The sequence below is a fragment of the Oncorhynchus tshawytscha genome, linkage group LG19 (assembly GCF_018296145.1).
Source record: "Oncorhynchus tshawytscha isolate Ot180627B linkage group LG19, Otsh_v2.0, whole genome shotgun sequence".
NCBI lineage: Eukaryota > Metazoa > Chordata > Actinopteri > Salmoniformes > Salmonidae > Oncorhynchus > Oncorhynchus tshawytscha.
Genome location: NC_056447.1, coordinates 36,639,694 through 36,748,364, shown reverse-complemented (window position 1 = coordinate 36,748,364; position 108,671 = coordinate 36,639,694). Strand labels below are relative to the sequence as shown.

Here is a 108,671-nt window from a genome sequence, read left to right as displayed (position 1 = left end):
ACCTGTGATGCCCAAACCTGGCAGGCCTTTTCCTCTTTTTGTCTAAGCAGTAAGGGTGCTCAGGACCGCTGTTCCGGGTTTTGGACGTCCAGCAGTCAGACAACTCTTCGATCCAACCTTGCTCGCTCTAAGGCCAACTGCAGTAGGCTGACAGGGGATCTTGGGGTTGGGACATCTAGCGGCAGTTGCTTTCTTGGCTGCTGGGCTGACATGGGCTTTACCGAAGCAATGCACTGCAGACAGCAGCCTTGATGGATTTGCTTTCATTGCTCTGTATTGCTTGGCCATTGCTACCAGGGCGTCACTGTAGTAGTCATCCTTGGTCAAGGAACTGAACTCCTTTGGCATGTCTTCCACCAGGTCAGGCGAATCAGGCAGAATGTCTGTTAGATAAAAACATGATATAGATGAGAGGGGAGCTAAAACAAAGTCTTCAAGACAAACAGTATCATTCAAATGTAATATTTCTATATTCTTTTATTTTTTATTTGGGGGATTTGAGTGTATTGTTTTGTACTGTTACAGTTGTATGAAAAAGTTTGGGCACCCCTGACAATTTCCATGATTTACATTTATAAATAATTGGGTGTTTGGATCAGCAATTTCATTTTGATCTATCAAATAACTGATGGACAAAGTAATATTTCAGTAGTGAAATGAGGTTTATTGGATTAACAAAAACTGTGCAATATGCATCAAAACAAAATTAGACGGGTGCATAAATTTGGGCACCCCAATAGAAAAATCACATCAATATTTAGTAGAGCCTCCTTTTGCTAAAATAACAGCCTCTAGACGCTTCCCATAGTCTCTAATGAGTGTCTGGATTCTGGATGAAGGTATTTTGGACCATTCCTCCTTACAAAACATCTCCAGTTCAGTTAGGTTTGATGGTTGCCAAGCATGGACAGCCTGCTTCAAATCATCCCACAGATTCTCAATGATATTCAGGTCTGGGGACTGGGATGGCCATTCCATAACATTGTACTTGGTCCTCTGCATAAAAGCCCCGGTAGATTTTGAGCAGTGTTTTGGGTCGTTGTCTTGTTGAAATATCCAGCCCTGGCGTAACTTCAACTTTGTGACTGATTCTTCAACATTATTCCAAAGAATCTGCTGATATTGAGTGGAATCCATGCGACCCTCAACTTTAACAAGATTCCCAGTACCGGCATTTGCCACACAGTCCCACAGCATGATGGAACCCCCACCAAATTTTACTGTGGGTAGGATATACAGTACCTGTCAAAAGTTTGGACAAACCTACTCATTCAAGGGTTTTTATTTATTTTTACTATTTTCTACATTGTAGAATAATAATAAAGACATCCAAGCTATGAAATAACACATATGGAATCATGTCGTAACCAAAAAAGATGTCTTCACCATTATTCTACACTGTAGAAAATAGTAAAAAATAAATAAAAACCCTTGAATGAGTAGGTTTGTCCAAACGTTTGACAGGTACTGTATATCCAATAATAAAACAAATACTATACTTTATAATACCGTTTCATAAAGCAAATAAGTACCAGCTTTGGTCATTCTAAAGTAAAAAAAGGACTGCATCAAACTTGTTACTCATTCAGTCACGAGCTGGGGTGTGACGTCACCAATTTGTCCAGATACTTATGAATTCTTTCAAACCATTTGCATGTTTTCATTGAAATGCTAAAATGGACAGCTGTAAAAATACACAAAAATAAACGGACATTCTATATTGTTGCATCATTCATAATTTGTTTGGTGTGCTAACTCACCATCTAATGGCTGACTTGGCTGTCTCATTTGCTGCAGAAAATCCAGAGGTATTGTTGCTGTAAGAGATATTTAATCAACTTCAGCACTCTGCTTTGGTACATAAAATGTTCACATTGAAATTATTTTCTAACCATAAACAATAATTAATTAGCCACTATTTTAACTCATGTTATCTTTAGCTTCTCAGCCCTCATCTCCGGTGTTGTCGGGAGGAAGTTGATGGACAGGCATTTGTATATCTGAACCACAGCAGCCTGGTGCTTGCATGGAGCTCCCATGTGCCCTACTGGAAAAGTGCAGAGGTCCATCTCTATGTCCACAGTATAGGTCTGGCCTGGTGTGGTGTCCTTCACCCTGTACTGCTTCTCCCCCACCTGACAGACATTAGGAGAGAGAAGATAGACACCTTATATAAGATACAACAAATAATAAAAGCCACATGATGGATATTTGTAATATTACAAACCAGTATTCATCACTATTTTACCTGCTCAATGTCAGATGGGTTGATGTTGCTTTCCTGGGCCAGAAAACAAGAGCGCTGGAATGTTTCCCTGCGGTCAAGGGCAACATCAGTCACCCGTGCCTCATAATAGGCCTCCGGGCCGGTCAAATAAGGCAGGGAGATTGAACACTTTCGTCCTCTAGAGGATTTTTTATCCATAAGGACCCGCATTGCTGCCTCCACAAAGTTGTTCCGTCGGGTTGGTAGCTCCGCGGGGCAGCTCCTCCTGGAAGCTCCTCCCCATGTCTTGGTTTTATCATAATAAAGTTACTGAGAATAAAGCACAAGTTAATAGATTGCACCTCATTATACTGTTATACTACACTAACCTGGCTACAACTGAGTTTTGTTTTGCCTGCTGATAGAGGGGCTCAACCATCTCTTCCCTGGCACACATGATGTCTTTGCCAACAGTGAAGAGGGTATGCCTGTCTCTCTGGTCTACTCCACTCTCCTTGCCCCACAGCCACCTCCACACTGCATGGAGTAGGTGGAAGGTGTAGAGGAGCAGTTCGGCCCCTGGAAATGCCCTCCCTAAAGCGCCCCTCTCTGCCTTGCAGTCATCTGAAATGATGAGGCGAGGACCAGCCTGACTACTCCCTGCAAAGGCATCTGCAGTATGTCCTTCAACAGTTGACGGCCCTAAAGGATTGTGGTCTCATCCTCAGACTGAGTCAGGATAACGCCAAGGGGGAGACCACCAGCACAGGTTGGGGTAGGAGAAGAAAAACTATGCAGTTCTCTGTCCATGTTCCCAGAGGAATCAATGAAGCATCAGAGGGGTTCCTACATAAGATTTCTCAACCTTGGCACAGATCTCGCCACACCTAAGATCAAATCAAATCAAATTTTATTTGTCACATACACATGGTTAGCAGATGTTAATGCGAGTGTAGCGAAATGCTTGTGCTACTTAGTTCCGAAGTAATCTAGCTAACAATTCCAAAACTACGACCTTATAGACACAAGTGTAAGGGGATAAAGAATATGTACATAAAGATATATAAATGAGTGATGGTACAGAGCGGCATAGGCAAGATACAGTAGATGGTATTGAGTACAGTATATACATATGAGATGAGTATGTAAACAAAGTGGCATAGTTAAAGTGGCTAGTGATACATGTATTACATAAAGATGCAGTAGATGATATAGAGTACAGTATATACGTATACATATGAGATGAATAATGTAGGGTATGTAAACATTATATTAGGTAGCATTGTTTAAAGTGGCTAGTGATATATTTTACATCATTTCCCATCAATTCCCATTATTAAAGTGGCTGGAGTTGAGTCAGTGTGTTGGCAGCAGCCACTCAATGTTAGTGGTGGCTGTTTAACAGTCTGATGGCCTTGAGATAGAAGCTGTTTTTCAGTCTCTCGGTCCCAGCTTTGATGCACCTGTACTGACCTCGCCTTCTGGATGATAGCGGGGTGAACAGGCAGTGGCTCGGGTGGTTGTTGTCCTTGATGATCTTTATGGCCTTCCTGTGACATCGGGTGGTGTAGGTGTCCTGGAGGGCAGGTAGTTTGCCCCCGGTGATGCGTTGTGCAGACCTCACTACCCTCTGGAGAGCCTTACGGTTGTGGGCGGAGCAGTTGCCGTACCAGGCGATGATACACCCCGACAGGATGCTCTCGATTGTGCATCTGTAGAAGTTTGTGACTGCTTTTGGTGACAAGCCGAATTTCTTGATTTGATTTGATACAAAAGGAAATTGTCATAATCATAACACAAGACTGTCCTGAATTTAAACAAATATCACCCAGTTTCCTAGGCACCTATCTTAAAAAAATATTAACTTACCGGTAACAGAACTGGAGGTCTCGACAGAGGTGAAGATGTAGTCCTCTCTGTACTAAATCTGCAGGTCGTTCTTCAGGACCGTCAGGGCAGATGAGGGGGAGTGCCCGATTTCAAAGAGCTGGGTCAGTGTCTCTATGGCTTTGGCCCCCACATCCCTATGCCTGAGGGCGTCTGCCACAAACGTTGTGGTTCTGTACATTGTACACAATGGCCAAATATTCTGGAAAATTAGGATCTTTGCTCCTGGGACCAAACACACACAGAATTGTGTCAAATTGAATCAGGGAACAAATAAGGGACAACTGGATTAACAGACAGGCTTATTAGACATGTGAAACGCTGACCCACCTGCTCAATCTTCCTTCTTGTCAGCACACTTCAGCAGAGTACAGGTAATCTTTGTTTGGAATCTGATGATCACATTGTGTTGACACCTATAATGAGCATGAAAAAAATATATGGAGTTTATTTTTCAAATTTCTACAAAACAGCTAAATACTACACAAACAAGAAATCTGTGAGTGTGTGTGTATGGAACCCCGTTTGGTTCTTTGCCTGTCAAAAATGATTCACGTCAAATAACACTATTTGACGAGTCAAATAAGCTTGTTCGCCAATCAGGACCTGAATATGACTGCACGTCACGTAATCATTTAACACGTTCATACATTTTGTACGTAGTTATTACACAATCACTCGTATTTCATATGTCACAACGATTCACCAATAGCTATGCTATGATGCTGGTAAAGTTTTGTCTCACGCACCTGCTGCTGCCACACGAGTGCAGACACACTTCCCCAAACTCTGAATAGTGTTGGTCATAAAAAGCTAGCTAGCTGATGGATGCAAACAATGTTCTTCCCCAAAAACATAGCAAAACGACATAATCTGTTTCAGTAGCTATAGTTAGCTAGCTCACTATCTAGCTTGGTGTCATCATCTAAAATACCCCTAATTTACAAGACAGTTCTTATTAGATTAATGGTGGTCAGACCCACCTATGTGAAGCTAGCCAGTCTACTCAGTGACACCCAGAGAACATTAGCATCGTAGCTCAATTCACCACTGTGAATTGAGGCACATTTATTGCACCAGTCAACCTATGTGTATTGAACACTATTCCAGAGGAAAAACAATACAACGTGGATGTTTTGAAGCCTGATAACTCTGTGGATGACTTTGGGGAAAACATCACTTGGGTACTGGGTAGACTGATGCTTCAATGCCGTACAACACTCCTTCCGTGGCCTCCAACTGCTCTTAAACGCTAGTAAAAACCAAATGCATGCTTTTCAACCGTTCGCTGCCTGCAACCGCACGCCCGACTAGCATCACCACCCTGGATGGTTCCGAACTAGAATATGTGGACATCTATAAGTACCTAGGTGTCTGGCTAGACTGTAAACTCTCCTTCCAGACTCATATCAAACATCTCCAATCTAAAATCAAATCTAGTCGGCTTTCTATTTCGCAACAAAGCCTCCTTCACTCACACCGCCAAACTTACCCTAGTAAAACTGACTATCCTACCGATCCTCGACTTCGGCGATGTCATCTACAAAATAGCTTCCAATACTCTACTCAGCAAACTGGATGCAGTTTATCACTGTGCCATCCGTTTTGTTACTAAAGCACCTTATACCACCCACCACTGTGACCTGTATGCTCTAGTCGGCTGGCCCTCGCTACATATTCGTCACCAGACCCACTGGCTCCAGGTCATCTACAAGTCCATGCTAGGTAAAGCTCCGCCTTATCTCAGTTCACTGGTCACGATGGCAACACCCACCCGTAGCGCGCGCTCCAGCAGGTGTATCGCACTGATCATCCCTAAAGCCAACACCTCATTTGGCCACCTTTCCTTCCAGTTCTCTGCTGCCTGTGACTGGAACGAATTGCAAAAATCGCTGAAGTTGGAGACCTTTATCTCCCTCACCAACTTTAAACATCTGCTATCTGAGCAGCTAACCGATCGCTGCAGCTGTACATAGTCCATCGGTAAATAGCCCACCCAATTTACCTACCTCATCCCCATACTGTTCTTATTTATTTACCTTTCTGCTCTTTTGCACACCAGTATCTCTACCTGCACATGACCATCTGATCATTTATCCCTCCAGTGTTAATCTGCTAAATTGTAATTATTCGCCTACCTCCTCATGCCTTTTGCACACAATGTATATAGACTCTTTCTTTTTCTCTCTACTGTGTTATTGACTTGTTTATTGTTTGCTCCATGTGTAACTCTGTGTTGTTGTTTGTTCACACTGCTATGCTTTATCTTGGCCAGGTCGCAGTTGTAAATGAGAACTTGTTCTCAACTAGCCTACCTGGTTAAATAAAGGTGAAATAAAAAATAAATAAAAAATGTATCACCAATCCTTAGATAAGGCTGTACAGTGTCATATGAATGTCAATAGGTTGACTGGGGAGGTGATTTCCCAGTCAAAGTCCCGCAATTAGAGCTACGACACTAATATTTGCGTAAACTCTTCACAGTTGTGTTCTGTGGGTGTTACCGAGTAGACTGATACATCATTTCATTGCTCCACATTCCAACATTGTTTAACATTATCTAGTCTAAATATGTCATGATTACGCCAATTGTAACCTTCTGCATCTCTTTCAACTAGGGACTTTTATTTTGAAGGCAAAACGCAAATTCCACCATTGTGGCTAATCCTTATTGTGGCTAGCTTCACAACACATAACGTTATGGCTTATAACGTTACTAGCCAGATGAGGCTAGCTGGCTGATTATAACGTTAGTTTTGGGCCACAGGGTTAAGTAGCTGGCTAGGTTCACAACACATAACGTTATGGCTTATAACGTTACTAGCCAGATGAGGCTAGCTGGCTGATTATAACGTTAGTTTTGGGCAACAGGGTTAAGTAGCTGGCTAGCTAGTTATTTCAATAGGAGAACAACAAGTGGCTACCTAGCTAATACTTACTCACATGGATACTTAAATCATTGCTAAGAATATATATATATATTTTTTTATATCAAATCAATACATAAAGCACATGAGGGAACACAAGCATACATAGATTATAAACAATAGACAATCGAGCTAGGGGGTACAATATCACATTACAATTACACAAGGACCTTAAGGGACATGCATATACTTACAATTCTAACAGCTTTTTTGTTAGTAGAGCATTTAACCGTCTTAAAATACAGTTAAATTTCCTTTTGTAGGGTACGAAAATGTGGTTTTCTGTTTGTAAATTTACATTTGTGTATATGAAATTTGGCCAAAAGAATAATGAAATTAATTACATAAAAATGATTCTGCTTATTTCTATTGTATGTAAAGAATCCAAACAGTACATCTCTCCACAATAGTGTAAAATCTTCATAAATGTGTTCAATTATAAACCTACTGATGTCTTGCCACAGTTTTCTTACATGCATACAATGCCAAAAAAGATGCACAACTGTTTCTGGGTGGTCATTACAAAAGGAGCAATTTGAGTTGATGTTTTCCTTAAACTTCTTTATATAGTGGTTGGCAGGATAATATTTATGAATAATTTTAAAGGAAACTTCCTTAAATTTGTTAACAAGTAGGTGTGTGTGGCAACATCCATACTTTTTTCCAACAGATATTATTAATAAATCCATTCCAATAAGGCATGACACAAGGTATAGATACAACATCCTGCTGAAACAAGGATCGTATCGCTCTGTTGTTGAATGGACCAAAAGAGAAACAAATCTTTCCTACTGATGAGTCAACAGGGTCAACAGAAGGTAGGCTCTGAGGGTCAGGTCTTGACATGTTCCTGAATAACATAGCAACACCTGAGGGAATGGCATCTAAAACAATTGCAAAATCTTTAGGTGTTACAGGGACCTTGTAAAGTGATAAGAATTCTTTAGAACTGAGTAAAAGACCCTCTGCATTTACCAGTTGGCTCACCAATAGGATATTATTTCGGAACCAATATTCTAAAAACAGAGAGGTATTTTATTATTCCATATATAATATCTGTGTGGAGAAAAATTGTGTTTATAAATTAAGGACCATGACAAGAAAACCTGCCGATGAAAAGCAGAAAGTTTCACTGGAACTTTGTCAATATTATAATTGCAAAACAACATGAAGTTAAGGCCACCAAAAGTAGAGAAGACATGATGAGGAATAAAATTCCAGATAGAAGTGGGTCTTCTTAGGAATTGTTTTATCCAATTGATCTTAAAAGTATTATTTAAAGTAGTAAAGTCCAGAAAATTCAGTCCACCATTCTCATAAGTGTTCATTACAACAGTTTTCCTAATGTAATGGGTACGGTTTCTCCAAAGAAAGTTGAAAAGCATCTGGTCTATCTCCTTGCTTATTTTGCGGTCAAGATATAAAGATAGAGCACCATATGTTAGTCTAGAGATACCTTCAGCCTTGGTTATTAGGACTCTACCCTTTAAAGATAAGTCCCTCTGTAGCCATTGATTTAGTTTCTTCTTGGGTTTTTAATAAGAGGGTTCAAATTTAGTAAGCCTCTAGACTTCTGATCCTTTGTAATGGTTATGCCTAAATATGTAAGTTCTTCTTTTACTGGAATACCATAATATGAAGGTGTCACACAATCTTTGACAGCTATGAGTTCACATTTATTAATGTTAAGATATAGACCAGACGCTTTGGAAAAGGATTGTATCACATTGATCGATATGGGAATTTGGTTAGCGTCTTTCAGAAAAAGTGTAGTATCGTCAGCCAGCTGGCTTATAATAATTTCTTTACCAGCTATGGAAATACCTTGTACAGGACTATTATTTAAAGAATTTGCAAGAAGTTGGGTGATTAATAAAAACAGGTACGGAGAGATAGGACAACCTTGCCTAATTCTAATTCCTCTCTTTAACTCAAATCTAGGTGAGGTGCCATATTTCAATTTGATGGAGCTGTTACCATTTGCATAGAGAGTCTTAATAGCCTTACAGAAAAAAATCCCCAAAGCCAAGTCTCTCAAGGGAGTGGAAGAGAAACTGATGCTCTACTGTGTCAAATGCTTTATAAAAATCAAAAAATAATATGAAGCTATCCTCAGTTATTAGGTCTGAGTAGTCAAGTACGTCTAATACTAGTCTGACATTGTTAGAAATATGTCTGTTCCTCATGAAGCCAGACTGTGTTTCATCAATGATTGCATCCAGGACTTCTTTAATTATTTTTGCAAGTAGTGAGGCTAATATCTTATAGTCATTATTAAGAAGACAAATTGGACGCCAGTTATCGATGAGCAACACTTCTTTTTTAGGTTTAGGTATCAGTGTAATTAACCCCTGACTCATTGTAGGAGGGAGAACATTGTTTTTAATACTCTCTAAAAAGACTTCAAATAGGAAGGGAGCTACTTGTTCAGAAAATAATTTGTAAAATTCTGATGTAATTCCATCAACACCTGGTGATTTATTGTTCTTTAGATGTTTGATAGACTCTATAATCTCTTCAACTTTGATGGGTTCATCACACTGTTTAGATTCTATATCACTGATATAGTGAACATTATTCAGTGAGTTAAAAAAACATATCTGTGGATTACTGACAGTACGTAGAGCTATACAATTTTCTGTAAAAATTGCGGCAGTATTTAGCGATTAATTTTTGGTCATCTGTAATAACACCATCAATGTTTAACTTATGGATAGTGTTATTTTTAGAGTGAAATTTCTCAAGTCTAAAGAAATAGGATGAATTCTGTTCTCCCTCCTCAATCCATTTTTTCCTAGATCTAATAAAGGCTCCTTCTGCTTTTCATTTCTATATATTATCCAGTTTATTTTGTAACTCAATTAGTTCCATCTTCTCCTCCCCCAAGAGGTCAGCTGGGGACCTCTGAGAAAGGGAAGTTATCTTAATGATCACCTTTTCCTCCTCAGCTCTTCTGGTCTGAGCAACATTACTACCATATTTTCTAAGATATTTGGACACCTCAAATTTAAAGAGCTCCCAGTTCTTGCAATAAGATTTTTCTTCACAAGCCCTTTCCCAAAAGTGTGAGAGCAGATCTTTAACCTCAAATGTAACTATATCATTATTTAATAATGAGCTATTTTGCTTCCAGTAGGATGCTCTACCAAGGTTCGTATCAGGGGTAAATATTTTGATATCAATGTAAATAGCCTTATGGTCTGTGAGGGTAGTAGTACAAATATTTGTAGTAACACACTCACTATCAATACATTTGGATATAAGCCAAAAATCTATTCTGGATTGGATTGTCTGGAGCCTGTTTTGTTACTCCAAGTGAATGATCTTTCAGCCGGAAACTTCTCTCTCCATATATCAGTAAGATCAAACTTTTCCATAAAAAGTATTAAACCCAAATTCTGATTGGTTGGCCTACCTGGGGGCCATCTATCCGTTGAATTATCTATTGTAATGTTAAAGTCCCCTCCTATTTGCTAAGAATATTGAAAATAACTGCTGGAAAATGTCTGTTGGTCGTTGTTTTCCGGCTGGTGCCATTGGTGCTAGCGTGGCCGCCATGCTACAGCGAGCTAGATACAGATGTTATTAGCAACTTCTGGTGTATCAAATATATTTGCAAACATTTTTGATCCTGCTCGTTTGATCTTGATCTAATTTCAAATGCTCACATAGACGTTTTCCCATTCGGTCGAACAAATAATGTCTTATTATTTGGGGGCGGCCTAGTGGTTAGAGCGTTGGGCCAGTTGCTAGATCGAATCCCTGAGCTGACAAGGTAAAAATCTGTTGTTCTGCCCCTGAACAAGGCAGGTAAACCACTGTTCCTAGGCCGTCATTGTAAATAAGAATGTTATTAACTGACTTGCCTAGTTAAATAAATGTTAATTAAAAAAATAATTACCAACGCAGTAATGTACAGCTTGGCTTGCACGTGTATATTCAGCACACATTCTATAATATAATTGTGTTATTTGACGTGTGAAAAGCATCAAATAGTGTTATTTGACGTGTATCTTTTTGTACACCCAAAGACACAAACGGCGTTCCATATGTGCGAGTGTGTGAGACCGTGTGTGACATGACAGTGTTGCTCCAAGTGCAAGTGACTCCCGACTCTTATGTCTTCTGTAGCCACTCTTTAAACTTTTAAACTCCTTCGATGGCCATTCGAAAGGATGCCTCAAAAGAACAGTGGTCCATTTGGGTGAGCCTCGTTGGAAAATACATGGTACTTGTACCCGGGAGGTATAGTAACCAACTATAAATTGAAATATACATGTAGTCAACAGTGATATTCACTGACAACTACATAGATCACAAACATTTTATGAGCATACCAGCTAACAACTTTTTTTTTTAATCGTGAATTTATTACATTCATTAAAAAGATCAACAACAATCTTTGTGATAACTACAGCTAACCTTCAATTGTGGATTCTCGGTTTCACCAGCAAGATGAAAATTATGACTGAGTAAAAATCCCTAGTCAAAATATTCTATACCTAAAAATCTTTAAGCTATTTTATACGTTAATGACTGGTATTTTACCTACCTGTAGCGCTATTGGCATTCATTATTCTCAGATGAAGTGAGAGAACTCGCGCTTGAAAAATGCTCCTCTCGCGCGCTCTGAATCTATCCAATCACCGCTTTCATGCTGTTGACCAATGACGGGGACGTAATGTAGGCAGGAATACGCCCCTATCTTTAAAAGGGCGTGGATTTGGTTAACCTCGTTTGGGGGAAACGCATTTCGCAAGCGTTCACGGAAGTCTCGCGATGTTGCGCCTCTGTTTTGAAGCACTTTTGCGCAGCCTTAACAGTAATTTGTTTCTACCCAGCTAGTGTGGTGTTGCATCTCATCACTCAACTTCCGGTTTTCTTATCGTTGTCGACTATCAGCAGGTTGCCAGTTTCGGTGCAATGTCCATCTGGTATCTCCACCTTGTTATTGCACAAACGAGGACTCGTCATACAGACAGTGCAGCACCCGACTCGATGAGGCGTGTGGACCACTTCAGAGGTTTATTAACTAGCTAGCTGATCATCAAAATATAACAGTGCCACCTTAAAAACATGAGTCCAGAAGGAAAGACACTGTTGAACATCGTAATCCTGGGCTTTGGATTTATGTTCATGTTCACTGCTTTTTCAACATGTGGAAATATAGAGCAAACTGTGATCAAGAGTTTCAACAGCACTGGCTTCAGTGGGAGTGGATACACAAGCATGTCCATCATCTATGGAGTTTTCTCTGCATCCAACCTGATTGCTCCCTCGGTAGTGGCTGTTATAGGACCACAACTTTCTATGTTCTTTAGTGGACTAGCATACAGTGGATACATTGCCACGTTCATCCAACCCTTCACTTGGAGTTTTTACACAGCCTCTGTAGTTGTTGGAATAGCGGCGGCAATATTGTGGACTGCTCAGGGTAACCTACTCACCATCAACTCTACAGATGTCACCATTGGCAGAAACTATGGTATTTTCTGGTCCTTGCTACAGTTCAGCTTTTTATTTGGGAACATGTATATTTATTTTGCCTGGCATGGCCATGTTCACATATTAGACAAGGATCGTCAGACTGTATTCATCGCTCTCACGGTCATAAGCCTGATAGGCAGCTTCCTGTTCTTCCTGATCCAGAAGCCAGAGCCTAAGTCCATATTCTCTGACGAATCTGAGTCACTGCTGCAGGCTGAGTCCTCAGAGAGTGCCTCTGTTGTTGTAGTGCCTCAAGGTCTCGGTTCCCAGGCTCTGGATGCTTTCAGGAAGGCATTGCAGCTGTCTGTCACTAAAGAGATGCTGCTGTTAAGCATCTTCATAGCATACACAGGACTGGAGCTGACCTTTTACAGTGGGGTATATGGGACGTGTATTGGGGCCATGACTCAATTTGGGGACAATGCCAAAAGTCTAATTGGGCTCTCAGGCATTTCCATTGGCATTGGGGAGATCCTGGGAGGGGGCATGTTTGGGATTTTGAACAAGTGCAACCGGTTTGGGAGGAGCCCTGTGGTGCTGTTGGGGCTGATCACTCACTTTGTGGCCTTCTACTTGATCTTCCTGAACATCGCCAGCGACGCCCCTCTGGCCCCAGAGGAGGGTACAAACCTGCAGGCCTTCATCACCCCCAGTGTTGAGTTGGCTCTGCTGTGCAGCTTCCTGCTTGGCCTGGGAGACAGCTGCATCAACACCCAGCTGTTGAGCATTGTGGGATACATGTTCCAGGAGGACAGCGCTCCCGCCTTCGCTGTCTTCTACCTTGTCCAGTCCATCATGGCAGCCCTGGCCTTCTTCTACAGTAACTACCTACTACTGCACTGGCAGCTGCTCATCATGGTGCTAGTGGGCTTCCTGGGCACACTATCCTTCTTCATAGCTGAGAGGATGGTGGTCTCCAGAAGACGCGATACTGACAACAATAGCATATGACAACCTAGGCCTAGGGGACAAGGGGCTGTGGTGAGAGGAACTTCCTATCATCCCTTTAGGATCCTTCAACTGACACTCACTGGCCTACCTGAGCCCCACTAAGCACAGACTGTAGGTAATGCTGTTTTTGCAGTCATCCCAACTCTATAGATTTTTGCTTTTCTAGTGCAAGAGACACTTTCTGTTGAATGCTGTATGTTTGCTCTACTTGGAGCAAATCAGTCCTTTTTTTAAAGGAGGGTATGATAGTGAAATCCATACAAAATTATTGAACAATGCTGTGAATATGCATTTCTTTGTTGATGTTTATAGAAAGCTAATTCTGATTATTTTAACCGCTCTTTCGGATTGTTATTGCAACCCAGCTAAATTCTGGAAAACTGTCAAATATGTTAAGGGTTCTACTTCCTCCTCTCTGCCACAACAAATTAATTCAGACACTGGCCTCATTTCTGGAAAAAATGGCATCATTGATGCATTTTATTTGATTTAACTAGGCAAGTCAGTTAAGAACAAATTCTTAGTTTCAATCACAGCCTAGGAACCGTGGGTTAACTGCCTTGTTCAGGGGCAGAACAACAGATTTTTACCTTGTCAACTCAGGGATTCAATCTTGCAACCTTTCGGTAACTAGCCCAACGCTCTAACCCCAAGGCTACTTGCTGCCCCAATTTAATCACCATTTTATTTCAGCGGGCTCTCTCTTTGAAATAACTTATAAGCCAATTCACAATGATATTAGGCTGGATGATCAGAGAAATTATAGTCAAAGCTTTTATTTTAGGCTATTTACAGAAAAATAAGTCCAGGATGCTTTGCTAGCCATAGAAAACAAGACATCCACAGGGGCCAACCAATTGGATCCCAGTTTGCTTAAGTGTGCAGCGCCCATCATTTTAGGCTTGATAACCCAAATTGTTATCAGGAAATATTCCAAAAGTATGGAAATCAGCTCTTGTGCTGCGACTCCATATGGGCGGGGATAGTAGTGATCATAATGAATATTGCCTCATTTCCAGGCTTCCTTGTCTAGCTAAAGTTCTTGAATCCTTAGTGAATGTACAACTTTGCTTTTTTTTATCTGAGAAATGTACTTTGAATGTAAACCAATCAGGGTCTAGACCTGGGCATAGCACTATTACAGGAACCACTTTAGTTGTTAATGATCTTCTCAACGCTTTAGACACTAAAATGAAATGTGCTGCGTTGCTTGTGGACTTGTCAAAAGCTTTTGATACTGTTGATCATGCTATTTTATTGAATAAGTTGTCCTCAATAGGCCTGAGGTCTGACTCCTGTTCATGGTTTAATGATTATCTTAGTGAAAGAACTCAAGCCATCATGATTGATGGGGTTAAGTCTGAATTTCTTGATGTAAGTAATTTCTTGATGTAAGGTGTACCACAGGGGTCACTTTTGGGACCTGTTCTCTTCACTATTTATATAAACACCATTGGTCAATCTGTGTTAAAAAGGGTAAAATGCATCTATATGCGGATTTTTTTACTTTTTATTTAACTAGGCAAGTCAGTTAAGAACAAATTCTTATTTACAATGACAGCCTGCCAAAAGGCCTCTTGCGGGGACGGGGGCCTGGGATTAAAGAAAATAAATAAATACAATATAAATATAGGATAAAACACACATCATCTTGATTGAGTCTTTGAATGAAGAGATTGAGAAAAAACTGTCCAGTTTGAGGGTTTGTTGCAGCTCGTTCCAGTTGCAAGCTAAGGGGAACTGAAAAGAGGAGTGATCCAGGGATGTGTGTGCTTTGGGGATCTTTAACAGAATGTGACTGGCAGAACGGGTGTTGTATGTGGAGGATGAGGGCTACAGTAGATATCTCAGATAGGGGGGAGTGAGGCCTAGGAGGGTTTTATAAATAAGCATAAACCAGTGGGTCTTGCAACAGGTATACAGAGATTACCAGTTAACAGAGGAGTATAGAGTGCAGTGATGTGTCCTATAAGGAGCATTGGTGGCAAATCTGATGACCAAATTGTAAACAATGTCTAGCAGCTCGAGAGCACCCTTACCTGCCGATCTATAAGTTATGTCTCCGTAATCTAGCATGGGTAGGATGGTCATCTGAATCAGGGCTAGTTTGGCAGCTGGGGTGAAAGAGAAGAGATTACGATAGAAGAAACCAAATATAGATTTAACTTTAGCCTGCAGCTTTGATATGTGCTGAGAGAAGGACAATGCACTGTCTAGCCATACTACCAAGTACTTGTTTGAGGTGACTACCTCAAGCTCTAAACCCTCTGAGGTAGTAATAACACCAGTGGGGAGAGGGAAATTCTTCTTACCAAACCACATGATCTTTGTTTTGGAGGTGTTCAGAACAAGGTTAAGGGTAGAGAAACCTTGTTGGACACTAAGAAAGCTTTGTTGTAGAGCATTTAGCACAAAATCCAGGGAGGGGCCAGCTGAGTATAAGACTGTATCATCTGCATATAAAAGGATGAGAGAGCTTCCTACTGCCTGAACTATGTTGTTGATGTAAATTGAGAAGAGAGTGGGGCCTAGGATTGAGCCTTGGGGTACTCCCTTGGTGACAGGCGGTGGCTGAGAGCAGATTTTCTGACTTTATACACTGCACTCTTTGAGAGAAGTAGTTAGCAAACCAGGCCAAAGACCCCTCAGAGACACCAATACTCCTTAGCCGGCCAACAAGAATGGAATGGTCTTGGCCAAGTCGATAAAAATAGCAGCACAATATTGCTTAGAATCAAGGGCAATGGTGACATCATTGAGGACCTTTAAGGTTGCAGTGACACATCCATAACCTGAGCGGAAACCAGATTGCATACCTGATAGAATACTATAGACATCAAGAAAGCCAGTCGGTTGATTATTGACAAGTTTGATGATACTATTATGTATGCTATTGTCCCAACTGTTGATCTGACTGTGTCAAAACTATTTCAGATGAACTACATGTTCACTCATTAGATGGTTCTCCAATCGAACGAGTTCCCACATATAAATACTTAGGCATTTGGATTGATATGGATTTGACATTTAAAAAACATAGATGAGCTTGTTAAGAAGCTAAGATTTAAAGTTGCCTTTTTCTACAGAAACAAATCGTGCCTCTCTCTAAACAGTAGGAAGCAGACTATTCAGTAAACCTCTACATTGCTCCCTTTTTGTTTAGGCTCTATTTTATAAACCTATGTCTTATATAAGGTTGCTGTTGAAGTATAGACACTTGAATTGCCTAACCCGTTCACAGGATTGATTAACTCTTGAAGTTCCTAGGGTCTCCACCAAGTTAGGTAAATCTGCTTTTAGTTTGAATGCACCGTATTCCTGGAACAAAATTCTAAATACATTCCATCTTGATGTTCTGGTGCCGTTCTGGCAATTAAAAGCAATTATTGACATTAAATTGTCCAGTCAATCAAACAATATATAATCATCAATCAAATAATGAATTTATTAATTTATCAGTCCAAAGATTGATGTAGCAATCACACTTAAAACAACCATAGTGTTGAGGTAATTAATTACAACTTGTTATGCATTATCAACCTGATATTATACTTGAATGTAGTTACATTTAGAATGGCACCTGTATTTCCATGTTGGGGGGGGCCTTAAAGGGGAACTGTGTGGTGTCCCGTATACAACAGGAGTTCCCTGATCCTGGAGCAGAACACACAGGTGTTCTCTTTCCCCACATTGACTGATACCATTCAATTCAATAATAAAAAAAGACAATACAAATAAAAGTTGTCTAATAAAATTGTAATGCTGATTGCCAGGTCTCTCCATTCAGAGACATCAGGGTCACGCCCGTCTGTCAGTCTGGACTTCATCACATCATCTTGTAAGTTTCCATGTGCTGGCTCCATACATGTTTCTGTGAGGTGGTTAGAGCGTTGGACTAGTAACCAAAATGTTGCAAGATCAAATCCTGAGCTGACAAGGTAAAAATCTGTCGTTCTGCCCCTGAACAAGGAGGTTAACCCACTCTTCCTAAGCCATCATTGAAAATAAGAATTTGTTCTTAACTGACTTGCCTAGTTAAATTAAGGTAAAATAAAAAAGTTAATTATGTAAACGCCTTACTCTGCTTTTCATAATCGGCATAAGGTCATAATCGAAGTAAGCATACCCTGATTAAAACACCTGGTTTAATGAGCAATTTTTAAAATTATTAGGACATGTAAACAGTTTAATCGGCATTCCAGCTGTGTATTTGATCTGCGCATGTGCCAGCACCAGTAGCGTAAGCCTCCCTCCCTGCGTGAGTGAAGTGAGTTCGGAAAAACTAAATGTATCCGGCTTAGACATAGTTTTCGCAAAATGTACATGTCCAAACTCAGAATCAAATAGTCTTTGCAAAAATAACATGGTCGCTGTGGTTGAACATTTATTTTTATTGCTGATTTTCTGCATTTCTCAATAGTCCCATCAGTAGCCTAATTTCAGATGTGTCCATGTAAACAGGAGTATTAGGGAAATCATTCTTCTTGCAAAGCATGTTAACATTTTAAACTATTATATTAATCTGACTATCCAGAATAATCATATTGTTGTGTTCATGTAACCAGGCTCACTGTTCTATTACCAATGGCAGTTAGGATCGGTAATATCTGACACACAGGTGCTTTGTTGAAGTTTGAAGTGGTTAGATAAAATCTACCCAATTATGGTCTCCCCATAAAAAGACTGAGGCTGCCGTCTGGCAAAAGCATCTCCAGTCAATCTGTAGAAATAGGCAGAGTTGAGGCAGAGTTAATCAGTGACACATGGAATGAAAAAGGTGTTGCTATCACTGGACATTTGTGCTGTACTGTATTATGAATAATCACCTCATTGTGGATATGTTAAGTATATGTGTTGAGTGCCAGGTCTCTCTGCATCTCATGCATCTGTGAACACATACACACAGTCACTGTTTGTTAGAAATATTATGAATAAATGAAAACAATATTCTCATTTTAAATAGAACTGTAACTAAGTAAACTTATACTCATTTTTGTTATATCTGATTAACAATATGAGTTCATAAGAAGGGATTGTGTGACATGGATAAGGAGTAATTAAAGTTAATGAACACCATTCCAACTGGGAAGAAAGGAATGGGTTGTGGATTAAGTAAACAGATAAGGTAGTTAACCTATGGTTGAACTGACGAAACTGAGCTCTGGGGTGTTTTAGATCAAATCAAATGTATTTATATAGCCCTTCGTACATCAGCTGATATCTCAAAGTGCTGTACAGAAACCCAGCCTAAAACCCCAAACAGCAAGCAATGCAGGTGTAGAAGCACGGTGGCTAGGAAAAACTCCCTAGAAAGGTCAAAACCTAGGAAGAAACCTAGAGAGGAACCAGGCTATGTGGGGGGGCCAGTCCTCTTCTGGCTGTGCCGGGTGGAGATTATAACAGAACATGGCCAAGATGTTCAAATGTTCATAAATGACCAGCATGGTCCAATAATAATAAGGCAGAACAGTTGAAACTGGAGCAGCAGCACGGCCAGGTGGACTGGGGACAGCAAGGAGTCATCATGTCAGGTAGTCCTGAGGCATGGTCCTAGGGCTCAGGTCCTCCAAGAGAGAGAAAGAAAGAGAGAAAGAGAGAATTAGAGAGAGCACACTAAATTCACACAGGACACTGAATAGGACAGGAGAAGTACTCCAGATATAACAAACTGACCCTAGCCCCCCCCCATAAACTACTGCAGCATAAATACTGGAGGCTGAGACAGGAGGGGTAAGGCAGTGAGTGCATTCCTATGTTTTCTGTTAGTTAGAACTGTCAGCTAAGTGGTGATCGATAATGGTGAGGAGTCAAAAGTTAATTCAGTTTTGTTGTGTGTCCTGTGTATGTTCTAGGGGGTCAGAATGAACTTTGAATGAACTTTTAAAGTTCTCTTTGTCCCGGTCTGGAGGGGAGATTAATTTTAGAAGCAATGAAATGACGTCATGTTATTGTATATAAACTGTTGCTCGTGGTAACGTGGGAGCACGCTCCGAGAATAAATTCTGTTACATATTATTGATAAGACTGGTCTCCGTCTATTTTATGCAAAAAATAATCTTACAAATTCTCAAACTAGATTAAGGGAATTCAATTAATGAAAACATATTGGTATAATTCAATTACAGTAACACTGTTCTATTATCAATGGCAGTTATGGATATGTGATGTCATGTTTGTTCTTTGTCTAATGACAAACCAGGGCATAGGTTTAACTACTTTTAATAAACCGATGCTTCAGCTAGCAATATCGCTGTGTAGCCATGCAAGGCAGACCTCCCCCCCACCGCTGCTTGGCTTGTGCATTGCCTCCTGTGTAATGCAGTCTTAATGTTAACACAACACATCTTCCGTCCTTTAACATTAAAATAATTTTCTCTAACCTCACGTCACATGTCAAATCTCACATTTGTTTACTCAGCATTGCATAACATGCAAAAAAACATTTTTAAAATGGGGGGGTCAAAATCACACATCAATAAACATATTTTGAGCATGTTTGTTTTTTCCAAAGAAATACAGTTTCTGGCCAACAATACTCTATTGTGGCTCTCTTTCTTTTCACATAAACAAAAACATTCGGTCCAGATGCTTTTTTTAAGCTCATGGGACCATTCCCATTAGTTGTTCTGTTCCAGAAGACCTCTGGGTGGAGTGGACTGTGCTGACAATTGAGGTATGAACTTTGCAAGGTAGGCGATCATGCCTGTGAAGCATCTCATGTCGTCCTTGTTCTTCGAGTGCTCCATTTTGTTGATCGCTGATGTTTTCCTCAGGTCTGGTTTGACTCCCTCCTCTGAGTGTACGTCTCCCATAAAGGTAAGTGTTTTCCCACCAAACTCACATTTGTCGTTGTTTAGTTTCAGGTTGACTTTCCATGTCAGTTCCAGCACTTGTCTCACTCTCGCGTTGTGTTCTTTTTTTGTGGACCCCCAGACGATGATGTCGTCCATCATTGTCTCTACTCCTGGAATATGCTTGAAAATCATGTGAATTGTCTTGTGGTAGACCTCTGGCGCTGAGAGAATCTCATATGGTAGACAAAGAAATCTGTACCTGCCCTCAGGTGTGTTGAATGTGCATAGCCTTTAGCTTGCATCAGCTAGCTTCATTTGCCAGAATCCTGATGAGGCCTCAAGCTTACTGAACCACTTTGCTCCAGCAAACAGCAACATTATCTATTTTCTGGTTGGCAACTTCAAATGCTCTCACTTGATGGCTGTGTTGAGATTTCTAGGGTCTAGACATATCCTGAGATTGACATTCTTTTTCACCACAATAACCAATGAGCTTACCCATTCTGTAGGTTCATTGATTTTTGTGATGATGTCCAATTTCTCCACGAGTCCGAGTTCCTCCTTGATCTTTTTCCTCAGTGTGAATGGAACTTTCCTGCACGAATGCACAACTGGAGTAACTTTGTCATCGGTACATGTTTTGTGTTCTCCAGCTAAACATCCGAGACCTTCAAACACATCCTTGTACTCAGTCAGTAGTTATTCTTGGTCATTTTTAGTCTGTGATGTCACTACAAACACTCTTCACCATATTCAGCTTTTCACATACACTGTTTTCTAGGACAGGCTGTACACTTTTCCATGATCAGCAGCTGTGCTTTGAACTGTTTTCCTTTGTGCTGTAAAGTTATTATGCAGCTTCCTTTGACTAGTACATTCTCCCAAGTAACCTTCACAGGGTGTATTTTGCCTTATACTTTGTGTTTTGTAGTCATCCAGCAACAACAGGTTTAGCTGAGCTCCAGTATCGAGCTTGAATGGTATTATAGTCTCATTCATGATCAATGGCACAATCCATTCAGCTTTTATTGCATTGCAAATATCCAATCAACAAAGAATTCTTCAGTTTCCTCCTTGACTGTGTGAAACATTTTCTTTGTAGCCTCAGCTCTGCAGAATTTTGAGAAAGTATTATTTTCCCCAAAGTTGTTACACAATTTTCCATTTGGAGGGAAATTTTATAGCTTGTGGATAACTCATCATTTTCCACATGTAAGCTGTGTTCGAATACTCATACTACCCACACTAGCCATACTATTTGTGACGTGAATTGAGTATATAGTATGCTTATTGGTCATAGTATGGATATAGTTAGTATGCCAAAATTTTCCGGATGTCGTACTAAATTTGCCAAAATATGAAGTATACAAACAGAGGACACTATTGCCGTACCTTAGGGCCCATAATGCAATTCTTCAGGAAATGGGCGTGGCTTCATATTGTTTTCAGATTGATTTTAAGAAAATGGTGGAAAATATGCAGCCGAAGTCCAATGTTATCAGATACAAATTCATTGCTTTAACTAATTATGCCAACTAATTAATTGAGCAATGTAATAAAGTAATTACTTTTCAAATAAGTTACCTTACACGTTATGTTGGCTGACAATTTGCTACGCTGTCCTTGCGAACGACATCTCAATCTTTTCATTCAAAGACTCAATCTTGCCCTTTGTACTGTTGTGTGTGCCCAATAATGTTTGTACCATGTTTTGGCGCTGCTACCATGTTGTGTTGCTATCATGTTGTAATGTTGTGTTGCTACCATGCTGTGTTGTCATGTGTTGCTGCCTGCCTATGTTGTTGTCTTAGGTCTCTCTTTATGTAGTGTTGTCTCTCTTGTTGTGATGTGTTTTGTCCTATATTTATATTGTATTTATTTATTTTCTTTAATCCCAGGCCCCCGTCCCCGCAGGAGGCCTTTTGCCTTTTGGTAGGCCGTCGTTATAAATAAGAATTTGTTCTTAAATGACTTGCATAATTAAATAAAGGTTAAATTAAATAAAAAAACATAGCATAAAATATCTAAGTAGTAATTTGTTATGCTAACTAGCTAGCAAGAGGTTGCATAGCAACAGCATCAACTTTCGGTAGACCGGCAAAGAGCTAGTACCTTTGACTGAAAGGATACTGTTCCGTTTTATAGTATACTAAAATTAACTAATAGTATGTAGTATATACTCATTAAGTGTGTAGTATACCGTATGTGTATTCGAACACAGCTGTAGTGTTTAGATGTTTCTCTTTTACTTGTTTTTGTTTTGTACAGTGTTGTCTGTTGCTCCTCTCTTTTTACTGCATGCACTGCAGTCTCATCCCTGTGCAGCTCTTTAGCTTGTGCTCAGGTGGTTTCAGCTTCTCTATACATGTTCAATGCTTTATCCAAAGTTAAATCATGCTCAAGCAGAAATCTCTCCTTGAGTCCATTATCAAGTATGCCACAGACTATCCTGTCTTTCACTAGTGAGTCTTTCTTTCATATTTTCAAATTCACACATTTTGCTCAGTGTGATGAACTAAGTATTGGTCAAAACTGACTCCCTGTTTCTGATTAAGAGAGAAAAACTTGTAACTCTCTCAAACGTGATGTTCTGGCTCAGTACAAAGTACTCTTCAAATTTAGCCATGAGCACAGTCAATGTCAAGTTTGCCTCTTCTAAATTTCAAATGTATCCTCTCCAATAACATGAAGAAAAATGGAAGCTTTCAATTTGCCATAATCTCCCCCTGCTCCACTGGCAGCTAGGCAGTGGTGTGTATTCATGGATGCCAAGGGAAGTAAGGCTTCCCCAAAACATTTACAAAAAAAAGTAAAAATAATTTATCTTTCATCTCTCTGTGTTTCATAATTTCCCTTCAATCCCTGTATGTATCTCATTGTAGAAAGCATCCAAGCGAAACAGTAGCCCATCTATTTGATGCTGTTTGGTCAAAAAGAGCATGATATTGTTGCCCCCCGTAGCATTGAATGCAAGGGAAGCCAGCAAGCATTTGGCCTCCCTTGATAAATTTTTTTAGAGAATAATAGCCAATCAGCATTGAGCTGAACTGTGTGAGCTCAACTGTGAATGGTCCTGGCGCACCAAAAATAAGTGTCAAGGGAAGACAGTTTTGATTTGGCTTCCGACCAATCACATCACGCTAAACATCATTGACAGAAGAAAACTTTAATTGTTGTGTTCTCCGGTGGCTAGCTAAAATTGTCACTTTCCTAAATTAACAACGTTCCTGATCCAACCATACATTCATACAAGTGGTGGTCAGTGCGCTTTAAGTTTATTTCACCTTTATTTAACCAGGTAGGCTAGTTGAGAACAAGTTCTCATTTACAACTGCGACCTGGCGTAGAATAACGCAAAGCAGTTCGACACATTCAACACAGAGTTACATATGGAATAAACAAAACATACAGTCAATAATACAGTAATAAGTAATTACAATATACCAATTAGACACTGGAGTGACAGATATACAGAAGATGAATGTGCAAGTAGAGATACTGGGGTGCAAAGGAGCAAGATAAATAAATACAGTATGGGGATGAGGTAGTTGGATGGGCTATTTGCAGATGGGATATGTACAGGTGCAGTGATCTGAGAGCTGCTCTGACAGCTGGTGCTTAAAGCTAGTGAGGGAGATATGAGTCTCCAGCTTCAGTGATTTTTGCAGTTCGTTCCAGTCATTGGCAGCAGAGAACTGGAAGGAAAGGTGGCCAAAGCAGGAATTGGCTTTGGGGGTGACTTGTGAGATATACCTGCTGGAACGCGTGCTACGGGTGGGTGCTGCTATGGTGACCAGTGAGCTGAGGCGGGGCTTTACCTAGCAGAGACTTGTAGATGACCTGGAGCCAGTGGGTTTGACGACGAGTATGAAGCGAGGGCCAGCCAACGAGAGCGTACAGGTCGTAGTGGTGGGTAGTATATGGGGCTTTGGTGACAAAACGGATGGCACTGTGATAGACTGCATCAATATGTTGAGTAGAGTGTTTGAGACTATTTTGTAAATGACATCGCCGAAGTCGAGGATCGGTAGCATGGTCAGTTTTACGAGGGTATGTTTTGGCAGCATGAATGAAGGATGCTTTGTTGCGAAATAGGAAGCCGATTCTAGATTTAATTTTGGATTGGAGATGCTTAATGTGAGTCTGGAAGGAGAGTTTACAGTCTAACCAGTTTACAGTCTAACCTGGAGGTTAGTTAACACAGTGTCCAAAGACGGGCCAGAAGTATACAGAACGGTGTCGTCTGCGTAGAGGTGGATCAGAGAATCACCAGCAGCAAGAGCGACATCATTGATGTATACAGAGAAGAGAGTCAGCCCGAGAATTGAACCCTGTGGCACCCCCATAGAGACTGCCAGAGGTCCGGACAACAATCCCTCTGATTTGACACACTGAACTCTATCAGAGAAGTAGTTGGTGAACCAGGCGAGGCAGTCATTTGAGAAAACAAGGCTGTTTAGTCTGCCGATAAGAATGTGGTGATTGACAGAGTCGAAAGCCTTGGCCAGGTCAATGAATACGGCTGCACAGTAATGTCTCTTATCGATGGCGGTTATGATATTGTTTAGGACCTTGAACGTGGCTGAGGTGCACCCATGACCAGCTCTGAAACCAGATTGCATAGCGGAGAAGGTACGGTGGGAGACGAAATGGTCGGGAATCTGTTTGTTAACTTGGCTTTCGAAGACCTTAGAAAGGCAGGGTAGGATAGATATAGGTCTGTAGCAGTTTGGGTCTAGAGTGTCTCCCCCTTTGAAGAGGGGGATGACCGCAGCTGCTTTCCAATCTTTGGGAATATCAGACGACACGAAAGAGAGGTTGAACAGGCTAGTAATAGGGGCTGCAACAATTTTGGCACCATTTTAGAAAGAGAGGGTCCAGATTGTCTAGCCCGGCTGATTTGTAGGGGTCCAGATTTTGCAGCTCTTTTAGAACATCAGCAATCTGGATTTGGGTGAAGGAGAAATGGTGGAGGCTTGGGCGAGTTGCTGTGGGGGGTGCCGGGCAGTTGACTGGGGTAGGGGTAGCCAGGTGGAAAGCATGGCCAGCCGTCGAAAAATGCTTCTTGAAATTCTCAATTATAGTCGATTTATAGGTGGTGACAGTGTTTCCTAGCCTCAGTGCAGAGGGTAACTGGGAGGAGGTGCTTTTATTCTCCATGGACTTTAGTGTCCCAGAACTTTTTTGAGTTTGTGCTACAGGATGCAAATTTCTGTTTGAAAAAGCTAGCCTTAGCTTTCCTATCTGCCTGTGTATATTGGTTCCTAACTTCCCTGAAAAGTTGCATATCACTGGGGCTATTCGATACTAATGCAGTACGCCACAGGATGTTTTTGTGCTGGTCAAGGGCAGACAGGTCCGGTGTGAACCAGGCTATATCTGTTCCTGGTTCTAATTTTTTTTAATGGAGCAAACTTATTTAAGATGGTGAGGAAGGCACTTTTAAGGAATAACCAGGCATCCTCTACTTATGGGATTAGGTCAATATCATTCCAGGATACCCCGGCCAGGTCGATTAGAAAGGCCTGCTCGCTGAAGTGTTTTAGGAAGCATTTGACAGTAATGAGGGGTGGTTGTTTGACTGCAGACCCATTACGAATGCAGGCAATGAGGCAGTGATCCCTGAGATCTTGGTTGACAACAGCAGAGGTGTATTTGGAGGGCGAGTTGGTTAGGATGATATCGATGACAGTGCCCGTGTTTACGGATTTGGGGTTGTACCTGGTAGGTTCATTGATAATTTGTGAGAGATTGATAGCATCAAGCTTTGATTGTAGGATGGCCGGAGTGTTAAGCATATCCCGGTTTAGGTCACCTAGCAACACGAGCTCTGAAGATAGATGAGGGAGGTCACAATTTTTTTTTAAACGAGCATGGCCTTAGTATACCCAAAAAGACAGAAGGCTGCGATCGGTGCTTCAACAAAGTACTGAGTAAAGGGTCTGAATACTTGTACAGGTATTTTTTTTAATATATATTTTTTTCTAGATTTGCAAAAATTTCTAAAAACCTGTTTTCACTTTGTCATTATGGGGTATTGTGTGTAGATTGATGAGGGGGAAAAATAATTTGATCAATTTTAGAATAAGGCTATAATGTAACAAAATGTGGAAAAAGTCAAGGGGTCTGAATACTTTCCGAATGCACTGTATTTAGTATAGTTTTATCTAAAAAGGATAACTTTTTTAATGTTTTACAATTTTTATTTGATGAAATTCACTGAGGAGGATGGTCCTCCCCTTCCTCAGAGGAGCCTCCACTAATTCATACATTATGCCTCTGGCCTGAGAGGATGGAAGTTCAATATGTAGCTAGAAGTAATAGGCTAGGTTAACTAGCTGGCTAATCGTTGCCCATGAAAGGAAGTTAGACGAGCGAGCAGGGCGTAAAACATACCTTTTTTTACCAGCTAAAACGGATGAACATGCTTTGTAATATTTCTAAAACAATAAACGTATTACAGGTATGAAGTAATGTGTTAAATTGTTTAATACATTTTTTGTGACATTTTATCCAAAAGATCAGAGATGAGACAAAATTGTTCACCTGCCCCTTTAAGGGCTAGAGGTTATCGTGGTAAGACGACTGAAATAATGTTTTTGCCTGTGAGGTTGAGTCTGACTAGTAGCCGCTAGTCAGTTGAAAGTCAAACATTGTTTTTCAACCTAGCTTGCGAACCAAACAATATAAATTGCCAAAAAACACATGGACAAAGTTTCACTTCAGTAGACTTTAGTTTCAAGTAAATTAGACCAACTTTTATACCTGTGCACCGCGCTTCTAAAAATGTATATTTCATTCAGTGTGAGGTGGGATAGGCTATAGTAGGCTTTGCAGTTCTTTCACTTTGCTATTCATTTACCAGCTATAAAACAAAACGGCAGAAATACTTTGAAAACAGCTACTGCAGCATTAATTTAGCTAGAAATGTGATCATACTTGACCATTTGTCTACTTCCGGCGCTGACAGAGATGGCCGCCTCGCTTCGCGTTCCTAGGAAACTATGCAGTTTTTTGTTTTTTTTACGTGTTATTTCTTACACTAGTACCCCAGGTCATCTTAGGTTTCATTACATACAGCCGAGAAGAACTACTGAATATAAGATCAGTGTCAACTCACCATCAGTACGACCAAGAATATGTTTTTCGCGATGCGGATCCTGTGTTCTGCCTTACAACCAGTGCAACGGAGCGGATTACATGCAGCGACCCAAAAAAAACGACTCAGAAAAAGAGGGAAACGAAGCGGTCTTCTGGTCAGACTCCGGAGACGGGCACACCGTGCACCACTCCCTAGCATTCTTCTTGCCAATGTCCAGTCTCTTGACAACAAGGTTGATGAAATCCGAGCAAGGGTAGCATTCCAGAGGGACATCAGAGACTGTAACGTTCTCTGCTTCACGGAAACATGGCTAACTGGAGAGACGCTATCCGAAGCGGTGCAGCCAGCGGGTTTCTCCACGCATCGCGCCGACAGAAACAAACATCTTTCTGGTAAGAAGAGGGGCGGGGGTGTATGCCTTATGACCAACGTGACATGGTGTGATGAAAGAAACATACAGGAACTCAAATCCTTCTGTTCACCTGATTTAGAATTCCTCACAATCAAATGTAGACCGCATTATCTACCAAGAGAATTCTCTTCGATTATAATCACAGCCGTATATCCCCCCCAAGCAGACACATCGATGGCTCTGAACGAACTTTATTTAACTCTCTGCAAACTGGAAACGATTTATCCGGAGGCTGCATTCATTGTAGCTGGGGATTTTAACAAGGCTAATCTGAAAACAAGACTCCCTAAATTTTATCAGCATATCGATTGCGCAACCAGGGGTGGAAAGACCCTGGATCATTGTTACTCTAACTTCCGCGACGCATATAAGGCCCTGCCCCGCCCCCTTTTCGGAAAAGCTGACCACGACTCCATTTTGTTGATCCCTGCCTACAGACAGAAACTAAAACAAGAAGCTCCCACGCTGAGGTCTGTCCAACGCTGGTCTGACCAAGCTGACTCCACACTCCAAGACTGCTTCCATCACGTGGACTGGGAGATGTTTCGTATTGCGTCAGACAACATTGACGAATACGCTGATTCGGTGTGCGAGTTCATTAGAACGTGCGTTGAAGATGTCGTTCCCATAGCAACGATTAAAACATTCCCTAACCAGAAACCGTGGATTGATGGCAGCATTCGTGTGAAACTGAAGGCGCGAACCACTGCTTTTAATCAGGGCAAGGTGTCTGGTAACATGACTGAATACAAACAGTGCAGCTATTCCCTCCGCAAGGCTATCAAACAAGCTAAGCGCCAGTACAGAGACAAAGTAGAATCTCAATTCAACGGCTCAGACACAAGAGGCATGTGGCAGGGTCTACAGTCAATCACGGACTACAGGAAGAAACCCAGCCCAGTCACGGACCAGGATGTCTTGCTCCCAGGCAGACTAAATAACTTTTTTGCCCGCTTTGAGGACCATACAGTGCCACTGACACGGCCTGCAACGAAAACATGCGGTCTCTCCTTCACTGCAGCCGAAGTGAGTAAGACATTTAAACGTGTTAACCCTCGCAAGGCTGCAGGCCCAGACGGCATCCCCAGCCGCGCCCTCAGAGCATGCGCAGACCAGCTGGCCGGTGTGATTACGGACATATTCAATCAATCCCTATACCAGTCTGCCGTTCCCACATGCTTCAAGAGGGCCACCATTGTTCCTGTTCCCAAGAAAGCTAAGGTAACTGAGCTAAACGACTACCGCCCCGTAGCACTCACATCCGTCATCATGAAGTGCTTTGAGAGACTAGTCAAGGACCATATCACCTCCACCCTACCTGACACCCTAGACCCACTCCAATTTGCTTACCGCCCAAATAGGTCCACAGACGATGCAATCTCAACCACACTGCACACTGCCCTAACCCATCTGGACAAGAGGAATACCTATGTGAGAATGCTGTTCATCGACTACAGCTCGGCATTCAACACCATAGTACCCTCCAAGCTCGTCATCAAGCTCGAGACCCTGGGTCTCGACCCCGCCCTGTGCAACTGGGTACTGGACTTCCTGACGGGCCACCCCCAGGTGGTGAAGGTAGGCAACAACATCTCCTCCCCGCTGATCCTCAACACTGGGGCCCCACAAGGGTGCGTTCTGAGCCCTCTCCTGTACTCCCTGTTCACCCACGACTGCGTGGCCACGCACGCCTCCAACTCAATCATCAAGTTTGCGGACGACACAACAGTGGTAGGCTTGATTACCAACAACGACGAGACGGCCTACAGGGAGGAGGTGAGGGCCTCGGAGTGTGGTGTCAGGAAAATAACCTCACACTCAACGTCAACAAAACTAAGGAGATGATTGTGGACTTCAGGAAACAGCAGAGGGAACACCCCCCATCCACATCGATGGAACAGTAGTGGAGAGGGTAGCAAGTTTTAAGTTCCTCGGCATACACATCACAGACAAACTGAATTGGTCCACTCACACAGACAGCATCGTGAGGAAGGCGCAGCAGCGCCTCTTCAACCTCAGGAGGCTGAAGAAATTCGGCTTGTCACCAAAAGCACTCACAAACTTCTACAGATGCACAATCGAGAGCATCCTGGCGGGCTGTATCACCGCCTGGTATGGCAACTGCACCGCCCTCAACCGTAAGGCTCTCCAGAGGGTAGTGAGGTCTGCACAACGCATCACCGGGGCAAACTACCTGCCCTCCAGGACACCTACACCACCCGATGCTACAGGAAGGCCATAAAGATCATCAAGGACATCAACCACCCGAGCCACTGCCTGTTCACCCCGCTGTCATCCAGAAGGCGAGGTCAGTACAGGTGCATCAAAGCTGGGACCGAGAGACTGAAAAACAGCTTCTATCTCAAGGCCATCAGACTGTTAAACAGCCACCACTAACATTGAGTGGCTACTGCCAACACACTGTCAATGACACTGACTCTACTCCAGCCACTTTAATAATGGGAATTGATTGGAAATGATGTAAATATATCACTAGCCACTTTAAACAATGCTACCTTATATAATGTTACTTACCCTACATTATTCATCTCATATGCATACGTAGATACTGTACTCTATATCATCGACTGCATCCTTATGTAATACATGTATCACTAGCCACTTTAACTATGCCACTTGGTTTACATACTCATCTCATATGTATATACTGTACTCGATATCACCTACTGTATCTTGCCTATGCTGCTCTGTTCCATCACTCATTCATATATCCTTATGTACATATTCTTTATCCCCTTACACTGTGTATAAGACAGTAGTTTTTTGGAATTGTTAGTTAGATTACTTGTTCGTTATTACTGCATTGTCGGAACTAGAAGCACAAGCATTTCGCTACACTCGCATTAACATCTGCTAACCATGTGTATGTGACAAATAAAATTTGATTTGATTTGATTTGAGTGAAATTAACACCCGCATTTTGGCGGATGTTAAATTTAGGCCCTGCTAGCAAGCAAGCATTTTTGCCAGGTAGCCTAGGACAACAAAAACTAAAAGTGTGTACTGTATGACAATCATAGACTGTTTTGGCAACATGAGAGAAAGGAGGATGGCATTGGTCGGCAAATCCGACCGCGACGCCATCTTGCTCCTACCATCTTAAAGGCAGAAACTCAAACAGGATGTATCAGTGACTAGAACCATTCAACGCTGGTCTGACCAATTGGAATCCATGCTTCAAGATTGTTTTGATCACGCAGACCGGGATATGTTCCGGTCAGCCTCAGATAACAGTATCGATCTATACGCTGACTCGGTGAGTGAGTTTATAAAGAAGTGCATTGGAGATGTTGTACCCACTTTGACAATTAAAACCTATCTTAACCAGAAACCGTGGATGGATGGCGGCAATCGCACAAAACTGAAAGAGCAAACCAACGCATGTAACCATGGAAAGAGGTCAGGGAATATAGATGAATATAAACAGTGTAGTTATTCCCTCCACAAGGCAATCAAACAAGTGAAATGCCGGTACAGGGACAAAGTAGAGTTGCAATTCAATGGCTCAGACACGAGACGTATGTGGCAGGGTCTACAGGAACTCCCAGACTACAAAAAGAGAACCAGCCACGTCACGGACACCGACGACACGCGTACAGACAACCTAAACACCTTCTTTGCACGCTTTGAGGATAATACAGTGCCACCGTCGCGGCCCACTAACAAGGACTGCGTCTTATCCCCGCCCTGTGCCATTGGGTCCTGGACTTTGACGGGCCGCCCCCAGGTGGTGAAGGTAGGAAACAACATCTCCACTTTGCTGACCCTCAACACTGGGGCCCCACAAGGGTGCGTGCTCAGCCCCCTCCTGTACTCCCTATTCCCCCAACGACTGCGTAGCCATGCACACCTCCAACTCAATCATCAACTTTGCAGACGACACAACTGTAGTGGGCTTGAATACCAACAACGAGACATCCTACAGGGAGGTGAGGGCACTGGGAGTGTGGTGTCATGAAAACAACCTGTCACTCAAGGTCAACAAAACAAAAGGAGATGATCGTGGACTTCAGGAAACAGCAGAGGGAGCACCCCAATATCCAGATCCAAGTGACAGCAGTTGAGAAGGGAAAGTTAAGGTCCTCGGCATACACTTCACAGACAAACTGAAATGGTCCACCCACACAGACAGTGTGGTGAAGAAGGCGCAACAGTGCCTCTTCATTCTCAGGAAGCTGAAGAAATTTGGCTTGTCACCCAACACTCTGACAAACCTTTACAGATGCACAATCGAGAACATCTTGACGGGCTGCATCACAGCCTGGTATGGCAAATGCACCGCCCTCAACCGCAAGGCTCACCAGAGGGTGGTGCGGTCTGCACAACGCATCACCGGGGACTCAAACTACCTGCCCTCCATGACACTTACAGCACCTTATGTCACAGGAAGGCCAAAAAGATCATCAAGGACAACAACCACCCGAGCCCCTGCCTGTTCACTCTGCTATCATCCAGAAGGTGAGGTCATTACAGGTGCATCAAAGCTGGGACCGAGAGACTAAAAAACAGCTTCTATCTCAAGGCAATCAGACTGCTTAACAGCAATCACTAACTCAGAGAGGCTGCTTGGAAAGACAGTACCGTGCAGTATCGAAGAGCCCTTACTGCTGCTCGATCATCCTATTTTTCCAACTTAATTGAGGAAAATAAGAACAATCCAAAATGTATTTTTGATACTGTTGCAAAGCTAACTAAAAAGCAGCATTCCCCAAGAGAGGATGGCTTTCACTTCAGCATTGAAATATTCATGAACTTCTTTGAGGAAAAGATCATGATCATTAGAAAGCAATTTACAGACTATTTAAATCTGCGTATTTGTAACGATCGTCGTTGGTGGAATGAGACCAAGATGCAGAGTGGGGCAGGTTAATCATATTCTTTAATGCTAACCAGGAAAAACAAGAACGAGAACTAAACGTACAGCCTTGTAGGGCTCAACCGCAACCATACAAGAACAAGATCCCACCACATAGGTGGGAAAAAAGGCTACCTAAGTATGATTCCCAATCAGAGAAAACGATAGACAGCTGCCTCTGATTGGGAACCACACTCGGCCAAACACAAAGAAATACAACACATAGAATGCCCACCCAAATCACACCCTGACCAAACCAAATAGAGACATAAAAAGGTTCTCTAAGGTCAGGGCATGACAGTATTCCTCCAAAGCTCAGTTGTCTTGAGTCTACACAACTCTGCCAGGACCTAGGATCAAGGGAGACACAAGTGTTTTAGTACTATCTCTCTTGACACAATGAGGAAAATAATAATGGCCTCTAAACCTTCAAGCTGCATACTGGACCCTATTCCAACTAAACTACTGAAAGAGCTGCTTCCTGTGCTTGGCCCTCGTATGTTGAACATAATAAACAGCTCTCTATCCACCGGATGTGTACCAAACTCACTAAAAGTGGCAGTAATAAAGCCTCTCTTGAAAAAGCCAAACCTTGACCCAGAAAATATTTTAAAAAACATTGTCCTATATCGAATCTCCCATTCCTCTCAAAAATCTTTGAAAAAGCTGTTGCGCAGCAACTCACTGCCTTCCTGAAGACAAACCATGTATTCGAAACGCTTCAGTCTGGTTTTAGACCCTATCATAGCACTGAGACTGCACTTGTAAATGTGGTAAATGACCTTATAATGACGTCAGACCGAGGCTCTGCATCTGTCCTCGTGCTCCTAGATCTTAGTGCTGCTTTTGATACCATCGATCACCACATTCTTTTGGAGAGATTGGAAACCCAAATTGGTCTACACAGACAAGTTTTGGCCTGCTTTCAATCTTATCTGTTGGAAAGATATCAGTTTGTCTCTGTGGATGGTTTGTTCTCTGACAAATCAACTGTAAATTTCGGTGTTCCTCAAGGTTCTGTTTTAGGACCACTATTCTTTTCACTAAATATTTTACCTCTTGGTGATATAATTTGGAAACATAATGTTAACTATCACTGCTATGCAGATGACACACAGCTGTACATTTCGATGAAACATGGTGAAGCCCCAAAATTGCCCTCGCTGGAAGCCTGTGTTTCAGACATAAGGAACTGGATGGCTGCAAATGTTCTACTTTTAAACTTGGGGAAAACAGAGATGCTGTCACGCGGGACTAGGTGGGTGAGGAAGGAGTCAGGCACAGAGAGTTCCACAGGGAAAAGGTGCACTTTAATGCGGCACAAAATAACAAATCAAATTCAAATCAAATCAAATTTATTTATATAGCCCTTCGTACATCAGCTGATATCTCAAAGTGCTGTACAGAAACCCAGCCTAAAACCCCAAACAGCAAGCAATGCAGGTGTAGAAGCACGGTGGCTAGGAAAAACTCCCTAGAAAGGCCAAAACCTAGGAAGAAACCTAGAGAGGAACCAGGCTATGTGGGGTGGCCAGTCCTCTTCTGGCTGTGCCGGGTGGAGATTATAACAGAACATGGCCAAGATGTTCAAATGTTCATAAATGACCAGCATGGTCGAATAATAATAAGGCAGAACAGTTGAAACTGGAGCAGCAGCACAGTCAGGTGGAAGTTGACAAGCCCACAACACAGGGCGCGGACAATAATGTGGACCACCCAAAACACAGGGTGCCAGGTCCAGAACACGTACACCTCTACCTAACGCACACACGTAACAAAAATACAATCCCACACAAAACAAGGGTGGGTACACATACTTTAAATAAGGAAGCCCATACAACAGGATACAGGTGAAACTAATAAGACAAAACAAACAGACGACGAAAAAGGGATCGGTGGCGGCTAGTAGGCCGGTGACGACGACCGCCGCCCGAACAAGCAGGGGAGCCAACTTCGGCGGAAGTCGTGACAGATGCTGGTTCTTGGTCCAAAGAAACAAAGAGATCTTCTGTTGAATCTGACAATTAATCTTGATGTTTGTACAGTCTTCTCAAATAAAACTGTGAAGGACCCCGGCGTTACTCTGGACACTGATCTAGCTTTTGACAAACATATCAAAACTGTTTCAAGGACAACTTTTTTCCATCTACGTAACATTGCAAAAATCTGAAACTTTCTGTCCAAAAATGATGCAGAAAAATTAATTTCCATGAATCTTGACTAGAACCAGAAAATTGGATCATATTATTCTAGTGCTAGCCTCTCTGGCTTCCTGTTAAGGCAAGGGCTGATTTCAAGGTTTCACTGCTATCCTACAAGGCATTACATGGGCTTGCGCCTACCTACAGTGGGGAAAAAAGGATTTAGTCAGCCACCAATTGTGCAAGTTCTCCCACTTAAAAAGATGAGAGGCCTGTAATTTATCATAGGTACACTTCAACTATGACAGACAAAATGAGAAAAAAAATCCAGAAAATCACATTGTAGGCTTTTTAATGAATTTATTTGCATATTATGGTGGAAAATAAGTATTTGGTCACCTACAAACAAGCAAGATTTCTGGCTCTCACAGACCTGTAACTTCTTCTTTAAGAGGCTCCTCTGTCCTCCACTCAAAAAGTTGTTTTTTAGCTAGCTCAATGATTTTTAGGAGTGTAAATGTGTTTTTACCAGATCCGTGTTGAAGCTCCTCCATAGAATGATCGTGGGCATTAGCATGGGAAACACCATTAAGGGGTTCCACCATTTTAATGTAGTCAACTGGGTGGGACTCTCAACTTCATTGACAGATCCCTCCTGGTGACCCTGTTGGAGTGATGTCCAACCGGATTGTTAGGAGGGATCAGCTCATCATGAAGAAAATTGACTACTTTAAAATGGATATTGTCTCAATGGCGCTGCCCATGCTGTCACAGATGCTATAAAAGAGCTTGCCAGCTTGTTGTCCTAAAACCCAGAAATGAGTTACCTCTGGTTCATTCAGCCATCCCTATGTGAAAAATGAATGGGGGAAAGAATAAGGTTTTGGGATAAACACAGAATTTGTTTATTTAACTAGGCAAGTCAGTTAAGAACAAATTCTTATTTACAGTGACGGCCTAGGAACAGTGGTTTAATTGCCTTGTTCAGGGGCTGAACAACAGATTTTTACCTCATCAGCTCAGGGATTCGATCTAGGAACCTTTTGGTTACTGGCCCAACGCTCTAACCACTAGACTACCTGCCTCCCAAAAATGAGGTCTGAGGTTAACACAGGTTTAGGATATCTTATATGTTTTGTTCTATAAGATAATAGCAGCCAGTTAAAATAACCTTTATGCTCCTTTTTTATAACAATAATTTTTCAAAATTCACAAAGTGACTTTAGCTGATTTTCTCATGGAACAAAGGTATAAGATCTATGCCTGTGTTTGCCACAGACCCCCATAGGCTTTGTCCAACGAACCGAACAAAATTAGTACCTACAAAATAATCGTTACTATTTCTCTCTCAATAGCAGATACAATGAGTCCTCTGTCTCTCTCTTATGTGCTCATCTCATGACCTAACTTCCGATTTTCTCAAAACTGCTAAATTAGCAGCTGCAGTGAGCACGTTTTCAATGTAACCGGCGGTGGACTGATACCACTGAGCTGATATGTTAAAGCTAGCTAGCTCTCATGTTTTCATTGGAGAAAGTGGTGAGTTGCATACCGCCAAAGAAAAATGCTTCAATGAGTAGGTGTCCAAACTTGACTGGTATAATCGACTTTAGTGGGCAAATGTTCAGCTTCGATGGCCACTGGAGAAGTGTGCGATTCACGGATTAATCAATGGCAATTTCAATGCAGAGATACCATGAGATCCTGAGGCCCATTGGCATGACATTCGTCTGCCACCATCACCTTATGTTTCAGCATGGTAATGCATGGCACCATTTCACAAGGATCTGTACACTATTCCTGGAAGCTGAATGTCCCAGTTCGTACCAATATTCAGCAACTTCGCACAGCCATTGAAGAGTGAGACAACATTCCACAATCAACACCCTGATCAACTATGCATAGGAGATGTATTGCGCTGCATGAGGCAAATGGTGGTCACACCAGATACTGGCTGGTTTTCTCAACCTCCCACCCCCTGCGGTTTGTTGTTGTTGAATTTTTACCCCCTTTTCGTGATATCCAATTGTTAGTAGTTACTATCTTGTCTCATCGCTACAACTCCCGTACGGGCTCGGGAGAGACTAAGGTCGAGAGCCATGCGTCCTCCGAAACACAACCCAACCAAGCCGCACTTCTTCTTAACACAGCGCGCATCCAACCCGGAAGCCAGCCGCACCAATGTGACGTAGGAAACACCATGCACCTGATCAGCGCTTACTGCGCCCGGCCCGCTACAGGAGTCGCTAGTGAGCGATGAGACAAGGATGTCCCTACCGGCCAAACCCTCCCTAACCCGGACGATGCTAGGCCAATTGTGCGTCGCCCCATGGACCTCCCGGTCGTGGCCGGCTGCGACAGAGCCTGGGCTCGAACCCAGAGTCTCTGGCGGCACAGCATGCCTTGGACCACTGCGCCACCTGGGAGGCCCCCCTACTGTTAAGGTATCTGTGACAAACAGATGCATATCTGTATTCCCAGTCATGTGAAACACAGATGAGGGTCTAATGTATTTTTTAAATGTCCTTATATAAACTGTAACTCCAGTAAAATCTTTGAAATTGTTATTTATATTTTTGTTCAGTGTGTGTAAACTCAGCAAAAAAAGAAACATCCGCTTACTGTCAACTATATTTTCAGCAAACTTAACATGTAAATATTTGTATGAACATAGCCAGATTCAACTGAGACAAACTGAACAGGTACCACAGAAATTGAATAATGTGTCCCTGAACAAAGGGGTGGGGGGGGTGGGGTAAAAAAAGTAACAGTCAGTATCAGGTGTGGCCACCAGCTACATTAAGTACTGCAGTGCATCTTCTCCTCATGGACTGCACCAGATTTGCCAGTTCTTGCTGTGAGTTGTTACCCCACTCTTCCACCAAGGCACCTGCAAGTTCCCGGACATTTCTGGGGGGAATGGCCCTAGCCCTCATCCTCCGATCCAACAGGTCCCAGGCATGCTCAATGGGATTGAGATTTGGGCTCTTCGTTGGCCATGGCAGAACACTGACATTCCTGTCTTGCAGGAAATCACGCACAGAACGAGCAGTATGGCTGGCGGCATTGTCATGCTGGAGGGTCATGTCAGGATGAGCCTGCAGGAAGGGTACCACATGAGGGAGGAGGATATCTTCCCTGTAGAGCACAGCGTTGAGATTGCCTGCAATAAGCTCAGTCCGATGATGCTGTGACACCATGACGGACCCTCCAAATCAATCCCACTCCAGAGTACAGGCCTCGGTGTAATGCTCATTCCTTCGACGATAAATGCAAATCCGAACATCACCCCTGGTGAGACAAAACTGTGACTTGTCAGTGAAGAGCACTTTTTGTCAGTCCTGTCTGGTCCAGCGACAGTGGGTTTCTGCCCACAGGCAATGTGTTCGCCGGTGAAGACCTGCCTTACAACAGGCCTACAAGCCCTCAGTTCAGCCTATTGCGGACAGTCTGAGCACTGATGGAGGGATTCTGCGTTCCTGATGTAACTCGGGCAGTTGCTGTTGCCATCCTGTACCTGTCCCTCAGGTGTCGTGTTCGGATGTACCGATCCTGTGCAAGTGTTGTTACACGTGGTCTGCCACTGTGAGGACGATCAGCTCTCCGTCCTGTCTCCCTGTAGCTTGGTCTTAGGCGTCTCACAGTACGGACATTGCAATTTATTGACTTGGCCACATCTGCAGTCCTCATGCCTCCTTACAGCATGCCTAAGGCACATTCACGCAGGGACCCTGGGTATCTTTCTTTTGTTTTTCAGAGTCAGTAGAAAGGCCTCTAGAGTGTCCTAAGTTTTCATAACTGTGACCTTAGTTGCCTACCGTCTGTAAGCTGTTTGTCTTAACGACCGTTCCCCCTTCCACATTGTTTGATTGCATGGGAAATAGTGTTTAAACCCTTTACAGTGAAGTTATTTGGATTTTTACAAATTATCTTTGAAAGACTGGGTCCTGAACGGATGTTTCTTTTTTTGCCGAGTTAATGTTCATATGAATCTCTTTGAAGTGAAGCGTCTCACCTTGGGAAAAACTTCCATCTCTCTCCTTTGTGTAGAGTCATACAAGGGACACTTTTGGCCGGTCCATTGTGTTCGCTTTAGTCCAGACAGGGAGCTCTATGCCAGCGGATCAGAGGATTGAACACTCAGTCTGTGGCAGACAGCAGTGGGTAAAACCTACAGCCTGTGGATATGCATGCTGCCAGGTGAGGGGTCAGACAATCTGACCCTGTGGTCCATTTCAATTGGATGTCATTCCAGAAATATGAAGTAGCTAGCATTTAAACTAAGTAAATTTCTTTGTCGGTTCAGAGGAGCTGATCTCAGACAACTGATGTCTCCTACCCGGCTACACCTGAAATAAAGGCCTGAGGTCCAGGACCCACCAGGTCTACGCACAACTTCTGGCAGGGTCCTTATCCACTATCCCTAAATTAGACTTATGTGGGGAAGAGACACTTGGGAGTCCTAACACACACGCTAGGTCTGTCAGTGGTCATCCTATTGCAGATTTTTCTATTTTGATGTGACCATGAAGTGTTTGCCAAGCATCAGATGTTAGTTTTTATCAATATATAGGACAGATGTTTACATCGTAGTACTTTGTCTCTGAATTCCTATTTTGCCATTGTTGCAGCTGTATTTCATTGTTAAATTAAATAATTTTAACATGCTGTCTCTATAGAACCATCCATGGTGCAAACTGAACAGTCACCTTGAAACTAGAATGAATTACATTAACAAAATTGTACACATCTACTATTTATATTCCTCTTCACAAAACAACAATAACAAAAGAAACAAATAACTGATGGGCAAACTTGGCAGCGCAAGCACACTTCAGAGGGAGCTTGGCACCACTTTGCTTACTATTAGAAATTGATGACCAATATGGTATTTTCTTGCCTAGTCCAAAGACAGTATCATGATTGGTCAAAGGCATGCCCTCATTCTGTTTCAGTGTGCCAGTAAAAGCCAAAGATACTATCAACTTCAACCATACTATGCTGAAGAGATGTACACAAAACACTAAGAACATCCCTCCATGACAGACTGACCAAGTGAAAGCTGTGATTCCTTACTGATGTGACTTGTTAAATATTGCAACTCAATATTAGGAAGCTGTTCCTAACGTTTGGTATACTCTGTATTTAAGCAATGCATCTTCCTGTCCTTGTTGACCTCTCTTTATGCGAGGGGAGAGAACAGTTTGGAATTGGGCTAAAATTGTCCAGCACTGATAACCATGGTCACAGATGATTTATGTGACTGATAGCACACTTTGCATAGAACATACTGGTCAACCCTTTAACTACCAGTAAGGCACTGACGAGTAAATTCATTCCAAGATGGAAGGGGGTTAAACCAGGACACAAAAAAAAGTCATTGTCCCACAGAGACCCAATGCGTTGTGGAATACATTCTGTCTGAGTTGAAGGGACAACTGTTTCTAGGGGTGATGAGGTGGTAAGTCCAAGTCAACCTCTCAGTAATTGGCTCGGAGTCGTTTGTTCTCCTCCCTCAGCTTCTCGATCTCCTCCACCAGCGTGTCGTTGACCGAGTACTTCTCGATCAGACCATGGATCTCGTTCTGAAACGCAGCAAGGAACCAAGAGGTAGGTTAGGGAAATGGAACCACAATGTAGACTGGTTTAGCTAATGCTTTGTCAAGGGACTCTAAATAGTGTGTAGTGGCACGTGTGTCAGTGGAGTAGGACCAGAGGGACATGTCACTTACCAGCTGAATGTAGAACTGTTTGACCATCTCCACCTGGAGGTTCACTATGTCTCGGTGGCAGGCGTCCCTGTTGAAGAAATGGAGTTAGCCAAAAATCTACAGAACTATCGACCAGAGATGCGCAAGACGGTTCAACAACTGAGGGTGATCTGCTGTGAGAAAGTGCAACCACCTGAAGTCTTCCAGGGTCTCGTGGATCATGTTGCGGATGAACTGAATCTGCAGTGATGTGAGGGGAGCGCCTCCACCCTCTGCTCCAACAGCCTCCACTATTCTCTCTGATACAGAGGATGCTACCACTGAAGAAACTGCAGGGCCTGCTGACAAAGGGTATTTTTCATTGATTTCATCAATGTACTACCACACACTTAATGTACTGTTGTGCTTAGATAATCTCTCATATGCTCTCTAGCATACAAATACACAGTAGCCATACACAATTTAAACAGTCATGCTATTATACATCATAATGTCATCAATTAATATTTTTATCTGCAGCTGTTACCCACACAGAAAAAACAACCACAAACTCACCTGGTGCAGTAGTGGGCGGACCACCATTGAGGGGTTTGTTGTAGCGCAGTTGGGCCTGCATGTCATTGGCCCTCAGGCTGGGTTCAGGGGTGAAGAACAGCTGTGCTGGTCGGCTGTGTGGGGTGGGGCCTTCACCCTCCAGACTGGAACCACCACCCTTCTCATACTGTCAATCGAACAGACAACAGGTGAAGAGCAGCTTGAACATTTAGACAGGAAAAACAGACTAAATAAGGGGTCTAATTTCAGGTTCTGGGGCCTCCCTACCCATCTTTGATCCAGCCCAACACTATCACACTTGATTCAAGTAATGAAAGTCCTTGAATATTTTTTATCAGGTCTGACTGTTTAGGTGTGGGAAGACCAGAATGTAACACTCTTGGTTAAAATGGTCTGTCAGCATTCCAAATTGTACAACAGCTGATTGAATAAAGTAAACTGACCCTTTTCAAGTCCCGTGTGTCTGTCTGCGCTGGAGGCTCGGCCTCCTCCTCTTTGATTGGTTGAGGGGTCTGGAAGACAGACAGGGGGCTGTAACAGCGCCCTCCTCCAGGTGTGCCCAGTGGAGTCTTACGGTGTGGGGGTCCACCAGAGTAGGAAGGGAGGAAGTCCAGATTGTTTCCTTTCTTCCCACTTGTTACATCTGCAGTCATTCCATGGGATTTGTAATCTGGAAAGAATGAGTGAATCAATGGTCAGCTTGTACATTACAGTTAATGAGTTTGAAAAAGTTTGCAGGTTTGTGAAGCTGTGCAGACCAATGTCAACATTGAATGTCATGGGACACAAATGGAATCTCACCCTCTCTGACTGGAGAGAAAATGTCCAGACTGTTGCGTCCCACTTTGCTGAACTTCTCCGTGCTGTTTTGCCCTTCTCCTTCTCTGGAGAACATATCCAAACTGGTCCCTATGGTACATACAACAAGCCACAAATGTGGTCTCAATCATGTACACCAGTATAGATGATCTCCAGGGGACAGTGAACGTTATTGAATGTTTACAGCAGTGTTTCTCAATCCATTCCTGGGTGAACCCGTGGTGCACATTTTTGTTCTATCCCAGCATTAACACACCATCTTTAACTACTCACTAAGCCCTTGATTAGTTGCATCAGGTATATAACAGAGGGTTAATTAAAGAAGCACATATTTTACTCATGGTTAGCTGTGCAGGATCCTCATGAACTTTCAATGAGAACTTGAACTGTAAAAGAGGACATGCATGGCACTTTCCACATACCATTCCCTTTGATTCCACCAGGAGCATCACCACCCATCCCATGGGCTTTGTAATCTAAAGACAAAAGAACAACAAGCTGTCAGTTTGAAAAGAAAAAATGAGAGAGGGTGATGACCAAATCCAAACTTAATACCAGTGAGTTGAAACTAAGTCAAAGACGAGTGGGGAGCTCACCGTCTCTTACGGGGGAGAAGATGTCCAGGCTGTTTCTACCCACGCTACTGAACTTGTCCAGACTGGGCAGGCGGTCAGCACCCGGCTGGCCCTCTGCCTCTCTGGAGACAACTTCCACACTGGAGCCTACACACACACACACACACACACACAATGACAACCAGCTCTCTGGACCTCCAGGCTCAGGGTACCCCTGGCCTAGACAATGAATTGGAAATGGGGTGATGTTTCAGGTCAGGATGTTGGCCAGAAGTATATTTGAGGTACTAGAGCAAGTCTGACCTGTGCCCTGTGCCTGTCCATCCCCTCCATCTACCGTGTGGGGTGCAAGCAGGCTAGAGGGGGGTGTAGAGGTGGAGCTGTGGGTGGCTGCTGGTAAGTAGGTATTACCCAGCCTGGCTGAGATCCTCTTGCTTGTGTGAGCGCTGGAAGACTTGCTGGATGCCATTTTACTGGACTAATGGGGGAAAAATGGGAGATGGTTAGCTTGAAAAGGATAGGTTTAATTGATCTCAGGTTACACATTCCAGGTAAATACCTACGAGCTTCAATACGGTCCCTATTGAGCACATGATTTAAGGTTTTAGATGCATCTTTATTAGTCAGGAGCCCAGCCCATAGCCACACAATACAGAGCTTACAGCACATGCTGTCAAGATATACACACTGAACTGGCAAAGTGCATCACTCTGGGAAAATTATTACTGTAATGACGAAAGGTGACAACATTTCCCATCAAGCGAAGTAGAACACTGTCAACTCATTTACATGAATTAAGGTAAAAATAGTTGATTCCGTACAATATGCACAACAGACCAAAGAAAACCCACATGGCCTTGGCGCGCCTCCTTGTGCAGACAATTAGCATCCCAAAATCATTGTCTCTGTCACAGTACACCAGTGGTCCTGAACTAAAATTTCCTCTGAACTCAGCTCAAGAAAATTCAATTTGCGGGATTGAAAAGTAACATTTAAAAATGGTCAAATCTTGAATAGAACTTTTAATTCCCTGACTGGATTGAAAAGGCGCTGTGTGGGGAGCCTACCTTGAGGTGTCTGCTCTGGGAGCTCTGGAAGCGCAGGCTGGTAATGGAGGTCTTGTGTGCGGTGGCTGTCTTGGTGGGAGCGCTGAGGTTGCGCAGGTCGTACAGGTACAGTCTGCCCTGGGTGGAGCCCACCACCAGGCCTGCCCCGTCTGGAGTGAAGTCAATGGCGGTCAATGGGGACTCCACACGCATGCTGCGGAGAACACTGCGAGAGAGCACACAAAATGTCAAGACTACATTAAAGCAAAAGACCCAGCTCTGAAGTCCCTTTGCGCTGTTGAAGAACTAATTACTAGTAAAGGACCGCATCATTGAAAAAAAATACAAGGCCATTTCAAATGTGAATGTGTTTGACCCCCAAAACATTGCAACAAAAGCAGCTTGCACAAAAACACCAAGGTAACAGGCTCTCTCTCAGTCATACAGCATGTCTCTATACTTGTGAGGTCAATACTAAATCCCATTTTCTTACATCTTGCTGGAGGTGTCGTAGCAGATGATCTTCTTGTCCAGGCCCACGGTGACAAAGAGCAGGTCATTGGCTGGGGAGAAGGCCAGGCCCGAGGCGGGGGCCTTGTGGGCTCCATCAAATACGTGCAGCTCTTTCTGAGTGTTGGCGTCCCACAGGACTACAGAGCCACTATCTGACACACTGCCCAGCAGGGAGCGCTTCACCACAGAGTACTTCAGGTCGTGGATGGGCTGAGGTGGGAGGAACAGTGTTATTTTAGACCTATGAGTTGGGCTCTAAAGTGTGACCATTTCAGTCATATATGCTCTTAAATATTTTGCTGTGTAACCTGACATTTTACCTTGGGAGCACCGTGAGCTTAAAAAAATAAATCACACAGATAATTGTTGTAATGATTAGGCTTCACTTTAGCACTTTAAGTGCCCTAGAGTTAAAAGATATGACCCACATTACAGGCACAATGTTTTTTTTTTCTATTGTGAATTGGCTATACATTCATTTACCATTTCGCAGGCTTTTCCAAAACCACTCGTGGGCATTTGTTTACACCTTATTCAGTCATCTAACCTCATTAGCTAGTTAACGACCTGGGTCCGACTTACCAATAGAACTTAGGCTTGCAAGTGTTTTAACAATACATCTTTCCTACAACGGCCAAAGATGTAACATGTTTCCCAAAACACCACGCAGTTCGCTCAGTTGACTGGGTCAGCTCTAGCAGGGCAGACATTTGACAAACTGACTTGTTGGAAAGGTGGCATCCTATGACGGTATCACATTGAAAGTCACTGAGCTCTTCAGTAAGGCCATTCTACTGCCAATGTTTGTCTATGGAGATTGCATGGCTGTGTTCAATTGTCAGCAACAGGTGTGGCCGAAATAGCCGAATCCACTAATTTCAAGGGGTGTCCACATACTGTAATTACAAAAGTAAGTGAAAATTGCATGTTAATGTTTTGTAGTAAAAAAGATGAAGATAAGTGTTTGCAATGACAACCAATTAGTAGGCTAAATCAGAATGCACACCAATGATATCATTGGAAACTTCTTACTATAAAACATAGAAATGCACAATATTCACATATGTTGATGTTGGGGTGGTGCTGATGAATATGACGTTGAAACATTTCCCTTTAACATAATTATTCCACAATACTGATGATGGATGATGGCTCCTATTGAGATATCGCCCATGGCAGCAAATAAGAGGCGGCTTATTCTTGAAATGTTTTCTCTATCAAAAAATAAATAAATACAACACACACATGTTCTAACCCCTTATCTCTCCGTACTCAAATTGCACCATTTTGTTCTTCTCCCACACCCACTCTCTTTCAATATTTAGATAATGAAGCATATGATTTTTCCATTGTCTTAACGATTGAGGATTGGTTGATTTCCAGTATATACCCCATCGGGTATCTCACTGCACTCTCATGACATGTCTTGACATATGCAGACAGACAGATTAAAAGTATACTCAATACAGTAGTTTATATTGGTTTAAGCATACATTGTTGTTCCAACATCCCCTTCATAGAATATCAGTTATTTTTAAGTCTTGTACCAATAGCTAATATTTTTTGCTAAGTGGGTGTCAGTTAGGCTCTCTGCAAGGTTTTGTATATCTTACCCACCATCATATGAATATCCTTTTCTGACTCACATAGGATTCTCCCAAGATTTGATATTGAAACTTGTTTATAAGTTTCATGTATTTGAAAATATCTACATTGGTCAGTGCAAAATTTATTTTTAATCCTATCAAGGAAATGTATTTATTTCCTATTACCAAGTCATTCACGGTTTCTAGTGTATTGGTGCATTCTGAAAAAGGTATCCAAGGATTGTTCAATAGGGTTTTTTGGAAGCAATATTGGTTCATATAGAATCAGTTTAAATTCCTCCCATATTTTTAAAATGTATATCTTCAAGATGTACCCATTGTTCCTCTTTAGTGCATTTAACAGTAGGTCTCAAGTAAAAGCCTTGGGTGGCAAGTTGATACAATTCCAAGTCTGGAAGGTTAAAACCACCCTTATGGAGATGTCCCTGTTCATTATATGAGTTGTGTTTGTCCATAAAGTCTTATGGATGAGTATACCTTTTTAAAGGCCTGTCTTCGGTTGGGTAGTTGGTATTACTGAGAATAAATTTAAAACTTTGGGAGCCTACCATTCTGAAGAGGTTTATTCTACCTGTAAGATTTATGGAAAGATTCATGACAAATGGAACACTCCTGTGAGGACCCGAAGGATCAGGTTACTCTCTCTACCGCAGAGGGGGAGAAGGATGAAGTTGGCCTGGTTTTATGATTTAACAACCAGATCAAAAAAATACCTTTCAAACTCTGCCTTTGGGCTCTGCAGCATTGAACATTTAATTTGAGTGTTAGAGACACTTGGCCAAAACCATAACATCAAAAGGTTGGACATTGAAACAATATTTCTAATGTAAATAATGTGGGAAATGGTTAGTGGGGCTCTAAACAATAATCATGTCAAATTATGTGTTGTTTTGTGATATTAAGGACTGTATAACTAAATAACGATAACTCTACAAATGTATATGTCCCAGTTATCAGATTTAGATCTAAATGTTGTGGAACTTATGATTAAATTCTTATTTGTGAGAAGATGAAATGTTATTTCAACCTTCAACATGAGAATTATCTTTCATGTAAAGGTTTACCCAGTCAGTAACCACGCCCACGTGAGCACAGACATTATGCCAAAAGGATGTAACGCCCCTTTTGCCAGAGTGCTTATAAAAGGACTACTAAAAATTGTACATACAGTGAGGGGAAAAAGTATTTGATCCACTGATGATTTTGTACGTTTGGCCACTGACAAAGAAATGATTAGTCTATCATTTTAATGGAAGGTTTATTTGAACAGTGAGAGACAGAATAACAGCAAAATACAGAAAAAAACACGTCAAAAATGTTAGAAATTGATTTGCATTTTAAATGGCGGGAAATAAGTATTTGACCCCTCTCAATCAGAAAGATTTCTGGCTCCCAGGTGTCTTTTATACAGGTAACGAGCTGAGATTAGGAGCACTCTTAACTTCTTTGGGATAAGGGGCAGCATTTTCACTTTTGGATGAATAGCATGCCCAGAGTGAACTGCCTCCTACTCTGTCCCAGATGCTAATACAGTGGGGCAAAAAAGTATTTAGTCAGCCACCAATTGTGCAAGTTCTCCCACTTAAAAAGATGAGGCCTGTAATTTATCATAGGTACACTTCAACTATGACAGACAAAATGAGGGAAAAAAAAGAAAATCCAGAAAATCACATTGTAGGATTTTTAATGAATTTATTTGCAAATTATGGTGGAAAATAAGTACTGCAGCGCCAGCTGTGCCACCAGAGACTCTGGGTTCGCGCCCAGGCTCTGTCGTAACCGGGAGGTCCGTGGGGCGACGCACAATTGGCATAGCGTCGTCCGGGTTAGGGAGAGCTTGGCCGGTAGGGATATCCTTGTCTCATCGCGCACTCATACTTGTCTCATTTACTCCTGTGGCGGGCTGGGCACAGTGCACGCTAACCAAGGTTGCCAGGTACATGGTGTTTCCTACGTCACATTGGTGCGGCTGGCTTCCGGGTTGGATGCGCGCTGTGTTAAGAAGCAGTGCGGCTTGGTTGGGTTGTGTATCAGAGGACGCATGACTTTCAACCTTCGTCTCTCCCGAGCCCGTATGGGAGTTGAAGCAATGAGACAAGATAGTAGCTACTAACAATTGGATACCACGGGAAAAAATAAAAAAAAGAGATTCTGATACGAGTTAACTCCTTGTTATGATTAATTTAATTGCGTAATAATTGAATGTGGTATTATTAGATGAATAGCCATCGTCACATTAATGGTAGTCACAACACTTGGATCGGCTTTCATATTGTTGAGTAATGGGATAAAGTTCAGTATACAAAATATTAAGAACACCGTCATAATATTGAGTTGCATCCCCCCTTTTGCCCTCAGAAAAGCCTCAATTCGTTGGGGCATTGACTCCACAAGGTGTCGAAAGCGTTCCATAGGGACGCTGGCTCATGTTGACTCCAATGCTTGTCAAGACGTCCTTTGGGTGATGGATCATTCTTGATACACACGGGAAACTGTTGAGCGTGAAAAACCCAGCAGCGTTGCAGTTCTTGACACAAACCGGTGTGACTAGCACCTACCATACCCAGTTGAAAAGGCACTTAAATCTTCATTAACCCTCAATGGCACAAATACACAATCTCATGTCTCAAGACTTAAAAATCTCCCCACCTTCATTTTCACTGATCGAAGTGGATTTAACAAGTGACTGACCTGGATTCACCTGGTCAGTCAAAGTCATGGATAGAGCAGGTGTCCTTAATGTTTTGTACACATTGTATGTTTGCCGTTTGTTGCCACTTATCAAGCATCCTAACTCTTTGATAGTGTTGTGGTCTACTTAAACAATTGCTGTAGATAGAATTATTATTTTTCCTATTGCCATTATTTATCCACCCCCCCCACATTCATTCTACATCCTTAGATACGAGTATTCTTAAATATTTTTTGTTTAGATGGCCAATGAGCTGAGCTTTACGGGAGTATCCGGAAACAATGTATATGTCATGTAATATAGCATCAAATGTTGAACTTATAATATGGCTACTAATACTTGGAAAGCTAAATCAAAGTCCAAGTATACAGATTTGACAATGTTCTTGCAGAAAAATGGAATATGAACACGAATGTCTCCTTCACGATTTGCCCAAATGTACCTGCTTTTGAGCCTGTGGATTACTGAAGAAAACACGAACAAAAACGAGGTTTTTGGATATAAAAAGACTATCGAACAAAAGGAACATTTGAGTAAATTAATGTTTTCTGTGTGCAACCATATGAAGATCAAAGGTAAGGGATTCATTTTCTCTCTATTTCTGACTTGTGTAACTCTTCTGCTTGGCTGGTTACCTTTTGTAATGATTTGTCTGCTGGGCTATGTTCTCAAATAATCGTACGGTATGCTTTCGCCGTAAAGCATTTTTAAAAATCTGACACAGTGGTTGGATTCACAAGAAGTTAATCTTTAAACCTATGTAAAATAGGTTTTGTTTTCTGAATTTTTATAATGAGTATTTCTGTATTTGAATTTAGAGCTCTGCAATCTCACTGGATGTTGGCCAGGTGGGACGCGTCCCACATACCCTAGAGGTTAATGCGTACATACATTTTTTTAACGTAGTTATTACACATTGATTACACTACCCCTCGTATTTCATGTCACAACAATTCATCGATATGTATGCTACAATGCTGGTAAAGTTGTCTCGCGCACCTACAGTGCTAGTCATTAAAAAAAAAAGCTAGCTAGCTCATGGATGCAAACAATGTTCTTCCCCAAAAACATGGAAAAACAACATCTGTTTCAGTAGCTATAGTTAGCTAGGTGTCATCTAAAATAACCCTAATTTTTAAGACAATTCTTATTTGATTAATGGTGTTCGGACCCATCTATGTGAAGCTAGCCACAATAAGGATTAACCACAATAGTGGACTTTGTGGTTAACCTTCAATATAATAGTATGGCATATTTCTATTCATTTGCATCACTGTCAATGACACTTATTTAAAAGGCAAACTGCAAATTCCACTACTGTGCCTAATCCTTATTATGGCTAGCTTCACAACACAACCTCATTAGCTAGATGAAGCTAGCTGGCTGCTTATAACGTTAGCTTTGGGCAACAGGGTTAAGTAGCTGGCTAGCTATTTATTTTCATTAACTGAAGTTCAATAGGCAAACAACAATACTTACAAGGATTCCTAAATCATTGCTAAGAATAATGAAAATGACTGCAGTTTCTACTGGTCATTGTTTTCAGGCTGGTTGTATTGGTGCTAGCTAGGTACCAAGCTAAAGCTAGCTACCCCACAAATTACGCTTTATTACCAACGCGGTATTGTAAACTCATTGTTTGCAGACATTTGTATAGTTGAAAGGGCTACTGTATCTTTTTTTTGACACAAAGACCCAAACAGCGTTCCATAGTGTGTATGTCGTGAAGCTAATAGCAGTGACGCTATCAATGTATATCTCTGGTAGGACAACATCTGAAAAAAAAGAGCACTTGGTAGTGTGCACCAGTGCTCGACCAGTCGGCAAAAACCAACATCACCCACGACAGAATGGTTGATTTGAATCTCTTTTAGTCCCCATTTGGACTAATCTTCCAAGAGTCCTTAAACATTAAAATACAATTTATAATACGAACACATTTCCACATATAACACACTATTACAAACATACATAATGACCCAATAAATAAATGGTTGATTGTCAAGGGCAATGAATCCATTACCTTGGCTTTAAATGGGCTTTGCCTTAGTTGTCTCGTTGAAATTCTTACTCTTTCAAATGACTGTTCGACCAACACAACAGACATTTTGGGCTAGGTTAGGAATGCTGTGTAGCGCAAATCTTTTTTTTTTTAACGTGGCGTCATATAGGTATGCAAGTCAGCTTTGACATCGGTTTTGCACATCTGCGTTAAACTAGACATATGATATGTTCACCAATATATCGTGCATCCCTATTTGCCAATACCTGTTATGTTTGGTTTGTGTTTAATACTTTCTGCAAGCGGTTCAATTGCCAGTGCGAACAGGAGGGGAGATTAGACATCCCTGTCTTTTGCCCCTCTAATTCTATTAGATAGTGTATTGTTATATTTTTGCTTTAGGATATTTATATTCAAATGTATTATTTCAGCTGGTAAGTTCAAAACTTTGGAAGCTTTCAATAGGAAAGGCAATTCAAGATGGTCAAGCTTTTTCAGCAATCAGCCATTATTGATAAATCTACACTGATTTAAAAAAAAAAAATGTATACACAACATGTAAAGTGTTGTTCCCATGTTTCACCAGCTAAAATACACGTAACAATTTTTTTCACGGAAAACGCAACAATTTCAAAGATTTGATTGATTTACAGTTCATATAAGGAAATCAGACAATTGAAATAAATTCAATATGCCCTAATCTATGGATTTCATATGACTGGGAATACAGAGATGCATCTGTTGGTCACAGACACCTTTAAAAACATTTTTTTTTAGAAAAGGTAGGGGCTTGGATTTGAAAACCAGTCAGTATCTGGTGTGACCACCTTTTGCACCTCATGCAGCATAACATCTCTTTCGTATAGAGTTGATTGTGGCCTGTGCAATGTTGTCCCACTTCTCTTCAATGGCTGTGCGAAGTTGCTGCATATTGTCGGGAACTGGAACACAGTCATAGACGTGAATTATCATGCTGAAACATAAGGTGATGGCATGGATGAACGGTACGACAATGGGCCTCGGGATCTCTTCACGGAATCTCTTCATTCAAATTGCCATCGATTGTGTTAGTTTTCCATAGCTTATGCCTGCCCATACCATAACCCCACTGCCACCATGGGGCACCCAGTTCAGCAAATCGCTCGCCCACACGACGCTATACACGCTATGCTGTCTGCCATCTGCCAGGTACAGTTGAAACCAGGATTCATCCGTGAACTGCACACTTCTCCAGTGTGCCAGTGGCCATTGAAGGAAAGCATTTTCCCCCTGAAGTCGATGACAAGCATGCAGATGAGCTTCCCTGAGACAGTTCGTGCAGCAACTCTTCAGTTGTGAAAACCCACAATTTCATCAACTGTCCAGGTGGCTGCTCAGACAATTCTGCAGGTAAAGAAGCTGGATGTGGAGATCCTGGGCTGGCGTGGTTGCACATGGTCTGCGGTTGTAAGGCCAATTGGACGCATGCCAAATTCACTAAAACAATGTTAGAGGCTGCTTATGGTAGAGAAATGAACATTAAATTCTCAGGCAACAGCTCTGGAGGACATTCCTGCAGTCAGCATGCCAATTGCATGCTCCCTCAAAACTTGAGACATCTGTAGCATTGTGTTGTGACAAAACTGTACATTTTAGAATCGCCTTTTGTCCCCAGCACAAGGTACACCTGTGTAATGATCATGCTGTTTAATCAGCTTCTTGATATGCCACACACGTCAGGTCAATGGATTAGCTTGACAAAGGAGAAATGCCCACTAACAGGGATGTAAACAAATTTCTATACAACATTTGAGAGGAAAACACGTGTGTGTATAGCCAATTTATGGGATCTTCAATTTCAGCTCATGAAATATGGGACCAACACTTTACATGTCATTTATATTTTTGTTCAGTATACATTGAGACCTGCCTATAATGCATCTTAATTGTCACCCAAAATTGTTTGTCTTTAATCCTTCAGCCACATATTTGATGACCAGTAACAAACCCTGGTCCCTACCACCTAGAGACTGTGTGAGAATTGAGTAAGTATAGGGTAAATCCATTTGAATTAATTCACTTTGACAACACAGCTTCTGATGATTTTAATGAAACCTTCCATTCATATTTGCCCCTTGTAGAAGCACTCAGAAAGTGACTTTTTCGAGCTGAATGACAAAACATTCAAGAGACAAAAGGTGCTCAACGTTAAACCATTTTGCATACCCCACCATACCATGAGACCCGGTCTTCAAGAACATGTCTCAACCGATGGCGGGCACAACACAAAAAACTGAGATGTGTAATAGGGCTTAAGCTACAACATATGCAAATTAATACATTTCAAAAAAGTACATTTAAAAACAAAAATGTTTAATTTCATTTTTTTTTCAAGAAATAAAATAGTTTGACAACACTAAGCTTTTAAAAGATAAATGGTTAAGTTGATCTTTTCCAGCGATGAAGACATGGTATGCAAAATAGGTAAACTTTTGAGCATGTTTATCTCCTGAATGTTTAGGCAAAAGGTTACTTACCCTCTTGAAGCTAAGGGGCACTATTTTTATGTTTGGAAAAATAACGTTCCCAAAGTAAACGGCCTATTTCTCATGACCAGATGCTAGAATATGCATATAATTGACAGATTAGGATAGAAAACACTCTAAAGTTTCCAAAACTTTAAAAATATTGTCTGTGGGTATAACAGAACTGATATCGCAGGCGAAAGCCTGAGGATAATCCAACCAGGAAGAGCCTCTTATTTTGAAATGTCTGTGTTCCTATGCGTGCCTGTCCTCCATTTAAAGGGATATCAACCAGATTCCTTTTTCTGTGGCTTCCCTAATGTGTCAACAGTCTTTAGACATAGTTTCAGGCTTTTATTTTTAAAAATCAGTGTGAAGGATCACATTGCGTAAGTGGAGAGGTGGGGGCTCTCAGAGTGAGTTGGTGCCCAATTGAGTAAACCGGCCATTGTTCCTCCCGCTGTTTGGGAAAAAGCTACACACTCGGTTGATATATTATCGAATATATATTTTAAAAACTACCTGAGGAATGATTATAAAAAAGTTTGACATGTTTGTGGACATTATGAAGACTATTTGGAATTTCCGTCTGCATTGTCGTGACCAAGCTTCCTGATGCTAAGTGTACATAATGCTATGCTAGGCTATCGATAAACTTACAAACGCTTGGATTGCTTTCGCTGTAAAGCATCATTTCAAAATCTGAGACGACAGGGTAACAAAAGGCTTACCTGTGGCTAAACTGTGTTTCAAAATATTGCACTTGTGATTTCATGAATATTTTCTAGTAATATTATTTGACTGTGCTATGCTATTCAGCGGTTGCAGACGGAAATTATCCCGCTACAGGGATTGGTAGCGTCAAAAAGTTAATGACAATTTTTTTTCCATGGGCAAAACATTTATGGAAAGTTATTTTTTTTTTAAATTTAACTAGGCAAGTCTGTTAAGAACAAATTCTTATTTACAATGACGGCCTACCCCAGCCAAACCCTAACCCGAGCGATACTGGGCCAATTGTGCACCGCCCTATGGGACTCCCAATCACAGCCAGTTGTGATACAGCCTGGAATCGAACCAGGGTCTGTAGTGACTCCTCTAGCCTCAGACCACTGCATCACTCTGGAGCCAAAGGGATGCTGTCAAAGAGTGATTGAATTCAAATGGACTTAACTTATAAGCAAAAGGGCCATGCATGGTTAGTGTTAACTATGTCCGGGGCGAACAGAACACTCACCTGGTTGGTGCCGTGTCCAAAGGCCTTACTAGACAGGTTGGTGGTGATGCTGTGCAGGATGATGTCACCACTGGTGGAGCCTGATGCGATGTAGCTGTCACTGCCATTAAAGGACACACACGTCACCTCTTCATTGTGGTCCTGGTGAGAGAGCAGAGAGACAAGTGAGGAGGTAGTAAAGGTAACTCCAAAATGTCTTGATATCTTCACTGAAAGCTTTGCCCAAGATCAAGTGCAATGTCACATAGCACTAGGTTTTCAGGTGAGATTCGTTCAAAAGATAAGTGCTAGGACATACAGCTGAAGTCGGAAGTTTACATACACCTTAGCCAAATACATTTAAATGCAGTTTCACAATTCCATACATTTAATCCTAGTAAAAATTCCCTGTCTTAGGTCAGTTAGGATCACCACTTTATTTTAAGAATGTGAAATGTCAGAATAATAGTAGAGTGATTTATTTCAGCTTTCATTTCTTTCATCACATTCCCAGTGGGTCAGAAGTTCACATACACTCAATGAGTATTCGGTAGCATTGCCTTTAAATTGTTTAATTTGGGTCAAACGTTTAGGGTAGCCTTCCACAAGCTTCCCACAATAAGTTGGGTGAATTTTGGCCCATTCCTCCTGACAGAGCTGGTGTAACGGAGTCAGGTTTGTAGGCCTCCTTGCTCGCACATGCTTTTTCAGTTCTGCCCACATATTTTCTATAGGGTTGAGGTCAGGGCTTTGTGATGGCCCCTTCGATACCTTGACTTTGTTGTCCTTAAGCCATTTGGTCACAACTTTGGAAGTATGCTTGGGGTCATTGTCCATTTGGAAGACCCATTTGCGACCAAGCTTTAACTTGCTGACTGATGTCTTGAGATGTTGCTTCAATATAATCCACACAATTGTCCCTCATGATGCCATCTATTTTGTGAAGTTCAGCAATCCCTCCTGCAGAAAAGCACCCCCAAAACATGATGCTGCCGCCCCGTGCTTCACGGTTGGGATGGTGTTCTTCGGCTTGCAAGCGTCCCCCTTTTTCCTCCAAACATAACGATGGTCATTATGGCCAAACAGTTCTATTTTTGTTTCCTCAGACCAGAGGACATTTCTCCAAAAAGTATGATCTTTGTCCCCATGTGCAGTTGCAAACCGTAGTCAGGCTTTTTTAATGGCGGTTTTGGAGCAGTGGCTTCTTCCTTGCTGAGCGGCCTTTCAGGTTATGTCGATATAGGACTCGTTTTACTGTGGATAAATATACTTTTGTACCTGTTTCCTCCAGCCTCTTCACAAGGTCCTTTGCTGTTGTTCTGGGATTGACTGCACTTTTCACACCAAAGTACGTTCATCTCTAGGAGACAGAACGCGTCTCCTTCCTGAGCGGTATGACGGCTGCGTGGTCCCATGGTCTCAATTCAACGGCTCAGACACAAGAGGTATGTGGCAGGGTCTACAATCAATCACGGACTACAGGAAGAAACCCAGCCCAGTCACGGACCAGGATGTCTTGCTCCCAGGCAGACTAAATAACTTTTTTGCCCGCTTTGAGGACAATACAGTGCCACTGACACGGCCTGCAACGGAATCATGCGGTCTCTCCTTCACTGCAGCCGAAGTGAGTAAGACATTTAAACGTGTTAACCCTCGCAAGGCTGCAGGCCCAGACGGCATCCCCAGCCGCGCCCTCAGAGCATGCGCAGACCAGCTGGCCGGTGTGTTTACGGACATATTCAACCAATCCCTATACCAGTCTGCTGTTCCCACATGCTTCAAGAGGGCCACCATTGTTCCTGTTCCCAAGAAAGCTAAGGTAACTGAGCTAAACGACTTAGCACTCACATCCGTCATCATGAAGTGCTTTGAGAGACTAGTCAAGGACCATATCACCTCCACCCTACCTGACACCCTTGACCCACTCCAATTTGCTTACCGCCCAAATAGGTCCACAGACGATGCAATCTCAACCACACTGACACTGCCCTAACCCATCTGGACAAGAGGAATACCTATGTGAGAATGCTGTTCATCGACTACAGCTCGGCATTCAACACCATAGTACCCTCCAAGCTCGTCATCAAGCTCGAGACCCTGGGTCTCGACCCCGCCCTGTGCAACTGGGTACTGGACTTCCTGACGGGCCGCCCCCAGGTGGTGAGGGTAGGCAACAACATCTCCTCCCCGCTGATCCTCAACACTGGGGCCCCACAAGGGTGCGTTCTGAGCCCCCTCCTGTACTCCCTGTTCACCCACGACTGCGTGGCCATGCACGCCTCCAACTCAATCATCAAGTTTGCGGACGACACAACAGTGGTAGGCTTGATTACCAACAACGACGAGACGGCCTACAGGGAGGAGGTGAGGGCCCTCGGAGTGTGGTGTCAGGAAAATAACCTCACACTCAACGTCAACAAAACTAAGGAGATGATTGTGGACTTCAGGAAACAGCAGAGGGAACACCCCCATCCACATCGATGGAACAGTAGTGGAGAGGGTAGCAAGTTTTAAGTTCCTCGGCATACACATCACAGACAAACTGAATTGGTCCACTCACACAGACAGCATCGTGAGGAAGGCGCAGCAGCGCCTCTTCAACCTCAGGAGGCTGAAGAAATTCGGCTTGTCACCAAAAGCACTCACAAACTTCTACAGATGCACAATCGAGAGCATCCTGGCGGGCTGTATCACCGCCTGGTATGGCAACTGCACCGCCCTCAACCGTAAGGCTCTCCAGAGGGTAGTGAGGTCTGCACAACGCATCACCGGGGGCAAACTACCTGCCCTCCAGGACACCTACACCACCCGATGCTACAGGAAGGCCATAAAGATCATCAAGGACATCAACCACCCGAGCCACTGCCTGTTCACCCCGCTGTCATCCAGAAGGCGAGGTCAGTACAGGTGCATCAAAGCTGGGACCGAGAGACTGAAAAACAGCTTCTATCTCAAGGCCATCAGACTGTTAAACAGCCACCACTAACATTGTGTGGCTACTGCCAACACACTGTCAATGACACTGACTCTACTCCAGCCACTTTAATAATGGGAATTGATGGGAAATGATGTAAATATATCACTAGCCACTTTAAACAATGCTACCTTATATAATGTTACTTACCCTACATTATTCATCTCATATGCATACGTAGATACTGTACTCTATATCATCGACTGCATCCTTATGTAACACATGTATCACTAGCCACTTTAACTATGCCACTTGGTTTACATACTCATCTCATATGTATATACTGTACTCGATATCATCTACTGTATCTTGCCTATGCTGCTCTGTACCATCACTCATTCATATATCCTTATGTACATATTCCTTATCCCCTTACACTGTGTATAAGACAGTAGTTTTTTTGGAATTGTTAGTTAGATTACTTGTTCGTTATTACTGCATTGTCGGAACTAGAAGCACAAGCATTTCGCTACACTCGCATTAACATCTGCTAACCATGTGTATGTGACAAATAAAATTTGATTTGATTTGATGGTGTTTATATTTGCATACTATTGTTTGTACAGGTGAACGTGGTACCTTCAGGCATTTGGAAATTGCTCCCAAGGATGAACCAGACTTGTGGAGGTCTACAATCTTTTTCTGAGGTCTTGGCTGATTTATTTTGATTTTCCCATGATGTCAAGCAAAGAGCCACTGAGTTTGAAGGTAGGCCTTGAAATACATCCACAGGTACACCTCCTATTGACTAAAATGATGTCAATTGGCCTATCAGAAGCTTCTAAAGCCATGACAAAATTTTCTGGAATATTCCAGGCTGTTTAAAGGCACAGTCAACTTAGTGTATGTAAACTTCTGACCCACTGGAATTGTGGTACAGTGAAATGACCTGTCTGTAAACAATTGTTGGAAAATTACTTGTGTCATGCACAAAGTAGATGTCCTAACAAACTATAGTTTTGGCAAGTCGGTTAACAAGAAATTTGTGGAGTGGAAGAATAACAAGTTTTAATGACTCCAACCTAAGTGTATGTAAACTTCTGACTTCAACTGTAGTTATTATGGGTAGGGTCACAGGTGCTGATAAGACTTAGGGTACCTTGAGGGTACGATGAAGCCTCTTGGCCTTCAGATCCCAGATGTTGACGGAGTTATCAAGGCCCCCGCTCACTAAGTACTGGGACGTCGAGTTCAGACTCACGCGGGTCTGCATTTTCTGTGGACAAACATTATAGTAACATGACACACGTTCACAACATGTGAGGGTAATGAATTAGCACAGAACTGAAATGGTGTCTTTATTACTGGCAATTGCTGTCAGGCCTTGTACACTCACCCCCTCTGCAAGTTCCACCACTGGGATAGGAGAGGACTTGAGACTGGATACCACCAGCTTGTCTCCTATACTGCTGGCGCTTACAAGATACTGATCTGAGGAATCAACTCAAGGTAACCAACTACATATAGTAATTTATGGCACAGAACAACCATAATTATTTAATCAATAAGTAGTTTACATGAAGGTGTGGAAGACTGCTCACCACTCCGGTTCAACTAGAATATGACCAAGAGCAAAAGGAAAACAAAAAGTTAGCCATTATACATACAGGGACATGCCCAGAGGGTTAGTAAGAAGGATACTGTTGCTGCTCCAGCACACTTGGGCCACAGGGTGTGTAGCGCTGTGTGGGTTGAACTGTTCCAACACTGTCATGGAGGCTGAGTCCCAGATCTTCACACAGTCGCCTGAGGATACCAGGCGCGTCACCTCCTCCATGGTAACGGCTGCAGAGACAAGTACAGCGGTCAGTGCTGGCACTCAACACACACACACAAACCACACGCCAAAGAAGTCGAGGTTGCAGTGGGTGTCTTTTCTCTGATATGACAAAGAACCCGAGTGTACTCAACGAGCAAGAACAGCCTCCATCTAGAGAAAGTCCATGTTAAGTCAAGATAATTATTTCAAACTGCTACCCCCAGAAACTATAACGACCTAGCTAACTAACGTTATAGCAGTCGACAAAATAATGTTCAAATAACGTTTCAGTAGTTAGGTAATATACTGTAGCTGGCTGGCTATTTAGGTTATTGACCAACATTAAACTAGACCAAATGGCCATACGCTGAGAAAGTACTAGCTAAGCATTTATCAGCTAGTTACAGTACTATGTAACGTTACACTTTATGTTAGTCAATAAGAGCATTAGAAAAATAGTAGCTAAATAGCCAACAAAGCTATAAGGTAACGTTAAACAGGTAACGTTAGTTTGCCTGAGTTAGCAAGCGAGTTGGTGGTTGACTATTCAAAAGTATCAAAATGTGCAACAAAGTTGCTACAAATAACTAGTTACATACCAGGTAACAGTTAGCTAGCTAGTTGAGACGACTTTTGTGAGGAAAGAGTAGCATGCAAAACTAACGTTAGCTAGCGGCCAAGTTTGGTCAAGTAACGTTAGCTAGCTAGCTAAATACTGTTTAAAGGCTTTGGTTATACTATCAAGCTAATGTCATTAGACGATGCAAGCTAGCCAATTCATGACAATCATGCCAGGATGATATGTTTACTTACTTGTAACTGATGTCCTTGTGAAATTGTCCTAAAATGTTCAACAAAAAAAACTTCCACAAGAGTTTGAGCGCCCTTAACTACGGCATATCATAAGGTACAAAAAGGAATAGGCAAATGAGTCGGCGATCTGACGTTGGACTAATGATACTTGTTTGTAAAACCATGAATATGTACATTTGTATGAAATCAATAAAGTAAAATCGCATATCCAGACCAGTGCGCAAGGCACTTATCCATAGCCCATGAACTGCTCCTGGAGCGCCACATGATCATCTTCTTCCGTGGAGTTTGACAGCCGTTGGCATCCTATATGTATTTTTTTTATTTTTTTTTATTTTAACCTTTATTTAGCATTACCACCCCCAACTAAACTATAGTATACATCCATTACACTTTGTGGTACAAAATGGGAAAGGCAAAACAGGAACAATAAAAATATATTTTTAATTACCCTACCAACTAACCTAATACACTCCTTAAAAACCCACTACCCCATTCAGCTACTTTGACCCCATCTGCTCCTGCACCATACCAACACCTGGGAGGACAGGACACCACCACTCAACACACCCTGTAACTCTTCTGAAGTAAAATGTTGTATATCCAAATACTTTTCTGCAGCTGCCATCACATTTATTTTCTGTGATTTACGTTCCATTTCTGCGATACAGTTGGTAACCATTGCTATGAACGCCAAGAAGCCAGCCTTACTGAAGCATATAGTGCATTCGAAAAGTATTCAGACCCATTGACTTTTTCCACATTTTGTTGTTACAGCCTTATTCTAAAATTGATTAAATAAATAAAAATCCTCAGCAATCTGCACACCATACTCCTTAATGACAAAGCAAAAATAGATTTGTATTTTTTTTGGCAAATGTATTCAAAATAATAATAACACATACCTTATTTACATAAGTATTCAAACCCTTTTCCATGCGACTCGAAATTGAGCTGTTTCCTGTTTCCATTGATCATCCTTGAGATGCTTCTACGACTTGGAGTCCACCTGTGGTCAACTGAATTGATTGGACATGAGTTGGAAAGGTCCACACATGTCTATATAAGGCCCACAGTTGACAGTGCAATTCAGAGCAAAAACCAAGCCATGAGGTTGAAGGAATTGTCCGTAGAGCTCCAAGATAGGATTGTGTTGAGGCACAGATCTTGGGAAGGGTACCAAAAAATGTCTGCAGCATTGAAGGTCCCCAAGAACTCGGTGGCCCCAATCATTCTTAAATGGGAGCAGTTTGGAACCACCAAGACTCCAGAGTTCCTCTGAGGAGATGTGAAAACCTTCCAGAAGGACAAACAACTCTGCAGCACTCCACCAATCAGGCCTTTATTTTAGTGGCCAGACAGAAGCCACTCCTCAGTAAAAGTCAAGACAGGTCGCTTGGAGTTTGCCAAAAGGCACCTAAAGGACTCTGACCATGAGAAACAAGATTCTCTAGTCTGATGAAACCAAGATTGAACGATTTAGCCTGAATGCCGAGCGTCACGTCTGGAGGAAACCTGGCATCATCCCTACAGTGAAGCATGTTGGGGGGATGTTTTTGAGTGGCAGGGAATGTGAGACTAGTCAGGATCGAGGGAAAGATTAACAGAGCAAAGTACAGAGATACTTGATGAAAACCTGCTCAGGACCTCAGACTGGGGCAAAGGAGGCTTTGGGACAAGTCTCTGAATGGCACATCCAGAGCCCGGACGTGAACCTTATCGAACATCTTTGGAGAGACCTGAAAATAGTTGTGCAGCAACATCCAACCTTACAGAGCTTGAGAGGGTCTGCAGAGATGGGGAGAAACTCTCCAAATACATGTGTGCCAACCTTGTAGTGTCATACTCAAGACACGGTTGTAAATCCCTGCCAAAGGTGCTTCAACAAAGTACTGAGTAAAGGGTCTCAATACTTATGTAAATATATTTCCATTTTATTTGTAATAAATTAGCAGTGTCTACACCTGTTTTGCTTTCATTATGGTTGTGTGTAGATTGAGGGACATTTAAAAAATATATTGTTCAGAGTAAGGCTGTAACCTAACAATGTGGGAAAAGTGAAATACAGTGCCTCTCTCTCTGTGCTGGCAGAGCTACTACTCCTCTCTGGGTCCCTCACCCTTGACACATCCCCTAATTTCTTCACTGCCTCGGCATAGGACAACATCTGCACTACTGACTCTAGCCATCTCAACCTGCCTCTCTCCCACCGGACACTTCCAATACCCAGCAACATGGTCACCCCCACAACTTTATCCACTGAAATTACACACTTCCCACATCTTAATCTCCCTCCTACAAACTGCTGTGACATGACCATAAATGTTGCACCTGAAACAGCGCAGTCGATTCGGCACAAAAGGATAACTGATACAATGGAGTTGGAAAATATTCAGACCTCTTTTTCCAAAAAATGTAATCTGGTTTCTCATGGTCAGGCTTTGGTGCCTTTTGGTAAACTCTAAGCAGACTGTCATGTGCCTTTTACTGAGGGGTGGCTTCCACCTGGCCACTCTACCATAAAAGGCCTTATGGGTGGAGTGCTGCAGCGATGGTTGCCCTTCTGGAATGTTCTCCCATCTCCACAGAGGAACTCTGGAGCTGTCAGTGACCATAAAGTTCTTGGTCACCTCCCTGACCAAAGCCCTTCTCGCCCGGTTGCTCAGTTTTGGCTGTGCAGCCAGCTCTAATAAAGAGTCTTGGTGATTCCAAACTTCTTCCATTTGAGAATGATGGAGGCCACTGTGTTCTTGGGGACCTTCAATGCTGCAGAAATGTTTTTGTACCCATCCAGATCTGTGGCTCGCTCGATACAATCCTGTCTCAGAGCTCTATGGCCAATTCCTTTGACATCATGGTTTGGTTTTGCTCTGACATGCACTGTCAACTGTGGGACCTTATATAGACAGATGTGCACCTTTTCAAAATATGTCCAATCAATTGAATTTACCACAGGTGGACCCCAATCAAGTTGTAGAAACATCTCAATGATGATCAATGGAAACAGGATGCACCCGAGCTTATTTCCTTATATGAACTGTAACTCAGTGAAATCTTTGAAAATTTTGCATGTTGCATTTATATTTTTTAACTTACAGTAGATAATACATCCAATGATTATATAACTGGTTTGATTGTTCCTTAGCGTAATTTCTTCAACATAATTGTAATTTAACTATCATTTCAATTTGTGAAACAGCAAGCGTTTGACAATAAATAGGAAAGAAATGTACACTACTTTGATATTACAGCATTCTGTACTCATTCATAGCGATTGACACAAAATCTCTGACAATATGGCTTACAGCTAAATATTTTCTAGTTCAACATATTATTCCTAGACCCTACAATAGGATATAAATGAGAGGTGATTAATACCTTGTGTGTGTGTATTTCCTTACTAATAAAGAAAAATTAAGTGTGCAAATACAATAATTGGCAAGGCTACAGCAACACATTTTTAAAAAGTGCTTAAAGGCAACAAGTGTTTCTACTGTTTGTGGAAGGTGGAAAAACTATTAAAGGGATCATATTTAAGTGGATAAAGCACAAGCGCGTCTAAAACACCTTTAAAGTGTAGTGTAACATTAAATGGCTATAAATATCACAAATGGTGTTTGATAAGAGATATTTCCTCTTCTCGTGTTCAAATTGATATGCAGACAAGTCTTACCCCTGACCTTTCCACACTTCCACAACGAAGGCTAGCCCATTCAATAGACAGTAATATTAAACATTCTAAACTGGATGGTTCGAGCCCTGAATGGAGATTGGCTGACAGCTGTGGTATATAAGACCGTATACCACAGGTATGACCCCCCCAAAACAATTATACTGCTCTAATTATGTTGGTAAACAGTTTATAGTCGCAATAAAGGCACCTCAGGGTTCTGTGGTATATGGCCAATATACCAAGGCTAAGGGCTGTATCCAGGCACACCATGTTGCTTCGTCCCTAAGAACAGCCCTTAGCCGTGGTATATTGGCCATATAACATACACCCCCGTGCCTTATTGCTTAATTATACGGTCTACTCCTAAAGCCGCCTGTTGCCTGAGGGGAATTCCCAACGCTCTGTCTAAACACAAATGTGCCTCACACGATACAGTTTCATAAACATTTGGAACATTGCTTCTATGAAAGGTTGTAATTTTTTAAGATACTTACTGTACAAAGTCTAGTAAATTTGCACCCGGCTTTATTTTTAAACAATATGGAATGGTTCAATGGAAATGTGAGTGCAAGGTGAGAGGATGTCACAATGGTGTGTGAAAACTAGGTGCAACTTTCCTAAACTGCGCACAGTAAGTGTATCTTCTGTATTTGAAATATTATTTCTCACTTATAAAAGTTCCAAAGATATCCAAAACCGTATCGCAAGTGTGGTGCATTTGCATTTCGACAGAGCGTCAGGAATAAACAAGAGCATTGGGATTGTAGTTCACATGGAGCCAGCTGTGGTCCGTAAAATCCTCTGAGAACCCAAAACAGGTTCCAGCTGTAAACTGGGTATACCCCCCTTAGGTTCTCGAGAGCTAAATGAAGACATGAATATTGACCCTGAATATGGTAATAACAGTCCCAAGATTAAAACAAATCTTAATAAAGCAGCTGAAGTGTTCCATGACATCACAAAAGTGTGCTGAATTAAAAAGTGTCACACTACTAATTGACCCATTATTATGCTGAGGAAAGACCACTAGACAACAGAGGGGGAAAGTAACAAAAGGTGAGCTTTAGGCTACCTAACAGCACACAATGGAGACAAATTTAACTAAGATGGGCTTACAAGGGAGAGAGAAAATATTGCATAGGACTGTCTGAAATGGTGTAGCCTTGAAACCTGTGGAGTACGCAAAGACATTGCATGTCAATAGCTCTATGGCCTCTGAGAAAATAAGGTGAAATTAAGAATTCACAGATCCAGGAAGAAGTGACGGTACCACCAAATGAGGCTGTCCTGAAATGCTTCTAACAGATAAGCTCAAAAATACAAATTCAGTCAATAAACACAGAAAGTGGAGTGACATTCATTGCAAAACAAGATTTCCAGAGAGTGCTTTGAGGTGAGGACTTCATAGCCGGCCCCCATAGCTTGTGGTGCTACCCTGGTATCACTGTGGCAAAGGCACAAGGACATTGACGTAGCTGATAGGAAAAAAGCCAGACTCCCCGCTGATCATGCCCTCATACCAGTTATCATCAATCTGGTTGGTGAGGATGATGAGGTCGCCCTCCTTGAAGCCCAGCTCTCCTTCATTCTCAGCCACAAAGCGGTAGAGCGCACGGCAGCAAGGCTGGTCTAGGAAAACCTCACAATCATCTGAAAGAGACCCACAATTGCCTTGAAATTGATATCACTAGATGACCACTAATTAGTCAATCTAAACAGTTAGTACTATTATGCACATACTGGTTATTTCCTTTTAATTTCATGATTTTATTTACATGATTTCCATTTGCTTGCGTCAGCAATATGATAGACAGGACATCATGGAAGGTTTTGGTCTGAAGTCGGTACCATGACCTGTGGGTTTACTCACGGTTACAGATGATGGGACTCTCTGGTCTTAGAGGTATGTTTGTGTACTGGTAATCTGGGATAAGTGGAAAAGGATGACAAGAAATAGCATATCTTAGTTGAAAGTCCTACTTCCCATACAGTTGCTGCATACAAATACTGGTATCCTGTTTTGAAATGCATGAAATGTCATACATTTTAGGGTATCAGTACTTACTTTTTCCATTGACAGCTTGGCTTATCTGGGCATCTGCAATAAATTATAATGGACATATTAACGACTTAAAATCGGGAATGCTATAGTGAACCATCCAGATGGCCCCAATTTACAAAAGAGACAGCATTTTACGATAGTAAAACATGATTTACACTAATAAAAATACAGAAATAACATTATGGAAATGAATTGAACAAATTAAATTTGCTCAACAATTGAGCCAATTACCTGAAGATATAACTGATTTGACTGATGATCTGTGGGAAGATCCATTTTGTTGTGTGTTGATTGTGTTAACTTTAATAGATTTGGGCCTGGGCTCCCTCTTTGGTCGGTTGCTTGCAATGGCTAGCCTAGAAAGAACAGGAGAGACAAGGTCACAAGTTCACAACCATCAACAATGAACCAAACCCAGGCAGTATGACATGTGCCTTGAGTACTGAGTACATGTAGCTCATGATTAAGTCCCTGTCTGAAGTGTATTTATTAATTTGATTGATACAATCACCTGCCCTGCAGACTTCGATTGAGGCTGTCCAGGATTTGGCAAGACTGGCGGTGATAGTCCAGAGCGGCCCCAATCAAAGCTGATAGGTGAGTCACATGCTCTGCCTGCAAGACCGGACCACAATAGATATCAGCACAGGATTTTCAATCTCACTGCCAGTGGCCAGTATACATGATAATGAGCCAACAAGCTAACTGTCATGAACATGTTTAGAGAAATTTGCATCTCCTTGTTTATAAAGAAAAATAAACTTGTGGATATTTCCAACCCGTACACTTCTCCCAAGTTGTTACAGGATTATAATAGGTTGATAACACTAATCCTGAATAGAAGAATATGTTTACACAATGTTTGTTTTTAAAAAACTTTCTCCCCAATTTTGTGGTATCCAATTGTTAATAGTTACTGTCTTGTAGAATTGCAGTATTTTTGTTTTTGCTCACATCACTTTCTAAGAGGTCGAACATGCTTCTCTCTGCCAGCTCTTTGGAGTCCGAAAACTTCTCCCACGCCTGCATGATATCCTCGTCAGGTATCTTTCCTTTGCGTCGTTTCTTGTAGTCAAAGTCTAGCCGACGACCTTCAAGTTTTCTTAGGTGGTACTGAAGAATGAATGATAAGTACATATGGATCTGAAAACAACACCCTTTTGCTTGTGAACAAGCATTTGATCCATACTGTCATAATCAACATTATACATTTATGACACATACAGCCGTAAACTGCACTTGATCTTCATTTACAATGATAGGTAGACATCAAAGGACCTTAAACCTTAAGCCTACAAGCCGTAAATCCAAAGCCTAGTGGCCTACAGCACATGGGTCAAAGACTACTAATCTGATACCTGTTCCCTTTGCTGAAGCATTAATCATTTGGACTATTCTGAGTGATGGAGATGAGCCTCACCCCTATTTCCCTCAACTCTCTGTCCTGGAGTGCCTGCAGTGGGTCGATGAAGTTGTTCTTCACACTGATGTCCAGGGAATCTCTGGCTATGGCCATCTGTTTCAAGGCTTCCCCAATGTCCGCCAGTGCACATCCTACATGGAATTCACAGACATGAAGAAACATTACTGAAGCGTAGAACCTTACATTAGAACGATATTGATTTAACTGCTGAGTGTTGGGTTAAAAGCTTTTAGAGGTGAGACTCCTAAAGTATCTCACTGGTAACTGCTGGAGTATGTGTTTGGATTTAAAGCATTAGATACTGGGTTACAAACCCAGTTGGCAGACAAAAAATTAATTATCGCTACACCCAACTGGCCCATAACCTGATCTGAATGTGTATAAAATATGTGGTAGTAGAATATGGTATGATATGTGTCGACTGTAAGCAGAGGCAGTTCGCTCCATGTGGGTTACAATTGTTGACGTACCAAAGGCAGAGCCGACTCCCAGTTCTCTGCCGTAGTGCAACATGCAGTCTCCCAGCATTCCCTCAGTCTGGGGGTACCCCACAGCCTTCACCTGCCCACGGATCCTGGACACTGTGTTGAGCATGCCCAGTTTGGCTCTATATGCTATGGATCAATATTAGCATTCACATAAAATATATCACATATACATTTTGTTGTACAATGAAATCCTATACTGGGCCAATTTATCAAGTGATACCATACCTGGGTTTGGCTGGAGGTACTCTGTGGTTTTGGGCACAAGTTCAAGAACCATTTTGTGGGTCACATCAATTCTCTAAAACAGAATAATCAATGACAGAGCAGGGGAAAATTCTGTATCAGTGTTTTTGTCCCCTCCACATAATTCTCAACAGTGTTTGACATTGTTCTACCTAATTTGACAAATGATTGTGTAAAAAAGGAATAATACAAATGTAATAAAGCCCTGCCTCACCCTTTCCATTTTTTGAAATTCTTCATCCAGCTTTGTTCCCTCAGCCCCAATTATCTTCTCACTCAATAGCTGTGGCAAGATAGGACATTAAAATATGAGGAAAGAGTGTATAATGGCAAAAGACAAAGCAAAAATCTTACTCTCTTTCAATAAATAAGTTGGTATACAATTTGTATGGTAACGTGCTCGTTCTCCTCTCATGAAAACAAGTTTATTTATATGTATGCATCAAAACATTCAAATTAAAAAGGCAGACTACCGTAATGACGCGACTTTTAAAAAAAGACACATTTTTCTCCCTCCAGAATGAACTGTGCTGGCAAAACCAAATATTGCTAATAAGTAATTAGTAAAGTGAAAGTAACCTAGGCTACATCCAAAAACTGGTGTGAACTCTTACACGGATGTACACAACTAATATTAAGGTTTTCCACTAGGTTATAACAATAAAGCCTGCACAATTTCAAACCACTCTTACTGTCAGCATGTCTAGTCCTTTGGCGGTCATTCGAAGAGCACTCACCGTCAGTGCTGGCATGCACATTACAAGGAGTATGAAGTGTCAGCATGTACAAACTTGAACACTCACTAGCATAAGACCAAACTAAATGTTATGCCTGGAAGGTAATTGTGTGATTTGTATGCATGTTAACAAGCAGTCTCTCCATTGGTCAATCATAACTGAATACATTTAGAAACACAAGGCTTATAGTAAGTCCAGTATTGCATGCATGGTAAGCCTAAGCCATTAAATGCAGGGTTCTAAATTACATGGGTGTCTGGTTGGCACTCAAACGAAATCAGGGCACCCCCATAATAAATCAAATCAAAATCAAATGTATTTATATAGCCCTTCGTACATCAGCTGATATCGCAAAGTGCTGTACAGAAACCCAGCCTAAAACCCCAAACAGCAATAATAGAACAATATGGGCAACAGCATGGAAATGGTGTTGAAAATGGGCACCCAATGTGAATGCAATTAGGATTTAAAATCTCCTACACATTCATACCTGTGCTGTAGGCATTACTATCACTTATGCATGATTCATGCTTCATTTGCACACTTGAGTTGTAAAAGTTAGCCTAATTGTTCCTCCTCTATAGAAACCAAGCATTACCACACTGATACCTGTGTTGTGCCCAGATAACAACCTCTCCCTAAATGTGATCAAGACAAAGGAGATGATTGTGGACTACAGGAAAAGGAGGACCGAGCACGCCCCCATTCTCATCGACAAGGTTGTAGTGGAGCAGGTTGAGAGCTTCAAGTTCCTTGGTGTCCACATCACCAACAAACTATCATGGTCCAAACACACCAAGACAGTGGTGAAGAGGGCACGACAAAGCCTATTCCCCATCAGGAGACTGAAAAGATTTGGCATAGGTCCTCAGATCCTCAAAAGGTTCTACAGCTGCACCATCGAGAACATCCTGACTGGTTGCATCACCACCTGGTACGGCCACTGCTCAGCCTCCAACTGCAAGGCACTACAGAGGGTAGCTCATACGGCCCAGTACATCACCAGAGCCAAGATTCCTGCCATCCAGGACCTCTATACCAGGTGGAATTAGAGGAAGGCCCTAAAAAATTGCCAAGACTCTAGCCACCCTAGTCATAGACTGTTCTCTCTGCTACCGCACGGCAAGCAGTACCGGAGTGCCAAGTCTAGGTCCAAAAGGCTTCTTAATAGCTTCTAACCCCAAGCCATAAGACTCATGAACAGCTAATCAAATGGTTACCCAGACTATTTGCATTGTTCCCACCCCACATTTTAACGCTGCTGCTACTCTGTTTATTATCCATGCATAGTCACTTTAACTCTACCTACCTGTACATATTACCTCGACTAACCGGTGCCACAACACATTGACTTTGTACCGGTACCCCCATATATAGCCTCGCTACTGTTATTTTATTGTTGCTCCTTAATTTTGTTATTTCTTTTTTACTTAAGTTTATTTAGTAAACACTTAAAACGGCATTGTTGGTTAAGGGCTTGTAAATAAGCATTTCACTGTTGTATTCGGCGCATGTGACAAATACAATTTGATCTGACCTGCCCTGCCCTTTCCAACAATGTCAATATCAGAGCTCAAAGACATTTGGTATATCCCTATTTACACTAGAGGTCGACCGATTATGATTTTTTTTCAACGCCGATACCGATACCGATTATTGGAGGGCCAAAAAAGCCGATATCGATTAATCGGACTATTTTTTTATTTGTAATAATGACAATTACAACAATACTGAATTAACACTTATTTTAACTTAATATAAAACATAAATAAAATAAATTTAGCCTCAAATAAATAATGAAACATGTTAAATTTGGTTTAAATAATGCAAAAACAAAGTGTTGGAGAAGAAAGTAATATGTGCCATGTAAAAATATGTGCCATGTAAAAAAGCTAACGTTTAAAGTTCCTTGCTCAGAACATATGAAAGTTGGTGGTTCCTTTAACATGAGACTTCAATATTTCAAGGTAAGAGGTTTTAGGTTGTAGTTAATATAGTATTTATAGGACTATTTCTCTCTATACCATTTGTATTTCATATACCTTTGACTATTGGATGTTCTTATAGGCACTTTAGTATTGCCAGTGTAACAGTATAGCGTCCGTCCCCCTCCTCTCCTCGCCTCGAACCAGGAACACATCGACAACAGCGCAAGGGGAATAACTACTCCAAGTCTCAGAGCGAGTGACGTTTGAAACACTATTAGCGAACACCCAGTTAACTAGCTAGCCATTTCACATTGGTTACACCAGCGATTAGGCTGATAGGCTTGAAGTCATAAGCAGCGCTGTGCTTGCGAAGAGCTGCTGGCAAAACGCACGAAAGTGCTGTTTGAATGAATGGTTACGGGCCTGCTGCTGCTCAGTCAGACTGCTCTATCAAATCAGACTTAATTATAACTTAATAACACACAGAAATACGAGCCTTTGGTCATTAATATGGTCGAATCTGGAAACTATAATTTCGAAAACAAAACGTTTATTATTTCAGTGAAATACGGAACCGTTCAGTATTTTATCTAACAGGTGGCATCCCTAAGTCTAAATATTCTTGTTACATTGCACAACCTTCAATGCTGGCAAATTATTCCGCAATGAGCCAGGCAGCCCAAACTGTTGCATATACCCTGACTCTGCATGCAATGAACGCAAGAGAAATGACACAATTTCACCTGGTTAATATTGCCTGCTAAACTGGATTAGTAGTTATAACTAGTTTATTTATTTTTTATTTCACCTTTATTTAACCAGGTAGGCTAGTTGAGAACAAGTTCTCATTTGCAACTGCGACCTGGCCAAGATAAAGTGATTATGATTGATTGTTTTTTATAAGATAAGTTTAATGCTAGCTAGCAATTTACCTTGGCTTCTACTGCATTTGCGTAACAGGCAGGCTACTCGTGGAGTGCAATGGTTAGAGCGTTGGACTAGTTAACTGTGCAGTTGCAAGATTGAAACCCCTGAGCTGACAAGGTAAAAATCTGTCGTTCTGCCCCTGAACAAGGCAGTTAACCCACAGTTCCTATGCAGTCATTGAAAATGAGAATGTGTTCTTAATTAACTGACTTGCCTAGTTAAATAAATGTAAAAAATAATTTTAAATAAATAAATAAGTGCCCAAAAATTCAGATTTCCGATTGTTATGAAAACTTGAAATCGGCCCTAATTAAAATCGGCCATTCCGATTAATCGGTCGACCTCCAATTTACACTGAACAAAAATATAAAAATGCAACTTGTAAAGTGTTGGTCCCATATTTCATGAGTTCCCTGAAGTTTTCCATACACACAGAAAGTGTATTTCTCTCAAATTTTGTGCACAAATTTGTTTATATGCCTCTTAGTGAGTATTTCTCCTTTGCCAAGATAATACATCCACCTGACAGGTGTGGTATATCAAGAAGCTGATTACATAGCATGCTCATTACACAGGTGCACCTTGTGCTGGGGACAATAAAAGGGCACTTTAAAATGTGCAGTTGTCACACAACACAATGCCACATATGTCTCAAGTTGAGGGAGCGTGCAATTGGCATGCTGACTGCACGCTCCCTCATGCTGTCCACCAGAGCTGTTGCCAGAGAATTGAATGTTAATTTCTCTACCATAAGCCACCACCAATGTCATTTTAGAGTGTTTGGCAGTACGACCAACCAGCCTCACAACCGCTAACCAGGACCAGCCTGCACAAGACTTCCACAGCCGGCTTCTTCACCTGCGGGATCATCTGGGGGGAGCCCCTAAATGAGCCTAAGAATTGATTTCTGATTTCCTGATATGAATTGTAACTCAGTCAAATCTTTTAAATTGTTCCATTCATATTTTTGTTCAGTATACATCAATTGTATGTTATGCAGTTAACTGACTGAAGCTGTAGGTCAGTCATGCACATCTCACTCCAGCGTTAATGCTAAATTGTAATTATTTTACCACTATGGCCTATTTATTGCCTTACCTCCCTAATCTTACTACATTTGCACACTGTATATATATATTTTTTATATTGTGTTATTGACTGTACGTTTGTTTATTCCATGTGTAACACTGTGTTTGTGTCGCACTGCTTTGCTTTATCTTGGCTAGGTCGCAGTTGTAAATGAGAACTTGTTCTCAACTGGCCTACCTGGTTAAATAAAAGGTGAAATAACAAAACATTTCAAATTAAAATGCCTGTAGATCCCCAGTTAATTGGCTTTGCTGTGTAGATAGCATAGGCCTATCAAGAGCAACTATTTGGGACAGTAATTTCAGTGGTGACCCAGTTAGTATCCCTGGCACTGGCATTGTTTACTGAAGGTGTTCAATCACGCCTTTATAGCTGGAGGAATCTCTTAAGACCACTTTAGAAAACAAAGTCCAGAATCCACCAGCACAAAAGCCTACACATAATTGCAATTTCTGTCAAAAACAAATTATAATTCACGCATTGTGTCTAGCCTAGTGGTTAAAGCGTTGGGCCAGTTGCTAGATCGAATCCCCGAGCTGATAAGGTAAAAATGTGTCGTTCTTTCCCTGAACAAGGCAGTTCCTAGGCCGTCATTGAAAATAAGAATTTGTTTCTTATTTTTAACTAGGCTTGCCTAGTTAAATAAAGGTAAAATAAAAAATCTAATCTGTAGGTCTTTACAGTTGGTATTGGTTGGTAAGGCCTATACTGGCCTAAAATAAAGACATGAATTAACTTCCCTTCTTGGCGCGTTGCCACAAAACGTCATACTAATTATCGCTGAGGCAACGGTTGCTTGCTGAAGTGTATGGGCTTTATCCACATGGCGCCATGCTAAGGAAACACAATGCACTGTGTCGTCTCCTTACCTGACTTGCTTTGTGAAATTGCTTCTTCAACCCGGCTACCGACATCCTTCAAGAATCAAAAGGCCTAAATAATATACGGAAAGAAATAATGGGATGCCAACCGTGCTCTAATAGTTGACCCGTTGGTTAGCTACATTGTGTCCCGATTGCCCTCCAGTCAGTCTCCATCGTCGCAATGTATCAATGCGCTAAATCACTTCACCGGGTCTGTTGAGTCCTCGAACACGATTGGTTGAGAGCTTCTGGTTGATGTAAATTAAAGTGCCGACGTTTACGTTGCATAAGGCATATAACAAAACAGTAACACTTACACAAAAAATTAAGTGGGGCAAAATTACTGTTAAACCCTACCAGTACATTTAATTGTTTTACAAAATGCTATTTGTGATGCATGTCAGGTGGCCCAATTAGCTTATAAAAAGGTAGGCCTATAGGCTGCTACTGTATATAAAACGATTAAAACGAATTAATGTGGATTATCTAGTCAACAAATTACATAAATTAACTACCAGGAAAAAGGAAACAAAAAAACAAAATACCCTAAAAGCTGCACCTGTTTTACATCATAGAAAGTTTATTAACGCATAGGAATTACAACACATTTCCACATGCATTGGAAAATAATTGAGAGAGAAACTTCTGTTTAGCGCCAACTGTTGATCCTGTATGTGCCTTTACTGCTCACAGAGTCACTGGCTGCTCTTCATATTTCTTGAGTAGTTGGGCTGCAGGTCCATGGCTGTGTCTCATAGCCTCCTGCATGGGTGTGTTACCCCATCTGTCAAGAGAACATGCCACAAAAGTGTGAGGTTATAAGTCTACTGTATAAACTTAAAGCCTCAATAGCCTATGTGAGCTTTCACTCCTTGTGTCCTTTCCCTCATCTGCACTGGTGAAAGAACTGGACAGGTAAAACCAGATTCCTAGTACAGGTCCATCGTGTAGCACTCAAGCTTTCACCTGTCCTGCCTTTTCAGCTCACGGCAGAAGACATAGGGAGGAAGCAATGTAACTATTGAGATGCAGCCTTCTTAGTTTTTACCTGTCCTTGAGGGAGTAGTTGGTGCCTGTGTTCTCCACCAGGAACCGGATGACCTCAGAGTGACCCTCGGAGGCAGCCACATGCAGAGCGGACCTCCCGTCGTAGTCCACGGCATTCACGTCAGCCCCAGACAGGAAGTACCTGGCGAGGGAAAGATGATCAAGTGTGTACATTTAGAAGATTATAATGTTTTAAAAAATACAGTGTCTCATGGTGTATCAATTTAAAAAAATTCTGTTCTAATGTATGCGAGAAAAGATAGACATTCTAGTTAGGGCAACCCTACCTTCGCAAGGATTGTATGTCACCTTTGAAGGCAGCCAGTAAGATGTTCATGATCTGATAACCCTGTCAAATAAGAAGGTAGTAGAAAGAAAAACAGAAAAACACTTTATTTCTCAAATATCCCTGGAATAGACCTTGACAGGGAGTTTGATTCATCGTTAAAAGGTCCAATGCAGGCATATTTATCTCAATATCACATAATTTATATGTAACAATTAATTACCTTACTGTGATTGTTTTCAATGAAAATTGTAAAAAATATGCAAAAATGGCTTTTTAGCAAAGAGAAATTTCTCAAGCAAGAATGTTGCTAGGACTGGCTGGGAGTGGTCTAACTGGAGATGGGAAAAATGAAAACTAGCTGTTCAGAGAGGTTTGGAACTCTCTTTTTAATTGGTATATTAACTAATTTGCCGCATGGTTACCTCACCATGGAAATGCCAAAGCTCCATCACATGAAAACAGGCTACATTTCATGCTTTCTTTCAAACAGCTCTTACAGGTGCAAAGTGTTGTTGTGTAGATGGCCTCAAATACTGACCTCAGACTCTGCTTTCCATTGCCTGTATGTAAGCACCTGTCTGAATGGTGTTCGAATGTCAAAACTGTGTAGCTGGAATGTTGATATGAGTTCCTTAAAAACAAACAAAAAATGAAATAAATCAATGAAAAGCAAGGAAGAACAAACCACAATTATGCTATAAAAGGAAATAGTTCATTAGGGAGTTGTGATGGTTTCACAACCTCACAGAAGTGCACAGCCTTCCAGCAGTTTCCAAAGGAGTCTAGGTCAGGTGACCAACACAGCAGGCCTAGAACTCCTGGGACAACTGCCAGCATAACTCCTGATTTACTGGACTTGGCTGGTGCAGACGTCTGCAAAACATAACATTGATTATCATTAACCAGTGCTTAACTTGGACTGAAATAGGTACCGGTACTCATTTTGGGTGCCGGTACTTTTTATATTTAGGTGCATGAGTGCCACAATACTTTTGAACTAATATTTGTTAAGAGGTGCAGGAGCTCAAGCAGGACAACATTTGAGGTGCCAGTACTCAGCTCCGGTAAGCTCCTGCCAATGGGAGGTTTCAAAGCATTAATTCAAATACATAAGTAAAACAAGAAGAAAGTATGTGATTAAATGAATGGCTTAATTTGCTTTACTTGCCCAAAAATGCTCTATCATCTCACTGCTTCAAGCCTATGACACGTGTAGTGCACTTTCTCGTGACAGAAGTAAACATAAATGTAAAGCAAAGAAAGATACAGCAGAAGAACTGAGTAGTGGGACCAGGGAATTTATGTTACCACTACACCAGACCCTAGCACCAAATCAAAAGAAATTGTATTTGTCACATGCACTGAATACAACAGGTACAATTTCACCTTACCGTGAAATGCTTACTTACAAGCCCTTAACCAACAATGCAGTTCAAGAAAAATAGTTAATAAAATATTTACAAAATAAACTAAAGTAAAAACTGTAATGAAAAGTAACACAAAAAAAATAACAATAACGAGGCTATATACAGGGGGTACCAGTACCGAGTCAAAGTGCCAGGGTACAGGTTAGTCAGGGGGGTCAATGTAAATAGTCCAGGTGGTCATTTGATTAATTGTTCAGCGGTCTTATGGCTTAGGGGTAGGCTGTTAAGGAGCCTTTTGGACCTAGACTTGGTGCTCTGGTACCGAGAACAGTCTATAACTTGGGTGACTGGAGTCTTTGACAAATTTTTGTGCCTTCCTGACAGCGCCTAGTATATAGGTCCTGGATGGTAGGAAGCTTGGCCCCGGTGATGTACCCACCACATGGAATTTCAATGATTGTTTTGAGAATGCAAACAAACCAACCTTAAAATTGAATATTCTGGAGTAGTCGTTCATTCCCGCCACTTGCATCATGGAAAGCATACTCTTTGTAGCCGAGGGCGACAGCACCTGGTCACCTGACAGAGGGCAGAGTCCCCCATTGGCTAAAGAGGCTGCCATGGCTGCTCCTGATTCGCACGTGACCTCTGTGGAGGCACACTGACACACAATAAAAATGCATCAGAAACATTTCAATCTATATCAAAGTATCTAACTATGGAAATGAAATGGTCAAACATTTACCTGCAGCATTAAATCCAACGTGGCATTTATGTCAACGGTCTCTGGAAAGCACTGCCAAAATAATATAGTGAACATTTTCAGGGTTAAAACAGTAAAAATAGAGAATTACATCTATCAAGTGTTCACAAAAAAAACTTTTTTAGTACTACCTATTACTGTATTTAAACGTTTGACATGGAAGAAATTACTTACTTTCTTTTCTTGAAGGTAAAAAGACAAGGCATGTAGTCTGATGCTGTCCTTTCTCAAGCTCTGGTAACTGTATGACAGACAGACATAACAGGTCAGCAGGGACAAAAAAAGACATCAATACAAAAAAATGTAGCAAATTGCTAAGAGCGAGAGATAATAAACTTTGGTAATAATCAATCTATTGTTAACAAGTTAGTTTGTTTGTAAAATATATATATAAATAAATTGCATAAATTGCTAAATACCTTGTGCAGTTTAAGTTTGCATGTTCCTTATTGCAAAGTCTTTTGACAGCATTCAAGACCTGCGGAGATGACATAAAGATGGCATTGGTCACACCATAGTATTTGTGACTTGAAAGATTTTTTAAAAATATTGCAAACATAAACATAAGGATTAAAAACATGTTTTTTTTGCCTTCTGCCTTACTTACAGATTCATACTTTTCCTCCTCCTCTGCACCAAGACTGCCAGCCAACTGTACAAAAACATCAAATTACATTTAACATCACTTGAAAATGCATTGGCATTATATTTGAATGCAAATAGCCATTGGTGAGGGAGTGTGTGTATATTACCTGTAACAAAGATGTGGTAATAATGGCGCCTGTCTCAATGAGCGGACTGTGAGGAACTCCTGTGTAAAATATTTGTTTTTACATGATTATAAACCGCATCCCAAGGACTCTATTAACATCACAAGCCATGCATACTTAAATAAAGGTCAAATAAAATAATAATACAAAATACTTTGCTTACTGGATTGCATATAAGTGAACTTCATGGCTCCATGGCTGTAATACCCAAAGTCTTGCAAGCAGAAATAAGTAGATACGTGTTTTACTGTACCTTGTTTGGTGAGGGTGAAAGGAGAGTCATATTTTGAGAACTCCTCCACGCCCACATATCTGTGCACGTTGTCCACTCCGAGCTGGTCTATTGCAATGCCATAAACCAGAGGCCAGGATACTTCCCCCAGAACACAGGATTCGGCCCAGTCGCCTAAAGACAGCCTAAAAGACCACAGACAAGGCAGGACAAGAGGATTAACATCCAAAAAAAGGACTCTCAATTTAAAAGGACTGCTCTATATAGTCCCCAGTGATGTTGATAACATAAAACATAGTGACATTGGTTTTATGATACCTCTGACCATCAACCGTACAGACTGAGACTCCCCATTTTGCACTGTCTCTACTATCCTTCTCCTGCTGAGACAAACAATTTGTTTTTTTAGGCATTGTTTTAGCACACACCCATGCCAAGAGAAGTTTTCATTTCCTACAATATCAAAGGTAGCATTTTATTGCATGACTAAAGTAATTTGGGGCACGCTTCAAAACACCAGATGAAATTGTACCTCACCTTGACTGAAGACAGCTGTTTACATTTCATGAACAACTTTTGAGTTTCGTCGGTGAAGGTGGAAAAGTCAGGGATGACAAACCTTCCCTGTAGAGCTTTCAGAATGAGGGACACAAAGCCTGTAACACACCTTAGGGGGAAATTCAAATAACACCTTGTTTATCAGAGACACTTTCATACCGTGATCAAGGAACACAACCAGTTTAATTGGTCTGACTAACAGCTTCTCTAATGTAGTTGATTATGTATTTTGGTTCTGTCCATGATTGGGCTTATGTATGTATTTTGAACATAAGTGTATGTCTCTATTATCTATAGCAGGGTTTAATCAAAGTTGGGCAAATTGCAGTGGGGCTGGCAAATAAAACAAAAATCGAGTATATATATTTATTTACTTTTTTAAGTGGGGAACCAAATATTAAGAGTACAGATTATTTTATGGGACAATATAGAAACATTTTTGAGAAAGATCATTTGAAGAAAACACTTTTTATTGACTAAATGGATTTATTGGTTTTCTTAATTTTGATAAGAGATGAAAATATAATGAATTTAAAGTTATTTGTTGATGTGAAAATCAAAATGTAATGATTTTAAGGTGGTGTCATTAGATTTGGGGTGGGATAGGGTCGGCAGAATTTCTGGTGGAAAAAAAATGGAGTCCCCGGAAATGCTGGCGAATGAAATGGGGTCGACGCTGAAAAAGTTGGAATATCACTGCTCTATAAGGCTCTATTTGCCCAACTCTGCACATGCTGTTTTGTTTCAAATTGTAAAATGTGAGTTTTGTTGCAATTGGACCCATAGTATCTTAACCAGTGTTAAAAAGGGCTTTTCTGTGTGGAGGAACCATCCTTTTCCGTCACAGTTGGCCAGTAACTATGACTGCAATGCAGTTCTAACCTCACCTCTGAAAGGTGTTCCTGTCTACTGTTCCATCCTCATCCTGCAGTTTCCTCATATGAAAGTAGCAGTCCTTGATTCTGGGGTCGGATCTGTGTAGGCCTGAGCTCCACACTGTCTATGGAGGAAGAGAATGTAGTATACATTTTTTTCGTTGTTTGTCATTGTAGTTTATCTTTGTGGATGCTGCTTCTTGTTCAGGTCTCTTAAGCAATAGCAATTACTAGCTACCTCAAAAAAATGGTTCATGCCGACTCTCCCATCAGAGGCAAAGCTGTCAAAGAGAACATCAGCAGCCCTGGAAGAAAATAATGTATTTCATCCACCACAGGAGGGCATGGTTAAGCAATAAAACATAACTGGTAAAGATAATGTAAGAGTACAGGGTCATTTGTGAGATACTCACGCCCTCCTCTTTGAGTGTCCCTGCGTGGTCTCTGTCCTGCCCACACTGAGCCAGGGCTGGGGAGATGTGGTGACAGGCCTCTCCTGTTCTGCCTGGGGCAGAGGGGGCTTCAGAGCTCCATTACTAACCAATGATGGGAGGCCTGTAGAGATAGGTACAAAAGAGTACAAATGAGGTGAGTGGTTGGGTGGTTCGGGTGGGGGTTACAAATGTGAGATTAATACCTTTGATTTTCTATAGACACTATCAGTTTAAGAGATACATAAAATGGACTGTATTGTGTATTTGAGGATTTGACTATGCGGGTTATGCTAAGAAATGCAGACAACTGCATAGTCACATGTGAAGTGAAGTGGAAACCTACTTTTCTCCTCACACCTTCATCACTATCCTTACCTGTTGATCCAGGGCTCACTAAATTGGCAGGTCTCTGAGACAGGGACTGAAAGGAATTTCTTGGCATGGGACATGGAACATTCCCTGATGAAGCCGTATCCTTAGGAAATGAAAAACAACAAACAAACAAATGCACAGACAGATTTTGAAAGCAGGAAGTGGCATTCTGCAGTTATAGACTGGTAATATTTGAGTTTAGCCACAACATAAGCCATTTTACCGTCAATCAAAGCTATAAGACATTATCCATGCCTAACTGTAACAAGGTAAGAATTTCAAAGTCTTAATCAGTGAGTCAACATATAATATCTACATTTTACTATATTCAAATTCACACATATCGGATGGACATTTCGAGCCTCATTTGACTGTCCCCAGACATCCCTTTAATATTTTCAGTAATCACAGGTGCTCTTTAGTGAAGTAAAGTTGAATTGTTACCTTTACAAGGCAATGTGGGGGCATCAACAGTGACAAAGCATGGAGCGATTACTTTTTACTACTACTGGGGTTTCTAAATGGCCTCTGCTTCTGCACCGACATTGACTCTATTTAGAAGCTGAAAAGACATCAATCTACTGTACTTTTTCATGAAAGCAGCACTTTCATCCTCCCTTTATTTTACAGCTCAGATTAAAGACTGTAATTTGATTCTGAATAACCTCTGCTTTGATTTATTTCATGCCTTAGCTGGCCACCTTCCACCTGACAATGCAGAAATCTTTCTGCTTTGGCTTATTTGACAAAAGTGCGGGTAACTCCCCCACTTTGATCTAGTGAGGTGGGTGTATTAGGGTGACTCAGGGGTGTGTTGTGTGAAACAGTGATATCGGCATGTTGTTTGTGTGTCAGATTCAGGCAGGACACAGCACGTACCTGGCTCTCAGCCCCTTTCACTGGCAAAGGATTCCTTTCTTCATGGGCCTCTGTCATCAAGTCATTTTCTAAAGCAAAACAAATTACAAATAAAAGGAAATGAATGACAAAATCAAGGGTTTTTAGTTTAATCCATGTGTAGTTTAATCCAAATTACATTTGTTGGTCTTATCAGCCATGTTTTCAGGGTTCCAAAAAAAGTTTACAAAGCACAGAATAGTCTATTATTATCACAACAAGAGTTGAGGAGAATTTTGTAACAAAGACAATGATAATAGTATCTCAAAATTATGATTAAATCTGCATTGTGTAAAATGTGTAAATGCAAACAGCCCTGAATGTAATTTGATACTATAAAGTTGTTTACTGTCAGAGTCCACTTTAAGATACAAACAGCAGCATTTTCCTGACTCCCTATTAGTTCTTGCTCACAGAAGTTGACAATAAGAAAAAAAGAAAAAAATATTTCGCATCCCGGTCAAGTCACTTTCTGAAATAACTCTCAAAACCACAACATTTTTTGAAAACTTAACCACACCGCACATACCAACAACAGTAGATAAAATGGAAATCTGCACAGGGTTAAATGGTTTCATTTTTAAGTTTTACTCTTGAGAAGAGAAGTGAAACACTCATTATGTGACAACACAGACAAGAGCAGTATAAATGCCATTCCCTTCCAATACGGGTTGACATCAGCAATTCTGACATATCTAGTACAATGTCATGTCTTAACACAGCGTTTGTGAACATTGGCTATTGCTCATCAAAACGTGAGCAATAAAAACTACACACAAACTTTGAATAAACATATTTGTAGTTTTTGTCTCCAGTATCTTGTTTACTGGAGTTGATGTCTATACTGATTGACTGGAACATTCCAGACAAAGGAATGCAGACAGCATTTCCCCTGAGCCAAGAATGGGGTAAAGAGAGGAGTAGCCTGTCTGAGAACACTATTACAACCATCTGTATAACACGTGGGTTGTGAAAATATCACTGTCATGCATGCATATAAAGGTTAAATACATTGTTGCATGTTCATTTATTTAATAAGACAAGTTATAATAAATACACTCATGGACTTCGACTGGCTTTAGTGTGGCAATTGTTTTACTGTTTTGTCAGATAAACAACCAGTACCACATCAACACATCTGGACTTGATTTTGCCTCCTTCTTTCCCTCACATGTTGTCGGCCCTACAACAGTCCACATGCTCTGTTTTAATGACCGACGTCTGGTTAGAGTAGATCTTCCTCAGTTTCACCATCCCACTCAGCTCCTTATTTTAGCACTTTGAGGCAACACCCACAATAAAAAGCCCCATAGGCCAAAAATCACAGGGGGGAAAAACCCACATCGTTAACATCGCTGAAACAGTCTCATACCCACAATTAGATGTTCCTGCAATGTAGCCTACCTCTCATGTCCTCCTCCTTATTTGGCTCCAGTAATTTGTTGCCATCCAAACCTCCATACCGTTTCCTCCATTTGCGTCTTAGGGAAGGGGTTCTTTGGAAACTGGAAAAACAAAAGATTTCAGAATAGATGGTCATATAACGTTGTACATTTTTGTCAAAGATTGTTAATCTTGGCAACCAAATTACATGGTCTCTTTCAATAGGTAAGACAACAAAGTGTCACAACCAAATGAAACAAGCAAATGATTGACAGTTTGTCATTAATGGATCAAGTGAAGGACAATGAAAACACTTGAATAGCACACAGTTTGTGGACACCAGGAAGAGCAGAAGTGATTGTAACAGAACAGCTAATGGTGATCAAAATAAACATCAAAATCAAATCAATAACTTGGTTCAAATCCAAGTTTTAAACAAATGTTGTGCCTGACTAACCCTGTTCTAAATGTATTGGGTCCTTAGAACTCCACCAAGACAAGTCTAGTCATGATGTGGGGAATAAGTGGAATGTCAGTCTCTATGTACATGGTGAGCTATCATCAGCATCTCCACTTAAAGCAGCACCTGGGCTGCAGATTCTCTTTGGTGTGGGCAGCCTGGCCTTCTGTTAACTCCACTGCAATGCCACGTCTCATGATAACATTCATGGAACGTGCAGCAAACAAGATGCTCAAATGAGACATGAAAATGTACCAGTTTTCCTATGACTGGCAAATGTATAAATGGTAAATATGTAAGATATTGGGTCATTCCACAAAATGGGTGCCTTTTGCATCCCTTTGATATTTTTTTAAAAGCCTGGTATATTTTTTTAAAAGTGCCCTTTAATATAGACCACATGGAGAATCTGAATCAAGAAACATTGAACAGCTAATAGTCAAATCATAGTGAAGGTGAACTGGTTCTCCTCTTTTTGGACATGTTCTGGTGTTTTGGGTTGGAAAACTGAACGGATCGACCATAACATAGACAGGCTACAAATGTTTTAACAATGACTTTTTTGGTGAAACTTGGATTTAATTACCACTTGCTGTTGCGCACAACAATCTTCCATTCCCCCTGTCACAAGGGGATTTAGGGCTGACTTAAGATGAAATCGTCAACCCTGTTAAGGTCAACCCTGTTACTTTCTTTGGCACTTAATACCCAAATGGGCACAGACATCAATTCAACATCTATTTCTTGTTGGTTCAACATAATTTCATTCAAATGACTTGGAAACAACGTTGATTCAACCAGTGTGTGCCCAGTGGGTAGGCACTTACTATAGAATTTTTTTATTTAATCTTAAAATGGTAAAACATGTATTTTGACGATTTTGAACATGTGCCTTTATGACAGAATGTTTGAATTAGGTTCCAAGTTCCATTTCTCAAAAGGCACCAAATTGGTTGAACGACCTTTCTGCCTTTCCTAACATCTGACTATATACAAATCCCAAAGTGGTGAAATATTAGTTATTCTTACCATAGATAAGGATTATCCTCTGTGTCTTGGCTTGGAGTTTTTTCCATTGAGGGATGAGACTTTCACTGGATACTTGGTCCACAATTATTTTGTCAATGTCTTTTGTCAACTTCTGAGACGAATGCAACAGGGTAGGCCATGTAGGGATAAAACACATTTGAGTCTCCCTGCTCCAGCTCTAAGCTCTGTGTGTGAGTGTGTGTGCTGTGTGTTATGCTGCTTGCTCTGAAGTTTCTGGATGAATGGGAAGAACTGAAAGGGGACCCACTGAGAAAGTGGGTGGGATATCTTAATTCAGAAGGAATTCTGAACCACTCAACTGCAAGGAAAGGCAGTCATAGGTTTTTTTGGGGGGGTGGGATGGGTTAACATTATAGAGTTTGAACACGCTGAAACACCTTGAAATTTAAGGGGCACATAAGGACTGCATTACACATTCATAAGCAATACATAAGCATTTACAAAATGCTTACTTCAGAATCTGCAAGTTTCTGTTAAAGTTATGTCACAGTATGTTATTATACTGCAGCTGTTTATAGGTAGCCTATTTCATAAATAGGGGCGGCAGGGTAGCCTAGTGGTTAGAGCATTGGACTAGCAACCGAAAGGTTGTAAGTTCAAATCCCCGAGCTGACAAGGTACAAAATCTGTCGTTCTGCCCCTGAACAGGCAGTTAACCCACTGTTCCTAGGCCATCATTGAAAATAAGAATTTGTTCTTAACTGACTTGCCTAGTAAAATAAAGGTACAAAAATAAATGCTTGTGTTGTGTACTGCTCATGAATGTGTTGTGGCTTATAAATAAAGTTATTATGTAGCTGCTCTTCAACTAAAGTGATACAGTGCACTAAACATAACAAGTAAGCATATGTTATGTGGGATAATTATGTAATACATTTTCTGAATGTCTTTACAAAAAACAAGAAACCAGTTAGTTAGTTTGCACTTTAAAATAAATTACACGAAATTAACTACCCAACTCAAGCAAAAATAATTAAGAGCAACTTGAATGGAAGCTGATACAGCTGATGCAGTTCATGATTTGAAAACATGCGCAGAAAAGGCGCAGAGTTGACACCGAAAGAGTCAAGTGTTGCAACGTTAGCTGTGTTTACATTTTTTGACCAACTGTGCCTTGAAGTTACAGGAGATTGGTCAAAGAATGCACTGTATTTTCAATAGTCACGGACAACCCCGTTCTCTTTGTTTAACTCGGACACTATTGTTTAAGGTGTTCCATTTTAGATAACGTTACTTTATCCCAAACCATCTGTCTCTCACCTTCTGCCGGAGACTGTTCCCATCATCACGTCAGTTTGAGGGACCTTTTGCAGCAAGAAAATACGCTGGAAAGCATAAAATGCCCGAAAAGACCAAAACGGTTGGGCTGTCCTAAAACAAGCACCATGTAGGCTATAGCTTTACTAGCCAGCCAGAGGTTTAGTTAAGATAATTTACTCAAATAATTGTCATGCAGACCCATGGCTACTTACTAACAGTACTACTGTACGTTCTAAACATGTTGTGCTCCTCTCCTTTCCGCAGAATTAAACTGTAGGCCTATAGAAGCCGTCGCAGACACCTTCGTCTTCTGGGCAAGTAGCTCGAGACAAGAACAACGTGGTGACAATTTCAGTGCACGCGAAGCCTAAATCTGAATTGAACGCGATTACAGGTGTACACTTTTTTGTATGCGGAACACTGATGGCAAAATAAACTCCACTAGTAAAGACTAATTGAGTATATAGTTGTTGTTTTTACCGCCCCCCCCCATATTTTATTTATTTATTTTACGTTGGTAATGTACAATATGTTCATTCCTAGTTGTGTCTATAGTGGCAGTAGGTGTCGCTATTGCCGCACCGCCAACTGATGGGCAGGCCAATGCGGAGCTTGTTCGGTATCTCTCCAAGGTGCTGGCGTTGAAGAGAAGCGAAGTCGTTGTGGACAAGGTTTGAGAGCTGTGAATGGGCATCTCTGGATTCTTCATGATGCATGTTTATATACTGTGTTGCCAATAACAGAACAGTTTCAGGAATTTAAACTAAAATGTTTCATCATGTCCTTATGCCTCTCTGCAGGGCTCAAGATACTGAGAATATTGTCAAGGTGACACTAACTCCAGAGCAGGGGTTGGACAGGTTAAAGCAAGAGGCTGTTTGAATGTTAATTACACCCATAACAGAGTCTTCTCTATGACACCATGGATGACTTTTTAGTTCAGGTCCTATACACCTTTACAGTATTGGCTGATTTTCAGACATCTATGGAAACAGCTCAGATAAGATAGTAGCCTACTTTATTAATCCCCAAAGGGGACATTTGTTTGCATCAGCTGATGCACACACCAATGAATGCACAATTTGTGACATGCACTATAGTCAAGCATTCTACAAGGATTTTAACTGTATAGGCATCTGAAATATTTTTTTCCCCAAACTGTTGAAAGAACCCTTGTTTACTGAGGCTTCCTCAGAAATAATTTGCTGTCTTATCATCTGTGACATTGTTTTTTTAAAGTAAAATTTCAATCACAATGAGTCTTGCCTCAGGCGTGGCTACTGATATGATTGTTATTGATGTATTATGTTCATACTGAAAAAGTTCACCCAAGTTCCCACCTTTTCAGGCTATCTACCTTCACCTCATGAGGTATCTGAGGTATATTTTTTAGCAAATATCTTAGATCATTTAGCCTTTTTTTCATGCTTTTGTTGCCCCTAAAACATGTGTTATGTTTATTTTCTTGGACAGCATGTGGGTATTTATTTCTGTATCGAATTGCTGTAGTTGTGGTAAATGAAATGAGATATTTGGCAATGGAAATAAAAATGCCAATGACGTCTGTGACTCCACCGGCCCTGTGGTGTGACAGCGGGACAAGGCTATTGGCCTGAAACCTGTGCTTTTTATCATGCTGTGTGGATGAATGTTTGCTTCCCAGCAGGAATTACTCCAAAAGAAGCCTTTATTTGGAATGACACTTCAACCATTACTAATGTAAATGGTACTTAGCCTAACATAAAATATGCAATACATTTTTCCAAAATGTTCTTTTATGTATGCAGCTGGCTACCAAAAATTGCAGCTGGTTACCAAAAAAGTGGCAGGATGACCGCTTTATTGCCTTTTGGTTCCCAGATTGCCCCTGTAATTTTTATAATCTGATTGCATATCCCCATTACAGGTAATCCGTTACTACCCAACCTGCTCAGCTCCAAAGGACCCAAGTAAGGGCCTCCAGCCATGTTGGAAGCGGAGCAGCTTGCCCACGTGCAGATACTCCATACCCAGGGTCTTCCTCATCATGCTGGGCTCCACTGTGTTTAACACGTCCCATCAATCTTCTCCCTCTCAAAGGCCTGGCAGCACTAGCCCAAGTTGAGCAGTCGCAGGCTGGAGCATACCAGTGCGACACCCAGGATCCGTAGATTAGAGGGCACCTCTGCTAAGGAGCAGAAGAGTGGGTGCCATGAGCCGCCAGAGTAGAACTGGGAATTGTTCTCCAATGATGGAGAAAGGGGTGGAAGTTTGTGTCTAGCTATTTGTAAATATTGTGGTTTAGGGGGTAGAGGTGGGGGTCTTGCTGCTTTTCTCTGTAAAGTAGGAGGCTCGTTGTCTCAAAGTCAAGGTGCTGGTAGAGGTTGATTTCATCACCCTGGATCTTCAAGCTCATGTACATGTAGATTGGCTTCCCCTCCATTTATTTGTGACCGTTTTCAATCAACTCTAATTGAAAACGGTGATATCTGCAGAGGCAGACCAGGTTTTAGTTAGTTTGAACATTCACATCTGTCATTTGCCAATTAGGATATTTATGTGCTACAACATCGCTAAAACGAATGGTGAGGTCACAAACAATGTATGTTCTGATACCACACTACAGGAGTCCCACAGGGATTTGTACTTGGTCCCCTCCATATTTAATTTCTGATTTCTCAAATGCAAGGAGACAGACTCCTATGCAGCATCCTGCATACATTCTTGCTTCATTAATACTGTATGTTGGCTAAATGGCAAACGCAATTTCTCTAAAATTGAGTAAATCAGTTTAGTCCCTGGCTCTTCAACTGTGCCACACTCACACCGAACCTGAATAGAAGTCTTCTTATACATTATATGGGAAATCAGATTTTTTTTCAAGAGGACCGAGTACAAATCCCTGAGGGACTCCTCTGGGTCTGCTGTAGTGTGGTGTACTGATGCTATTGCTGATCCACACTTAGTAAATTGTCACCCACCATCACGTTCTAAGGTGAGGTATGTGGTCACTCACCAAAGGGAGGTGTAATGTAACAATATTTTTTTCATGCAGAGTGCTGCGGTGTACCTTGTCTCCAACCCCTCTGCCAGTGCAATACGTACCTCCTTCATATACATGGGCAGCACCAGAGGAGTGTGTCTGGAGAGGATTCCTGCATAACAACAACACATAATGGTCTCTCTTGGTTCTAACTCTCTTGGTCTCCATACTAAACAGAATAGATGTATAGGTTACATATTTTCAAATGCAAGGTTCTCACTATTTGTGGTAAAAGGCTATATGACAAACGTATACATATTTGAGGTCACCATACAAATTACCTGCTGTAACATTCAGAGCAGGTTTCCACTAATGATAGATCAGATTTATTTAAAAAGAATTCAAGCCATGAATACCTTTGCTGCTGAAAGGAAAGCCAATTAAGAGCTGCTCCTCATAGGTGCTTGTGATTGTCAGTGTGTCCAGCCTATGAACTCCTGACAGCCACGGCAGGACGGGTGGCGCTATTTTTTGGATGATTTGCTGGCAGTGGGTTGGACTCCAAAATAGCCTGAAGACTGATTGGTGGTCCTACTGTATGAGTGATTGCCAAAAAGACCCAGTTTGGAATAGTCCCTAAACTATCATCCTCAGAGTGGTCGGTAAGATGTTGTAGATTCACATCACGTAACTGTGCAACTCACCTTCTCGTCTATCATTTCTGATTATGTAGAAGACTACAGTGGAGATGGTGACTGGTAGGGACTTTCCCGTGTTTGCTCTCAAACACTGCTTTCTGCTGGCAGAGCAGGAAGTGGACCAGGGCGTGCTTTGGGACGTTGGGGTGGGAGGTGGTAAAAACATAAACTACATAATAGCTGCACTTCGTTTCAAGTGGTATTAATACGTGAGTGGTGACATTCTTTCATATACTCAGTAGAAAAGGAATTGCAAATCAGAACACTTGAAAAGTCCATTTTTAGAAAGATAAAGTATTAAGAGACATTCATTATTTGAACTTCTAACCACTGTGCTAAAATAGCTTCAGGCAGTTGATAATATCACTAGGTATCAAAGGAAAGAAATCCCACTCACTGTGCTTGAGCTGATACTGTCCAAGATTATATTATTGATGTCCCCAGTGTAGTTTGCTCGTGTCCATGTCCATTTTAGCATTCACTGGGCAAAAACAATTGGGGGATTTAGAATGTTCAGGAAGGTTAATCAATGATTAAGCGACTTAACAGATTTTCCAGCTCCATTTCCTTGTAACATTTGAAACTCTAAATACCTGTGTAGCCCTGCACTACAGGTAAACATCACACTCAGCTGTCTCAGCAATACTCTGTGACACTGCAATGGTATCGACTTTGACTTATTCCACATTTTGTTGTGTTACAGGTTGAATTCAAAATGTATGAAACACATGTTTTTTTCTCACCCATCTACACACAATACCCCATAATGACAAAGTGGAAACGTGTTTTTAGAAATAAAACATATAGTATAAATTACATAAGTATTCACACCCATGAGTCAAAACTTTGTAGAAGCACCTTTGGCAGAGATTACAGCTGTGAGTCTGTCTGAGTATGTCTCTAAACGTTTTCCACACCTGGATTGTGTTTTAGGTTACTGTTCTGCTGAAAGGTGAATTAATCTGACAGTGTCTGGTGGAAAGCAGACTGAGCAAGGTTGTCCTCTAAGATTTTGCCTGTGCTTAGCTCCATTCCGTTTATTTTTTATCAAGAAAAACTCCCCAGTCCTTCACAATTACAAGCATACCCATAACATGATGCAGCCACCACTATGCTTGAAAATATGGGGAGTGGTACTCAGTATTGTGTTGTATAATTTCAATATTCCTTAATCTCCAGAACTCTCCAGTCCTCTAGCCTCTTAAGTCGCCCTGTCATACTATGTTTTTATTTCACCTTTTTTTAACCAGGTAGGCCAGTTGAGAACAAGTTCTCATTTACAACTGCGACCTGGCCAAGATAAAGCAAAGCAGTGCGACAAAAACAACAACACAGAGCTACACATGGGATAAACAAACGTACAGTCAATAACACAATAGAACAATCTGTATACAGTGTGTGCAAATTAAGTAAGGAGGTAGGCAATAAATAGGCCATAGTGGCAAAGTAATTACAATTTAGCAATTAACACTTGAGTGATAGATGTGCAGATGAGGATGTGCAAGTAGAAATACTGGTGTGCAAAAGAGCAGAAAAACAAACAAATATGGGATGAGGTAGGTAGTTGGTTGGATGGGCTATTTACAGATGGGCTGTGTACATCTGTAGCGATCGGTAAGCTGATGCTTAAAGTTAGTGAGGGAGATATAAGTCTCCAACTTCAGTGATTTTTGCAATTCGTTCCAGTCATTGGCAGCAGAGAACTGGAAGGAAAGGCGGCCAAAGAGGTGTTGGCTTTGGGGATGACCAGTGAAATATACCTGCTGGAGCGCCTGCTACGGGTGGGTGTTGCTATGTTGACCAGTGAGCTGAGATAAGGCGGAGCTTTACCTAGCAAAGACTTATAGATGACCTGGGGTCAGTGGGTTTGGCGATGAATATGTAGCGAGGACCAGCCAACGAGAGCATACAGGTCGCAGTGGTGGGTAGTATGTTTGTCACTTTGGTGACAAAACAGATGGCACTGTGATAGACTGCTTCCAATTTTCTGAGTATAGTGTTGGAGGCTATTTTGTAAATGACATCGCCGAAGTCAAGGATCGGTAGGATAGTCAGTTTTACGAGGGTATGTTTGGCAGCATGAGTAAAGGAGGCTTTGTTGTGAAATAGGAAGCCGATTCTAGATTTAATTTTGGATTGGAGATGCTTAATATGAGTCTGGAAGGAGAGTTTACAGTCTAGCCAGACACCTAGGTATTTGTAGTTGTCCACATATTCTAAGTCAGAACTGTCCAGAGTAGTGATGCTAGTTGGGCGGGCGGGTGCAGGCAGCGATCGGTTGAAGAGCATGCATTTAGTTTTACTAGCATTTAAGAGTAGTTGGAGGCCACGGAAGGAGTGTTGTATGGCATTGAAGCTTGTTTGGAGGTTTGTAACACAGTGTCCAAAGAAGGGCCAGATGTATACAGAATGGTGGTGTCTGCGTAGAGGTGGATCAAAGAATCACCTGCAGCAAGAGCGACATCATTGATATATACAGAGAAAAAAGTCGGCCCGAGAATTGAACCCTGTGGCACCCCCATAGAGACTGCCAGAGGTCAAGACAACAGGCCCTCCGATTTGACACACTGAACTCTATCTGAGAAGTAGTTGGTGAACCAGGCGAGGCAGTCATTAAAGAAAGCAAGGCTGTTGAGTCTGCCGATATGAATACGGTGATTGACAGAGTCGAAAGCCTTGGCCAGGTCGATGAAGACGGCTGCACAGTACTGTCTTTTATCGGTGGCAGTTATGATATCGTTTAGGACCTTGATCGTGGCTGAGGTGCACCTGTGACCAGCTAGAGACTAGTAATAGGGGTTGCAACAATGCCGGTGGATCATTTTAGAAAGAGAGGGTCCAGATTGTCTAGCCCAGCTGATTTGTAGGGATCCAGATTTTGCAGCTCTATGAGAACATCAGCTATTTTATGAGAATTTGTAAGATTCTTGTTTGCATAAAATAGTCGGAGACCAGTCTTATCAATAATAGATAAAAGTATTTATTCTCGGAGCGCGCTGCCACGTTACCACGAGCAACAGTTTATATACAATAACATGACGTCATTTCATTGCTTCTAAAATGAATCTCCTCCTCTCGACCGAGACAAAGGGAACTTTAAAAGTTCATTCAAAGTTCATTCTGACCCACTAGCACATACACAGGACACACAACACAACTTAATTAACTTTTGACCTCTCAACATTATCGATCACCACTTAGCTGACAGTTCTAATTAACAGAAAACCTAGGAATGCACTCACTGTCTTATCTAAAACACCCCAGAGCTAAGTTTTGTCGGTTCAACCATAGGTTAACTATCTTATCTGCTTACTTAAACCACAACCCATTCCTTTCTGCCTAGTTGGAATGGTGTTCATTAACTTTAAATACTCATTGTCTGTGTCACACAATCCCTTCTTATGAACTCATATTGTTAATCAGATATAATAAAACAGAGTATATGTTTACTTAGTTACAGTTCTATTTAAAATGAGGACATTGTTTATTCATTTATTCATAATATTCCTAACAGGTAGCCAGGTGGAAAGCATGGCCAGCCGTAGAGAAATGCTTATTGAAATAGTTGATTATCGTGGATTACTATCAGTGAGCCATCCCATGTAAGTAGCTAAAAACCTGGCAACTGGTCCCAAACTTTACTATTTGACCTTAATGACCTGCACCGCTACTTAGCAGGATGACTTCAGCCATTGCAGAGTGCTATGTTAATGCCTGATACCAAGACCTCTGACTGTGAAAAGTTTTCATTGCTGTTGCTGTCAGGATTGTGTTGCCTGGAAAGCATTGCTGCAACTAAAGGGGGAGATGTGTGTCAGCATTAAGCCTTGAGACAGAATGCTTTGCCCTGTCCAGACAGAGAGCAAAGCAAATTTAACGTGACTAATGCATGACGGGAAAGAGGAGAGCGGAAGAGAGAGGTGGGTGGACAAGAGAGATGGCCATGGGGTGAGATTAATTTAATATTTTAGTCCTAAAATCATGTGCTGGAACTTTTAAAAAGTTATTCATGTGCGAGGGATATACAGTGCCTTGCGAAAGTATTCGGCCCCCTTGAACTTTGCGACCTTTTGCCACATTTCAGGCTTCAAACATAAAGATATAAAACTGTATTTTTTTGTGAAGAATCAACAACAAGTGGGACACAATCATGAAGTGGAACGACATTTATTGGATATTTCAAACTTTTTTAACAAATCAAAAACTGAAAAATTGGGCGTGCAAAATTATTCAGCCCCTTTACTTTCAGTGCAGCAAACTCTCTCCAGAAGTTCAGTGAGGATCTCTGAATGATCCAATGTTGACCTAAATGACTAATGATGATAAATACAATCCACCTGTGTGTAATCAAGTCTCCGTATAAATGCACCTGCACTGTGATAGTCTCAGAGGTCCGTTAAAAGCGCAGAGAGCATCATGAAGAACAAGGAACACACCAGGCAGGTCCGAGATACTGAGTACAAAAAAGAGTACAAAAAGAGTACAAATGAGGTGAGTGGTTGGGTGGCTCGGGTGGTTGGGTGGTCGGGATGGGTGGAGGGGATTACAAAGAAGGTCATCGATACAAATGGGAGATTAATATCTTTGATTTTTCATACACTATCAGTTTAAGAGAAACATAAAATGTGCATTTAAGGATTTGACTCCACGGAGTATGCTAAGAAATGCAGACAACTGCCTATTCTCTTGTACTTCTGGAAAGCTAATTTTCTCCTCACATCTTCATCACTATTCTTACTTGTTGATCCAGAGCTCACTAAATTGGCAGGTCTCTGAGACAGGGACTGAAAGGAATTTCTTGGCGTGGGACATGGAACATTCCCAGATGAAGCCGTATCCTTAGGAAATGAAAAACAACAACACAGAAGCACAGACAGATTTGAGAGAGCAGGATGTGGCATTCCTCATTTATTGACTGGTTAAATTTTCACCGCAAACTCAGCCATTTTACCCTCAATCAAAGCTATAAAACATTATCCCTGCCAAACTGTGACAAGGTAAGAAATTCAATGTCAGTGAGTCAACATATAGTATCTACATTTTGCTATATTAAACTCACACATATCGGATGGGCATTCCGAGCCTCGATTTGACTGTCCCCAGACATCCCTTTGACGTTTTCAGTAATCACAGGTGCTCTTTAGTGAAGTAAAGTTTAATTGTTACCTTTCAAAGGCAGCATGGGGGCTTCCATTTTATATCAGCAGTGACAAAGCATGGAGCAATGACTTTTTACTACTACTGGGGTTTCTAAATGGCCTCTGCTTCTGCACCGACATTGACTCTATTTAGGAGCTGAAAAGACATCCATCTACTGTACTTTTTCATGAAAGCGACACTTTCATCCTCCCTTTATTTTACAGCTCAGATTAAAGACTGTAATCTGATTCTGAGTAACCTCTGCTTGGATTTCTTTCATGCCTTTGCTGGCCACCTTCCAATAAGACCCTGACAATGCAGAAATCTTGCTACTTTCGCTTTTATGACAAAAGTGCAGGTAACTCTCCCACTTCGATCTAGTGAGGTGGGTGTGTTGGGGTGACGCAGGGGTGTGTTGTGTGAAAGAGTGATATCGGCATGTTGTTTGTGTGTCATATTCAGGCAGGACACAGCACGTAACTTGCTCTCCTCTCTTCATCGGCCTCTGTCATCACGCCATTCTCTAAAGGAAAGGATATGAATGACAAAATCCGGGCTTTTTAGTTTAATCTATGTCTTTTCATCTTGATGTGGATGTTGTGCTAATGTAATTTGTTGGTCTTATCAGCCATGTTTTTATGGTTCCAAAAAAAGTTTACACAGAATAGTCTATTATTCTCACAACAAGAGTTGGGACTTTTGTAACAAAGACGATGATAATAGTATCCCAACATTATGATTAAATGTGCATTGTGTAAAATGTCTACATTCAAACAGCCCTGAAAGTCATGTGACACTATAAAGTTGTTTACTGTCAGAGTCAATGTTCAGATACAAACTGCAGCATTTTCCTGACTCACTATTAGTTCTTGCTCACAGAAGTTGAAAATATAAAAAATAAAACAATATTTCACATCCCTGTCTGAAATAACTCCCAACCAACCCCCAAAAACCCCAGAACCACACTCCCCATACCAACACCAGTAGATTCCATGGTAAATCTGCACAGGGTTTAATGGTTTTATTTTTTAACTTTTACTCTTGAAAAGAGAAGTGATACACTCATTATGTTACCACACAGACAGAGCAGTATACATGCCATTCCCTTCCAAGTATACTGTTTGACATCAGCAATTCTGACCTATTGTAAAGGATTGCGTAACTGGCGGCAGGGAAGTCAGGTGCAGGAGAGCAGAAATGGGTAGCAAACAGAACCCTTTATTGAGGAGAACAAAACACGGTACTAAGAAAAACTAAACACACACGGGTTACAATAACCCGGCGCAAACCAGCCTGGAGTACACATGCATTTACATATAACAATTCCACACACAGACATGGGGGGAAACAGAGGATTATATGCAAGACGAGTAATGAGGGAATAAAAACCAGGTGTGCGGGAAAACAAGACAAAACAAATGGAATCGGTGATCGGTGGATCGGCGATGGCTAAAAGACCGGTGACATCGACGCCGCCCGAACAAGGAGAGGGACCGACCTCTGCGGAAGTCGTGACACCTATCTAGTACAATGTCATGTCTTAACACAGCGTTTGTGAAAATTCTCTGGACATTGGCTAATGCTCATCAAAAAGTGAGCAACAAAAACTACACACAACCTTTGAATAAACATATTTGTAGTTTTTGTACTTCAGTGCTTGAGTCTTCAATATCTTGTTTACTGGAGGTGATGTCTATACTGTTTGATTGTAACATTCCAGACAGAGGAATGCAGACTGCATTTCCCCTGAGCCAAGAATGGGGTAAAGAGAGGAGTAGCCTGTCTGAGAACACTATTACAACCATCTGTATGACACGTGGGTTGTGAAAATATCATGCATATATAAAAAAAATGTATACTGTCATACATGCATATGAAGGTTAAATACACTGTTGCATGTTCATTTCTTTAATAAGACCAGTTATAATAAATACACTCATGGACTTCAACTGGCTTTAGTGTGGCAATTATTTTACTGTTTTTGTCAGATAAACAACCAGTACCACATCAACTCATCTGGACTTGATTTTGCCTCTCCCTCACGTTGTCGGCCCTACAACAGTCCACATGCTCTGTTTTAATGACCGACGTCTGGTTAGGGTAGATCTTCCTCAGTTTCACCATCCCACTCAGCTCCTTATTTTAGCACTTTGAGGCAACACCCACAATAAAAAGCCCCATAGGCCAAAAATCACAGGGGGTAAAAAAGCCACATTGTAACATCACTGAAGGCAGATCAGTACAGGTGCATCCAAGCTGGGACCGAGAGATTGAAAAACAGCTTCTATCTCAAGGCCATCAGACTGTTAAACAGCCATCACTAACATAGAGAGGCTCAAACACAGACTCAAATCTCTGGCCAATTTAATAAATGGACCTAATCATGGTATAACTAGTCACTTTAAATAACGCCACTTTAATAATGTTTACATATCCTACATTACTCATCTCATATGGATATACTGTATTCTATACCATCTACTGCATCTTGCATATGCCGCATGGCCATATCTCATCCATATATTTATATGTACATATTCTTCTTCATACCTTCAAATTTGTGTGTATAAGAAAGTTGTTGTGAATTTGTTAGATTACTGGTTAGATATTACTGCATTGTTGGAACTAGAAGCACAAGCGTTTCATTACACTCGCAGTAACATCTGCTAACCGTGTGTATGTGACCAATACAATTTGATTTGATTTGAAACAGTCTCATACACACAATTAGACGATCCTGCAATGTAGCCTACCTCTCATGTCCTCCTCCTTATTTGGCTCCAGTAATTTGTTGCCGACCAAACAAAATATTTCAGAATAGATGGTCATATAACTTTGTACATTTTTGTCAAACAATATGATTGTTAATCTTGGCAACCAAAATACATGGTCTCTCTCAATAGGTAAGACAACAAAATGTCACAACCAAATGAAACAAGCAAATGATTGATAGTTTTTCATTCATGGAGTGAAACACAAGTGAAGGACAATAAAGTAAAGGACAATGAAAACACTTGAATAGCACACAGTTTGTGGACACCAGGAAGAGCAGAAGTGATTGTAACAGAACAGCTAATGGTGATCAAAATAAACATCAAAATCAAATCAAATCATTAACTTGGGTCAAAACCAAGTTTTAAATAAATGTTGTGCCTGACTAACCCTGTTCTAAATGCATTGGGTCCTTAGAACTCCACCAAGACAAGTCTAGTCATGATGTGGGGAATAAGTGGAATGTTTCCACTTAAAGCAGCACCTGGGCTGCAGTTTGCCTTTGTTGTGGGCAGCCTGGCCTTCTGTTAACTCCACTGCAATGCCACGTCTCATGATAACATTCATGGAACGTGCAGGAAACAAGTTGCTCAGATGAGACATGAAAATTCACCAGTTTTCCTATGACTGGCACATTTATAACTAGCATCTAAGCTATTGGGTCGTTCCATGAAATGGGTGTCTTTTGCATCCCTTCGATATTTTAAGTAGAAATTGCACACCAAATGAATTTTAAAAGCATGTTATATAAGTGCCCTTTCGTATACACCAGATGGAGAATCTGTAAATGTAGTATTCACCTCTAAGAAGATTTTAACACACTTAATCTCAACATTTCTCCAAATTTCACAATCATTGTAAAGTCCTAGTTATTTGGTTGCTTTGACAAAGTAATTTCTGAAGATTATTGTTTATTTCATGTGATTAGTGATTCATTTACATCTGTCCATAATTTTAAGATCAACCCTGTTAAGTGAACTGAATTCTCATTTTAATGTGGTGAAACTACTTATTTCAATTTTTATTTTTTTTCTCCAGAAAATTAAACATCTAATAGTCAAATCATAGCCATTTTCTGGTGTTTTGTGGTGGAAAACAGAACGGGTTGAGCATAACACATCAACCATGTTACCCATAGATAGACAGGCTAGAATTGTTTTAACAATTACATTTTTTGGTGAAGGGTGCTCTTTATGAGAGAAGGATAAATTTAGGTGAAATCAAACAGGTTTTTGGGACCAACTTACACTTCTCAAACGGCACCGAATTGGTTGGAACGTCCCTATTGCTTTTCCTAATATCTGACTACGTATATAGAATCCCAAAGTGGTTCAATATTTGTTCTTCTTACCATAGATAAGGATTATCCTCTGTGTCTTGGCTTAGAGTGATTTCCATTGAGGGATGAGACTTTCACTGGATACTTGGTCCACAATTATTTTGTCAATGTCTTTTGTCAACTTCTGAGACAAATGCAACAGGGTAGGCCATGTAGGGATAAAACACATTTGAGTCTCCCTGCTCCAGCTCTAAGCTCTGTGTGTGAGTGTGTGCTGTTTATAGGTAGTGTGTGATGTTTATAGGTAGCCTATTTCATAAATGCTTGTGTTGTGTACTGCTCATGAATGTGTTATGTGGATTATGAATTAAGTTTTTATGTAGCCGCTCTTCAACTAAAGCGATACAGAACATGTTGAAGTATACTAGACATAACAAGTGAGCAGATGTTATGTGGGATAATTATTGTGTAATTAATTTCCTGAATGCCTTTACAAAATACAATTTAAAAAAAATAGTTTTCACTTGCAATTACAAAAAATGAACTACTCAACTCAATCAAAAATAATTAAGAGCAATTTGAATGCAAACTGATGCAGTTCATGATTTGAAAACATGCGCAGATAAGGCGCAGAGTTAACACACAATGGAGACAAGCTGTCACGATTTCCGCCGAAGTTGGTCCCTCTCCTTGTTCGGCGGTGCCAACCTTCTAGCCATCGCTGATCCTCTTTTCATTTTCCTTTGGTTTTGTCTTGTCTTGTATCACACCTGGTTCCAATCCCATTCATTACATGTTGTGTATTTGACACTCTGTTCCCCCTCATTGTCCTTGTCGGTGATTGTTTGTTTGTAAGCATTGTGCAATATATGTCTGGTGTGCGACGGGTTTTGTTCCCACTTGTTTAATTTAGTATATTTTGGTTTTTGGAGTTTTTGAGCACTTATTTAACTGCTCCGTTTATACCAAGTTCGATCTCCTGCGCCTGACTTCCCTGCCACCAGCACACACCCGTACACAAGTGTTGACATGCGCAGCACAGTTAGCTTTATTTAACTTTTTTGACCGACTGTGCTTTGAAGTTACTGAGATGAATCAAAGAATTTTGAATAGACTGAGATTCCTTGATGTTCACTCAAATCCATCCTCATTGTTTGACCTGGACACCATTATTTCAGGTTCCATCATCACATTCCATCATCACATGAGTTTGAGGGACATTATGCAGCGAGAAGAAATTACTCTGGAAAGCATAAAATGCCCAAAAAGTACAAAAATGTAGGGCTGTGCTAAAACAAGCACCGTGTTGGCTATAGCTTTGCTAGCCAGAGAGGTTTGGTTATGTTAATTGACTAAAATAATTGTCATGCAGACACATGGCTACTTACTAACACGTATGTTCTTAACATTTTGTGCCCCTCTCCTTTCTTCATAATAAAACTGTAGGCCTAAAGAAGCCCATCTTCTAGGTAGCTCGAGACAAGTTGGAGTGGTGACAATTTCAATGCATGCGAAGCCTGGATCTAAACAGAATGCGATTACAGCTGCACACATTGTTTATGAGCCAAACAAATGGAAAATAAGTTCTGCTAGTAAAGACTAATTGAGTATTTTGTATATAGATACTGTATAAAACTAGATGGTAACTTTACAAGTAAAGTTGGTGGGGCTAGCAAAAGCTCTTTAAACGTTTGTGGTACTGAAAGAAGTGTAAAAATGTAATTTTTATTTCCCATTAAAGGCCAGTAGATTTGGTCAGAAGTTGTGGTAGTAGTGGTCAGTAGTTATGTGGTTAAGTAGTTGTGGTCAAATGTTGTTTGGAAATGGTTAGTAGTTAAATGTGTGATCAGAAGTTGTGTGGTCAGAAGTTGTGTGGTTAGGGTCAATAGATATGGTCAGAAGTTGTGCGGTTGCGGTCAGAGGTTATGTGGTTGAGGTATGTAATTGTGTGGTTGTGTTCAGAAGTTGTGCGGTTGAGGTCAGAAGTTGTGTGGTTGGGGTCAATAGATATGGTTGAGGTCAGAAGTTGTGTGGTTGCTGTCAGAGGTTGTGCAGTTGAGGTATGTAATTGTGTGGCTGTGGATACTAGATGTGGTCAGAAGTTGTGCGGTTGAGGTCAGAAGTTGTGGTCAGTAGTTATGTGGTTCAGTAGTTGTGGTCAGTAGTAGTTTGGATATGGTCAGTAGTTAAATGTGTGATCAGAAGTTGTGTGGTTGTGGTATATAATTGTGTGGTTGTTGTCACAAGATATGTTAAGCAGTTGTGTGGTTGCTAGTATGTAATTGTGTGGTTGTCACTAGATATGGTAAGCAGTTGTGTGGTTGCTAGTATGTAATTGTGTGGTTGTTGTCACTAGATATGGTAAGCAGTTGTGTGGTTGCTAGTATGTAATTGTGTGGTTGTTGTCACTAGATATGGTAAGCAGTTGTGTGGTTGCTAGTATGCAATTGTGTGGTTGTTGTCACTAGATATGGTAAGCAGTTTTGTGGTTGCTAGTATGCAATTGTGTGGTTGTTGTCACTAGATATGGTAAGCAGTTTTGTGGTTGCTGTCAGAAGATGTGTAGTTGTGGTATATAATAGTGTTAGTGGTCAAATCGGCAGCTGTTTGGGTAAGTTTGAACAACACGTGGTAATGCAGTTACAAAAACAGCTGAACCGTAAGTTCTGTATTGAATATTTTGATTCTGCGCACAGCTATGAATAGCAGAGAAGGAAACGAATATCCCAAACCCTTTAACTTTTTGTCTAACTTGTTGCGGTAGTGGTCAAAATGGAGGTTGTTTGGATTAAAAACATTGAGAAATCCCATGTTAGCAGATGGGGGGACAAAAAAGACAACAAACAAATGTATAACGTAAAAAGTATAGCAGATATCAAAAAGTTGTGTACATGCAAATCAATCCAGGCCATTCCGCACGTTCTGAAGTTGGAACGGCGTAGGAGGAGTAGGCAGTGGAATAATCATTATAAGAAGAAGTATGTTTAATATCTAAACTGGGGCTGCTGCTAGCCCCACCAATAAGAATAAGTAGAGTTGAAGTCGGAAGTTTACATACACTTAGGTTGGAGTCATTAAAACTTGTTTTTCAACCACTCCACAAATTTCTTGTTAACAAACTATAATTTTGGCAAGTCGGTTAGGACATCTACTTTGTGCATGACACAAGTAATTTTTCAACAATTGTTTACAGACAGATTATTTCACTTATAATTCAGTCTATCACAATTCCAGTGTGTCAGAAGTTTACATAAACTAAGTTGACTGAGCCTTTAAACAGCTTGGAAAATTCAAGAAAATTATGTCATGTCTTTAGAAGCTTCTGATAGGCTAATTGACATCATTTGAGTCAATTGGAGGTGTACCTGTGGATGTATTTCAAGGGCTACCTTCAAACTCAGTGCCTCTTTGCTTGACATCATGGGAAAATCAAAAGAAATCAGCCAAGACCCCCCCCCCCCACAAAAAAAATTGTAGACCTCCACAAGTCTGGTTCATCCTTGGGAACAATTTCCAAATGCCTGAAGGTACCACGTTCATCTGTACAAACAATAGTATGCAAGTATAAACACCATGGGACCACACAGCCGTCAGGAAGGAGACGCCTTCTGTCTCTCAGAGATGAACGTACTTTGGTGCGAAAAGTGCAAATCAATCCCAGAACAACAGCAAAGGACCTTGTGAAGATGCTTGAGGAAACAGGTACAAAAGTATCTGTATCCACAGTAAAACATGTCCTATATCGACATAACCTGAAAGGCCGCTTAGCAAGGAAGAAGGCACTGCTCCAAAACTGCCATAAAAAAAGCCAGACTACGGTTTGCAACTGCACATGGGGACAAAGATCGTACTTTTTGGAGAAATGTCCTCTGGTCTGACGAAACAAAAATAGAACTGTTTGGCCATAATGACCATCATTATGTTTGGAGGAAAAAGGGGGAGGCTTGCAAGCTGAAGAACACACCCCACATCCCAACCGTGAAGCACGGGGGTGACAGCATCATGTTGTGGGGGTACATTGCTGCAGGAGGGACTGGTGCACTTCACAAAATAGATGACATCATGAGGGAGGAAAGTTATGTGGATATATTGAAGCAACATCTCAAGACATCAGTCAGGAAGTTAAAGCTTGGTCGCAAATTGGTCTTCCAAATGGACAATGACCCCAAGCATACTTCCAAAGTTGGAGCAAAATGGCTTAAGGACAACAAAGTCAAGGTATTGGAGTGGCCATCACAAAGCCCTGACCTCAATCCTATAGAAAATGTGTGGGCAGAACTGAAAAAGCGTGTGCGAGCAAGGAGTGCCAGTTACACCAGCTCTGTCAGGAGGAATGGGCCAAAATTCACCCAACTTATTGTGGGAAGCTTGTGGAAGGCAGACTGAAATGTTTGACCCAAGTTAAACAATTTAAAGGCAATGCTACCAAATACTAATTGAATGTATGTAAACTTCTGACCCACTGGGAATGTGATGAAAGAAAGAAAAGCGGAAATAAGTCATTCTCTCAACTATTATTCTGACATTCTTAAAATAAAGTGATGATCCTAACTGACCTAAGACAGGGCATTTTTACTAGGATTAAATGTCAGGAATTGTGAAAAACTGAGTTTAAATGTATTTGGCTAAGGTGTATGTAAACTTCTGACTTCAACTGTATGTCAAATACCTAAGCTGTGGCTGCTTAATAGTAACATAATATTCAGTGATGTCTATTTTGAGTATAATGAAGTCTGTTTCTTGTGATGTTTTCTGTCCTCAGATACAGATAGCTGTGAAAGCCTGTCTGCAGATGAAGAGGTCACAATGAAGAGCACTGGTTCTCAGTCCTGGTCCTGGGGACTCAAAGAGGTGCACAGTTTTGTTTTGCCTTAGCATTGCACAGCTGGTTCAAATGATCAACCCATCATCAAGCTTCAAGTGGTATTTATGTATTCATTTGTGATACTATCCTTGATATGATCCTGCTATTGTCACATGCTACACATTCACATGTGTGTGCACATGCATCTATCTATCAATTCATCTCTCTATCCATCTGTCTCTCATCTGCAGGTATGTTTTGATATGAGAGGATGCCAACCCATAGTCCCGTCATCGCCACCTCACCTGCTCTTAAGATAACCTTTGGGCCAACTGAGGGCCCAAGACTGGTTAAGAAACATCGCTAGAGACTCAATTATGTAATTGTGATGAACTGAAAGAATATTAGGGCAGCACTGTAATTCGTTAATCATATGCTGTCTTCCCTGCTCTTCTGTTCTTACCTCTTTCCCTTTCTGTCTTTTACACTCTTTCTCACACCTCTCCCCACCTCCTCTTTCTTCCTCTGTTTTTATAATGCACACCAGATGTGCATAGAAGTACGGATTGAAGTTGTATTTATAATATAATATTATAATTGTAATATTTATAATGCATGTATTATGTATTGATAACACTTGGATAATTAACTTTTTTCAATAAAGCATTTCACATTCTCTACTGGTTGAAATTAAGTCTCTCATTTGATTAAATACTACACCTATCCTGTGTCCTCAGATCAGTATAGATAAGGGAAATTAGATATTGAGATGAACTGGTTTTAGAGTATTTACATGATGCATAGGAAGTGTAGTGTACTATTTTTTGTTATTCTGTTTCTGTATATATGAATTACAAATCAGCCTTTAACTAGTTAAATCATGTTTCTAGTCTACTGCATAGTTACAATGTGTAACCATTGATATCCCAGGACCAGGATCGGTAAACACTGTTGAAGTGTATAATTGTAATACAGTACATACATGCAGACACAGCATCATTCAAAGACTAGAGTTTGATACTCCTGGTATAGGATATGACTGAAAAATAATGTCTCACAGACATTCATTCCTGAACCGCAGCTATATTTGCCAAGGTAGAGTACATGAGAATATATTCAATGTACAGTGCCTTGCGAAAGTATTCGGCCCCCTTGAACTTTGTGACCTTTTGCCACATTTCAGGCTTCAAACATAAAGATATAAAACTGTATTTTTTTTGTGAAGAATCAACAACAAGTGGGACACAATCATGAAGTGGAACGACATTTATTGGATATTTCAAACTTTTTTAACAAATCAAAAACTGAAAAATTGGGCGTGCAAAATTATTCAGCCCCTTTACTTTCAGTGCCGCAAACTCTCTCCAGAAGTTCAGTGAGGATCTCTGAATGATCCAATGTTGACCTAAATGACTAATGATGATAAATACAATCCACCTGTGTGTAATCAAGTCTCCGTATAAATGCACCTGCACTGTGATAGTCTCATGCAAAACAGGCAATCCCCTCAAACGTTTTATTTAAAAAATGGCAAAAAATGTAGCTCTGCCCCACCTGCCCTGAATGACCAGTCGCCACTGGTCTTTACATTAACTAACATATACATATACATATACATATACTGTACATATTTTGCATGATTTGTAATGATGTTTTATACAACCGGTGGGTCTAATCATGAATGCTGATTGGTTAAAAGCGCATTCCAGCCCGTGTCTATTCCACAAATTACCACCAGCTAAATCTATGATGTTAAAATGCCTATTTACTCTGTTCCATCTGACTACGCAACACACTGTTTTTTTTGTTTACATTTTTTTTAACCTTTATTTAACTAGGCAACCGAACCAATAGAATGAACGACCAGCCGGCTTGGGTAGCAACCCTAGATTTGTGTCGGGACTATATCTTGTGGAAGGATGAAATAGTATGAATAAATTCATCAAAATAAAGTTTAGACATTATCTCACATTTCAATAATTTTTTAAATATGTTGGTAACCCCTTGTATAAAAGTGATAATGCTCTCGAAGCCGGTGTTTGGAGGAAATAATGGCACGGTTTGCCGGCACTCGACTTCGTCTCGTTCCATGCCAAATTTTTCTCCAAACACGGGCTTCTCTGGCATTATCACTTAAATAATGACTTACATTTGCTTCCATCCTAGTATTTTTGTCAGCCATCTTTGCTGAAGAAAGTCTCCAGCGTTGGGTTGCGTAGCATCAAATTCGTCATGGGAACCACTCAATATAATTGGTCATTGCACAGGGGTCGCTGCTGATGATTTGCATGAAGCTGGGAAATGCTGAACTTTTTCACCGCCTCCCACACCACGTTCGAGCCGCCGAACAGTCCCCCGCCCACAACGCTTCTCACTGCTTTCCCTCCATTGAAAATTAATGGGAAGCGGTGCCGCTATTGCCACACCGTTAATGGATGAGGAGGTGGAGCTTGTGCGGTATAGCTCTAAGGTGCTGAGGTTGAAAAGAAGCAAAGTCGTTTTGGAGAAGGTCTGAGAGCTGTGTATGGACATCTCTGGAAGTTTCATGATTCCTACAGTATTTATACATACTGTGTTGCCCATTACAGAACAGTTTCAGGGATTTTAAATAAAATGCTGCATCATGGCCATATGTCTCTCTGCAAGGCTCCTGATCCTGAGAGAAGATTGTCAAGGTTACTAGAATCATCTAGAATGTTATTCTATGCTGTAGCATTAAGATTTCCCTTTGCTGGAATTAATTAAGGGGCCAAGCCCAAACCATGAAAAACAGCCCCAGACCATTATTCCTCCTCCAACAAACTATACAGTTGGCACTATGCATTTGGGCAGGTAGCGTGTTCCTGGTATCCGCCAAACCCAGATTCGTCCGTCGGACTGACAGATGGTGAAGCATGATTCATCACTCCAGAGAACGTATTTCCACTGTTCCAGCGTTCAATGGCGGTGAGGTTTACACACCTCCAGCCAATGCTTGGCATTGTGCAAGCTGATTTTAGGCTTGTGTGCGGCTGCTTGGCCATGGAAACTCTTTTAACGAAGCTCCCGACAAACAGTTATTGTGCTGATGTTGCTTCCAGAGGCAGTTTGGAACTAAGTAGTAAGTGTTGCAACCCAGGACAGATGATTTGTACGCTCTTCAGCACTCAGCGGCCCCAATCTGTGAGCTTGTGTGGCCTACCACTTCGTGGCTGAGTCATTGTTGATCCTAGACGTTTCCACATTACAATAACAGCACTTACAGTTGACTTGGGCAGCTCTAGTAGGGCAGAAATGTGATAAACTGACTTTTTGGAAAGGTGGCATCCTATAATGGGGCCATGTTGAATGTCACTGAGCTCTTCAGTATGGGCCATTCTACGGCTAATGTTTGTCTATGGAGATTGCTTGGCTGTGTGTTCAAATTTGATACACCTGTCAGCAATGGGTGTGGATAAATAGCCAAGTCTACTAATTTGAAGGGGTATCCACATACTTTTGGTCATGTAGTGCAGCTTAGATCCTTGTGCCTTCTTTTGTTTTGCATGCTTTTTGTTGGCCATAAAATGTATGTTATGTTTATTTTCTTGGACCTCATGTAGGTATTTATTTCTGTATCGAATTGCTGTAGTTGTGGTAAATGAAATGACTGAAAGTCAATTACATTTTGACAATGGAAATGAAAATGTCAATGACGTCTGTGACTCCACCGGCCCTGTGGTGTGACAACGGGACAAGGCTATTGGCCTGAAACCTGTGCTTTTAATCATGCTGTGTGGATGAATGTTTGCTTCCCAGCAGGAATTACTCCAAAAAGTAGCCTTTATTCTGAATGACACTTTAGCCATTACTAATGTAAATGGTACTTAGCCTAACATAAAATATGTAAATAATTTACCATCCAGCACAAGAGTACAAAATGTCACTTCTATGATCGCTTTAGTGTTGTTTGGATCCTAGATTGCCAATGAAATTTTTATAATCTGATTATAATCCCCATTACAGATAATCCATTACTACCCAACCTGCTCAGCTCCAGAAGACCCAAGTAAGGGCCTCCAGCCCTCTCGGAAGCGGAGAAGCTTGCCCACGTGCAGGCTCTCCATACCCAGGGTCTCCCTCATCATGCTGGGCTCAACTGTGTACAACAGATCCCCGTCAATCTGCTCCCTCTCGAAGGCCTGGCAGTACTGGTCCAAGTTGAGCAGTCGCAGGCAGGAGCACACCTGTGCCACACTCAGGTCCCGTAGATTAGAGGGCACCTCTGCTAAGGAGCAGAAGAGTGGATGCCATGAGCCGCCAGAGTAGAACTGGGAATTGTTCTCCAATGATGGAGAAAGGGGTGGAAGTTTGTGTCTAGCTATTTGTAAATGTTGTGGTTTAGGGGGTAGAGGTGGGGGTCTTGCTGCTTTTCTCTGTAAAGTAGGAGGCTCGGTTGTCTCAAAGTCAAGGTGCTGGTAGAGGTTGATTTCATCACCCTGGCTCTTCAGGCACATGTAGATTGGCTTCACCTCCATGTATTCGTGACACTTTTCAATCAACTCTTGCTTATTCAAAATGGTGATATCTGAAGAGGCAGACTAGGTTTGAGTTATTTTGAACATTTACATCTGTCAATGCCAATTAGGATATTTATGTGCCATAACATCACTAAAAAGAATAGTGAGGTCACAAAAATGTATGTTCTGATAGCACAATACAGGAGTCCCACAGGGATTTGTACTTGGTCCCCTCCATTTTACATTTCTGATTTCTCAAATGCAAGGAGACATGCAGACTCCTGCATCAATTCTTGCTTCATTGATAGTGTATGTTGACTATATGGCAAAATCAATTTCTCTAAAACTGAGAAAACCAGTTTAGTCCCTGCCTCTTCAACTGTGCCACGCTCACACCAAACAGGCATAGAAGTCTCCTTGTACATTATATTGGAAATCAGAACAAAATGAAAGAGGAATGAGTACAAATTCCTGTTTGACCCCTCTGGGTCTGCTGTAGTGTGGTGTACTGATGCTATTACTGATCCACACTTAGTAAATTGTCATCCACCATCACGTTCTAAGGTGAAGTATGTGGTCATTCACCAAAGGGAGGTGTAATGTAACAATATTTTTTTCATGCAGAGTGATGCGGTTTACCTTGAAAGATGAAAAGGTTCCTGAGGCCCAGTTCATCGATCTGCCCCCCCAATGTAGCACAGGCGTCCTCGAACTGGCCCTGATCGAGTCCCTCCAACCCCTCTGCCAGTGCAATACGCACCTCCTTCATATACATGGGCAGCACCAGAGGAGTGTGTCTGGAGAGGATTCCTGCATAACAACAACACATAATGAATAAGTTATTGGAGACTAAATCTGTCCTTCTCTTGGTCTCCATGCTAAACTGAATAGATGTATAGGTTACATATTTTCAAATGCAAAGTTCTCACTATTTGTGGTAAAAGGCTATATGACAAACATACATATTTGAGGTCACCATACAAATTACCTACTGTAACATTCAGAGCAGGTTTCAATGAATGATAAATCAGATTTCTTTAAAAATAATGCAATCGATGAATACCTTTGCTGCTGAAAGGAAACCCAATTAAGAGCTGCTCCTCATAGGTGCGTGTGATTGTCAGTGTGTCCAGCCTATGACCCCCTGACAGCCACGGCAGGACGAGTGGCGTTATTGGTTGGATGATCACTGGCAGTGGGTTGGACTCCAAAATAGCCTGAAGACTGATTGGTGGTCCTATGAGTGATTGCCAAAAAGACCCCGTTTGCAACGGTAACTAAGCTATCATCCTCAGAGTGGTTGATAAGAGGTTGTAGATTCACCTCACTTAACTGTGCGACTCACCTTCTCGTCTATCATTTCTGATTATGTAGAAGCCTACAGTGGAGATGGTGACAGGTAGGGACAGGACTTTCCCATGTTTGCTCTCAACCACTGCTCTCTGCTGGCAGAGCAGGGAGTGGACCATGATGTGCTTTGGAAAGTTGGGGTGGGAGGTGATAAAAACATAAACATGAGAGCTGCACTTCATTTTAAGCGGTAATAATACGTGACATGTTGAAAGTACCAAGCGGTCTGTTTAAACGACTAGCACACAGCTCAGACACCCATGCATACCCCACAAGACATGCCACCAGAGGTCTCTTCACAGTCCCCAAGTCCAAAACAGACTATGGGAGGCGCACAGTACTACATAGAGCCATGTCTGCATGGAACTCTATTCCACATAGGGTAACTGATGCAAGAAATAGAATCAGATACATTTCTTTAAAATATAAA

At 41.3% G+C, this 108,671-nt stretch overlaps 5 protein-coding genes and 1 long non-coding RNA gene across 14 annotated transcripts; 1 reads left to right on the top strand and 5 right to left on the bottom strand.

The window, feature by feature from the left end:
- Nucleotides 1–3,878: 3,878 nt before the first annotated feature.
- On the bottom strand, nt 3,879–11,655 carry LOC112219131. 2 transcript variants are annotated; one of them, XR_006079322.1, is made up of 4 exons: nt 11,573–11,655; nt 4,424–4,509; nt 4,076–4,318; nt 3,879–3,918 (listed from the first exon to the last, which is right to left on the bottom strand). It is a non-coding gene; the product is annotated as an uncharacterized LOC112219131 (long non-coding RNA). The 2 variants fall into 2 exon arrangements; XR_002948690.2 differs by having other exon boundaries at nt 3,906–3,959.
- Nucleotides 11,656–11,763: 108 nt separating this feature from the next.
- LOC112218699 (UNC93-like protein MFSD11) lies at nt 11,764–15,032 on the top strand. Its single transcript, XM_024379739.2, has one exon. It carries the CDS (start codon nt 12,097–12,099, stop codon nt 13,456–13,458), a length of 1,362 nt encoding a protein of 453 aa, XP_024235507.1. The 5' UTR covers nt 11,764–12,096; the 3' UTR covers nt 13,459–15,032.
- Nucleotides 15,033–39,526: 24,494 nt separating this feature from the next.
- On the bottom strand, nt 39,527–59,847 carry LOC112218698 (NEDD1 gamma-tubulin ring complex targeting factor). 3 transcript variants are annotated; one of them, XM_024379735.2, is made up of 16 exons: nt 59,570–59,847; nt 58,639–58,782; nt 58,334–58,428; nt 58,097–58,213; nt 54,045–54,185; nt 43,983–44,212; nt 43,511–43,715; nt 42,747–42,921; nt 42,465–42,590; nt 42,291–42,344; nt 41,851–41,958; nt 41,493–41,719; nt 41,050–41,215; nt 40,688–40,835; nt 40,516–40,582; nt 39,527–40,368 (listed from the first exon to the last, which is right to left on the bottom strand). In XM_024379735.2, the coding sequence occupies exons 2-16, from the start codon at nt 58,772–58,774 to the stop codon at nt 40,264–40,266; spliced, it is 2,100 nt and encodes a 699-aa protein (XP_024235503.1). In that variant the 5' UTR covers nt 58,775–58,782; nt 59,570–59,847; the 3' UTR covers nt 39,527–40,263. The 3 variants fall into 3 exon arrangements, with proteins under 3 accessions (XP_024235503.1, XP_024235506.1, XP_024235504.1); XM_024379738.2 differs by having other exon boundaries at nt 40,688–40,832; nt 59,570–59,846; XM_024379736.2 differs by lacking the exon at nt 59,570–59,847 and adding an exon at nt 59,356–59,515.
- Nucleotides 59,848–62,586: 2,739 nt separating this feature from the next.
- Nucleotides 62,587–73,213, bottom strand: sh3gl3b (SH3-domain GRB2-like 3b). Of its 2 annotated transcripts, none has more exons than XM_024379733.2 (11): nt 73,009–73,213; nt 67,673–67,741; nt 67,441–67,513; nt 67,198–67,341; nt 66,725–66,858; nt 66,259–66,417; nt 65,816–65,919; nt 65,536–65,660; nt 65,308–65,340; nt 65,113–65,166; nt 62,587–64,892 (listed from the first exon to the last, which is right to left on the bottom strand). In XM_024379733.2, the coding sequence occupies exons 1-11, from the start codon at nt 73,051–73,053 to the stop codon at nt 64,684–64,686; spliced, it is 1,149 nt and encodes a 382-aa protein (XP_024235501.1). In that variant the 5' UTR covers nt 73,054–73,213; the 3' UTR covers nt 62,587–64,683. The 2 variants fall into 2 exon arrangements, with proteins under 2 accessions (XP_024235501.1, XP_024235502.1); XM_024379734.2 differs by having other exon boundaries at nt 73,110–73,203.
- Nucleotides 73,214–73,562: 349 nt separating this feature from the next.
- Nucleotides 73,563–85,245, bottom strand: glsl (glutaminase like). 5 transcript variants are annotated; one of them, XM_024379729.2, is made up of 22 exons: nt 84,760–85,244; nt 83,479–83,590; nt 82,011–82,111; nt 80,589–80,656; nt 79,713–79,812; nt 79,317–79,458; nt 79,142–79,208; nt 78,916–79,028; nt 78,008–78,137; nt 77,789–77,853; nt 77,492–77,655; nt 77,221–77,279; nt 77,076–77,120; nt 76,888–76,946; nt 76,643–76,709; nt 76,451–76,501; nt 76,190–76,366; nt 75,080–75,211; nt 74,877–74,969; nt 74,337–74,398; nt 74,051–74,191; nt 73,563–73,786 (listed from the first exon to the last, which is right to left on the bottom strand). In XM_024379729.2, exons 2-22 carry the CDS (start codon nt 83,523–83,525, stop codon nt 73,690–73,692), a joined length of 1,980 nt encoding a protein of 659 aa, XP_024235497.1. In that variant the 5' UTR covers nt 83,526–83,590; nt 84,760–85,244; the 3' UTR covers nt 73,563–73,689. The 5 variants fall into 5 exon arrangements, with proteins under 5 accessions (XP_024235497.1, XP_024235499.1, XP_024235496.1 ...); XM_024379731.2 differs by lacking the exon at nt 83,479–83,590 and having other exon boundaries at nt 84,760–85,245; XM_024379728.2 differs by lacking the exon at nt 84,760–85,244 and having other exon boundaries at nt 83,479–83,721.
- A 20,608-nt stretch (nt 85,246–105,853) lies between these two features.
- Nucleotides 105,854–107,689, bottom strand: LOC121840021 (GRB2-associated and regulator of MAPK protein 2-like). Its single transcript, XM_042301160.1, has 2 exons — nt 107,531–107,689; nt 105,854–106,959 (listed from the first exon to the last, which is right to left on the bottom strand). The coding sequence occupies exons 1-2, from the start codon at nt 107,664–107,666 to the stop codon at nt 106,409–106,411; spliced, it is 687 nt and encodes a 228-aa protein (XP_042157094.1). The 5' UTR covers nt 107,667–107,689; the 3' UTR covers nt 105,854–106,408.
- Between the last annotated feature and the right edge of the window lie 982 nt (nt 107,690–108,671).

What these genes read in the sequence shown, in the direction of transcription:
- LOC112218699 (XM_024379739.2), top strand. Translation starts at nt 12,097, where the DNA reads ATGAGTCCAGAAGGAAAGACACTGTTGAACATCGTAATCCTGGGCTTT.
- LOC121840021 (XM_042301160.1), bottom strand. Translation starts at nt 107,666, where the DNA reads ATGTATATGAAGGAGGTGCGTATTGCACTGGCAGAGGGGTTGGAGGGA. An exon ending in GAACCTTTTCATCTTTCAAG is followed by an intron (nt 106,960 to 107,530) that starts GTAAACCGCATC and finishes CTGCCTCTTCAG; the next exon opens with ATATCACCATTTTGAATAAG.
- glsl (XM_024379729.2), bottom strand. Translation starts at nt 83,525, where the DNA reads ATGGAAAAAACTCCAAGCCAAGACACAGAGGATAATCCTTATCTATG. An exon ending in CGTTGGATTTAATGCTGCAG is followed by an intron (nt 76,367 to 76,450) that starts GTAAATGTTTGA and finishes ATTGTGTGTCAG; the next exon opens with TGTGCCTCCACAGAGGTCAC. An exon ending in AGGCTGTGCACTTCTGTGAG is followed by an intron (nt 74,970 to 75,079) that starts GTTGTGAAACCA and finishes TTTGTTTTTAAG; the next exon opens with GAACTCATATCAACATTCCA.
- LOC112218698 (XM_024379735.2), bottom strand. Translation starts at nt 58,774, where the DNA reads ATGGAGGAGGTGACGCGCCTGGTATCCTCAGGCGACTGTGTGAAGATC. An exon ending in CCCAGAGCAGACACCTCAAG is followed by an intron (nt 42,922 to 43,510) that starts GTAGGCTCCCCA and finishes TTCCCCCATTAG; the next exon opens with TCCAGTAAAATGGCATCCAG. An exon ending in CTTCTCCCCCGTAAGAGACG is followed by an intron (nt 42,345 to 42,464) that starts GTGAGCTCCCCA and finishes TTTTGTCTTTAG; the next exon opens with ATTACAAAGCCCATGGGATG.
- sh3gl3b (XM_024379733.2), bottom strand. Translation starts at nt 73,053, where the DNA reads ATGTCGGTAGCCGGGTTGAAGAAGCAATTTCACAAAGCAAGTCAG. An exon ending in GTACCTCCAGCCAAACCCAG is followed by an intron (nt 67,342 to 67,440) that starts GTATGGTATCAC and finishes ATTGATCCATAG; the next exon opens with CATATAGAGCCAAACTGGGC. An exon ending in AATCGAAGTCTGCAGGGCAG is followed by an intron (nt 65,661 to 65,815) that starts GTGATTGTATCA and finishes TGTTCTTTCTAG; the next exon opens with GCTAGCCATTGCAAGCAACC.